The sequence below is a fragment of the Bos javanicus genome, chromosome 4 (assembly GCF_032452875.1).
Source record: "Bos javanicus breed banteng chromosome 4, ARS-OSU_banteng_1.0, whole genome shotgun sequence".
Taxonomy (NCBI): domain Eukaryota; kingdom Metazoa; phylum Chordata; class Mammalia; order Artiodactyla; family Bovidae; genus Bos; species Bos javanicus.
Genome location: NC_083871.1, coordinates 117,554,860 through 117,696,691, shown reverse-complemented (window position 1 = coordinate 117,696,691; position 141,832 = coordinate 117,554,860). Strand labels below are relative to the sequence as shown.

General features: G+C 49.8%; 2 protein-coding genes and 1 long non-coding RNA gene across 5 annotated transcripts; 2 read left to right on the top strand and 1 right to left on the bottom strand.

The window, feature by feature from the left end:
* The first annotated feature begins 21,139 nt into the window (after nt 1-21,139).
* Nucleotides 21,140-40,558, top strand: LOC133246687 (uncharacterized). The gene is made up of 2 exons (XR_009736109.1): nt 21,140-21,468; nt 40,319-40,558. It is a non-coding gene; the product is annotated as an uncharacterized LOC133246687 (long non-coding RNA).
* Nucleotides 40,559-51,338: 10,780 nt separating this feature from the next.
* Nucleotides 51,339-69,532, bottom strand: HTR5A (5-hydroxytryptamine receptor 5A). The gene is made up of 2 exons (XM_061415292.1): nt 68,104-69,532; nt 51,339-52,814 (listed from the first exon to the last, which is right to left on the bottom strand). The coding sequence occupies exons 1-2, from the start codon at nt 68,845-68,847 to the stop codon at nt 52,482-52,484; spliced, it is 1,077 nt and encodes a 358-aa protein (XP_061271276.1). The 5' UTR covers nt 68,848-69,532; the 3' UTR covers nt 51,339-52,481.
* A 28,701-nt stretch (nt 69,533-98,233) lies between these two features.
* Nucleotides 98,234-139,012, top strand: PAXIP1 (PAX interacting protein 1). 3 transcript variants are annotated; one of them, XM_061415290.1, is made up of 21 exons: nt 98,234-98,418; nt 100,777-100,911; nt 105,886-105,929; nt 107,549-107,612; nt 114,032-114,145; nt 116,846-117,484; nt 123,209-123,674; nt 124,149-124,243; nt 126,915-127,010; nt 127,627-127,764; nt 128,474-128,595; nt 129,185-129,369; nt 130,340-130,383; nt 131,463-131,533; nt 132,860-132,962; nt 133,952-134,120; nt 136,682-136,782; nt 137,675-137,809; nt 137,892-137,967; nt 138,050-138,114; nt 138,574-139,012. In XM_061415290.1, the coding sequence occupies exons 1-21, from the start codon at nt 98,338-98,340 to the stop codon at nt 138,583-138,585; spliced, it is 2,955 nt and encodes a 984-aa protein (XP_061271274.1). In that variant the 5' UTR covers nt 98,234-98,337; the 3' UTR covers nt 138,586-139,012. The 3 variants fall into 3 exon arrangements, with proteins under 3 accessions (XP_061271274.1, XP_061271275.1, XP_061271273.1); XM_061415291.1 differs by lacking the exons at nt 98,234-98,418; nt 100,777-100,911 and adding exons at nt 100,928-101,300; nt 111,501-111,660; XM_061415289.1 differs by lacking the exons at nt 98,234-98,418; nt 100,777-100,911 and adding an exon at nt 100,928-101,300.
* Nucleotides 139,013-141,832: the final 2,820 nt, after the last annotated feature.

The window sequence follows — 141,832 nt, the reverse complement described above, 5'->3', positions numbered from 1 at the left end:
CCATCCACAAAAGATAGATAAAAACAAAAATAACCAATGGTCAATCTAACAAAAAATGGAAAATTTTGTTAGTAGGAATCAAAGGCTTCTAGACCGGCTGTCCCACTGGTCTGCTCTTGTCCAGGGCATGGCTCCTCTTGCGTCTCTTCCATGCCTGGAGTTGGACGATCACGACTGAAGCGACTTAGCAGCAGCACCAGCAGCAACAGTAACTGGCTTACATACCACTTCTAATTACCTGCCTTGAAGGAATCCTAGAAGAGTCAGAGTAAAACTCATTCAAAATGCAAATATTCAGACTCCATCCACCCCAGAACTGCCAAGTCAGAACCTCGAGGCAGGGCAGTAATCATATCTGAACAAGCCTGACGGGGACTGACACTGGGGAACACTCAAGTTTGCACCCTGGCTCCCCAGCGGTCAGACCTGTCCCTGCAGCTGAACTGCCCTGGGGTCTTGACCTTCACTGTGGCCTCTGGTAAGGAGGTGTAGCTGGAGGCTTAGACATAGGTGAGGAAAGTCCTGTGGCCTGTTTCAGGCTGCAGGGCTGCAAAGTCAGGACAGCATGGAACCAATGGGGGGCCTCCTGGCAAGCCCTTGACTCCTTGGGAAACTGGTCAGACCTGGAGCGTGGCGTGTCCAGAAATAGGGTAGTGGTGTGTCCCTAGACACAACTCACATCAGCCAAACATCGGAGACTGATGCATAAAACCAAATACCAGTGGCTATATTATGTTAAAGTGAGAAACAAGTCTCTATAAAAACCAGCCGGCCCTAAAGGCAGGCCCAAATTATCATCAGAAAGTTGTCGACGGCAGCTGGAGTCAGAACTTGGGAGTTCTGAGAACTGAAGATCTAGTGGCATCAAGCATTCGTGCTCAGGGTGGGGGCTCCCTCCCGGCAGGCGGAGGCTGGTGAGCAGAGACTCACCTGGCACAAGGGAGTGAGCGTCTCACTCAGGGTCACACAGCAGGGGGCAGGTCCAGGTCAGGCCCTGGCTGCCCCCCAGAACTCGGGTTGTCAGCCACCATCCTGAAGCCTGAGCTCAGGTCACACGGAACCCTGCTGCGGCACACCTCCGTGCTTCTCCTCTGCTTCCCCTGTGTGTGTGTGTATGTGTGTGTGTGCGCCTCTGCACCTGCTTGTGCTTTCGTGAGCCTCCCTGTCCCGCCGGCCTGGGCTTCAGCCCTCACTGTGCATCCCCTCCTAATGAGTGTTTCCAGCCTCTGAGCCCCTCCCCATCCCCCACGCCGTCCCCCGAAGCAGAGACAGGGCCTTCTTCACCTTCCAAGCCCAGGCCTCTCAGTGCCTGGTACAAAGGAGAGAGAAGGAGGAAACCACCCCAGACCTGCAGGAAAACAGTTGCTTATGCTGTTTAATTGCTTAATGTTCGGTACCACACAGAGCTCTTTCTGGTAAACCTGCTAGAACAATCCGGTACCTTGCTGTTCACCCACGAACGCTCATCCCACCCCCTGGAGCATGTGACTGTCATCCTCATCTATCTGATTAGAAATCTACAGGCCCTGGAACTGCTGAGACTTTACAGGCCTCTGGGGTTAGGTTAACCTGCACACACTGGTTAGTCGCCATTTCGTAGCTCTGGACAGAAGGCAGCCACAGAGCATCCTTAGATCCTGCGGGATGTTACCCGGTCAGCCCCTCTGGAGCATCTCTCCAGGCATCCCTTTCTGGGATGACTGTGAATCTCTGGCCCTTAAGTACCACCTGCACCAGCTCTTCTGCCTTCCTGCTTATTCTCTCTTGACAGTGGGAAACTTTATTTTTTTTGACTCATGCTAACAAAATTTATTTGAGAATTTTGAATTAATTGTTGTTTAGTCACTAAGTTGTCTGACTCTTTGTGACCTGACTCTTTGCAACCCACAGACTGCAACACACCAGGCTTCCTTGTCCATCACCAACTCCTGGAGCCTACTCAAACTCATGCCCATCGAGTCGGTGATGCCATCCAACCATCTCATCCTCTGTTGTCCCCTCTCCTCCTGCCTTCATTCTTTCCCAGCATCAGGATTTTTTCCAATGAGTCGGCTCTTCGCATTAGGTAGCCAAAGTATTGGAGCTTCACAGCAATTCTCTAATTCCTGTTTGTTAGATGTATGACTGAAACGTGAATGAATGTGTTCTTTTTGGGCGGCTTGGTTATCATCAGCCTCCAGGAAAACCTAAAATAGTGACGAGGCCACAGTGACTCATCACCAGGATGAGTCACTCTGTGATGTCCAAAGGGACATCTCTGTGCTGCAGAAAACTGTGATGGCCAGTTTCCTTTCTAAATCCTAGACAGAAGATGCAGCTGCTGAAAAGAGGGGTGACTGTCACAAGATGCCATGAACCCAGGCTTTCCAAGGGGACCCCTGCCTCCCTCAGCCCCACCTGACACTGGGCTGAGGCGGCGAGCGGGGGGTGGGGGAGGTAGGACCTCACCCCGTTCTCACATCGGCCTCCTCGGCAGACTCGGGACAGTCAGGCCCTCTGCCTTCACCAGGGAGGCTAGTCTTGCATCAGGACCGCACATCCACGACCCCTGACTTGCTTCTTGGTCCCTGACTGACCCATCCTGGGGCTCCTCTCCCTAAGAGGAAAGGGAAGACTTACGGACGACACCTTCCTGCCAGGCACCCACTCCTGCCTGGCTCCTGGAGGATCACTGATTGAATAAACGCACACGTCTCCTAAGAGCAAAGGATAAATTTCAGGGACAACGTGCTGTAAATGCAGTGTTTTTCTTTTTCTTTTTTTAATAGAGAAACATTTTCCAGAAGGAAAGAAGCATTTTTCCAAATGAAACGGTCTTCAGAGATGTGAATAGGCCCATAGCACAGACTTGCATAGTTACAGAGCCGTTTTAGAATTCCTTCATAGGACCTTTATTTCTGGAAGGGAAAAAAAGATCAGTAAACTTGTTTTCCCAAATGAGACGTCTAGACAAAAAGATAAAGAATCCATGTCTGGGTTGGAAAAAACGTACTCGTACCTATGTAACATGGCAGTATTCAACCAGCTCCCCGCTGTTGTTAGCTGTCAACATACCAGCAGCAGCTGCGGCTGGACCGGCCTCAGTCAGCCCACGACATGCAATAGCTTTAATGAACATAATCAGAGTGTCTCCACCTCTGTTTGGGTGCTGAAAAGACACAGCCCTTTCCTTGGAAGAGCAAATACAAAACACGACAATTACAGTAAGGGAGGGCCCAGCCTAGGAGGAGCTGGGTTCTCACAGCAGCACGTGAAGCAGAGATTACATGCATGTTAAAAAATTAAGATAAGAAAAGAAATAGAATCTGTAACTCACTAAATGGTTAAAGGAAGCAGAGGAAATAAAGAAAGCATGGTTCTCCCCTCCCTCCTGTAAAAAAAGGGGAAGGAAAAGAAAACCAGAAACATCTGCCCTGCCAAGGGGATGTCTGTGCCTCCCCAGAATCCATGTGCTGAAACATTATGGCCAGAGTGACAGGGCTAGGAGTCGGGGCCTTTGGAAGGTGATGGGTCACGGGGGTGGAGCCCCCTGAGGGGAAGTGTCTGTGTGGAAGAGCCCCCACAGAGCTCCCGGGCACCTTCCGACCTGTGTTACTGTAGCTGTTGCTGTTCAGTCGCTCAGTCGTGTCCGACGCTTTGCAACCCCATGAATCGCAGCACGCCAGGCCTCCCTGTCCTTCACCATCCCCCAGAGTTTGCTTAAACCCATGTCCATCGAGTCGGTGATGCCATCCAACCATCTCATCCTCTGTCATCCCCTTCTCCTCCTGCCCTCAATCTTTCCCAGCATCAGGGTCTTTTCCAACGAGTCGGCTCTTCTCATCAAGTGGTCAAAGTACTGGAGCTTCAGCTTCAGCCTCAGGCCTCCCTGTGAATATTCAGGGTTGATTTTCTTTAGGGTTGACTAGTTTGATCTCCTTGCAGTCTGAGGAACTCTTAAGGGACTCTCACTCTGTTTTGTGAAGCTGGAGCAAAAGATAGCCATCTAGGAAGTGAGCTCTCATCAGACACGGAATCTGCTAGCACCTTATCTTGGGTGTCCCAACCTCCAGAAGAGTGAGAAAGAAATTCCTGTTGCTTATAGCCCACCAAGTCTCTGGTACTTCATGATAGCACCCTGAACAGACTACGACCCCCTAGAAAACTTGTCCTATCTTGTCCAAGAGGTGGAGTGTCTCCTTTAGGTCCACCCAAGCTGCGTTTACTGCCCTGCAGTGACCAGGTGGTATTTAAATAGCCCCTGCTGGTAAGTTTTGTTCTCAGAATTTAGCCAGGGTTTCCCTTAGAAGGGGCCTGCACAGAAAAGCTTGCGTGTGTTCTCCAGCGATTCCTACTAGAAAGCCAGCGCCACCTACGGAGAAGAGCCTCAGTTCGCAGAGCCTTCATTCACTGATGTGTGCAGATGGGGAGATTCAGTGTGCTCAGTTTAATGGATCTGCTACAGGCCAGGACTTGAACGTGCATTTTTAGCTCACCTACACCATTATTCTTCAGCTCCAAGGGCCCCGCTGGCCTGTGTGTGTGACGGGGGCCCAGCTTGTGTGACAACGACGCTTTAGCAGAGTCTTACTGGTTCCCCCAGGTGACAGCTGGCACAGGTCCCCCGGGGCCGAGGCCTCTGAACCCCCGGCCGTGTGCGTGCCTCCGTGCCCATCCTCGGGTCTGAGGCTGGCACCCTCCCCCAGGACTGGACTGGGGAATGGCGACCCTCTGACCCTCCAACCGTGTCCCATCCTTCGTCCATCCCTGACGTCACCCTGGCACCACACCCGCCATACGGCTGGGCCCCGAGGGGTGACAGAGAATCTTGTTGAGCGCATCTGGAGAAGGAGAGGATCCAGCATCCGTGCCAGCTGAGGGTGGTGGCACCCGGCAAGCGTCTGGTGGTCCTTCCTGGGGCCAGTGGTCCCTGAAGTCCCCTGACAGTGCGACCTGCAGCTGCTCTAACAAAGGACCACGAACTGGGGGGTGGGTGGGGGGGCTTCAAGCACAACGCTTACTCTCCCTCACTTCCAGATCCAGAAGTTCAGGGTCAAGGTGTCGGCAGGGCCGGGCCCCTCTGGAGGCTGGAGTGGCGGCAGGGAGTCTGTCTGGGCCCCTCTCCTGGCTTCTGGTGGATCTGGCAGGCTTGGCGCTCACTGATCTGGAGACCCGCTGCCCAGGGCTCCGCCTCCATGGTCACAGGACCATCCTTCCTGTGAGTGTGCCCTATTCTCTCCTCGGTCAGGACACCCCCTGCCCTCCACGCCAGGATGATCTCATCTCGAGAGCCTTAACTGAATTACATCTGCCAAGACCCTTTTTCCGATTAGGGTCCCATTTGTAGATTCCCAGCAGATGTATATCCTGGGAGACACCTCTCCACCCACGGCACCCTGTCAGCACAAGCGATGGAACAGTGAACCCCTTGCCCGGGGCTACAGTGTCCTTAAACACCGTGCTGCAATGACAAGAGCTTAATTTTTCCTGCTTCCAGGCCTGCAGTTGGACTGGCTCCACAACCCCTCCAGGCTGTGGGTTGGGCTCAGGTCTGCCCCACGTGATGGTGGATGGTTGGAGCTCAAGAGGTGAAGGCAGAACACTCAGGCACATCTGAGGTCTCTGCTGCTGTCCTGTCCCTCAAACCTGCCACCTGGATGAGCCAGAGTGGGGTATGCATGCCTCCGCTTTGGTGGGGAGTGGTGAGGTGACAGGGTGTGAATATGCAATCCCACTGCGGGGGGAGGAATGGGACCAGGCGCCCCACTTTCCAGAGGGTGCACTCAGGAGTGTCACGGCTGGGTCGCAGGGTGTGCAGACCCCGCTGACCAAGCAATGCCAGGTGACCCCCAGTCCCACGTCCACCAGGGCCGCAGGGGGCCCTACATGGCCATGGACCGGCCGACGCTTGGCACCTCCAAATCTCCAGCTTGTGCCAATCAAATGGGTATGAGGTGATATCACGATGTTTTAATTTGTGTTTATCTGATGAGCTGTGGCATGAACGTTTCTTTATTTGCTTAATGTCTCTTTGGATTTCCTTTATGTAATTAGCCTAAGACTCTTCATCCATCTTTCTGTTGTCATCTTTTCCTAGTTGGCACAAGAATGCTTTTTAATTGTTTGTCAGTTTTGGACATTACACTGTCTTCCTCCAGCCCTGCTGTCTATTCCTCATAGTTTTTTTTCTTTTTCTGGTATTTTATTTTAAATTTATATGTAATTTCCTTTTATCATGCCTCATAGTCCTTTATTTAGAAGTTTCATTTAAGAAGTCCTTCTCTGCTTTCAAGGTCACAGAGACATTTATCTGAATTTTCCACCATGAACATTATAGTTTCATCTCTCACACTGAGGTTTTCCCTTTACCCAAGTCCATCTTCCTGTGTAGGGTCTGGTAGGGATCCAGTTTTAATTTTCTTTTCTCCAGGAGAATCAATTTTAATTCATGAAGTTCCTTACACTTTAATTTCTCAATTTATTCCTAAGGAGAGTTTTTTTTCCCTTCTAATAGATGCAGTTATTGTTTTTCTTCTGGAAAAAGACTGGTATGATTTGTACAGAAAATCAGAGCTCTCATAGCTGGTAGCTACAATTTCTTGTGAAAATACAGGGTGTCTACTGGTGACCTAGCTGTGGCACCATAAATGAGTTTTAAAAATTGATTTCTAGCTTAGCAGTTGGAGGAATCATTAAACTTGACATTTTGTTTGAAGTTGGAGCCCTTATAAGAACTAAAAATAATTCCAATTTATCCTGTGTCCTGGAAGGGTGATTTCATGGCCTATATACTAAACATAATGAGAGTGAGGCATTTCCAACTCTAATTGCAAAAACTTAATTTCATCACAATAGTGACTGGGGATGTAGTCACTGCTTTCTTTTTGTGTCTTGGTTTTGTTGCTTTCAGTAAAAATGCTGATTTCTCATTCCCCGCCCCCCTTTCTCTGTTTTCTTTTGGATTCACACACCAACTTCCTCCTTTTTTCTCTTTTAATTTGTAGTTTATTGTGAAAAATGCAGAAATGTGAGTAAGCAAATATCTGAGTAAATTCACCTTTCTCCTTTTTCTTTACTGACTTTAGTTGAAATATAACCATATACAGAAAAATGCACAAGCCATAAATGTACAGCAGTATGAATTTCACAAAGTGTACACATTACATAACCACCTCCTGGATCAAGAAACAAAAATTACTGCTCAAGACGGGCCTTGGTCTCTTTCAGTAGTTACCCACCCTCGCCAGGGGTGGCGCTGTTGTGACTTGCGCGCGCGCGCGTGTGTGTGTGTGTGTGTGTGTGTGTACACGAGCGCGCGTGCGCACGTGCTCAGTCCTGTCTGACTCTGCAAACCCAAGGACTGTAACCCACCAGGCTCCTCTATCCATGTGGAGTCTCCAGGCAAGAATACTGGAGTGGGTAGCTGTGCCCTCCTCCAGGGGATCTTCCCAGCCCAGGGATTGAACCCAGGTCTCCTGCACTGGCAGGTAGGTTCTTTCCCACTACGCCGCCTTCAGCAGAAAGATTTTGTGAAACTCACCCACATTGTGTTGCGGGTCAGGACTTCACCCATTTGCATTCCTGTGTGGTGGTCCATTGCTCAGATGTACCACAATTTATTTATCCATGTGATGCCTGTAATGTCTGCTACTGTTACCGACATTCATTTATTTCTGCTTGGGCTTGTGGGGGATGCTGCTGCTGTGACATTTTCACTTGTGTCTTTTGGTGTAAGAGTGAGCTTCCCTGTTGGGTATATACTCTGGGAGTGAAACTTCTGGGAGACAGCATGTGTGTGTATATCCTGCCAGACAGTTTTCTGAATGATTGTACCAGTTCACACCCACTAATATGCGTGCTGCATGCTAAGTCGCTTCATCATGTACGACTCTTTGCGACTCTGTCCATGGGATTCTCCAGGCAAAAATCCTGGAGTGGGTTGCCATGAGTGCATATTCTGAAGTCTTCATATCGGTGCTAACATTTGTCCTGTCTTTTTCATTGTGTCCTCCTTTTGGGTGGGAATTTAATTGGTGTGGTTTTCATTTGTTCTTCTTTGATGACTAACAAAGTGGAGCACTTTTTCATGTATGTTGGCCATTCACCCTCTTTTGTAAAGTTCCTATTTTTCCATTATTTATTGGTTTGGCTGTCATTTCCTCATTGATTTATGAATTGCTAAAAAATATGTTTTCATAATATCAGTTCTTTATGCATTACATACATCTCCCTCACTTTGTGGCTTGCCTTTTTCTTCTCTCTTAATAGTATCTTTTTATGACTATTATAGAAGTTTCTAGTTTTGATACAGTTCAGTTTGTCGTCTTTCTTCTTTATGATTAGTACTCTGTGGGTTTTGTTTAAGAAAAACATGCCTGTTTCAAAAGCTTGAAGGTATCCTCCTAGGTTTTCTTCTGAAAAACCTTATTTTTTTTTCATATTTTGATCCACATCACTCCTGGAACTGATTTCTCTGAGTGAGTCGTTTGTAACATAGGTATCAAGGTGCATTTTGCTTTGTATTTGGATATTTATCAATATTTAACTATCATCATTTATTGAAAAGACTATCCTTTTGGTTAGCATCACTGACTCAATGGAAGTGAATTTGAGCAAACTCCAGGAGACAGTGGAGAACAGAGGAGCCTGGCGTGCTGCCGTCGATGGGGTCACAAAGAGCCGGACACCACTAACTACTGGACAACAACGACGGTCCTTTCCCCACTGTGTAGTGGGGTCGCTTTGGCTCAAAGATGTGAGCACATCTGCATGTGCCAATGGCAGACACTTCATCCAGCAAGAGGGGGAAGCTGTGTCCCTGCTTCCCACCCCTTGACTCCGAGCAGGCCTTGCGCCCCATCCTGACAAGAGAATATGGTGGGCCCAGCTGTGCCAGTTGTGGGCTCAGCCCCGAGACACCTGGCACATCTACCCTCATGCCTGGGGAGGTCAGCTGCTGTGTAAAGAGTCTGACTGCTGAGACCGCCATGCTGGAAGAGCGCTCAAGCGAGCCACTCGGAGACCACAGTGGGGGAATGGATGCCCATGGCCAAGGGCCAGAGCTCAGGCCTGGCTAGATGGCCATGGCCAGCTGTTCTGGCCAGTTCCATGGAGTCTGGGTTGCTCCAGCTGAGCCCCAGTCATTGTGGGGCAGAGTGAGCCGCTCGCTGTGCTCTGGCTGAAATTCCTGACAACGACCACTGGGAAGCTTGCCCCACAGTGACGGCCTCTGAAGCAGCTCTGCGTCCTGGTCTGCGGGTCTAATTCCCCTGTGACAGCACCTCAGCATCTTAGTCACTGCCAGTCTACGTGAGGCCCTAGAGTCTGCTTACATGGGTCCTCCAGCGTCCTTCTTCAAGACTGCCGCGGCCATTTCTGGTCTTCTACATTTTACGATATATTTTAGAATTAGTTTGTCAACTTCAAGAAACCCACTGCTAGGGTTTTATTGACACCTCATTGGATTTCAATCCATATTGGGAGCTATTTGTAATATTGAGTCTTCCATTCTATGAACATGAAGTATGTCTCTAGTCATTAGGTCTGTGATGTCGGACAGTTTTCAGAGCAGATGGTTAGATTTATTCACAGGTATTTGAAGTTTCTGATGCATGTGTGTGTGTGTTTTACATTTATTCACTACTTTTTGCTAGTATATAAAAATACAATTAATTTTTGTATGTTAGCCTTGTATTTAGTGACCTTGAAAAATTTGATTGTTGATTCTAATAGATGAGATTCTTTTGACTGTTCTGCATATAAAATCATATTATTTGTGAATAATAATATTGTATTTCTTGTGTTCCACTTGTATGCTTTTTATTGCCTCTTCTTGCCTTATTGCACTGGCAAGAACCTCCAGCCCAATGTTAATAGGAATGGTGATGGTGAGCAGTGAATATCTTTACCTAGTCTCTGATTTCTGAGGGAAAGCTCTCATACTTTGTCACAAGTATTTTGTAGCTATTCTTTATCAGATTAAGGACGTTCTCTTTTTTTTCTAATTATAAGAGGTTTTATTTTTAATCATGAAAGGATATTGAATTGGACATTTTGCCATGTTCAAACAGCTTTTGATCAGGGTAAGTTTATACTAGAGAGATATAAGCCAGTAATTATCATTAAAGGTCGCTGTTGGGGACCAACAGTAAAGCTGGGGATCAGGAAAGCCCAGCAGGCTGGGACTAACAGGACGCCCCACGATTTCCACAGGTGGGTTTCATTTACTCATCCACTCAAACAGTGTCATTGAAGGTCTACTGCTGCTAGTTACTGGGATGGCTTCCCTGGTGGCTCAATGGTAAAGAATCCACCTGCCAACGCAGGAGATACAAGAGACATGGGTTCGATCCCTGGGTCAGGAAGATCCCCTGGAAGAAGGCATGGCAACCCACTCTAGTATTCTTGCCTGGAGAATCCCATGGACAGAGGAGCCTGGCAGACTATGGTCTATGGGGTCATAAAAGAGTCAGACATGGCTTAGTGGCTAAAAACCACAAAACAAGTTACTGGGGTACGATAGTGCATATTAAGGAATTGACACTTGTCCAAAACAGGTCACTGGATTCCTGGTGGCTCAGTCAGGTCATTGCCCTTGGCGCCTGGGATCTAGTCTCAGAGCCCCTAGAACGTTCTGCCTGCTAGGAGCACCTGTTTGCCCGGGACCTTGGTCACACTGGACAGTCTGACAACATCCTTAGATGGGCTTTGGCCGAGTAGTGCTGGTAGATCCCCACGGAGACTGGAGACTGGAATTAGCCACGTGTCAATAAAGCCATCCACGTGGCTCAGTCAGTAAAGAATCCGCCTGCCGGTGCAAGAGATACAGGTTCAATCCCTGGGTGGGAAAGATCCCCTGGAGAAGGGAATGGCAACCCACTCCAGTATTCTTGTCTGGAGAATCCCATGGGCAGAAGAGACCCTGCCAGGCTACAGTCCATGGGGTCATAAGAGCCGGACACGACCTAGTGACTAATGCACCGCCATGTGACGGAGCCCCATGAAAGCTCTGAAGCTGGGCATGGCTGGCTTCCCTGGTGGCTGTGTTCCATGAACTCTGTTGCCCGCTGATGCTGTGAGGGTCACCCTGTCCTGACTTCACGGGGAGAGAACGGTGGATGCTCTGCGTTTGGGCCCCTCCCGGACTTTTCCTTGGTTGATTTTATCTGCAGCTTCTCCCTGTAACACATGGTAACTGTGGGTATAACAGCTTTTATGAGTTCTCTGAGTCCTTCTAGCAAGTTATTACATTTGTGGGTGATTTGGGGAACCTCAAAGTTTGCAACTGATGTCAGAAGCAAGGTACCTTCTGTGGATTGTTCTCTCTAACTGATCAGTTGGCTAACTCTTCACCAACAGTGAGAGTATACGAGTTCCTGCCCTCAGCAGTAGATGGTCTAGTGGGGATGCTTATCCTTCAGGGTCACACTCCCCAAACTGTGTCCAGATGAGGGCCAATGAAACAAGATTCGAAGGTCAGGTAAATTGCCACATCCCTCGTCTTCCACTTGAAGAATCATACCAGTGGTTTCAAACCAAAGCCCCTGAAAAATAGGTGTTAGAGAAGCTGGTTGATATTTTTAGCTAGCTTTCCCAAACATGTCTTTATCTCACGGCATTCTTTATCTTTCTTGATCTGATGCCTGGTAATTTATTGGGGAACAATGTGCTTTGGAAAATGCTGTCCCAGGAGACGATGACAGATAGTGTGTCCTGGGAGCTTCCCAGGTGGCTCAGCGGTAAAGCGTCTGCCTGCAAATGTGGGAGACCCAGTTCCATCCCTGGGTTGGCAAGACTCCTGGAGGAGGGTATGGCAAGCCACTCCAGTATTCTGCCTGGAGAATCCCATGGACAGAGGAGCCTGGAGGGCTGCAGTCCGTGGGGCTGCAGAGAGTCAGACATGACTGAAGCGAGCAAGCAGCAGCTGCAGCAGTGTGTATCTGAGCTCTTCCTGTGTGCTGCGTGCCTTGCAGAATGACCTCATTTAATCTTTACTACATCCCTGAAAGCGTGTTGCACCCCTGTTTGACAAATAAGGAAACCAAGCTGCAGCAAGAATAAATATTTCCTACACAACCGCAGTTTGAAAGGTGGGGCTCAGGTTGGCCTGCCCCTGGAGCCCTCTCCTCCATACAGGATGACGGCCGGCAGACCCCCAGGTGTCCTCAGGGTGGGGAGGAGGGGAGTTTTGTAGGTAGAGGGTCCACGGCTTTATGCAGACATCCTAAATCTTCCATCCCGAGAATCTTGTAAGATGGAAAGCTACAGCCATCAGGGTGTGAGGTGCCCTTCTGCAAACGGACATTTTAGGATTGGGGGCAGAACTGTTCCCATTGACAGGATGCGTCCTTTTCAGGGACACTTCTAAAGAGGAGCCAGAACTTTTACTCCCTTCCTTCCCCCCCCCCCGAGCACAGAGCAAATGGTCAGCCTGTGCGACGTCCAGGGCTGAGTGGTGTGGACCCAGCCCCGGGCGTGGGAGGATGTGGAGGTCAGGGTTTGGGGTGGACAGTCCCCAAGGACTGTTCTTGTCAGCAAGGGCTTGGGAGAGGGCTTGGAAAGCAGCGCAGGGGCGTTTGCACAGGTAGATGCAGGGCGAGAAGCCTTGCGGGGGGTGTTTCGTGTGTCTGGTTCACACACAGCTTCCGGTGATTCAGTCCTTTGTCCCCAGGGGCAAGGGAGGACCCCTGAGCCCTGCAGCACACGTGGCTGCTATGGGACACACACCTTAAGCTCTTCTCTCATCCATCCTCTCAACCGCCTTCTGAAGAAAAAACTGCTGTTGCTAATATTTTCCAGGTGAAGACCTAGCCTCGGAGGGGACAAACGGCTTGCTCAAGGTCACCCGGACGGTGAGGGGATGTCTGGGGTTGGAAGCAGGCTGCCTCCGGTCTGCTGATGAACGAGCCGGAGGCCCCGGGGCCCCAGGAGGGTCGCGTCATTCTCTGGAATCCCTGGAGTCAGGTTCTGTTTCTCCTTTTTCCATCTGTTGGCTCCAGCAGCTTTGGCCATATGGTGACGTCAACTCCCAGGCAGGTTCATTTTCTTCTCAGGAAGGGGTGCTAAGATGCCGGGTGTTGCAAACCGCAGAGGCAAAGGGGAGGGAGACACCTGGGGCGATGCTGCATGGACACAGAAGCTCAGAGGAGGGGCATGCTGGGCATCTCGGTGGGCACGTGGCGTGCCACAAAGAAGCGAGATCTAAGCAGTTCCCACGTGGTCCAGTGGTTAAGACTCCGCATGTCCACTGCAGGGGCAAGGGTTCGATCCTGCATGCCACCGTGTGGCATGACCGAAAAAAAAAAACAACAAAACCCTGTCAATTCAGAGACATCTAGGATGGGATGGTGAAGCAGGACCCTGACCGAACCAAGGACCAGGCTCACGAGTCTTTATCCAGAGCTCTTTTCACTAGACATTGGCGCGATCTGCAGGACCAGGACTCAGAGAACCCCAAGCACCTGTGTAGAGAGAGACCCCCTTCCCTGCAAAGGAGCAGCACACTCGTCAGCCACGCTCTTAATATAATAGAAAACCGGAGCCCTTCTTGCTGCCCAGCGCCGGCAGCTCCAGGGCGCCATCAGCCCGAGTCCATTTTTCATACCTTTGAATCCACCTTCCAGGACTCTGGAAGCTGGGAGTCCAAAGGTCTGGGGTGTTCTTACTTGGAAAATTGCCGTTTTTAATGATTTGTTTGAATCTTATGAAATGGCCGTTTTGTAGGTCAGCTTGGCCGCATGTCAAAACTTCACTCGGGTCCAGCGAATAATGAGAGCGTGAATGGTGGAAGGACCTCTGTGACATGCGAGAGGGCTGGTGGAGAGTAGACGAGCAGGGGGCTGGAGGGGCAGCTGCTCTCCGCGGGCGGAGGGGCTGCTGGAGTGGGTGCTCCCAGGCACGGCGGCAGGGAGGGTGAAGGCGGGGGTCAGAGCTGCGGAGCTGGCGCTGGGGCTTCAGAGAGTGGGTGCCAGTCACGGAGGCCAGGGGGCCTGGCTGACAGCGGCAGATCCCGGAGCAAGGGCGGCAGAGGTGGTCCTGGCTCTCAGGGCTGGGGCTCTGGCCGTTGTTAGATGGGCACGAGGCGGGCGCCGTCAGCACGCCCATCTTCCTGAGGCCAGAAGCGTTTACGGATGTTTAAGGCACTTGTGGGTGTGGACAAGTGCGTGTGTGTGCATGCCAAGTCGCTTCAGTCATTTCCGACTCTTTGCCATCCTATGGGCTGTAGCCCGCCAGGCTCCTCTGTCCATGGGATATTCCAGGCAAGAATACTGGAGGGGGTTGCCACGCCCTCCTCCAGGGGACCTTCCCGACCCAGGGATGGAGCCCGTATCTCTTACGTCTCCTGCACTGGTGTTTGGGTTCTTTACCCCTAGTGCCACTTGGGAAGCCCAAGCATAAGCTAATGTTATTTTAAAACTGCTGTCAGCAAGTCATTTCTACCTTTCCACATTCTGTGTTTCCTTCACATTCTGACTCTTTCAACAAGACTCGACCCCTGAGGGCGCCCTGGCGCTGACCCTTCCTTGACTCGAACTGGAAACATTGAGGTAAATAGAGATACTTTCTACTGTCTGCTTCAGCCTCTGTCTAGGGTCGCTGGCTTGTTCTCGCCTGCTTATTTCCCACCATAGTCAGGGCAGGACTGAGCTCCCGCTAAGTGCAGCATTAAACTAGGACATCACTGGCGCTGAGAACATGAGGCCAAGCTTGACTCAGAGGAACAAGCTAGATTCAGGCCAGAGTGGGGTCCACCCAGACCTCTGGGGTCTTGAGTAAAGACCGGAAGGAGCTAGGAGTATCCCAGCACAGAGGAAGTGATGCTGGAGGGCTCCTCAGACCTGCGTGTGATGGGGCACTGGTCTCCGCTGTGTGAATCCGAGAGAGCCTCCGTGTCTCTACTGGGCAGGGATGGGGCAGGGGAGGTACGGACTTGAAAAGAGAAATCACCATCATCACCGATGGCCACCTCCAGGCTCGCCGGCACGCCCGCTCCTGACTCTCTGGTACGTGCTGAGCCTTTCAGGAGCCTTGGTTCTGAGGGACCTCAGCATTCCATGGGCATCAGGAGCTTTGAGGGGCAAGAGTGTGGGTCTCATGATGTTTTTACTTCAAGCCGCAGGTCGGGGAGCAGACAGGATGAGTTTAGGGAAAATGAAGTGTGGGAAGGTGGCAGCCTAAACTTGACTCCACCCCGGGAAAGGGGTCCTCACAGGGACTCCCTCCTCGGTTTCCATGGCTACGCAGCATCCTGAAGGAGGCCCCTTCTCGGTAAAGAACTCCTGCTCAACAGTGTCATTTTGTGTAAAAATGTTCCAGAATGCCAGTTAGAAAGTCAGGTGCAAGAATCACACGGTCTGGGGTCCCAAGTAGTTTGCCTGACCTGCCGGTCACCCCTCCCAGGGACCCTCTGCCTCTGTGACGCATTGAGACGCTGTCCACACTGGTCCTGCCTCCTCCCAGCGAACCCTGAACCGACCTTGGGGGGAATCTCAGCTCTGCATCACCTGGCTTCTCTGCAGAGGCTGCCACTTCTCCCAAAGTTCGGTTTTGCAAACTTGTAATGTATTTTACAGAATAATGGCTCTGGATCTCAAATTCTTCCTTTCTGTAACATAAAACATCATTTTGTTATACTTCGAGGATAAATGTTATGTTTATTCAACTGTTAGAAAAGATATGTATGTACATGTGTGTGTGTGGGCGCTAAGTTGTCTCAATCGTATCCGACTCTCTCTGACCCTGCCAGGCTCCTCTGTCCATGGGATCCTCCAGGCAAGAATACTGGAGTGGGTTGCTGTGCCCTCCTCCAGGGGATCTTCCTGACCCAGGGATCAAACCCACGCCTCGTGCATCTCCTGCCTTGGCAGGCGGGTTCTTTATCATTAATGCCACCTGGGAAGCCCATGCATGTATACACTAAATATCAATGTAAGTTGCCATTCAATTATAAAAATCAATGATTTATTTATCAGTTACTCATTATATTTTGTAAAGAGAACATACTTAGAATCTTTAATAGTACTTTGTTACTGTTCATCTTCGAAATATCCATACATTTTTCACGATTTTGAAACTAAAATGGTACCAGCACTTATACAGATGCTGCAACTCACTCTCCTCCCTTCTCTACCTCCCCACCTCCCAGCCACTGCCAGTCCACTTATTTTTCCCCCCAGGTTTTCTTCATGAGTCTCCTTGGTGGGGACCTCCTCGTCTTTGTTAATAAAGCTTTATTGGAACACAGGTGGCCCACCTGTTCACATTTGTCCTGCAGTCCACAGAATTCCAGCCTCAGGCACCAGCTGGCTGGCTGACTCCTTGCCTATATTAGTTTTGCTGGTGATTACCTTAGGTCTTTTGAAGCTGCTCTTGTTCATGTTTGTTTTATTCAACATTTTATTCATTTATTTTTGAGATTTTGTGGTTTTCTCAAGACTGTATTTTTAAACTTTTTCTTTTTTTTTAATGACTGATGTGATTTGACCTCTGCTCTGCATTCTGCTATGTGAACCATTTAGGGGAAAGCATCTATCTTCTTAAGGCAAGCAGGGATCGAGAGTCCTGCCTCGTGTGCCGTGAGGTTGGCCCACCTTTCTGGCTAACTGGCCATTTGCAGCACCTTCTCTTACTTGGTCCTTCTGCGTGTCAGCGGGTGTTGATTTTCCCTCCTCCCCCTGGCTACTTCTCACCTTTCCTGGGAATGACACAGTTTCTTGAGTGTATTTCCTGCTTAAACAGATGGAAACAAGTAGACATTCATGCTTCATAAGCTGACAGATAATATTAATAGAAGAGACAAAACATCCGAACAAGCAAATGTGTTCCTCTCACTAGTATCAATAAAGACTTACGACCTACACCCCAAGGTAGCACCGCTTCCATTGCTCTGCACCGCTTCACCATGGGGTGCATCTCTAAGTCACTATAACTAACCCACATTTCTGTCTGTTGTCTTATTTACCACGTACTTTCCCTGAGCTAGATGGCAGCTCACCCGCCTCCCGCAGGCCAGGGGTGGTAAGTGGCACAGCACTGGGGTCTGTAAGTATTTCTCGCCCAAGTCAGTGAATGGGAGGGTTTCGGTGGGGTCCTGGGGAGGTCTAACTGTGTTCTAGGGAGCTTGCAGGCATAGGGGCGGAGCCTGGAGGTGCATGAACTTGGGAGCCCGGGGCGACGGCTCTCGTAGGTTCACAGGTTACCGGTGTGCCTTGGGACCTTCAGGAGACCCTCGCCTAGGCCAGGCCCCAGACACAGAGCAAGGGGAGGATGGTCATGACAAGGGAAGGCATACGGGGATTGGGGGCAGGTCTCAGGCTGGGGAGGTGGCTCTCCTGCCACGTGGAAATTCTGAATCCCTGAAACTGAGGGAAATGTGCATGACCCCCACCTCCCGCCCCTGAAAGAGTGTTCAGGTTAAGGTCTACCGCGGCTCTGGCAAGCCAGGCTGGCTCTTCCCGACCTCTGCCCTCCCTCCTTCTGGACTGAAGCCAGCCTGAGCCCTGATGGGCCCCAAGGGCCTGGCTTCACCCTCAGCCGTGCCTGTTTCACCTGGGCCTGCCCGGGACTCTGGGACCGATGCCCAGGAGCCAGACCTCTGCTGTCTCCTCTGTGACATGCCTCTAGGGGAGTCCAGTGGGCACCTCTGCTTATAATCACCTGCCTTAATTACGGAGGGCCTCTACCTGTGCCGGCGGCTGCCGCGTGTGCGATGCACCAGTTGAAAGCACAGGGAAAGGAGAGGTCTTACAGGCGGGAGGGGGAGTCCAGACGGGGCTGCAAGCGTCCGTCACCCGCCCGTCGTCCACCCACCGCGGCCGCCTGGAAGTGGGTGTAATTATTGTGCATTAGATTATAACCTGCAGGGATTTGTGGGCAGTTCAGAGAGAGGCACCCCAAATGACACCCCGTCTAATCAATTCTTTTGAGTTTCTGTTATTTCAAATTGGGCTCTGGTTCCAAATCTTGATATGACCCACGGGCAGGAATTACAACTCCGCACCCCTTCACGGCGGCCGAGCCCGATGTCAACACATAATTGCCTGCCTTTGGCCCATTATTTCCAACAGTCAGTCGAGGGCCCGTGGCTCTCCAGCCTGGACATGTTTTGATGATGTCAGGGCTGCCTGGGAGTTGATGACTTAATTTTCTCTGAAACTGCGACATCATCTGTCACTGCCCAAGACAATGAACATCACAGCGGTGGTGCAGTCACTTCTGATTTGGGGAAGACGGGTGAGGGTGGACACGTCCAGCTTGGTCTGGATCAGCGGAAGGGGAGGGGAGCTGTTTAGCATCCTGGTGAAAATTCTCCTGGTTGGAACGTGGCAAAAAAACCCCACAGTAACTTCCCCGGGAGGAGCAGGAGCCCTGCTGGCCTTCTCGTGCTTTAGGAAGACAATGTTGATCCTTTCACATCTATTTCTCTCCCTGAAACACACACGCTGGAGAGCTGGGTCACAAAGGCTTGGGACCACGGAGGATGAATCCTCATAGGACTGCGCTGCAGCCGCTGAATCAGGAGGAGAAATCCCAGCAGACAGCGAGGCCTCGACCAGGAGAACCGTGAGCCCCGCTCCCGTGGTGGTGACAGTGGGGCTGGCGTCCGGCAGGTGTGGGGACACACGCTTACACGATGTCACAGACACTTCTCGTCGTCTCTGGGCCCTCCTTGTCACAGCTTCATTCTCAGGTGGATGTGCTCCACAGGGCGGGAAAGCCGACCACTGGCAGAGCCAGTGGACTCCCACCAGGAGACACTTCGGAATCCCGCCAGGAGACAGTCCCTCTTCCTACGAGGAGCACGCCCAGACTGCAGGCAAGGCTCCGCTGGCCCTGGTGGGGTCGCTTGCTACCCGGAGCCAGTTAGACAATGGGAGGTTGGTGGCGCCAGTCTGAGTCGTGGGTAGAGGGCACCGTGATCGTGTTCTCCCAGGACCATCTTGAGTGGAAAAGCAGTGACACCTGTGTCCCTGAGGTCCCAGCTAGAGCAACAGCACAGAAGAAAACATAACGCATGCACTGCACAAAAACAAGAGCCAGAGGGGACGGTGACATTCCCCCAGGATGGGCAACAGCAGGAAGTGGTTCCACCTGCAGGCCTCCAAGGGGGTGGAGTGGTGTCCGAACTGCCCAGGATGGAGGCTGGCCCGGCCCAGCCCAGGCGCCAACAGTGCCGCCCGCTGACGGCAGCCCACAGCGACGCACAGGGGAAGCAGCCGATTACCATCCACTCACCCGCTGTTGGGTACGGTCAGCCTCCCAGAGTCTCTGTGGTGTGGGGAGCAGAGGGCGGAGGATGGACTGGGGTAGGTGGAGACAGTCCACAGAGCACCCCAAGAGAGGCAGTGCTGGGAGGACGAGCTGTTCCCCACAGCTGCAGAGAGGCCGTCTGCAAGGCTGCGGTCATCTCATCACACCGAGCTCCTCACTTGATCATCATCCCTATCTCATCTAATTAACAGGACGTGGATTGTGCCAAGATAACCCGACGAGTGTGAAAGACCCATGAAGACTGGGGAACTGCAAGAAAGGAGACGAGAGGGGCTTGCTCTGCAGCCCAGGGCAGTCCTAGTGGACAGAGAGTGGGAAATCCCGCATGAAGTCCAGGCATCGGGGGTTCCTGCAGTGTCAGCCGCTCAGCAGCTGTCTGAACGTGGTTGTGGGGGTGTTCAGTCTCCCCCGCCGGCTGTCCCTGCGGCCAGCACAGCATCTCCATGGCCTCGTGTCACTGGTGACTAGCTGCCGTGTGCTCCTCGGTGGACACTGCATGCTCCGGCCTTGGCCTGACCGTATGTGCCCTTCCCTCCCACACTAACTGATTGGCAGAACTGAGCAGACCAAAGGGCTGAACGGCAATCACATAAGAGCTTCCTGGAGGCGAGCAGCAGGCAGGAGGTTCCGGGTCCCTGGAGTAAAGCCTCCCCTCAGTTCCCCCCGCCCATCCCTCCCTCCTAGGGGCACACAGGGCCTTACTGCCTTAGCTGAGACAGACCTACATACACGGATGCACACTACGTGGGCCAAGCCTTTGACCTGTTTCCAGTTAACTTTCAATTTATCTGCTCCTTTCCTGGCACATTAGACCCCAAGAGAGGGCATGCTTCTGAGATGGCCCTGTACCCAGCCATTGTACAGTCAGATTTTTTAAATTAACACTGACTGAGCCCTTTGTACCAGGCTGTGGGCTAGGCATCTAGCATGAAGGTGAATGAAACACTGCTCTGCCTCCAGGTGGGGACCCAGACGGATAAAGAGCAACTGCAGCATCAGGGCACAGCTCTGCACAGGGGAGCTGTGCATGTGTGACTGTGGACACACATGTGAGCAGGTGCAAGCATGTGCACATGCGTGAACAGGTGCAAGCCTGCACACGTTTGTGAACATGTGTGAGCAAGCGCATGTGTGTGAACAGGTGTGAGCATTTGCACATGTGAACAGGTGAAAGCGTGTCTATGTGTGTGAATGGGTGTGAGTGTGTGCATGTGTGAATAGGTATAAGAGTGCACATATGTGAACAGGTGTGAGCGTGTGTACTGTGTGAAGAGGTGTGAGCATGTGAACATGTGTGAGTGTGCATGTCTGAACAGGTGTGAGCGTGTACACGTGTGTGAAGAGGCATGATCCTATACACGTTTGTGAGCGAGTGCACGTGTGTGTGAGCCAGAAGCCCACCCAAGGGGACTACGTCTGCGCTGAGCTCTCAAGGAAAACTAAGGCTTACACGCAAAGGAAGGGGTATCACAGGGACAAGCAGAACGGCTATGAAGACCTGACGAGCGAAAAGAAACGGCGCTCTGGTGGGAGTCACCCTGCTGCTGCTGCTAAGTCGCTTCAGTCGTCTCCGACTCTGTGCAGACGGCAGTCCACCAGGCTCCCCGTCCCTGGGATTCTCCAGGCAAGAACACTGGAGTGGGTTGCCATTTCCTTCTCTAATGCATGAAAGTGAAAATGAAGTCACTCAGTCGTGTCCGTAGCAACCCCAGGGACTGCAGCCCACCAAGCTCCTCTGTCCATGGGATTTTCCAGGCAAGAGTACTGGAGTGGGGTGCCATTGCCTTCTCCGGGGAGTCACCCGGAGCTCCGCAAATCTGGAGATTCACCTTGACACCGAGTGCAGCCCACTTACCCTGTGGACCTGGGACTTGCTTCATCAATACTGACCTGTAACCTGCCTTCACCCACCAAGCTCGCTTTAATTATCTTTACAAACACATGCCTGCCCTCCAAGCCTTAAGAAGTCCAAACAGGTGGATGTCTGACTCCGCCGTTTCTCAGCACCTTAGAATCAGCTGAGTGCACCAGGAATTCTGACTGGTTGAGACAGGTTGGGACCCCCATCCTCCCCTGACCCTCTCACTGGGCATGCGCGGTCCTGCCTCCTGACGTCACGGCCGGAAGTTCCGCCGGAAGGCCAGGGCGCCGCCATTTCCAAAGACCGCCTGCTAAGGACCTGGAGTTCGGGGTCGCGAGCAGAGAACGACGATTCGCTGGGTTCGTTCCTCTTTCCAGTCGCATTTCACGGCCCCTCAGCCTCCCGCCACCCTGTTTGTCCGTCCCGAAAACATCCCGGCCCCTGCCGTTCCCCAGGAGGCCTATTCTCTGGGCTTCCTTCCTCGGGCAAACCTCGGTTTCAAAAGGGGGCTCACAGTGTGTAGGGCAGAAGGGTTGGTCACCTCTGTGCTGTGCCGCCTGGGGACGCCCAGGTCCCTCCAGGTAGGGGGCCGGCCTGCCACGTGTAGACAGAGCTGCGAGTCCAGAAAGAGGGAAGCTGAGGCCCTGGTGAGGTAATGTTGTAGGGGAGGGCGACGCGCTGGGGTCCTGAAAGGAGGCGCGGGAGCAGGCGTGTATGCGTGTGTGTGTGGCGGGGGTGGGGTGGGGGGACGCTCACCTGGACACTCACGGGTGCGTGTGTGTGTGGGGAGACGCTCACCTGGACACTCACGTATGTGTGTGGTGGGGCGCTCGCCTGGATACTCACAGATGTGTGTGTGGGGGGAGGAACGCTCATCTGGACACTTACGTATGTGGGGGGCTTCGCTTGCCTGGACACTCTCGTGTGTGTGTGTGTACGCTCGCCTGGACACTCATAGGTGTGTGTGTAGCAGGAGGAACGCTCACCTGGACACTCACTGGTGTGTGTGTGTGTGCGTGGATGCTCGCCGGGACACTAATGGGTGTGGGTGTGGACACTCACTTGGACACTCACAGGTGTGTGTTGGGGGGAGGAACGCTCACCTGGATGCTCACTGGTGTGTGTGTGTGTGTGTGTATGCTTGCCGGGACGCTAATGGGTGTGGGTGTGGACGCTCGCCTGGACACTCACGGGTGTGGGTGTGGGTGTGGACACTCAACCTGGACATTCACGGGTATGTGTGTGTAGGGGAACGCTCGCTGGACACTCATGCGTGTGGGTGTGAACGCTTGCCTGGACATTCACGGATGTGTGTGTGCAGGGTGGGATGCTCGCCTGGACACTCAACGTGTGTGTGTGTGGGGGGCACTTGCCTTGACACACTCGTGTGTCTGTGTGTGTGTGTGTGTGTGTGTGTGTGTACGCTCTCCTGGACACTCACAGGTGTGGGGGGGGTGGCGCTCACCTGGACACACACGGCGGGTGGGGGGTGGTGCAGTGTGTGTGTGTGTGGATGCTGGCCTGGACACTCATGGGTGTGGGTGTAGGGGGAGACACTTGCCTGGACATTCACAGGTGTGTGTGTGGGGAGGGGGCACTCGCCTCAACACCCTCGTGTGTGTGTGTGTGTGTGGAGGGAGGGACGCTCACCTGGACCATCACGGGTGTGTGTGTGGGTGGGTGGATGCTCACCTGGACACTCAACAGGTTGTGTGTGTGTGTGTGTGTGTGTGTGGACGCTCACCTGGACACTCACGGGTGTGTGTGTGGGGTGATTGCTCACCTGGACACTCACGGGTGTTGGTGGGGGGATGCTTGCCTGAACACTCACTGGTGTGTGGGTGGGGGATGCTCACCTGGATACTCATGGGTGTGTGTGGGTGTGGACACTCGCCTGGACATTCACGGGTCTGTGTGTGTGTGTGTGTGTAGGGGGGACGCTCGCCTGCACACTCTCGTGTGTGGGGCACTCACCTCAACACTCACAGGTGTGTGTGTGGTGGGGACGCTTGCCTGGATACTCACAGGTGTGTGTGTGGAGGTGGATGCTTTCCTGGACACTCACAGGTGTGTGTTGGGGGGTGGACGCTTGCTTGGATACTCACGGGTGTGTGTGGGTGGGGTAAGCTCACCTGGACACTCATGGGTGTATGTGTGTGGGTGGACGCTTGCCTGGACACTCACAGGTGTGTGTATGTGGGTGGACACTCGCCTGGACACTCACAGGTGTGTGTGTGTAGGGGGGACGCTGGCGTGCTGGTGTGTGTGTGTTTGTGTGTGTGGTGGGGACACTCGTGTGCTGGCCTGGATGTGGCACGGTGGGAGGAGGAAAGGCCCAGGGGAAGTGAACTTCAGGGAAGCAGGAAGAGGGGTAGCGGTAAGGAGAGGGTGAAGGTGGGAGAGGAACCAGGAGCCACTCCTGCGGGAGCCCAGTACGGATTCCGCACTCGGGGAGGCCCTCCCTGCCCCTGTCCCCATCATCTGCCGGTCCCTCAGCTTCCTCTCGTGCTCACCTGCGTCTCTGTCCTCTGCAGCTTCCCCTGCACTTGCTAGAAGGAGGCTGGATTCCTTTTGCCACTTAGCAGGACTTCTCTGTTGAAACGAGGTGTTCCTTTGTTCGTTCTATCCTTGGCTGTGATCAGGCAGGGCTACCATCAAAATCATTTTGACCATTGGTGGGCACGTGACCCAAGTAGGCCAACAGGATGCTTGTCGTGCAGTTTGCAGCGGGAACACAGTGAGAACAGAGTGACCAAAACACAGTTGGTGTTGATGTGTACACTGCAGCATGGAGACCCTGGGAAGCCTATTCACCCGCTGTGCCCGGGGGCGTTCCTCCTTCCCACCTGGTTCTCTAGAATTGCTCTCAATTCTGCATCCTCTCTAGGTCCTTCCCTTAAGTGTCTTCCTGCCTAATGTGCCTGGTTTCACTGTTTTATTTTGTTGGCTTCGCTGTGAGGCTTGCAGGATTTTGTTCCCCGACCAGGCCTTGAACCCAGGCCACATCTGTGAAAGCCGGAGTCCTCACCATTAGATCTCTGGGGAACTCCCAGGGACCCACTGTTCATTGCTGAAGGGGCAACAGGAACCCTGACTGAGTCCTGACCAGTTTGGGAACACCTCCCCACCCCTTCCATCTCTTTCTCTTTGCTCCCCTTCACCTTGCATTTCTAACTGTAAACTTGTTCTGAAATGAAGAGAGTCCTTTGAGAGCAGGCCCAAGAGCTTGTTCTGGGTCATGTGGGGACCCCCTCCTCAAAGTAGGGGCTTGTCTCACTCCCCCAGCAGGAAGAGCTGCCCTGGAACAGACACTGGGCCATGCTTCAGGCCTGGGCGTGCAACTTTTATGAACCCTGACCCCAGGCCTTGGGATGCCCCAAGCCTCTACCTCTAGGGCAGGCACCCCCAGCACCTGCTGCCTGGCATCTTGATGTGCTTCCCATGGACAGAGCAGCCTTCTCATGCTTGCCCCATGCAAAGGTCACCAGCAGGAGCAGTGCTCCTGTTCTGCCACTGGCACCCGACCTGGGGCCCAGCAGAGCCCCACCCAGCACACCATTCTTGGGGAGCACATTGAAGGAGGAGGCCATTGCTGACAGTCTTTGGTTTTCACTTTCCCAGTGAAGATTAATTTCTCACGCTATTCTGTGAGACACACTGGAGTTCACTCTGAAGACCGAGGCTTCACTACCCTTGTTTTCAGATGCTGTTCCAGCATGGTTCTTGCTGTCCTTTGTCTTAAAAGTGTCTTGGTTTGGACGGTAAGTTACAGCCATTCCACTCAAAAGGGGCACAACACAGATGAGACGATGCCCTGCTGGAATTCCCTCATGGTTCCCAGTGCAAACGTGCTGTGTTAAATCTCATCTGTGTGCGTGAGTCCAGTGCTAACTTAACAGTTACCTCTAAAAATTTAACAGTGATAGCAGTTCTGTTGAGTTAGACATGTGAGAATGTCATTTCTAAAAAGTGCTGCCTGCCACCTGGACTTGAGCATTTACAGAAGCAAAGTCACCCTGCAGCATTTGTGTTGTGGTAGAAGGCTATGATTGTGATCGGGTGCCCCTGACCTTGTATGTTGAGAGTGGCAGTTTATCTCATTTCTCCCCACATCTACAAGCAGGGCAGGAACGGGATGAATATTGTAGTTGTTTTTAAAGAGAACTAGGGATACACTGAAGACTGTCCTCTACCGAAGGGCAAAGGGAACAGTCAACAGAGTGAAAATACAGCCTGCTGAATGGGAGAAAATATCTGTGCATCATATGTCTGTTAAGGGGTCACTTTCCGAAACATGAAGTCCTACAGCTGAACACTAGAGAAACTGACAGCCTGATTTTAAAAAGGAGAAGACTTGAGTAGACATTTCTCCAAAGAAGACATGAAAAAGGCCAACTGGTAATATGGAAAAGGGCAGGATGTCACTAGGCATCAGAGAAGTGCAAATCAAAGCCATAATGAGATACCACCTCGTACCTGTCAGGATACCTGTTATCAAAAAAGTAAAAAGTGTCAGCAAGGATGTGGAGAAATTGAAACCATTAGACACTGTTGGTGGGAATGTAAAATGGTGCCACTACTGTGAAAAACAGTATGGAGATTCCCCAAGAAGTTAAAAATGAAACTTCCATATGATGCAGCAGTTCCACTTCTAGGTATTCATCCAAAAGAATCAAAACTAGGCTATCAACAGACACTTGTACATTTGTGTTCGTGGAGGCACCATTCCCAAGTGGAAGCACCCAAATATCATAGGGAAGTTCTGCATCAGTGCAAACCAGTGAGTGAACATACTGCTGATCCAGGGGAATTCCCCATTGGTGCAGACCAGTGAGTGATCATGCTGCTGAGCCAGCGGAGTTCCCACATAGCGCAAACCAGCGAGTGAACACACTGCTGACCCAGGGCTCTTCTCCAGAGGGCACACTGAACACACTGACTTGCTAGGTAGATATCACTTGATAACAAAGATTTCTGATCATGCCTGTCCTAAGGGAAACATCGGCTAAACTCTGTGGATAAAAAACACTGTTCATGTTCATCAGTACCTGCTGTTCAAACACCAGGTAGTCATAGCAGGTCTGTAAAAGCTGCAGCCTTGGAACTTCTACAGTGTTAGTGATCATCTTTTGCTTCTTGGTGGAAGCACTTCATACCTTGAAAGTATATTCTGGCCTTTCTCACTAATCAAGGATTGAAGAAAGGATCAATGATGGTTGGCTGGGTTGGTGGATGTCCCCAGCATCTGCACCCTTTTCACACAGCTGGGGCCTGTCTCTGGACCAGGAGTTACCTGCCGCCTCCACAGAGATGGCTGAGGCCACATCTTCCCTTCACCAGGAAGACCCTGTGCCACAGTGGTGGAACCAGGCTGAGAACCTAGTTGTCAGGCCCCCTTTATTTCCTACATTGTATTGTTTTGAGATGATCGCTGATGCAGTGAATCAGAAGAAGTCCTGAATTAAAAATCACTTATGGGTATCTTTGAGAAGATTTAGGGTAAGGCTAAAAAAAGCAGTAAAGCACAGTTCTGGATATATTTTCTAAGAAGTCATCAAGGGATGTCTCTTTAACCTGACAAAAATAGGTTCATCTCAACCACAGAACCAGTATAAAATTGGTTATTATTTTAGGTTCTATAACTGAAAAATCCAAGACAAGAATCCAAGCCCCAAACCAAAAAAGTTAATGAGAAATAAGCTTAAAGAATTGACAAAATTCATGCAAGGGGTGTTTTTAAATACTCCTGAGGGATACAAAAGACAGTTCAGCAGACTGAAAGTTGTGCCATGGTCTTGGGTAGGAAGACCCAATGTCTGTGTGCATCCAGCCCAGATCTCCCTCTCAGGACTAAGGCACTTACTTGCTGAGCTTCTAGGAGTATTGTCCTCAGAAGCTGCCCTTGGCCTCACCCGAGAGTAGCTCTCTCCCTGAGGACAGCTGTCCTTGCCAATGAGTGGCTGATCTCGGGTATAAGGGCTGAGCCCCGCTTGCCTCATTCGAGCGTGTCTCTGAAGGGCTATCCCAGCTTCAGAGCTCGCCGTGGGATGGCTGAGCTCTCTGCAGCAGTTCAGCTCTCTGCACAGTCTGTTCTGTATGTTGATCTGAGAGGAGTCCATCACTCTCTCAAAGATGCTGATCCAAAGAACAGTTCAGTCGCTCAGTTGTGTCTGACTCTCCACAACCCCATGAACCGCAGCATGCCAGGCCTCCCTGTCCATCACCAACTCCCAGATTTCACCCAAACTCATGTCCATCGAATTGGTGATGCCATCCAGCCACCTCATCCTCTGTCGTCCCCTTCTCCTGCCCCCAATCCCTCCCAGCATCAGGATCTTTTCCAATGAGTCAGCTCTTCGCATGAAGTGGCCAAAGTATTGGAGTTTGAACTTCAACATCAGTCCTTCCAATGAACACCCAGGACTGATATCCTTTAGGATGGACTGGTTGGATCTCCTTGCAGTCCAAGGGACTCAAGAGTCTCCTCCAACACCACAGTTCAAAAGCATCAATTCTTTGGCACTCAGCTTTCTTCACAGTCCAACTCTCACACCCATACATGACCACTGGAAAAACCATAGCCTTGACTAGATGGACCTTTGTTGGCAAAGTAATATCTCTGCTTTTGAAAATGCTATCTAGGTTGGTCATAACTTTTCTTCGAAGGAGTAAGCGTGTTTTAATTTCATGGCTGCAGTCACTATCTGCAGTGATTTTGGAGACCCCCAAAATAAAGTCTGACACTGTTTCCATTGTTTCCCCACCTATTTGCCATGAAGTGATGGGACCAGATGCCATGATCTTAGTTTTCTGAATGTTGAGCTTTAAGCCAACTTTTTCACTCTCCTCTTTCATTTTCATCAAGAGGCTTTTTAGTTCCTCTTCACTTTCTGCCATAAGGGTGGTGTCATCTGCATATCTGAGGTTATTGATATTTCTCCCTGCAAACTTGATTCCAGCTTGTGCTTCTTCCAGCCCAGTGTTTCTCATAACGTACTCTGCATATAAGTTAAATAAGCAGGGTGACAATATGCAGCCTTGGCATACTCCTTTTCCTATTTGGAACCAGTCTGTTGCTCCATGTCCAGTTCTAACTGTTGCTTCCTGACCTGCATATAGGTTTCTCAAGAGGCAGGTCAGGTGGTATGGTATTCCCATCTCTTTCAGAATTTCCCACAGTTTATGGTGATCCATACAGTCAAAGGCTTTGGCATGGTCAATAAAGCAGAAATAGATGTTTTTCTGGAACTCTCTTGCTTTCTCCATGATCCAGAAGATGTTGGCAATTTGATCTCTGGTTCCTCTGCCCTTTCTAAAACCGGCTTGAACATCTGGAAGTTCACGGTTCACGTATTGCTGAAGCCTGTCTTGGAGAATTTTAAGCATTACTAGCGTGTGAGATGAGTGCAGTTGTGCGGTAGTTTGAGCATTCTTTGGCATTGCCTGCCTTTGGGATTGGAAAGAAAACTGACCTTTTCCAGTCCTGTGGCCACTGCTGTTTCCCAAATTTGCTGGCATATTGAGTGCAGCATTTTCACAGCATCGTCTTTCAGGATTTGAAATAGCTCAACTGGAATTCCATCACCTCCACTACCCTAAAGTTTTTTCCCATTCAGATCTTCATCTCAGAATGTTCCCTGGGGAAACTGGATTACACAGTGTCATCCGATTTTATGTAATTTCTCCCTAACAATTTATAAAGTAATCACAGTAATCATAATTTTGAGATTAATGAAAGATGGTTGCAAGAAGTGTCCTATACCAAACTTAAAGCCTTTTATGGTTAAATTAGACCAATGGAATTGATCAATAGAACATAAGGGAAAATTCAGACTAGACCCACATTCATTCATATAGAAACGGTGTAAAAAAAAAAAAATGCCATCTCAAATTAGCGGGGAGAGTAGATTGTTCAATAAATGGTGTGTTATATGTGTTAGCTTTCTGTTGCTGCAGAGCAGCTCATCCCCCAAGTTTGTGTCTTAAAACACCACGGTACATGGGCAGTAAGTATCTCGCATGAATTCTTGGGTCAAGAATTCGCTGGTGACTCAGCTGAGTGGTTCTGGCTTAATGTCTCCTCTGAGGCTCAGTGCAGCTCTTGGCTAGGGCTTCAACTGAAGGCTGGGGCTGGGGCATCTGTTTCCATGGTGCTTGTCCACACGTGTGTGTGTTGAATGCTGGCCATCAACCGGAGACCTCAGTTCCTCCCCATGTGACTTCTCCACGGGGCTGCTTGAGTGTCCTCACAGCCTGGCATCTTGTGCCCCCAGAGCAATATCCAAGAGAGAGCTATGCAGAAGCTGCAGTCTCCTCCATGACCTGGTCTCAGAGGCCATAAACCTTCACTTCTGCCACATTCTCTTACTTAAAAGTGAGTCTTTAAGTCTGACCTTCACTCAAGGTGAAAGAAATTAGCCTCACCCTTTGAAGGGAGGAGGGTCAAAGAATTTAAAACAACCACAGTGGCTGCAACGGCGCACATACCGTGGCCGAGAGGAGCTACCCACCCCCTCGAAGCCAGGGGCGGCGGTCCGGAGGGGCTACTCCACGCCTGAGGCCAGGGGCGGCGGCCAGGAGGAGCTACCCCGCATCCAAGGAGCAGTGGCTGCGTGGGCTCAGGAGGGCCTAGAGGATCTATTCCACATTCAAGGTCAGGAGGGGTGGTGGTGAGGAGATACCCCTCATCCAAGGTAAGGAGCAGCAGCTGCGCTTTGCTGGAGCAGCCGTGAAGAGATACCCCACGTCCAAGGTAAGGGAAACCCAAGTAAGACTGTAGGTGTTGCAAGAGGGCATGAGAGGGCAGACACACTGAAACCATAATCACAGAAAACTAGTCAATCTAATCACACTAGGACCACAGCCTTGTCTAACTCAATGAAACTAAGCCGTGCCCGTGGGGCCACCCAAGATGGGCGGGTCATGGTGGAGAGATCTAACAGAATGTGGTCCACTAGAGAAGGGAATGGCAAACCACTTCAGTATTCTTGCCTTGAGAACCCCATGAACAGTATGAAAAGGCAAAATGATAGAATATTGAAAGAGGAACTCCCCAGGTCAGTAGGTGCCCGATACGCTACTGGAGATCAGTGGAGAAATAACTCCAGAAAGAATGAAGGGATGGAGCCAAAGCAAAAACAATACCCAGTTGTGGATATGACTGGTTTTAGAAGCAAGGTCCAATGCTGTAAAGAGCAATATTGCATAGGAACCTGGAATGTCAGGTCCATGAATCAAGACAAATTGGAAGTGGTCAAACAGGAGATGGCAAGAGTGAATGTCAACCTTCTAGGAATTAGTGAACTAAAATGGACTGGAATGGGTGAATTTAACTCAGATGACCATTATATCTACTACTGGGGGCAGGAATCCCTTAGAAGAAATGGAGTAGTCATCATGGTCAACAAAAGAGTCTGAAATGCAGTACTTGGATGCAATCTCAAAAACAACAGAATGATCTCTGTTCATTTCCAAGACAAACCATTCAATATTACAGTAATCCAAGTCTATGCCCCAACCAATAATGCTGAAGAAGCTGAAGTTGAACAGTTCTATGAAGACCTACAAGACCTTTTAGAACTAACACCCAAAAAAGATGTCCTTTTCATTATAGGGGACTGGAATGCAAAAGTAGGAAGTCAAGAAACAGCTGGAGTAACAGGCAAATTTGACCTTGGAATATGGAATGAAGCAGGGCAAAGACTAATAGAGTTTGGCCAAGAAAATGCAGTGGTCATAGCAAACACCCTCTTCCAACAACACAAGAGAAGACTCTACACATAGACATCACCAGATGGTCAACACTGAAATCAGATTGATTATATTCTTTGCAGCCAAAGATGGAGAAGCTCTATACAGTCAACAAAAACAAGACCAGGAGCTGACTGTGGCTCAGATCATGAACTCATTGCCAAATTCAGACTTAAATTGAAGAAAGTAGGGAAAACCACTAGACCATTCAGCTATGACCTAAATCAAATCCCTTATGATTATACAGTGGAAGTGAGAAATAGATTTAAGGGACTAGATCTGATAGATAGAGTGCCTGATGAACTATGGAATGAGGTTCATGACATTGTACAGGAGACAGGGATCAAGACCATCCCCATGGAAAAGAAATGCAAAAAAGCAAAATGTCTGGCTGAGGAGGCCTTACAAATAGTTGTGAAGAGAAGCGAAAAGCAAAGGAGAAAAGAAAAGATAATAAGCATCTGAATGCAGAGTTCCAAAGAATAGCAAGAAGAGATAAGAAAGCCTTCCTCAGTGATCAATGCAAAGAAATAGAGGAAAACAACAGAATGGGAAAGACTAGAGATCTCTTCAAGAAAACTAGAGATACCAAGGGAACATTTCATGCAAAGATGGGCTCGATAAAGGACAGAAATGGTACAGACCTAACAGAAGCAGAAGATATTAAGAAGAGGTGGCAGGAATACACAGAAGAACTGTACAAAAAAGATCTTCACGACTAAGATAATCACGATGGTGTGATCACTGACCTAGAGCCAGACATCCTGGAATGTGAAGTCAAGTGGGCCTTAGAAAACATCACTACGAACAAAGCTAGTGGAGGTGATGGAATTCCAGTTGAGCTATTTCAAATCCTGAAAGATGATGCTGTTAAAGTGCTGCACTCAATATGCCAGCAAATTTGGAAAACTCAGCAGTGGCCACAGGACTGGAAAAGGTTAGTTTTCTTTCCAATCCCAAAGGCAGGCAATGCCAAAGAATGCTCAAACTACCGCACAATTGCACTCATCTCACACGCTAGTAAAGTAATGCTTAAAATTCTCCAAGACAGGCTTCAACAATACGTGAACCGTGAGCTTCCAGATGTTCAAGCTGGTTTTAGAAAAGGCAGAGGAACCAGAGATCAAATTGCCAACATCTTCTGGATCATGGAAAAAGCAAGAGAGTTCCCAGAAAAACATCTATTTCTGCTTTATTGACCATGCCAAAGCCTTTGACTGTATGGATCACCATAAACTGTGGGAAATTCTGAAAGAGATGGGAATACCAGACCACCTGACCTGCCTCTTGAGAACCTATATGCAGGTCAGGAAACAACAGTTAGAACTGGACATGGAGCAACAGACTGGTTCCAAATAGGAAAAGGAGTATGCCAAGGCTGTATATTGTCACTCTGCTTATTTAACTTATATGCAGAGTACGTTATGAGAAACACTGGGCTGGAAGAAGCACAAGCTGGAATCAAGTTTGCAGGGAGAAATATCAATAACCTCAGATATGCAGATGACACCACCCTTATGGCAGAAAGTGAAGAGGAACTAAAAAGCCTCTTGATGAAAGTGAAAGAGGAGAGTGAAAAAGTTGGCTTAAAGCTCAACATTCAGAAAATGAAGATCATGGCATCTGGTCCCATCACTTCATGGGGAATAGATGGGGAAACAGTGGAAACAGTGTCAGATTTTATTTTTCTGGGCTCCAAAATCACTGCAGATGGTGAGTGCAGCCGTGAAATTAAAAGACGCTTACTCCTTGGAAAGTTATGACCAACCTAGACAGCATATTAAAAAGCAGAGACAATACTTTGTCAACAAAGATCCATCTAGTCAAAGCTATGGTTTTTCCAGTGGTCATGTATGGATGTGAGAGTTGGACTGTGAAGAAGGCTGAGCACTGAAGAATTGATGCTTTTGAACTGTGGTGTTGGATAAGACTCCTGAGAGTCCCTTGGACTGCAAGGAGATCCAACCAGTCCATTCTGAAGATCAGCCCTGGGATTTCTTTGGAAGGAGTGATGCTAAAGCTGAAACTCCAGTACTTTGGCCACCTCATGCGAAGAGTTGACTCATTGGAGAAGACTCTGATGCTGGGAGGGATTGAGGGCAGGAGGAGAAGGGGACAACAGAGGATGAGATGGCTGGATGGCATCACTGACTCGATGGAGTTGGTGAGGGACAGGGAGGCCTGGCGATTCATGGGGTCACAAAGAGTCGGACATGACTGAGCGACTGAACTGAACTGACAGTGGGAAAATGGATCAACAGCTGTTGAACAATTGACACCAGGATAAATTCCAAATGGATTAGAAACCTAGAGGCAAGAATGATAGAACCCCTAAGTACCAGGAGAATCAGCGGGAGAGTTCTTTCCTGGTCTGAAGCTGCAAGGCCTAAGAACATAAAACATAGCCATGAAATTAATCTGACCGCTTATGGTGCTTTTGCCATACAGAAATTTGTGTGTTTGTATACCGTCAAAATATCGGTGGGAAGAACACTTGGCTAATAACATCTCAGAAAAGGGGTTGATTTTCATAGTATATGAAGAGTGTCCACAAGTTGCTGTAAAGACTCATGTCTCTACAGGAAAGAGAAAATGAGGAAATAAAGAAGGCTCATAAAATTGGAAAACATGCTCAACTTAAGACAGCAAATGCAAATAGAACTATTTTCTGATTCCATTTTTTACCCTCTGATATTGGCACAGATTTGAATGTCTGATAACATTGGTTAAAGTAGGGAAAGAGGTGCCTGCTTGCCATCTGTAAATAGATACAGCTGTGGAGGTCAAGCTAGTAATGCTTATTAAAACTCATACTCCTTGACCAAATAATTCTCCTAGGAATTGTAGATAATTTATTGTATAAATGGGCTTCCCTGGTGGCACAGGCAGTAGAGAATCTGCCTGCAATGTGGGAGACCTGGGTTCGATCTCTGGGTCAGGAAGATCCCCTGGAGAAGGAAATGGCAACCCACTCCAGTATTCTTGCTTGGAGAATTCCATGGACTATACAGTCCATGGGGTAACAAAGAGTTGGACATGACTGAGTGACTTGCACTATTGTATAAATATCTACCAGTAGAATGAATGACATGTAGTACAGAGCCTCTGCCCCCCGCCCCGCCCCAGTGCATGCGTGCATGCATGTGCTGTCACACACACACACACACACAAAGATGGAATTCCTCTCATGCTGATATGGAAAGAACACCACAATATATTAAAAAGGGGAGAAAGGTAGATGTCAGTATAAATTGACCATTTTTGTTTTGTATGTGTAAAGGATATTATTACCTGCTAAGAGTGTGAAACTCTAGGTATGGGTTCACTTACCAAGTCCGCCTGATTATATTGAGACGTATCCCTGTCCACTTCTCATGTGTAAATCACCATTCATATTCTGTGTTGCCTCTATTTCTGGCAAGTAGATTGTCATAAGAATTGTTTAAGAGGCATTACCCTTCCCACTTGAGGCCCACAAAACTCACTTCAGGACAAAGGTTTAATAAAGAAATGTGTTTATATCTGTATCACTAGTGTTCAGACTTTGCTACAGTGCCAGATGCAGCAGTGGGCTCCATAGAAGCCAGCTAGGTGGTATTTTAAAAAAGCATATGCTCCTGAACAGAGGAAAGGGCAGAAAACGAAAAAACAGTGATGCAGGTGGCTCCTGAATTGTGCTTGGGGAGATTGCATGAGCCATCGGACAAAGAACAAAAGCCCCAGCAGGTGCTGTCTGCCCAAGCCTGGGCTCCTGGAACCTGGACAGATGTGTGCAAACTTCACAGATGCTGGAATGGGAGCCATGCTTCTCTCCCTCGTTTTCCTGGCAGGGCTAATATTCAGCCTCATGTCATCATTGGACCCAGATAAAACATCTGTCGTCTGAACCCTGAGAATGGTGGCCCAGGCTCAGAACTGTCCTGAAAGTTGGGAAGAGGCATTTGCTCTGGAGCGTGCCACTGGAGACTGATGTTGGTTAGTCCTGAAAAGCTGGCCTGGGGGCTTTCTCTCCCCTGTGCTGTGATGGAGCACAGGTTGACTCAGACAAAGGCTGAGACTCAGTAGAGGCCAGCAGAGGATGAGGGGCGTCCCTGGTGCCACAGCTGGAGCTCTCTGGGGACAGATTCTGCGATGGGGGCGAACGTGCAGGGCAGTCCCTGGGATGTGCCCTTGGGTGCATCCTTGCAGGGGAGCAAGGGAAGCAGGGCTGGGCAGAGGGACAAGGGGACCTAAAGGCGGTCCCCACAGAGGTTCAGCAAAAAAAACAAAAAAACTGCCTTGCCCTGGAGTCGGTAGCGTTTCCGCAGAGCGCACACTCATGAAGTTGGAGAATTGCCAGTGAAGTCTGTTGAGCTGAGCTACCGGAGCAGGTCCTGAGGCATGTGCGTCTCCTTGCCCTCACTGTGATGGAGGATGGCACCTTTCCTTAAGAGAAAGGGAGCTAGCCTGTGTCAGTTTTGCCAGCACCAGGAGGATGCCCCTCTGGAATTTTAATTGCTCCCTCAGGAGTGAGCAGCAGCTCCCAGAAATGTCACTGAGTCCTAAATGGCCACAGGAATAACTAATATTGTCAATTTCCCTTCCAGTCATGAGAGAAGCCCTTTATTCTTTAGGAGAAAGCAAAAATAGACTGGTTTCACAGACTAAGCCCAGAGAGAATGCACACCGAAGACTGAATAATTATAAATGCAGTTGTCAGTCCCTCACTAAACGTGGCACTGGATTAAGAATTTGTACCGTGAATCCAGAGCTCTGGTTACTGTGGTAGTATAAACACCAGCAGACTAGACAGGGCGATACTCGCATTGAATTGGGCATCAGGTCGTGCATGATTAGAGGACGAGGCGGTCAGTGTGAAATCTCACAGCTACAAACAAGCAGAACCTTCTAGATTGAGTCTCTGTATGCACGCAGAAATAAGGTGATCACTCCATGAAAAGGTCACAAGGATAACCCGAGGTACCAGGTGCTGCCCACCTGCCCCTCCCCCACGCTGGTTTTGCAGGGTGCAGCTTCCTGGGTGTGGAGGTGTGCCCCTGCTCTTTCAGCCTGATGTCCAGGTGCTCACCTTCCTCCACGTCTAGCCGCTGCTTGGATCAGTGGCTCCTCTGGCTCCAGAGCTATTTCCCAGCTTCCTCTGCGTCTCCGCGGTCACAGAGCAGCAGCCCAGCCCAGATCTCCCATGCTCACCGCCCCATTTCCTTTCTGCAGGGTGGAGCCAGCGCCCACCAGGCCTGCCTCATAATTCTGAAATGAGAGCCTGCAGGGGAACTGTAACGTATTTTGCAACTGTAAAGCAATGTTAATGTCGTGTCCTCGTCTTATAAATCAGTTCTTCGCAAATTCCAGCTGGGGACTTCGAACCTAGGCAGCGAACTCGTTTGTAGGGAATTGGAGGAAACCCATCTGGATGGTGCAACTCACATACTGTGACCAGAGAACAGCATGTGATGCGAGACGGTGGCCCAGGTCAGTAGCCATGCCCTCGGGTCTAATGAAGGAGTTGTTCAGTGCTGACAGCCTCAGAACCTGCAGGAGCCGCAGCCAAACCCATGCTCGTTGCCTCAAGGGAAAAATGTGTTTGTGCTGAAAGCAGACAGCGCCCCTGAGTCTTCCATGCTTGACTCCAGAGGCCTGATTCCACAGGCATTGGGCATGAACAGGTTGTCTTTGCCAGAACTTTAGCACGAAACTGTCCCACCCCAAGACTGGAAAAATTTTTCCATGATGGGGATGGGATTGGGGGAGACTACAAATGTATGGGGTAGAAATGGAAGGAATTTACCTGTCAGGTTCCTGCTAAACCCCACGAGTGGGGACACACAGCAGGCCTGTTAGTGGTCAGTGATGCGTTCGTCTGGCTACATGCAAGAACTTCCTGGGAGCAGCTTTATAAGAGTGAGTATACAAGCTGTTGGACATACGGACATGATGGCATGTCCATATGCAAAAATAAGCTCAATGGTACCTCATATGATATAAAAAAAAAACAACTAAAAATAGATCAAAAACCTAAATATAAGAACTGAAATTATGAAAATCAGAATAAAACAGTTTTATCTTTATGACCTTAAATTTCTCGATGGATTCTTAGGTATGACACAGAAGACCAAAAGATGGAAGCAAAAATAGATAAATTGGACTTCATTAACATTAAAAGCTTTTGTGTAGCAAATGACGTTATCAAGGAAGTGAAAAGACAACCAGCAGATTGGGAGGAAATACTTGCAGATCATATGTCTGAAAAGGGTCAAGTGTATAGAATTTATAAACAACTGTTACATCTCACAATAAAAAGACAACCCTATTAAGTTGGCAAAGGAGTTGAACAGACATTTTTCCAAAGAAGATGTGCAGGTGGCCAGTAAGCACGTGGAAGGATGCCCCACGCCCCGAGGCATTAGAGAAACATTAGTCAAAACCACAGTGGGTGTGAGGTTCCACTGGGTTGGCAAGAATAACAAGAAACAAAACAGAAAGTACTGGTAAGGATATGGAGAAACAGGAGCCCTTCCATGTGGCTACTGAGACTGTAAACCAGTCCATCCTTATAGAAACGGTTTAGCTGTTTCTCAGGAAGTTAAACAAGATTACCATATGATTCAGCACTTTCACTGCCATGTATATACTCCAAAGAACTGGAAATGGGGACTCAGACAAACACCTGTTACTGGATGTTCAAAGCAACGCTATTCCCAGTGCCCAAAAGATGGAAACAACCCAAGTGGCCATTAGCAGACAAATGGGTGAACAAATTATGGTGTCCACAGACGTTGGAATATTATTCAGCCACACAAAGAATGAAGTATGGATACGTGGTCCAACGGGGATGAACCTCAAAAACCTTATGCTGAAAGTGAAAGAAGCTAGGCAAAAGAGTCAAAGTCATATACTGTGTACTTCCGTTTGTAAGGAATGTGCAGAACAGGTAAATCCAGAGAAGCCGAAAGCAGGTTGGTTGCTGTGGGGAGGGAAAATGGCAGTTCACCACTTGATGAGTACAGGGTTTTATTTTGGGGAGATGAAATGTTTTGAAATTCTATGAGGGTGATTCTTACACTCGGTGTTGCTAAGTTGTTTGCTTTAGCTAATTTTGTGTTATGTGAGTTTCACCTCAATAAAAACAAGTTCACTCTCAAGACCAGTTGAACTCAGAGGAACAGGGTCAGGCATCAGTATTTTTATTTTTTTAAGTTCTCCAGGCAGCAAGAACTTGTAGTTGTGGTTGAGACCTGCAGATCTAGATGGAAACAAATGTTGCTGTCCATGTTCCAGGGATGTCACCGGAGGGGGAAGGGCTGCTGCACCCCCAGGGCACGCTGTCTCACTGATCACCACAGGGACCCTGGCTGCGGCCACCCTGGCAGGCTCCTTCCCCTTCTTACGGCGCTGGCTAAGATTCTAGAGTTGCACTGTAGCTTGGCAGTCGAAGGGCGCCACCCACCTAGAGGAAAAAGGAATTGAACTGTAATGAAAGTGATAATTTGAGCAAGCTCAAGTTTGTGGGTTGACCTTAAGTGCTGTATGTTTTTGTACGTTTTATTTCTACACATGTTTCCTTACACTGTAAGGTTCTGCAGGGTGTTGCTGAGGGGAATGGAAGTCAGCTGCCATTCAGTTAACACGTGTATTGAGCGTCTACTGAATGCTGGACAGACACTGTTCCAAACACGAGTTAAAACAGCTCGCAGATGATCACCTTTTTACACTCTAGTGGGCACGCGCCTGGGACCTTTGTCCGTATTCTGATTGCCTGCAGCCCATGTGACCACTCTGTGTTTAGTTGAAGGAGTCTCTGTCCTACCTTCGGTTTCCCTCTGGTAGATGAGATAACCTCAAGGTTACTGTTTAATTGCCCTGTCAGCCTTTAACCAGCTTGTGACACTTTTGTGTAATAATCTCTAAAACAGCCCTCCAGAGTAAGGTTGGCAAACTTTTGCTAAAGAGCCAGATTAGTAAATATTAAAGCCTTCATGGATAGAGAGGCAAAACTGAGGGTATTGGGGTGGTGCTTAGAGGATCCTGTAAAATGTGAACATTTACAAATGTAAAAGCCATTGTTGGCTCATAGCCCTGTGCCAAGCAATGGGCTCTGGAGGGTCTTCTTGCCAGAAAGTGGATGTGGCAGCTTAAATAACAGCCTCCAGCCCTACTCTAACCTTTGTCTTAGAACAAGTTTGGGGTCCTTGTAGCGGGCCTGGCTGCCACAGGAAAGCAGTTAATAATTCCTTGTTGGGAAGGGTGGGGGCCTGCACATGTTACCAGCATCCCTGGACTCTGCCCACTAGATGTCAGTAGAGCACCCCTTCCCCCCACCAGCCCCCATTTTTAACAACAACCGAGACCTGTCTCCAGGCACCCCACAAATTCCCTAGGGCAGAATTCCCTGATGGAGTCTTAAGAGATTCAAAGTGCAGGCTTCTGTAGGTTTTTTCCAGAAAGTATTACTCAGTATTTCTTAAAACTTATTTGGCTCTAGATAAGGAGCACGTATGTTCACATAGTAGCTATTAACATCCCTTGGAATTAGCGTTGTATGAAACACCTTGAAAAGGGCTTCTTGGGCTTTCCTGGTGGTGCAGTTGGTAAAGAGTCTGTTTGCAATGCAGGAGACCCAGGTTCGATCCCTGGGTTGGGACGATCCCCTGGAGAAGGAAATGGCAACCCACTCCAGTATCCTTGCCTGGAGAATCCCATGGACAGAGGAGCCTGGTGGGCTACAGTCCTTGGGGTCGCAAGAGTCGGACATGACTGAACAACTAAACCTACCTACCTATCCCCATCCATAAGGGTTATGGCGGAGGGCCATATGGCTGGTGCACAATACTGCCAAGTGTTACTTGGAGAGAAGGCAGCAGAGGACTTTCCTGAAGCAGGTGCAGTGAGGGGCATGGCTCATCTCCCCAAGCTTGCTTCCCTTCAGACCTGGGAATTCTCTACTCCTGCGGGTGAGTGTGAAAGAGTAGGTGTGTCCGGAGACTGGGCACGTTGATATTGGGACGGTTTTCATTCTCTTCCTGAGGTGGAAGACTGTAGGAAGAAATCCTGTCTGTGTCCTCCTGGGACCCCCATCCCCCACGCAGCACCCAGATGCTCTCCCCTAACTGCAAACCCCTTGGGAACACTTTTCTTTTCCTTTTTCTACTTCTGAGGCTTCAGCTGGTGTCTTAGAGGCCATATTTCACTGTAGAAAAATGTGGGGTGATTCCCCTTCCCATCCCAAACGCCAAGAACAGCCTCGAATCTGCTAAGCGGAACACGGCTGGAGGTGTTTGTTAGCAGCATCTTATCCCGGTGAAAGCCTGCACATGGACTCACATGCCCGCGTGTCTCAGCTGGACTTCATGTGAAGTGTCAGAACCTGCTTTTCTGCTGTAGATCTTGGGCCCAGGCAGTAAGAGTTGTGGGGTTGACAAGTTGTTTTACTCCATACAAATGTACTATTTCTGCCCTATACAGGGCATCAGAGAAACCAGATGTATCCCCTTGAATATTTATGGTCGCACAGCTTCTTCCATGAATAATTCATCCCGCACAGCACTGTCTACCCATCAGCAAGGCTGCCCAGGCGAGGAGCAGGAACAGAAAGGCTCACTCCTCCCCTCCCTGGAAGTCCCAGCGCCCGAAGCAGACAGATGGGGAGCCACACGCCTTGCTTGGATCACCCTGTGACAGATAATAAAACACACTTTGTTGGAATTTTCTACAACAAGCCTTTATTACTTTAATAAATCACGGGGGGCAATCATCAGGAAAAGAGCTGTGCTTTTCCAGCCAGACTTCTAAGAGGAACATTTGGCTTCTTTTGTTATTATGGGGCCAAATATTGTTGCTAAATTAGTCTGTTTTGAATACTAAGGAAGCTTTCTCCCTCCTAGAAGTGAGCTCGTCTCTGGCTGAAAAGCTCTCAAAATTACACCTTTGTTTTTAATTTGAATTATTATCACTGCCAGAGTGTTAGAAGATATTTTAAAAGTTAGGATGAAAAAGTCACTGGTAATCCTAATACCTGGAGGAAAAATATCCTTTATGTCTTGCTCTATGACTTTCTGGGATGTACAACCTTACATATATAAATGTGTACTTAAAAGTAGTGTTAATATTATATTGTTGGTTCTTATAAATATCGTTCAGTAGAAATATATTGTCCTCACTTCCTGTAATTTACACAGACACAGTTTAGGGACTCCATGGCCTTCCATTGTATATATTTTTCTGTGAGGTTTTGTCAGATTCCCTGCTGATTAATAGTCATGTTGGTCCTACTGTTTTCCTATTGTTAAGATGTTGCCCTGTCTTGTGAGGACTTCCTTTTGTCCCCCTACCCCATCGTGATGGGGGAATGTCTGTGTCCACAGATGTAACCTTGTCCCGCTTCACTCCAGTGAATGTGGACCAGCAGGTTATGGTGTTTTGATCACTACACCTGAATTTTGTAGTTTTTCCCCCACTGGGAGACCCAGAAGCAGAAACAGTAAGAAGGGACCACAGGATAACCATGCCCAGGCCAACTCCCTGTGGGCTTGGTGTCCTGTTCAAAGAAGTGGTTGGGAAATTAGTCACATGATCACTCTGGGGAGCTCAGCCTCTGTGATGGGATTTTTTGAACTGCAGATGTGAGCACTTTGGACCCTAACCTACGAACACTGGATTTTGACGTTGTAATACGTTTTCCTGGTGTTGATGGCTTTCCAGATTGTCTTCTTAATGACTTACAACAAAGAGTGTCAGAGCTTTCAGTAACAGATGTGAGTGGAACAGGGTCACAGGCCAGGAGAGGCCTCTGAGCGTGAACTCCACTGGCAGTCCCGCTGTCCTGACTGCTGCTTCCTGCTGCTGCTCTGCGTCCCCTGCTGCCCCCAGCGCGTGCTGACCTCCTGGGATGCCTCAAGGCCAAACCCCCTCCAGTGCGGGCTCATCAAGACTCTTTGAAGACACTGCTTCCCTCCAGTGTTACTGAACTCAGGTCCAGCTGCTTGCCACTCAGAAGCCCGTGCTTAAGAGGCAAGTGCTGGTGGAAAGGAAAGGTTGCTTTATTTCAGAGGTTGGCAACTGGAGGAGAAGGCAGACTTGTGTTCGAAGACCAGCTCCCCACATACAAGCAGTAGGCAAAAGCTGTTAAAAAAAAAAAAAAAAATATATATATATATATATATATATATATATATAATTTGGCTGTGTCGAGTCTTAGTTGCAGCACCTGGATCTTTGGGCTTCTCTCTAGTTGTTGCACTTGGGCTCCAGCGTGCACAGACTCAGTAGCCCTGTGGTATGTGGGATCTTAGTTCTGGGACCAGGGATCAAACCTGTGTCCCCTGCATTGGAAGGTGGAGTCCCAAGGGCAAAAACTTTTAAAGGGGAGTTTTAGGGGTGCACAAGTGGAGGGATGGGGCTACATATGGAAACAGCACAGGCAGCTCTGATAGTCATCTTGAAATTGATCATAGTAGTTTGATCAATGTCATCTTGATTAAACAGTTAATCTTCATTTTCAGGTTGGTTGGTTCCCAGTTCTTTGAGTCCATTTCTCAGGACTGTGGCATCTTATGTCATGGCTATAGACTGCTCATCATGTGGTTAGCTTCTCCCACTTGGAGGGGTTTCAGTGTCTACCAAATAGCTCACAAGATAAGCTCAGAATATTATGTATAGCCTTGAGGAGGAACTAAAGGTCCTTGACTGTGTTTAATGACCATTATTAGTTGGTTTTGTTTGACTGATTTTCCTTTGTTTTTGTATTTTCCCATTTCTCTGCTTAAGTTTATTTCTCAACTAAATCTTTTCTGCACTCAAAAGGCAGGCAGAGGACATGAGGATGTGAGAGAGGCCTCACAGCTCCAATTCACCAATGTAATTCTCTTGAAAATTAGATCACATCACTGCTAGAGTGTGCTGGCAGTGTGCCTTCAGACATGGGACTCCTGATGGAGACAAACCCCAACTTGTTTTCACAGTTTAGAGGCTTGATCATAAAACAGGCGTCTCGGTCAGCAAGTCTCATCCACCCCTTCCATTCTTTCCCAAAGACTCAACCAAAGACTCTTTCCAGAGAAAAGATCCCCTCTCCCTAAGCAAAATTCATTTTCATCTTCCAAAAATACTGCAGAAAAATGAACAGGGAAACCAAGAAATAACTTCCTGAGGAGGTCAGTACTTCTGGGTCAGATTCTCAGCTGGACTTAAGAGCAGGTACTCAAGCACAAGCACCACCTTCTCAGAAATGTCTTCTTTTCGGAATAGAAAGCTTTTCCTTACTTCCTGGGAACTCATCTCCAATGTGGCAGTGGGAAGAACAAGTAGAATATACACATTTTCAAGCATTTCTTAAATATTCAAGCATTTGTTAAATAGAATATTCAAGCATTTGTTGAATAAAACCAAATGGACCTTCAAAAATGCTGAGGCAATTCTTCACCCTCACCAACTGGGAATGAGGGTGCTTATAACCATCCCAGCACTGAGCATGGCTCAAAGATGTTACCATTCTTTCAACTTGCTGATTCTTTTATTGGAGTTTCTCTCATGGCTCAGATGGTAAAATATCTGCCTGCAGTGCAAGAGATCCGGGTTCAGTCCCTGGGTCAGGAAGATCCCCTGGAGGAGGGCATGGCTAGAGACTCCAGTATTCTTACCTGAAGAATTCCATGGACGGAGTTTAGCATATTGAATACTATTTAACAATATGTTTACTATTTTTAGTATACAACATAGTATTGGTGATATGTACCTTTTTTGAGTTACCTCCTTATATTCTCAGCTCAGTTTTCTATTCAGATGTTTCTCTGGTATAAGACACTTAGCTAATGCAAAACCATGACAATCAAATGTCATTATATATATAATGTAATTATATATAATTAAATGAGAAGATAAGGTCAGTTCAGTTCAGTTCAGTCACTCAGTCGTGTCTGACTCTTCGCGACCCCATGAATCGCAGCACTCCAGGCCTCCCTGTCCATCACCAACTCCTGGAGTTCACTCAGACTCACGACCATTGAGTCAGTGATGCCATCCAGCCATCTCATCCTCTGGCATCCCCTTCTCCTCCTGCCCCCAATCCCTCCCAGCATCAGAGCCTTTTCCAATGAGTCAACTCTTCGCATGAGGTGGCCAAAGTACTGGAGTTTCAGCTTCAGCATCATTCCCTCCAAAGAAATCCCAGGGCTGATCTCCTTCAGAATGGACTGGTTGGATCTCCTTGCAGTCCAAGGGACTCTCAAGAGTCTTCTCCAACACCACAGTTCAAAAGCATCAATTCTTTGGCGCTCAGCCTTCTTCACAGTCCAACTCTCACATCCATACATGACCACAGGAAAAACCACAGCCTTGACTAGACGAACCTTTGTTGGCAAAGTAATGTCTCTGCTTTTGAAAATGCTATCTAGGTTGGTCATAACTTTCTTTCCAAGGAGCAAGCATCTTCTAATTTCATGGCTGCAGTCACCATCTGCAGTGATTTTGGAGCCCAGAAAAATAAAGTCTAACACTGTTTCCACTGTTTCCCCATCTATTTCCCATGAAGTGATGGGACCGGATGCCATGATCTTAGTTTTCTGAATGTTGAGCTTTAAGCCAACTTTTTCACTCTCCTCTTTCACTTTCATCAAGAGGCTTTTGAGTTCCTCTTCACTTTCTGCCATAAGGGTGGTGTCATCTGCATATCTGAGGTTATTGATATTTCTCCCGGCAATCTTGATTCCAACTTGTGTTTCTTCCAGTCCAGCGTTTCTCATGATGTACTCTGCATATAAGTTAAATAAGCAGGTTAATAATATACAGCCTTGACGTACTCCTTTTCCTATTTGGAACCAGTCTGTTGTTCCGTGCCCAGTTCTAACTGTTGCTTCCTGACCTGCATACGGATTTCTCAAGAGGCAGGTCAGGTGGTCTGGTATCCCCATCTCTTTCAGAATTTTCCACAGTTTATTGTGATCCACACAGTCAAAGGCTTTGGCATAGTCACCGTGAGTCAAAAACTCAAACTCAACAAAAACATTAAGGCATGAAGTGAGCACTGATCAAACGCAGAAAAGCTACAGAAGAAAAAAACAAAGTTAATTCAAAAGTGAATACTAAATTACAGAAATAAACAATGGAAATTATATAGAACCAAAAGCACAATAAGGAACATAATGGAGAAACATAAGAAATACCAAGGAGAAAAAAATGATCAAAGAGTTCATGGTACTGAATACTAGCAAAGAGCATCCCACATACAAATGAGTTCCCTAGAAAAATAAAACAGTGGAAGACATTATTTAGAATTTAATTCAAGGAAGGTTTTCTGGGAAAAAAAAAAAAGATGAACTGAATATACACATTGAAAGGTCCTACTACTGTAGAGCTGGGAAAATTGAAATATAACCTAGTGAAACATGGCCTCCTGGCCAAAAGGAGAATAAAGAAAATGAGTTTGGCATCAGACTCCCAACAGCAGCACACATAGGAAGGAAGAGTAGTGTAACATTTCTTGAAAGTTAAGGACAAAATGCAAGCTTTTATTAAAAGGTTACAACGGAACAATTGAGATGACTGTTCTTCAGGAAGCAAGACATTTAAAGACTTAAAAGATTAATAGTGTAGAAAGTTAATCTGTGGGCCAAATTTGTCACCTACTCTTGTGTGATACACTGGTTAACTGTTTTTTTTTTTTTTTTTTAGCATGGTTGGAAAAATATGAAAATAATACTTTATGAAACTATATGAAATCCAGAGTTCAGTGTCTATAAGTAAAGTGTTGTTAGAACACGGCTACTCTTACTGACCTCTGTGTTGTGTATGACTGCTCTGGTGCCACAGTGGCAGAGTTAATAGTTACGGCAGGGACTGTATGATCTGCAGAGCCTGAAATGTGTGCTTTCTGGCTCTTTATAGAGAAAGTTTACCAGCACTTGATGTAGAATGATGACGGTTCAGTCTGAGTCCAGTGTTGCTCTGAGATTCCTCCCTGCACCATCTTTCAGAAGGTCTGCAGAAGCTGAGGGCCATGGGCAGCGAGCTTGGAGTCGCTGTTTGGAACCATTGTTGGGGCGGTGTGGACTTAGAGGATTAGGGAGGAGCAAGCTGCCTCACGGATTGGGGAGCCATCTCGTCCTTTGCATGTTTTGCAGTGTGCAGTCCACTTAAACTTACGTGTCTTCCGCAGTATATTGAGTACTTGTTTGGGTGACTCAGCCTCTTGAGATACATGCCCATGGTCTCAGCATGTGTTCCTCTCACCCTCTACTCCACAAAACAAGGCATTCCTGGTGAGGGATGAGCTCACAGTCTAGGATGTAGCATCTGGATCCACAGTTGTGTTGGTTCTGAAATAGCTAGTCAGGCTTTCTTCCTGGACAATTGACCTCTGACTTGAGATGTTCCCATCTTTCCTTTCGAGATTACGTGCTGAAACCTGGCACTAACCCTTGGGCCTGCCATCTCAGCCGTTTACCTCTTAGTTTATGATCCCCACCTGTGGCCTCTATCAGTTCATCATCTTTCTGGACACCTGTATGTTGTCTCAAAACAGCACAACAGGCTGTCCCACCCATCCAGCCATGACTCTGTTACTCTTCACTAGTATCATTATGGAAGAGAATTCATGCATCTCTTCTCTGTGGGCACCAAGTCTCTGTCACTCTGGCTCCACGTTGGACCTACGGCTGAGCTCATACCTGATGCTCCAGTGCAAAGATACCAAGGACACTGCTTCCTCAGTCCCCCACATGTTGGCCGAATCTTTCTAAAGCATCTCAGAAAGGACTGAGAAGTGAGGGCTGTGGTGCTTCACCTCACTGCATTACATCCAAGTCCACTCTTCATAATTCCTCCAGTGGGAAAGGCAGGGTTTACACTTTGACTTTCATTCAGAAAACATTTGAGAGCTTATTATTGTTCCAGCACTGATACATCACTAACATTGTTATGGAAGAGAATCCGTAATAATGCATCTCTTCTCTGTGGGCACCAAGTCTCATACCTTAGCAGCTGTAGACAAGAGAGTTAGCCTCTGGGCTCATGAGTTTTATGCAGCATCTGTTCCCTGATATTTGGCTAAATATTATTCTCAGTGTTTCTGAAGGTATTTTTAAAATAAATTTTTTAAATTAATTTTTATTTGAGTATAGTTGATTTGCAATGTTGTATTAGTTTCTGCTGTATAGCAAACAATCAATTATACATATATACATACCACTCTTTTTTTGATTCTTCTCCATATAGATTATTACAGAGTGTTGAATAGAGTCCCCTGTGTTGTAAGTAGGTTCTTATCTGGTTTATATACAGTGGTGTGTGTATGTCAGCTCCAGCCTCCCAACTCATCCCTTTTACCTCCCTTGCTTGGTAGCCATAAGTTTGTTTTCTACATCGGTGACTCGATTTCTGTGCTGTAAATAAGTTCATTTCTACCATTTTTTCAGGTTCTACACACAGGCCCTATCATATGTTTGTCTTTCTCTGTCTGACTGACTTCCCTCAGTATGACAATCTAAGTCCGTCTGTGTCTCTCCAGATGGCATTATTGCATTCTTTTTATGGCCAAGTAATATTCCATTATATGTATGTACCACACCTTCTTTATCCATTCATCCATCGATGGACATTTAGTTTGTTTTTGTGTCCTGGCTATTGTGCAGGTATTTTTTAGATGAGACTAACATTTGAATCAGTAGACTTGGCATAAAACAGATTACCCTCCATAATATAGGTGGGCCTCATCCAGTCAGTTAAAGGCCTTCCTTAGGAGTGAAAGACTGAGATGCCCTGAGGTCAGAAGGCCCTTGGGTCCCAGCTGCAAATCAACTGTTTCCTGGGTCTCCAGCCTGCTAGCTGATGCTGTAGATTCTAGATTTTAGACTTGCCAGCCTCCACAATCACCTGAGCAACTCCTTAAACACCCTTTCTCTCCCTTCCTCTTCCTCCCTCTTCCTCTCTCTCTGTCACTACACATGTATACACCCTTCTGTGGATTTCATTTCTCTGGAGAACCCTGACTAACATAAACTCTCTACACAAACCTAATTCTAATACCTAGAAAATCTGTTCCTCTCAGAGTTTTCAAGGCCAATGTCATCTTCTCAGAATGCCTGTGCAAAGCTGGATGGATCTACCCAGTCCTTCTGTAACAGCTTTAATTTATAGTCCTGGTGGATTGGATACCTGTCATGACCAGGGAGAAGTCTTACTTGCCTAGAAATGTATGAGAACAAGGCATGTGAGTATTTTCTTTAAAAAGTATCCAGTTCCTCCTGCATTTTCATTTTGAGCAAGTGACGCTGGTTGAATTAGCTCAGGCTACCATAGCAAATACCATAGACTGAGTGGGTCATACAACAGAAATGTGTTTTCTCACAGTCCTGAAGGACTCCTGGGGAGGCCAAAGTCCAAGGTCAGGGTTCCAGCCGATTGTGTGTCTGGTAAGAGCTCTCTTCCTGGCCTGCAGATGGTCGCCTTCCCACTGTGTTCACATGGTCTCTTCTTTGTGTGCATGGAGAGAGAGAGGGCAAGCTCTCTGGTGTGTCTTCTGATGAGGGCACTAATCCCATCATGGGGCCCCACCCTCGTGACCTCATCTAAACCTAATCACCTCCCATCTCCCAGTACCATCACACTGGAGTCAGGGCTTCAGTGTTTGAATTTATGTGTGTGTGTGAGACATTCAGTCTGTAATGGGTTTGCAGCTTAGGAGAAAAGTTTGAAAACAAAATTTGCATAGACTAGAAGTTTTAGATAATAGATGAAATCAAGGGAAATGTTTAGTTGGGTGAAGTTTGATTTTGTCTTTCCTTGGCACCAGCTCCAGTGACCACTATAGAGACTGGTTTTCAATTTGTTGTTGAAATATCAGAGATTGTTTTTTTTCCTTCACTTTTTGAAAAGTCATTTTACCTTATTCCAAAGACCCATGTGCAAATGTGACTAGCTGAAAACAACAAACCCATCATTTATAAAGCAAAGATTCTATGTGGCTGAGTCCCATTATTTCTGCAAGCTCTGTGAATAGGGCCACTGGTAAGCGGTGTGTTCAAACAGGATCTGTAAACTGAATTCTGTCATTAGGGCCTCAGCGAGCAAGGGCGCCTTCCATTTTTGGAGACAGTTATCTAAGGTCCAGTGCTTTGGGCATAAACATGACTTAAAGTCTATTGATCGTTGCCCACGGAGCTGCAGGAGGACCCTCAGAACACAGAAGAGTCTGGCTCTGGTGACTCCCGAGGAGGAGGAGGTTAGCTCGTTTATCTACACCAGGGCTGGAGACTGGCATCCGTCGTCACAAGGAATATAGAATTAGAGTTCATTAAGACCAAAATGAATGTCTCAGAGGCATTCACACCAGTGTGGGCTCAGTCTGGGTGCCAACATCTCCATGTTATTAACAATGTAAAGGGCAGCACCCCCAAAATAACAAGGTCAGAGGGGTTTGGGCTGTGTATAGGGTTTGCTTTATGCCTCTAACTTTATTCTCTTTGTGTTTGGTGGGCTAGGGGTGAGTTATCAGGCTTCTTGGAATTTATGGAGAGAAGCAATTGAAGGTGAACACTTTGTATACTTCCAGAAAACCAATTTCTCCCCATTGGCATTCTGCTAAGTCTTCTGAAGAGCTTACAGGTTTTATTAGAACAATTATTTTATTGTCTGGCTTTATTGTAAGCTGCCTCAGAATGTTCCAGGGACCAAGGAGGGAGATAGTAATTTTCTTTTTTTTTTTGCTAACTTAACACTTCAATTAGAGCACAGAAGCATAGCTTGGAAGTGGTGAATGAAATATGTGTATTATTTACGTCATTGGTTTTCACCAGGGAGAAGATACTAGTTCAGGCTAGTTCTTCTCTTCCCAAGATGTTCATATCTGAAACTACTTTATTGTGTATCTGGAGAGAGGAAACATGTGATTTTTAGAACCCCATCACCTCAGAGAGGTCTCCATTGGGATTTTAGCCACACAGACCAAGGAACAAGTGCAGTGTTAGTGAGGCAGTAACTGAATCCGCCTGCTGTGCAGCTCCTTGTCATCCAGCAAAGGGAGAAGGACGAAACTGCCCGAACCACACAGCATCCAATTTCTTCTGTGAGGAGTCTCCCAGAGAATGCATGCGCTTGATGAAAGGGTCCTGTTGCTAAATCAGCTTGAAAGCCGGTCACGTGAGCATCTCTGCCCCGCAGCATCACACAGAGCCATCTGGGAAATAAAAGCCACCTACCCTGGGGTGGGAGCCCCCTGCACCCCAATCCTCCCCTCCACGTCTCACCCAGCCTGGTTTTAAGGAAAGCTGGGATGGAGCCCTGTAGTCAGACAGAACTTAATTATAATCATCACTTCTTGCTCCTTTCTGACCATAGGGTACAACTGCAGAGGGTCTTCTTTTAAATGGCCTTTCCTTTCCATGTATGCAAACGGGCACCGCTCTGCTCCCATTCCCAGCCTGAGCCTCCCTAAGCGTCAAGGCTCATGTATCTTCTGAGGCAGGGCTCCAGATGTTCTCCAGTGATCCCGCAAGAATGAAGTCTTGACACCCCTTGCTTCTCTTCCCCTGCCAGGGACTTCAGGCCCAGTCCCAGGTGGGGTCCCTGCAGCGTGGCCCTGATAGGTGGGGGCAGGGCATGCATAGGGTGGTGATGTGGATATCATTACCCACGCGGTGGGAGATGCGACTCCCAGGCCTCCCCTACAGGAATTGCCCTCCTGATTTCTAAATAAATTCAGTCTGGTCCATGTGTCAAGTCCTACTATCTACTGCTGCCGTGGAACTTGGTGCTGACTGAGGCGTCAGAGCCATCCTTGCAGTGAACGCAAAACCAAACTTCAAACCAAGACCACAAGTGCACATCAGTTCAGTCGCTCAGTTGTGTCTGACTCTTTGCGACCCCATGGACTGCAGCACATCAGGCCTCCCTGTCCTTCACCAACTCCCAGAGCTTACTCAAACTCATGTCCATTGAGTCGGTGATGCCATCCAGCCATCTCATCCTCTGTTGTCCCCTTCTCTTCCCACCTTCAATCTTTCCCAGCATCGGTGTTTTTTCTAGTGAGTCACTTCTTTGCATCAGGTGGCCAAAGTATTGGAGTTTCAGCTTCAGCATCAGTCCTTCCAATGAATATTCATTACTTATTTCTTTAGGACGGACTGGTTGGATCTCCTTGTAGTCCAAGGGGCTCCCAAGAGTCTTCTCCAACACCACAGTTCAAAAGCATCAATTCTTCAGCACTCAGCTTTCTTTATAGTCCAGCTCTCACATCCATACATGACCACTGGAAAAACCATAGCCTTGACTAGATGGACCTTTCTTGGCAAAGTAATGTCTGCTTTTTAACATGCTGCCTAGCTTGATCATAGCTTTCCTTCCAAGGAGCAAGTGTTAAAACAAATGGACATAGATTTCCTATTTTTAATATGTTAATTAATATGATTTAGTATGTACAAAATAATACATATAACAATATATCTGTATTGTAATAATTCAGACATGTAATTTTTAAACGCATGCATTCAGAGAATCAGGACACAGCAAACCACAGGCAGTTTTATTGTCCAAGACCTTTTTAAAGTTTTGTCTGATCACATAAACACTGCATCATCACCTAATTGTCTTGCCTCACCAGTTACATTGACGTGTCCACTAAAGTGTTCCCACTTTTCTGCTCTCATCGTTGCCAGTACCGGTCTCACAGTGGGTATGTACATGCCAGTGCGCAGCAGCAGCTAACAGATCAATCACCCATCACCCTAAAGTGCCCCTTTTGGTGAAGAAGCCTTCATAGCCCTTAGTGATGAAACTATGTTTAAGAAGTCAACAACGTTGTGACAGTTTTGTTATTCTAATCTCATGATCCGAGGCTACAAATCTTTGTTTGGCAACATTTGAATAAACTGTATACAAATGGAACCCATAATAATAAGCAAATTTGACAGATTCTACAGAGCTAGTAGATATCTCCGTGTTGTGGACAGTTGCTTCAAAACGGAAGGTGGTATTTGATTTGACTTTCAGTTCCAGTTCCAAGCTCTTGCATTGCATTTTAGAATAAAGTGGCCAGTGGGAACACTTGCCTCTTCCATAGGTTCGGTGTGCATGTGTGTGGGGCCGTATTGACTGGTCTTGCAGATGTGCCTGCGTACTTTGATATGTTCAGAGAGAATGTTCCGTGGGCAAATATTGGGACGTGGTAAGTACTAGGGTGAACTTTCTGGAACCACGGAATGGAGCCCTGGAAGTGGGGACTGTTCCGGGAAACTCGCAGTTGTGGTTCCCTTCCCCCTAGATGTCCCCGTTGTGACTCCTTGTTCATCACTTCCTGTCCTCATCCTGCCTGGACTGATCTGTTTCCTCCCTCCCCTCTGGCTGGTTTGACTTTTCTGGGATGACGCTAAACCATGCTGCGGTGGACTCTGGAGAGGAAAGGGCACTTGGTGGGCCAAATCCGTGGCTGTTCAGTGCGGAGTGAAGACAAGCAGATAAATGGGATAAAATGAGGTTCCGGGAACTGCCCGTGGAGACTCGCCTTCCTGCCGGGAGCGGGGCAGTGAGCCAGTTGGCTCTGGGGGCCACCCTGGGGACCTCGAAGGCCTGTCTCTGGCAGGTGGTTGCCGGGTGGGGATGGGGAGATGGGCGAGTACCCCCTGCCGTGCCAGCCTCGCGCTCAGCGGTGCCTAGAGAAGAAGTTCTTGAAGGCGCTGTTGTAGTTCTTGTTGAAGGCCGTGTAGATGAGGGGGTTGAAAAAGGAGTTGGAGTAGCCGAGCCACAGGAAGACGCTCTTCCAGGTGGCGGGGACGTCGCAGGCGCACAGGGGCCTGAGGAGCTCGGCGGTGAAGAACGGGATCCAGCAGAGCACGAACACCCCGATGAGGATGCCCACCATGAGGGCGGCGCGCTGCTCCTTCTGCTCGCGCCACGCGTCCCCGTCGGCCTGGAAGGTGACCTTGGCGCGGCGCGCCGCGAGGACCATCTCAGGCCGCTGAGCCGCGCCCTTCCCCTGGAGGAGGCAAACAGAAGCGTCAGGAGGAGCCGCCCCCTCCTCACGCCGGGCGGGCTGACCCGAGTCACGGGTTGGCCAGTTTCCCGCACTTGCACTTCAAGAGAAAGCTTTTACTTGTCCGTCGCAGGGACCCTCTAGGGTCCCCCCACCCCGGGGCCGACAGAGCTGGGTGTTTGCTCACATTTTGACATCTTACCTCTTTGTGATCTCCTTCTGGTTTGTCCCCTGCCCCGACTTTTATGGAAAACAAGAGATGCTAAACTCAGATTCCCTCCACCTTGGCTTGCCCAAGTCCCCTGGAAGGCAGTTTCTCCAGCTTCACGACCCTTCTCTAAGGAAGCGGAATTCCTAGGAAAGGAGGCTCTTTCCTCCATTCCAGCTTTTTAATTTTTTTTTTTCTCCAGATCTTTGGAGAACTGGAATAAGATGTGTCTGATGACAAGGCCCCTGAAACAGGAGGAAATGACGATGGGCTGATGTGCTAAATGAGCAAGTTAGTTGACCCCGTCACAATGTGGGGCAGTTTCTGGGCCGATCCATCATTCACTAGTGGAGAGACTACCCTGACATCAAACTCTGTCCTCTGCAACTCCAGCCTTCTGTGATCCCAGGACACTTGACCTGGAGAGGTACCCAGTCACGCTCCAGGAGCGCACAACCTTCTAGGCAGTGGGCTAGGTCACAGGGTCTGTCCCTCTAACCCACGTAACCAGTTCATGGCTGCATCTACAAATTGTAGTCAAGAGGAACTATTTATAACTTATCATATAGAATAATGGAGCTGAAAATAGGAACACTGTAGTTAAGGGAATGTTAGTTCATGTGTGAATTACTAAATTTATATGATAACCTTCCTGTCATCTATTTGAAAGACAGTGAAACCCCAGCATTATACAGTTAAACATAAGATTCATAAATACGGAAACAAGTAGTTCACTATTCTTCAGCTCTTAAAAGCATATATAAAATAAGTGACATTGATACTTTCACCTGTGTCTTTCCAGAGCCTCACCTCTGGGTGGAACCACAGTTATCTTTCTTCTTTTATTAGTGTCTATCATGGAATGCATTTCAGGGAGCTAATTGATAGAAATGCAAGCACAGTATTCAGTTTCATTTTTCAGCATAAAGAAAATAGGAAAAGTCACTAATTCCCTTAGTAAAACTCAACCTCAGAATGTCATCAAGGAAGGCATTTCCCCCCATTTCCCCAAGGTGGCAATGAAACAGTAATTCCAGTCCTGACTCTTGAGTCCTTGAGAAGTTCTGTTTCCTTTCAGACTTCTTCATGGGTGATGCTGGCCGCTCAGGGTTTTGAGGCCATCGTGACCAACCCTTAACTCTCTGTAGCACACTTGGTGTAAAGGTGGAGCGTGTAAACCAGACTCCAAGCTCTGGGGTAACGGCAGAAATGAATACAGCAACACATAGCTAGATACGGTAGCTTCTGAACCACGACCCCCTCTCGGGAACCTCTCCACCCCCACCCCATCCCCACTCACTGCCTGCCTGCCCCCTTGGTGGTAACTGCCGCTCCAGGTCAACTCCAGAAGACCATCTTAGCCCTTCAGATACTCAGATTCCAGTTGTGAGACGCTGTGAGCCCTACAGTGAGACTGCCTCTGTGAGGCCAGCCTTTGGTGAGGGATGAGATACACTCCCAGTGCTCTGCTTTTTATCTGTGGGAGTTTTCTACCGCATAATGGGAAGAGTTACACAGCTTCCATTCTGAGGGGCCACCTTCTGTCCTATTGACTGAGACGCTGCTGGGACATTCAGACCCAGTCCTGACCTGAATCCAAAGGGAATCCACGTCAGAATACAACACAGTACTTCATTCGTATAACACAGTACTTCGTTCGTACAACACAGTACTTCGTTCGTCTGAGAGACGAGGGATCACAGGGCTGTGTTGTCCAGGTGTGTGCCATACATCAGGTGTAGGGTGTGGGTATGTCTATAAAGGCGAGCATCAGGGAAGGGGACCCAAGTGCCATAAGACAGTTTCACGGCAGCCCATCCCTTCAGGTCATCGTCCTCGTGGAGAAACATTAAATGCCATACACGGGCCTGCTTTCGCAGGTGTGTGGCAGTTGTACTATGAAATCCTGAATGTTTTGGCTACCTGATGCAAAGAGCTGACTTGTTAGCAAAGATCCTGGTGCTGGGAAAGATTGAGGGCAGGAGGAGAAGGGGGCAACAGAGGATGAGATGGTTGGATGGCATCATCAACTCAATGGACATGAGTTGAGCAAGCTCTGGGAGATGGTGAAGGATGGGGAAGCCTGGCGTGCTGCAGTCCATGCGGTCGCAAAGAGACACTACTGAGCAGCTGAACAACAACTATAAAATCCTAGATTCTTCCAGCATACTGTACCTAGGTTCTTTTGAATTTGAACTGTTCCAATGCACAGCATGTGTTCACTGAATTTGTGAGAATTCCCCACTGAGAATTGATGTGCAAGTGTCTCTTAAAAGTTTCCCAGTTTTTTATTCCTAAGCTTGTCTTCAGGAGGGTTTCTCTTGTCAGTGGGACCCACAGATCCATGATCACTTTCTCTGAGTTCTTAGCACAGCAGGTGGGGAGCACATTCATGGGGCCCCTTTACAGCAGAGAACCTAAATTCATTTTTAACAATTCTTTTCCTATTCCATGCGGTCTTCTCCCACTTCTTAGAATTCTAGTTTGAATTCAAGTTAAACTTTTTTTCCTAAATACATTGTTTTTATGGTTCATTTTGAGTCGGAAATTTTTATAGGTTAGAGAACTTGTTTCTCAGAAAAGCACGCTCTCTACGGCTTTGATGAGAGATGTAGATCATTTTGGGAGTCATTCAACACCAGCTCACCTGGTGAGCGTGCCATTGGTCTATAATGGCTCCACTGGAGGAGGGGCTTTGCTGTTGGGGAGTTTCAGCTCCTGGTGTTAGCAGATGGTTGACTTGGTTGCTTACCCTGTGGCTTTCTGACTAAAGGACTCCTTAGCTCTGCTTGTCAACGATCGCAATAAAGTACTTAATCACGTCTGGTGTATAGACTCTATTGATTACTCTGTCAGTTACTCAGCATGGTTGTTAGTAGATTCACAGAAAGAGAGGTAATGGGGTAAAAATAAGTGAACGCATTCGAGCCAAGCTTCACTTTTCCCATTTATCTTTGTAGTGTTGTATCATTTCTAAAGCACAAGCCTCACAAGTTAAGACTCCCTTGGAGAAAATTTTATAAGTGAACAGTTGGCCTTGTATCTCCAAACAAATGAATTATTTGGGGGACATGTGCCTATGATTTAGACTTCTCACTCTTGCCTGGAAAATCCCATGGATGGAGGAGCCTGGAGGGCTGCAGTCCAAGGGGTCGCTGAGGGTCGGACACGACTTCACTTTCACTTTCACTTTTCACTTTCATGCATTGGAGAAGGAAACGGCAACCCACTCCAGTGTTCTTGCCTGGAGAATCCCAGGGACGGGGGAGCCTGTTGGGCTGCCGTCTATGGGGTCGCACAGAGTGGACACGACTGAAGTGACTTAGCATATTCTTCCAAAACGGTTATGTGTTCAACAGTGACCTACTATATAGCACATGGAGCTCTGCTCAACGTTACGTGGCAGCCTGGATGTGTGTGTTGGGGGGGAGATTTTGGGGGAGAATGGATACGTGTATACGTGTATGACTGAGTCCCTTATTGTTCACCTGAACTATCGCAACAGTGCTAACTGACTACACCCCAGTACAAAATTAAAAGTTTTTTAAAAACTGAAACTTAAAAAAAATGAAGATGGTTATATGTTAAGATAACTTGTTGTTATCTAAACCAGTCAATCCTAAAGGAAATCAGTTCTGAATATTCAGTGGAAGGATTGATGCTGAAGCTGAAACTCCAACCAACTCATTGGAAAAGATGCTGATGCTGGGAAAGATTGAATACAGGAGGAGAAGGGGACAACAGAGGATGAGATGGTTGGATGGCATCACCGACTCGATGGACATGAGTTTGAGCAGGCTCTGGGAGTTGGTGATGGACAGAGAGGCCTGGCGTGCTGCAGACCACGGGGTCACAAAGAGTCGGACACGACTGAGCGACTGAACTGAAGTTGTTGTTTAGTCACTAAGTTGTGTCCAACTCTATTGCAACCCCATGGACTGTAGCCCACCAGGCTCCTCTGTCCATGGGGTTTCCCAGGCTCAAATAATAAAGTAGGTTGTCCTTTCCTTCTCCAGGAGATCTTTCTGACCCAGGGATCAAACCCTTGTCTCCTGCATTGCAGGCAGATTCTTTACCACTGCGCCACCTGGGAAGCCTAGTTAAATAACAATTCACTAGTTAATCATAAATCTAGCATGTCCTTTTATTTCCTCAAACTATTCTGCTTCACCTCCCTTTATCACAGATAATCAATAGATTATCATCAATAGTGGGTATTGCAATTAAGGGATGAAGGGTCTCACCTGGTAAGTGTGGCTTCAGGTGATTGCAGGTAAGACCAGACCATTGTCACATGCAGGATGTACCAGTGAGTTGGGATGTTTAATCTGGGAATGATCCTACCCACCTAGGGAGGGCTTTACAAGGGTCAGAATAAGAACATTTCCACAAGCTTAGGAAAAGACCATCTGTCCTGTAGTTGTGGTAACACAGAGCCTTGCTGCTTGTTTAAACCCCTCCAGTGAACCCAGGACGGTCCAGCTCTGTGAGCAGGCATCGGCAGACCAGCTGCTCAGTGTCGGCCCTCACATCTGACAGCCAGCTGGGTGCGTGCGTCCCTGGGCAGCAGTGAACCAACGGTGGCCTCACTGAGTCACCCCCTGTGTGGGGGAAGTCCGCTCAGCGTCCCTCTCAATGCCCTCCCACCCCCGAGCTCAACACTGTCTCCATCGATGATGGGTGTTCTGCTCTGCTCCGGGAGATGGTGCCAGACAAGCGTAGCTTTTCTCAATCTGTAGCAAGCCGTGTTTTTATTTCAGGTGCTATGTGGTGGTTGTATCATCTTCGGGCAGTTCTAGAGGTTCCATGGATATCATTTTGAGGACCCTCGACAGGATACTTGGACTACAGGTGCATCCACAGAGCCCTGGACCCCAGCCGCCTTTGGATCTGCAGACGCACACCAGTCTCAACGAGCTGAGTGCCAGCCTGCTCCACCGGGCTCTTCTCACTCTGTTTTGTTATCCAAGGCTTTGCAACCAAGTGTGTCTTTGAATGGGCTTCCCCGATGGCTGAGAGTGTAAAGAATCTGCCTGCGATGCAGGAGACACAGGTGATGCGGGTTCAACTCGGGTCAGGAAGATTCCCTGGAGAGGGGAATGGCAAGCCACTCCAGGATTCTTTCTAAAAATCCCATGGGCAGAGGAACCTGGCAGGCTGCAGTCCATGGGGTCACAAAGAGTCAGACATGACCAAGTGACGAAGCATGCATGCACACATGTGTATTTGAATAAGTTCATTCAGCTTAGGTCTTCATATCAAATAACTGGACCTTTATTAGAAAGGTGCACCGTTTGGAAGTCGACTTACATCTTATAAAGCTGTTAGGTCTCTTGCTGGAGGTATACCATTGAGCAAAAATGTCATGCCATAACCTACTTATTATATTGCTGTTTTCTTTGTTTTGGCTGTCGTTTGTCTAAATATGCAAACTCTTATTTTCATAGATTTTTTTGCTTTATTTTTTGTCCTGGAATACCTTTTATTTTTCTGTTGAATATAAAAAGGATTGTTCTATAAGGTGCTGGCTTTATAAGCTTCTAATCTTTTCCAAGCCAGACCTGAGGACTAATGACTTGCAGACCATTAGACTTAATAACCAATTTGTCAGAAAGCAGTCGATCAGACTTTGCTTCAAGTTTTTCACAAAACCTAAGTGGGGCATTCCCTGTCTTGTCAGTTTATGGAATAAATGTCACCTGGTGTGGTTGGCATTCCAGCTCATTGATGATTGGGTTGGTCATCATATGGCCCCTTCTTGGCCTCTGGTCAAGGATCTGAGAAACCATTCACAAGCACAGACTGTTGGCCAACCCTGGTGGCCTTTTTCTTGTGTGTCGTGCTTTGTTTTAGTCAGAGTCTCAGCCTTCTTCTTGGTGAACTTCTATTTTAAACTGCGCTATAATCCTAACTCTCACTCTTTTCTTGATAAATGTGAAAAAAAGTTTTTCACGTAATAATCTCTGAAAGTCAAAATCAATAAATTAACATATTTAAGTTAGAAGACAAACACTAAACAGTTGAGAATCAGCTTTTTTAGTTGTTCTGCTAAAGCCTTAAAGTCTAACTCCGAGATGGTCCTAAAGATTTTATAACTTTCCAAAACCTCCCCTCGACAGGAGACTGTTGGACCCACCAAAAAAAGATACCCCACACCCAAGGGCAAAGGAGAAGCCCCAGCAAGATGGTAGGAGGGGCGAAATTGTGTTTAGAATCAAACCCCTACCCATCCGAGATGCTTGGAGGGCTCAAACAAAACCTTGTGCACACCAGGACCCAGGGGCCCCACAGAGACTGAGCCAGACCTGCCTTTGAGTGTCTGAGTGTCTCCTGTGGAGGCTGGGTCAGCGGTGACCTGCGAGGCGACAGGGACTCTGGCTGCAGCAGGCCTGGGAGGTGTGGCATGTGGCGTAAGCCCTCCTGGAGGAGGTCACCACTAGCCCCACCATACAGCCACCGAGCGGATGACCCACAGACTGGAGAACAATTATACCAAAGACATTCTTGCACTGTTGCAAAAGTTCTAGGACCCACAACAGAATTCCCAACCTGGAGATCCGGCAAAGGGACTGAGAACCCAGGGAATTTGACTTTGAATTCCAGTGGGATTTGCTACAGAACTTCCGCAGGAAACGGGCACTTGGAGGGCACAAAGAAAACCTTGTGCACACCAGGACCCAGGAGAAAGGGCAGGAACCCGAGACACTGAGCCAGACTCACCAGTGAGTGTTTGGGAGTCTGGTGGAGGTGTGGGTCGACAGTGGCCTGCGGCAGGGTCAGGGGCACTGGAGACAACAGTCCTGGCATAAGTCCTTTTGAGGGAGATGCCATTGCCCCTACCACATTTTGGCCTCAGGTCAAACTACGGGGAGGGAACATAGCCCCACCCAAAACCAGAAAATTGGATTAAAGATTTGCTGAGCATGGCCCCACCCATCAAAGCAAGACCCAGATTCCCCCACAGCCAGTCCCTCCCATCAGGAAGCTTCCACAAGCCTCTTATCCTCCATCAGAGGGCTGCTGCTGCTGCTAAGTCACTTCAGTCATGTCCGACTCTGTGTGACCCCATAGACGGCAGCCCACCAGGCTCCCCCATCCCTGGGATTCTCCAGGCAAGAACACTGGAGTGGGTTGCCGTTTCCTTCTCCAATGCATGAAAGTGAAAAGTGAAAGTGAAGTCACTCAGTCGTGTCTGACCCTCAGCGACCCCATGGACTGCAGCCTTCCAGGCTCCTCTGTCCATGGGATTCTCCAGGCAAGAGTACTGGAGTGGGGTGCCATTGGGAAAGGGCACCCGGGTGGAAGGCAGTAGGGTAAGGTAACCCAGGAGAACTGCTCTGGCTCACAGTCTTGGGTTTTATGGTGATGGGATTAGTTCCCGGGTGGTCTTTGGCCAATCATTCTAATTCAGAGTCTTTCCTGGTGGTGCACGCATCACTCAGCCAAGATGGATGCTAGCGAGAGGGATTCTGGGAAATGGACGGACACTTGGTGTCTCCTTTCAACCTTTCCCGAACTCTTCTGGTTGGTGGTGGCTTATTAGTTCCGTATTCCTTATCAGGATCTCCTGTCATAAAACAACTCATGCAAATGGTTACTATAGTGCCTGGCCAGGGTGGGTGGTTTCAATCAGTGTGCTTCCCCTAACAACTCCCCCCTGAGAGACTTCATACTCAAGATACTTCTTGGGAATTGGGGCGGAGGTCTCTTTCTTCTGTAACTTCTTCCTGCTGCCTAGCAGAACAGAAGTCTCTCTCTACCAGACTAAGTCAAGGTATTTTTTTTTTTTTGCCTGAAACCAGCATTCACCCTTATAATAACAGCAATTTAGTTTGAAACTGTTGGCCCCTCTCAGAGATGAAATAGACAGGGGCCAAACAGAAGACCTAACAGGATGGTCATCTGTGGTCCCCGGGAACAGAAGGCAACATTTGGGGTGAGGATTGCAGGGTTTGTGACCCTTTTTGATTGGTTGGTGCTGAGGGAACAGAGCTGTGCTCCAGGAATCTTGTGTTCTGTCTGAAGTTACCATCCTCCACCTGGGTGGGGGCTCAAAGACATTGTTATGCATATTTCTTTGAGTAGGAACCAGGACTCTGTCTGGAGGCAGAGGGCAGACAGATTGAAAACCACAATCACAGAGAACTAACAAAACTGATCCCATGGACCACAGCCTTGTCTAACTCAGTGCAACTATGAGCCATGCTGTGTAGGGCCACCCAAGACAGACGGGTCATGGTGGAGAGTTCTGACAAAATGTGGCCCACTGGAGAAGGGAACAGCAAACCACTTCAGTATTCTTGCCTTGAGAACCCCATGAACAGTCAGTTCAGTCGCTCAGTCATATCTGACTCCTTGTACAGGGGGCGGTGATCAAAACCATCCCCAAGTAGAAGAAATACAAAAAGGCAAAATGGTTGTCTGAGGAGGCCTTACAAATAGCTGATAAAAGAAGAGAAGCTAAAGGCAAAGGAGAAAAGGAAAGATATACTCATCTGAATACAGAGTTCCAAAGAAAAGCAAGGAAAGAAAAGAAAGCCTTCCTCAGTGATCAGTGCAAAGAAATAGAAGAAAACAGTAGAATGGGAAAGACTAGACATCTCTTCAAGAAAATTAGAGATTCCAAGGGAACATTTCATGCAAAGATGGGCACAATAAAGATCAGAAACGGTATGGGCCTAACAGAAGCAGAAGATATTAAGAAGAGGTGGCAAGAATACACAGAAGAACTATACAAAAGAGATCTTAATGACCCAGATAACCACGATGGTATGATCACTCACCTAGAGCCAGATATCCTGGAGTGCAAAGTCAGGTTGGCTTTAGGAAGCACTGAACAAAGCTAGTGGAGGTGGTGGAATTCCAGTTGAGCTATTTCAAGTCCTAAAAGATGATGCTGTGAAAGTGCTACACTCAGTATGCCAGCAAATTTGGAAAACTCAGCAGTGGCCACAGGATTGGAAAAGGTCAGTTTTCATTCCAATCCCAAAGAAAGGCAATGCCAAAGAATGTTCAAATTACTGAACAATTGCACTCATCTCACACACTAGCAAGGTAATGCTCAAAATTCTCCAAGTGAGGCTTCAACAGTATGTGAACCGAGAACTTCCAGATGTTCAAACTGGATTTAGAAAAGGTAGAGGAACCAGAGATCAAATTGCCAACATCCACTGGATCATAGAAAAAGCAAGAGAATTCCAGGAAAACATCTACTTCTACTTTATTGACTACACCAAAGCCTTTGACTGTGTGGATCAAAATTCAGTTCAGTTCAGTTGCTTAGTCGTGTCCGGCTCTTCAGTTCAGTTGCTTAGTCATGTCCAACTTTTTGCAACCCTATGGACTGCAGCACACCAGGCCTCCCTGTCCATCATTAAAATAAACCGTGGAAAATTCTTAAAGAAATGGGAATACCAGACCACCTTACCTACCTCCTGAGAAATCTGTATGAAGGTCAAGAAGCAACAGTTAGAACCAGACATGGAACAATGGACTGGTTCCAAATCGAGAAAGGAGTATGTCAAGGCTGTATATTGTCACCCTGCTTATTTAACTTCTCTGCAGAGTACATCCTGTGAAATGTCAGGCTGGATGAAGCACAGGCTGGAATCAAGATTGCCAGGAGAAATATCACAACCTCAGATGATGCCACCCTCATGGCAGAAAATGAAGAGGAACTAAAGAGCCTCTTGATGAAGGTGAAAGAGGAGAGTGAAAAAGCTGTCTTAAAACTCAGCATTCAAAACACGAAGACCATGGCATCTGGTCCCATCACTTCATGGCAAATAGATGAGGAAACAATGGAAACAGTGCCAGACTTTATTTTCTTGGGTTTCAAAATCACTGCAGATGGTGACTGCAGACATGAAATTAAAAGATGCTTGCTCCTTGGAATAAAATCTATGACCAACCCAGACAGCATATTAAAAAGCAGACATTGCTTTGCTGACAAAGGTCCATCTAGTCAAAGCTATGGTTTTTCCAGTAGTCATGTATAGACATGTGAGAATTGGACCATAAAGAAAGCTGAGCACCAAAGAATTGATGCTTTTGAAGTGTGGTGTTAGAGAAGACTCTTGAGAGTCCCTTGGACTGCCAGGAGATCAAACTAGTCAATCCTAAAGGAAATCAACCCTGAATTTCCATTGAAGGACTGATGCTGAAGCTGAAACTCCAATACTTTGGCCACCTGATGCTAAAAACTGACTCATTGGAAATGACCCTGATGCTGGGAAAGATTGAAGGCAGGAGGAGAAGGGGACGACAGAGGATGAGATGGTTGGATGGTATCACCGACTCAATGGGCATGAGTTTGAGCAAGCTCTGGGAGTTGCTGATGGAATGAAAAGCCTGATGGGCTGCAGTCCATGGGGTCACAAAGAGTTGGACAAGACTGAGCGACTGAACTGACTGAAAACCTCCCACCTTACACATCCACACCCCCCATATTTCTACTCAGCTTTTCTGAACTTCCTAAATGAACTATCTTTTCCACAGGGGTTTCCTCAGTAAAACAAAATCACATTGTAAAATTGCCAGGCAAGAAGTCAAACTTATAGAATGTCAGTTAAAACCTTGATTGAGAGCTGAGATACAGGCTATAAGGAAGAATTTTTCTAAAGTGAAAGCCACTCAATCATGTCCGACTCTTTGTAATCCCATGGACTGTAGCCCGCAAGGCCCCTCTGTCCATGGGGATTCTCCAAGCAAGAATACTGGAGTGGGTAGCCATTCTCTTTTCCAAGGGATCTTTCCAACCCAGGGATCGAACCCAGGTCTTGCACATTGCTGGTGGATTCTTTACCACCTGAGCCACCAGGGAAGCTGCTAAACTTTAGGGAGAAGGGCAAAAAACTGTTGTAGAATTTAGAATTTTTAAAGAGTACTGAACAAAATCCTTACTGTCCTAGACTGCAGATCAGCAGCACCTAGTGAAATTAATTAAACTTTCCCTTAGATGAGGAAAAATATTTATAACTAGAAGGATAGAAGAGAGAAGAGCCATATAACATGGCTATGCAAATTTACAATGCAAACTAAAACAATTTCAGAAGCCATTTTTTTAGAGAAGATTGAGGATTCTAAATTGTAAACTATATAGAAAATTTAAAAGCAGTATTCTGATATAAACCCAACAGCTGACGTATGGTCTTGTCCTAAATGGGCTCAAACCTGAATTAGGGAACTTAATAAGAAAAAAATAAATTTAAATGTGAAATTGCCAATTTAGAAAATACCCAGTAGGGGGCTAGACACTTCCAGAACGTAGGTAATAAGGGGTCGGAGGGAGTGGGAGGTAGGAGAGAGGTTCAGGAGGGAGCGGACGTGTGTAAACCTATGGCTGATTCACGTTGATGCATGGTAGAAACCAACCCAACGTTGTAAAACAATTATCCTCAGCTAAAAATAAATTTAAAAAGAAAGCAGATAATCAATACAAGATATGGCTCTCTAGATAAAACATCAAGAAGCACGTCTGTTTTAAAAGATCTGGGTGCCTAGATAAGGCCCACAGTAAATGTAACCAGCAGAAGTAACCTTGAAAGCAGCAATATCCCCTTTTGGCTAAAAAAACGACAACCGTCTAAAATCTGCCCAGTGAAGTCATCCCAAGGGAGATGTTATTGCCAACAACTTCCTGTCCTTCCAAACTTCTAGGGGGAATTGCCTTTAATTGTGGATGCACAACAGTACAGCTTTCTTGTTTATGCTGTGGCTTTTGAAAAGGCTCGAGGGAAAAAACCTAAGTTAATGGAAGAATTCAGTGAGAATCTTGAATAATCCTGTGTGCCAACTTGTAGCTGATATTTCAGGATCCTTACGAGAATCCTTTCATTTCAGTAACACAACTACACATTTAGTAAGCAGAATGTGCCTCCAGATAAAATATACTGCTGTCCTTCAACATTCTCAGATTATAACCGGTCTGTTTGTGAGAGTATCTGCACTGTGCGTAATTCAGGACATCACTGGAGAAATAGCAGTGGTCCTAGAGTTCTTGTGGACAAGAGACACCACAGACAGACTGATGAGAGCAGGACTGAGCATGCGAGCTCAGATGGACTCTCCCTGGTTTGTCATGATTTTGCCACTCTGTCCCGGCGTGAACGTGCTGGGGCACACTCCAGGTGGGCTAATCCAGCCACATGACACCTGTCCAAGAACTATTGCCTGTTGAAGCCCACCCCTCGATTCAGTGATCAAGGCTTTGCCTCCATGCCTTGGAGACATTACTCTCATCAATTAAACTAGTCAACCCATCTTCAGAAGTTTTCTTTTTTTTAATTAAACCTTTAAACCTTATGTTACCACGTGCAGTAAATCCCCATTGCTAACTGAGACCGCCCAGCATTTTTCTGCTGGTTGGTTAACCTGGTCTAGTGTCCGTCATCCAGAGCTTTGACTGCTGCTGCCCAGCGCTGTGCTGACAAGTGACTGAGCACGTTGATTGATGTGCAGTCTGAACATCAGCTCTCCACGGATGAAACTTCAAGGAGAACCAGCAACAGAGCTGAGAAGCTGAGAAACGGTCTCTCCAGAGTGAGGACCAAGAGCTGGAGGGTGAGAACCACGTGCTCCTCAAACTTGGGGCGAGTCCATGTGTTCTGCGGCCCGGAACCAGCCTTCGATGTACTGTCAGTCAAGGACATTTTGTCTCGGTGGGCTTGGTTTTACAAGCCCTCCTGCCGGGTCAGCCCCTCACTTTTGGAAGTTAGGCAGCCAGGCCTGGATTCACTCCAGCAACGCCCGACCAGCAGAGCTGCTCATACAGCTGATGTCAGCCCGCCGAGAACCCAGAAAGTCCCCCAGGCCCTTACAGGCGGGAAATCCAGCTGTGTCTTCATGTCAGAGCCTCAGTCGCGGTTTCATCAGACTTTGTCAAGGGCAAGGCCTCTCTCTCTCGTATGTTTCCGGCTTTCATCTCCGTGCCTGACAGCGGTTAGGCTTTCAGTGCGCATCTGAGGCAAACTCAGAAGGTAAAGAAGCAGGGAAGAAGTGTTGTGTTTCCCTAGGCAACAGGGCTCGTTGGCGGTAGAACTGTATTTAGAAACTTTGGCACCTGCTACCACCAAGAAATCAGGAAGCCTGACTTTTAATCCACCCTCCACGGTAACGTGAGAACAAGGCCAGCTCCACATTTCAGGTGGAGCCCTGGATGGCTTAGAGGCCTTGCAAAGCCATGAGACCCATTTTTGAGTTACCTGGCAGAGAAAGAACATGAAGCAGTGCTTTGCTTCTGCTGTCTCCAGACCTGAGTAGTGATAGCCCCTTTTCCTTCTGCTCCAAACCCTCCAGGACACAAGGACAGTTGCCGTTCCCTTTTAAAGCCGTTTGGTGTTGATCACAAATTGTGTTTACCTGGGTGAGCATCCCGGCAGAAGAGGATCCGTGTAAGGAGGGCTGTGGTGGGCCGTCTGCCAGCCCCCTTGTTCCTGACCCGGAACTGCGGGGGCGCACACACACGGACACTCCGGCTAGTTTGGAGGCACGCCTACTTGTCGGCACTTCTTGTCCAGTTTAGAAGTCTCATGGGCCAGGGTTTCCCGGATCTGTCCCTGTTGACATTGATTTGTCACGAATTGTCTGTTGTTCCGGCTGTGCTGTGTGTCCCACCGCGCTTGGCATCCCAGGCTCTGCATGCCAGGTGCAGCAGCACCCTGTCCCACGTGTGGATAATCAGAAACAGTATCAGATAACCAGACATTCCGAATGTTTCCTAGGGTAGGGGAGGGTCATTTGGGTGAGACTGTTGTTGTAGATAAAAGGACAGAGGGCCTCTCACCCCCTTTTCCTTCTTTCTTCTAGAATGATGCCCTTCCCCTTCTCCCCTGCCTTCACCTCTGGCTCCTGTAAGCTTGATTGACTGGTTATGCTTGGAATTAGCTGCTGACTCTTGAAAACCACAATCATATCGCAGTGCTCACAACACATGCCTCTCTGCCTGTGTCAGACTCTTCCTAGGCAAAGATGATGTCTTTATCATCCTCTTACCTCCAGCAGCCAGCCCGTAGTATTCACTCAGTGTGCTCATTGAATTGATTTTGTTGTCCCAGAGCTGGTAACAGAGATGGGTGCTGCGTGGATTTCTGGTCTAACTTACACATGTGAATTAGGTTCAAAGGGTCACCCTTGGCAATGAGTGGGAGGGGTTGAACTCTGGTGGTTCCTGAATCTTGCATCACAGGGTCAGATTACTAAGAGTTAACAAAAAGCAGGAAAGTGCGGGTGGAGAGAAGATGGGGACTGAGCCCTCCCGGGTGCTGGAGCAGTTGCTGGGCCTTAAATGCTCCTTGCACGGAGCTGGGGAATTGTCTGCCTTAGGTTTTAATTTCCTCCCTCAGCTTTCCTCCTGTGCCAGGAGGCAAGCCAGTGGTCCCCAGCATGTGTGGTCTGACTGGGGGTGGGGCTGAGGCTCTGAGGGGTAGCCCCAGAAAGTAGCACCATGGCCCATGGGAGCAGATCACAGATGCAGGCTCTGAGACAGGCATGTGAGCAACATCTCTGATCTTGCATCAGGAGAGGAGGATGCTGAGAATGATGGTAATCCATGAGATACCACACTTTTGCAAAATTAATTGCTATAATTTGCAAAGAAAAAATTAGATGGGGTTGAAACACTAATGTGCTTTGCCTGGTATATTCCTGCCAAGTCTTCCTGCCAAGTCAGATCACCGCCCCCCTTCCCACCCCGTTAAACACCCCCTCTTAAGCACAGGAGTCTGCACGTTTCTCATTTATCTGGTGCAGCCCTGGACACCAGCTTCTTCAGACATTCTAAAGGCGGTTACAGATCCACAGAAATTTCAAGCCTAGTGGAACCCTGTAGAATTCTATAGTTCAGACCCTCATACATATGAGGAAATTAATAATGCATGAGTGATGGCATGCTCTGTGAGCAGAGCAAGTCAGAGCAGAGTGGGTGATGCTTTCTCTCTCCCACTTGACCCCCTTCCCTCCCTCCCCTCCCTTGCCCCAAAATACTAAAAATTTTCCACTTCCCACAAACGTGGGGGAAGGTGTGCCAGAGAAGAGGCCTGTGCAAATGCAAGCAAAGTGTTTTTTAAGGGTCCCTTTAACACCCACCTGCACGGTTTCGGATATGGGTGAGACGCTGTTGGTCTTCCGGGGGCCCACGCGGAGTTTGGCGGCCTTGTAGATCTTCCAGTACACAAAGAGCACCACGCCCAGCGGCAGGTAGAAGGCGCCCACGGTGGAGAACACGGTGTAGGAGGGCTCGCGGCTCACCTGGCACTCCTCGCTGCCCTCTGAGTAGGTCTCCCCCCAGCCGAAGAGCAGTGGGGCCAAGGAGATGACGGCGGAGAGCGCCCAGGTGAGCGCGATCATGACGTTGGAGACGCGCCTGCGGGCGCGGAGTGTGTATTCCAGGTGACGGGTGATGGACCAGTAGCGGTCCAGCGCGATGGCCGTCACGTTCCAGATGCTGGCCGTGCAGCAGAGCACATCGCACGCGATCCACAGCTGGCACAGCCGCCGGCCCAGCTGCCAGCGGCGCCCGGACAGCTCGTGCACCAGGCTCAGCGGCATGACCAGAGCGGCTACCAGCACGTCCGAGATGGCCATGGACGCCATCAGGTTGTGCGGAACGCGGTGGAACGTGCGCACGCGGAGAATGGTCGCCAGCACCAGCAGGTTCCAGGCGAATGTGGCCGCCACCAGGAAGCCCAGCAAGGTCAGGACAAGCACCCCGAAGACGGAGAGCAGGGGCAGTCTGGGGCGCGGGTCTGCTGCGTCGAAGCTGCTGCGGTTGGCCTCCCCAGGGGCGGGGGTGGAGAGGGTGAAGTAGCTGAGGTTCGCAGGCGGGTCCATCTCTGGGTCAGGAGGCCGGCTCCGTGGTGTGTAGGAAAGGGGCGCTCAGGAGAACGCACGGTGGCCACTGTGCTGGAAGCCACTCCCGAGGCTTGTCCCCTCTGGCCAGTGGCAGGGTTTCTGGGGAGCGACTATGAAACGGGCCGATCTGCATCCGTGGGAGACGTGTGGCGGAGGGGCGGGCGCTGGGCTGCAAGCCGGCGGCAGATCTGAAGTCCTCGGAAGCTGGGGGCTGCGTCTCTTAGCCAGGGCCCGCCTAAAGGTCGCACTCCCAAGGCGCTTCGCCTCGGCGGAGACGCAGCAGTTTGTTTGCCTAGAGTCGAGCGTCCCCCAAGTGTCGGGGACAAGCTGCGCGGCCCCGGGGCGTGTGGCCGCCGAGAGGGCTGGTGCGTCAGCGCAGTAGTTCTCGCCGCGTGGCCTCCCCGCCCGCCCCTTTCTCTCCGCAGCGGCCGCGGGCTGCAGCCGCAACTCCGCGATGGGGGAAGTCCGGCAGGGACCTGCCTTCTACTCGGCCCCGGCCCCTTCCCGCCCCGTGTGGGGCCGCGGCCCCGCAGAGCCAGTGCTGGCGCGCCCACCCGGACCCGCCTTATCAAACTGGGGAGCCAACCTACGTAAAGCATCAGCTGATGAGGCCGCCTCTCGGCCCTGAGAGCGCCGCGCTGGCGCTGTCCCGGGTGCTGCCGGCTGTCCCCTCCCCGGCCCGCGCGCGGGGAGCTTGCTGCTGTCCATGGTGCTGCCGCTTCTTCCCGAAATGAGCGCCCCTCGTGGAACGAGTTTACTAAAGAACTTTCCTTGAAATATTCCCCTAAGCACTCCACACCCATGGCCTTTCTAGGGGTGGTCTCGATACCTTGAGAGGGTTCTTCGCTTTCCACAGGTCTTACTTTTAATACCTGTCTTTCGAGTTAAGCTTCCGAGTAAAAAGCTTCCTTGGCAGCTCACACAGTAAAGCGTCTGCTTGCAATGCGGGAGACCCGGGTTCAATCCCTGGGTCGGGAAGATCCGCTGGAGAAGGAAATGGCAACCCACTCCAGCACTCTTACCTGGAAAATTGCATGGACAGGGGAACCTGGCGGGATGCAGTCCATGGGGTCGCAAGGAGTCCAACACGACTGAGCGACCTCACTTTCCGAGTTAAGGGTCTAATGTGATTTCACTGGCTTTTCGGCTCTGAGAGGTTTCCGTGCCTGATCGCATGCTTCTTACGCAACACCTGGCACTTCCCTTAGAGGGTTGTTTTCCTTTAAGGAGGAAGAGCAGGAAAGCCGTTGGCTGCTGTCCTAGAGGTGCTGAGGGATTGGAGGTAGCATGTTTAGACCATTTTCTCCAAGTCATAGAGAAGTTGCACAGTCTCCAGTGAGCTCTACCACATTTGCTTCTTGTGAAGGGAAAAAACGGATGCAAGTTGTTATAAAAGCTCCATCTCACTCACAAAAAGGAGGAGGGCACTTTTAACTCTTTCCCCACACACACTCACATAGCCACACACACAAACCCACAGTAAATGAGAAAATATCGAAGTTCCTATACAGAAGGCATGACTTAAAGCACTCACAGATAGACACATGATATAGCAAGATAAAATAACTTAAAATCAGGAAAGTGAGATGACAGAAAAGTAAGATGGCATTAAGCTTTCTGTTTTTATAAAGTGCATACAATGGGTGTCATTGAAACCTATTCATTCACAAGTGGTTGTCCACAAATGTGGTTGGAAACTTTTTAGCTATTTGAAAATGAGAAAAAGGTAGGCTTCCCAGGTGGCACTACTGGTAAAGAACTTGCCTGCTAACGCAGGAGGCATAAGAGACACAGTTTTGATCCCTGGGTGGGGAAGAGCCCCTGGAGGAGGGCATGGCAACCCACTCCAGTATTCTTGCCTGGAGAATCCCATTGACAGAGGAGCCTGGCGGGCTACAGTCCATGGGGTTGCAGAGAGTCAGACACGACTGAAGTGACTGAGCACACACACACACCAGATTCTGCTTCTAAGGGAGTGAAACAAGCCCCAGGAGGCTGCTCTGAGAAGAGAGAAGTCCCCCCTCCCCGTGAGCTCAGAGGAGAGGACACAGCTAGGGAATGCTGATGAGAATGTTGTTCATTAAATAAAGGTTATTTGCAGAGCTGCTTCCCCAAATGTCTCCTGGAAACAGCTGACGGTGGCTGCCTTGCACACTGCTACTCTGCATGGCTCTAGTCATGGGGCAGACGTGGTTGTTTAGAGAACGTCACATTTTTGGAGTCACAGAGCTAATTAGAAGGATATGTAGACAGTCTCCTTCTTTGGAAAAAAAAAAAAGTGCTCTGAACAGTTCTGCCTTCTGTTTCAGGGGTCCATGGCTGGGTGGAATGACTGAGCTGTACTTATGGTTAAGGAAGGCCTGGATAATGATATCTGTCAGAATAGATGAGGAAGACATCGTGTGTGCTCAGTCATGGCAGTCCTGTCTGACTCTTTGTGACCCTATGGACTGTAGCCCAGCAGTCTCCTCTGTCCATGGGATTCTCCAGGTAAGAATACTGGAGTGGGTTGTCATGCCCTCCTCCAGGGGATCTTCCCAATCTGTATCTCCTGCATTTACAGGCAGGTTCTTTAGCGTTAGTGCTACCTGGGAAGCTCTTGGAAGACATCACGGGCTTGAAATGATATCCCACCCCCACCCCCACACACCCCCAGTCCTGCCTGGCACAGCTGTCTGTACTGATCATTAAGTGAGCAGCTGTCCAATAAGGGACAAAGCCAGGGATAACTGAGGATATTTTGTGCAAATGGGAGCATCATAAACTTGAGAATTGATGAGAATGCTCTAAGAAAGAGGAGAGCCAATGGAATACTTCCAGAAGAGCCCATTTCTGTTGAGAAATCCTGTTTTATTTTCTTACACAGACACAAAGGAAAGATCAGAACATTTCAGCTTTTTAATCTTAAAGCATGGCCACAGGTTTAGCTTGAAAAAAATGCAAACAGGTGTAAAGCTCTCATCTGCCATAAAGCACGTCAGAAATGCCAGTTTTGGGGAATAGAATTTTCTTGTTTACTGCATGTAGTCTGTATCTCCTCTCTCCTAAACCCTCATTTTGAAGTCCTGATCTCTAGTACCTCCGAATGTGACTGTGTTTGGAAATAGGGTCTTGGGAGATAAGATTAAGTTAGAGTGAGGCTGTTCAAGTGGACCCTCATTGAATCTGACTTGCATTCTTATAGGAAGAGGAAGCCGGACACACAGCAGCACCAGGGATGTTCGTATACCAAGGAAAGACAGCAAAGACCCAGCAAAGAGGACCCAGCCAGGGCGAGGCCTCAGGAGAAGCCACACCAGGTGACGCCTTGCTTTGGGGCTTCCAGCCCGCAGAACTGTAAACATAAAGTGAATTCCTGTTTCTTAGGTTGCTGCGTGCTGTTTTGATACGGCCCTCTGGCAAATGAATACACCATCAACAAAAGCTACTTGCTGAAAAGATGCAACCAGATAACGAACTATGGTGATAGGCTGTGTGGTGGTTTATAGACACATGAACCAGCTGTAGGGCAGCTACCAAAACATGTCTTTATAGAACGTAATTTGTGGCCATTCTAGCAATAATTAGATTGCAGGCTCAGTTGTCTATTAAAGTTGCTTACAGTTTGTGATTAAGCCAAAGAAGCATATAGAAGACTGCTCATTTCACATTTTCTTATTTTCTTAGTGGGAAAGTATGCATCTGTTTCATTCAAGTAGGAGCTGATTCTTAACTGAAAGTTTGAAAGTAAGAAAAAAATTGGAAATGCAGAATAGAACCTAATTCTGCTCCACTTGCAAGGATCTGATGGGTAAGATTTTTTCCTACCCTCCATAACTACCACAATTTTATGAAATCAATGATTCATTAACAGATAATCCTTCTTACAGAAAATCTGTATTATATACCAGACATTAAATGATATCCCCATGTGATCATACATCAGAAATTTCTATTGGAAATTCCCTCAATGGTTATTTCTCCAATTCCCAAGTGCATGATTGGAATACACTTAATGGCAGTGGGCAGACCCCCTGGTTCCTTGACCTGCGCGGGTAGAAGCTGTTGTAATAAGGAAGGCCAAGAGAAAGTCTCCAAAACATCTCCTCCGACCTGGCAGGCAAGACAGCAGAAAGAGCAGCACACGGCTGAGGGGAGCCCACGTGTGCTTTGGTCCTTGGTCCCGGCAGCCCCAGTGGGGTCCTGTTGGGGGACAAGGGTCAGACCCGAGCTCGGTTGTGCAGGACTGCTGGATCGCGTCTCGGCTAGCGTGGGTGAGCACAGCCTTCGGCGTCTGCCAGGCAGCTGCTGATCCGGCTCCATTCCTATCACTCTGGAGAATCAGAGTGGCTCCCACTCCCTTGGAACAGCCAACGGCAACCAGGACGAAGTTCCTGCACCAGGGCGAGGTTAACTTTCCCTCCCGCTGCCTTCAAATGGTCTGAAGGGCCCTGGGTCGTCTAGACTGGTGGTTTTCAAAGTGTGGTTCCTAATCCCTTCCAGTGGGTCTGCAAGGTCCAAACTGTTTTCACAATAACAGAAAGATATCGTTGGCTTTTCTCATGGTGTTGACATTTCATCAAGGGTGTGGGTGGATGGGGAGGAGACCTGCCCAGTGCAGAGTGGCCGTGTAAAACCACAGCAGTCAGCACAGGCCTTCCTCACTGCTGTGCTCTCACAGGAAAAGGGGAACTCTACAGCGTTCAGTTATAGGTGTCCTAGGGAAGTGGAGACATTACTTCGCCAACAAAGGTTCATCTAGTCAAAGCTATGGTTTTTCCAGTAGTCATGTACAGACGTGAGAGTTGGACTATAAAGAAGGCTGAGCACTGAAGAATTGATGCTTTTGAACTGCGGTGTTGAAGAAGACTCTCGAGAGTCCCTTGGACTGCAAGGATATCCAACCAGTCCATCCTAAAGGAAATGAGTCCTGAATATTCATTGGAAGGCCTGATACTGAAGCTGAAGCTCCAATACTTTGGTTACCTGATGCAAAGAGCCAATTCATTGGAAAAGACCCTGATGCTGGGAAAGATTGAAGGAGGGAGAAGAAGGGGATGACAGAGGATGAGATGGTTGGATGGCATCACCGACTCAATGGACATGGGTTTGGGTAAACTCTGGGAATTGGCAATGGACAGGGAAGCCTGGTGTGCTGCAGTCCACGGGGTCGCAAACAGGCGGACGTGACTGAGCGACTGAAGAACAACAGCGCTGTTAGCCACTATCACAGGGCTTGGCGAGTGCAAACAGAAGCCCCGGAGAGCCAGGTTTCTGGAGAAGAAGGACCTTGGCACTTACTTTTATTCTGCTGGCTGAAGTTACTCACTAGCCTAAAACAAACAAGCTATTGACGGTGATGAGACTTTTGAACTAGTGTATGCTAGAAGAAGAGGACAATTCTTACGTGTTTCAGCCTTGAAATGTCTTATGTTCTGAGGGGACTGAGCTTGAATGCTCAAATTACTGGTACATTGGTAAAGTTAAATTGCCACCTTGGGAGGGCGCTAATGCAATGAGCAACTTCACCTCCTGTAAATACGCAAGTGTACTTTACTTCTGGAACAGGTGCAGAGGCCACAGACATTCCTAGTGTGCCTCCCCCAGCCCTGTTTTCTCCCTCCAGTGTCTGGATGAAAGGGAAAGAAAACAGGACCGCTCGGGGAGAGGGGGGAACAGACGGCCTCCTGTCTCCGCGCCTGGAACAGGCGGTTTCCAGCTTCCCTGGCTGGCCAGGCATACTTCAGGAAGCTGGCATTTTCTCTGCTTGGCAGTGGGGCAAGTAGCAGCGACCACAGCATTTGGTGAGGTCAAGTCTGTTTTCAGTTACCGGAGCCATCTGGCTCTTTGAAGAATGGCTGAGGGCACTGTTGGGGGAAATCTATGCCTCCTTTGCACATAGAAGGATGTCGGGACTTCCCTGGTGGTCAGTGGTTGAGACTCTGCACTTCCAATGCAAGGGTTGTGGCTTCAATCCCTGGGCGGGGAACTAAGATCACAGGTGGTGAAGAACATGGCCAAAAAAAAAAAAAAGAGAGAGAGAGAAGAAAAGGACATGGGTTCTTGAGAATCCATGAAGCCCAGAGCTTGCAGACTGGCCCTTTCTCAAGCCAGTCTCTGAATTGCCCACACCTCCCTCCCTGACGTGGGGTGGGGGCGGGGATTGCACAGATCTTGGCTTCTCCCTTGCTTCTCATCCTGGTTTTACCTCCTGGGTTAGGGAGTTGATGTGGATATTCTGCAGCCCGTAGGTTTTCTGCTCTGACTGAGCACTCAGGAACTGTCTGCATATTCACTGGACACCCCCTACCCCTGCACTGGGGCTCAGAGTCTCTCATTTGGCCTCTGTAACCCTCTGGCTGGGGGACCACGATGGAACGTGGATGCCCGAGAGATTCACATCAACAAGGATATGGTTTCTTATCTGAGTCGCTCCCCATCAAAGCTGAGATGGAGACCTGGGTAATTTGGGGGGAGTTGACCTCAGTGAGCAGGAGTGGAGGAGCAGGGAGAAGGGACAGGAAGCCAGGGAGAGCGGTGCAGAGCTCCTTACAGAGCTGACACCCCAGACATCCAGCTTCCAGTCACCTGGAGATGAGGCATACCCTTAAAGCTGGACTCACCTTAGCGTGGGAGTCAAACATTCGTCCACGGACTTCTTAGTGCATTTTTGGAATTGCCCCAGGGCTGTCAGCCTCACCACCTCCCTCCTTCTGGGCCAGCTTTTGCGTGCAGGTCAGCTCAGTCCCCCAGCAGTGAAAAAGCCCCAGGACAGCATTGTCCAGCACACGGAGCTCCATTCAAGAGTGGCAGCCTGGGTGAGGGAGGCGTTTGAGGGAGCATAGAGACCTGTATGTGTGTGGCTGAGTCCATTCAATGTTTCGCCTAAAAGCTACCACAGCGTTGGTCATCGCCTGTACCCCAATACAAAACAAAAAGCTTAAAGTTTGAAAAAAAAAAGAAAGAAAGAAAGCCCCTGGACAGGAGAGTGGGGAGCCCAAAGGAGCGTGCTGTCAGCGTCCTTGCGTGCAGCTGTGTCCACCCATCCACAGCTGAGGTCAGAGCTGGACCCAGCCAGGCCAGCGCTTCCTGTAAAGTCACAGGCCCCTCTGAAGAGGCCTGAAGGCAGTTTATAGAATACATGTGTGGCCACAGGGGCCCAGCCTGCTCCTTGGTCAGCAGGCACTGGTATGTAATCAGACCTAGGTCTGGGAACTGGGTCGGGGAGCCTGCAGCGTCACCACGGCAGCTGGAGCTGGATCTCTGCCTACCAGACCTGGAGTTGTGTCTGACAAAAGTAGCCCCTCATTGGACTGAGCCTGTGGTTCACCCCATGCTTAGGTAGCTACCATGTGGGATCCTGTGGGTCAGGAAACTTTGATGAGCTTTCTGTCCTCAAGGTCTGGTAGACAAATGTGGTCAACCGTGTCTCTGACAAATGTTTCCTTGCTGGGATCACGATTTTTCAGTTCGAAGCAGGGAGCTTATTTCAAGATGCTGTTTTCCTTTCGTCCTCTCTCTCATAGAACTTCCTGAAGATGTCTGTGCTTCCTTTAACAGCGTACTTCTGAAAACTTACTGTATTGTGGAAAGTTTCAAGCATACATAAACCGGACTGAAGCGTTTAGAGTGACAACCTCCCGCACCCCCTCACTCGACTCCAGCACACAGTTCACGGCCAGTCTCGCTCCACCCTGGGTGCTTTCTCTCCTGAGCTGTTTTGAAGCAAACCTCATCATATTGTTACATCCGTAATTACGTGAGCATATATCTCTACGACAAAGACTGTGTTAAGCAACATAATCACGTGCATTATCACACATAAAAAGATTAACACCAGTTCCTTAGTACCAAGTCTCCAGGTGGTGTTCAAATTTGGAAACTTTTTAAAGTTGTTGAAATCAGGATCTAAACAGGATCTAAACACTTTATATTTGGTGTATATGTCTGAAATCTTTTAAAGCTGTATCTCTTTAAACCTATCACCTTTTAAAATTCTTACAACACATTCATTGAAAAGGCTTGACCATTTGTTGTATACATCTGTGCATGTCAAAATTTAAAGTTTAGGCAAATCAGCTAGGGATCTTTTGAAAACACAATTTCTGGCCTTCCTTGGTGGCTCAGTGATAAAGAATCTGCCTGCCAACGCAGGAGATGTGGGTTCAATCCCTGATCCAGAAGATCCCATGTGCCACAGAGCAGCTAAGCACGTGTGCTGTGCCAGAACTACTGAGCCTGTGCTCTGGAGCCTGGGAGCCACAGCCAATGAGCCCTCGCACTGCACCTACTGAGATCCACACACCCTAGAGCCGGAGCATCCCAACAGGAGAAGCCTCCACAAGCAGAAGCCCACACACCGCCACTAGAGAAAAGCCCACGCCGCAACGGAGACCCAGCACAGCCAAAAATAAATGAAAACAATTCTAAAAATGCCGTTTCTGATGGAGTAGGTCTGGCGGTGGACCTAAACATCAGCATTTCTAGCAAGCTCCCTTGGGATGTCCCGGCTACTAGTCCACTGATCGAACTTAAGTACTCCTTTTTCCTGCAGTTTCAGTGACATGTAGTTAAGAGGTTTAAAATGTACAGCATAATGACTTGACATAAGTCATGGAATGGTGTCCTCAATAAGTTTAGTGACCATCCATCATCTCACATAGGTACCAAAGAGAAGAAAGAGAAAAAACTTCTTTCCCTGTGATGAGAACTCTTAGGATTTATGTAAGGACTTTGATACATAACACACAGCAGGGTCAGCTGCATTTATTGCGTTGCACATTACATTCCTAGTATGTATGTACTTTGTAATGGGAGTTTATACCTTTTGACCTCTTCCAGACGGTTCCCTTCCCCCTGTGCCCACCTCTGATAACCACAAATATAATCTCTTTTTCTTTCTTTCTTTTTTTTTTTTTGCTGCACCATGAGGTGTGTGAGATCTTAGTTCCCCAACCAGGGATTGAACCCCAAGCCCACAGCAGTGAATGTGTCTAGTTCTAACCATTGGACTACTAGGGAATTCCCTAATCTCTTTTTCTATGAGTTTGTTATTGAAGTATTATTGACCTACAACACTATGTTAGTTCCTGGTGTACAACACAGAGACTCAGGGTTTTCATAATTTCAAAGTGATCACCACAATAAGTCGTTTCCATCTATTACCATGTAAATATATATATATATACACACACACACACATCACATCTTCTTTATCCATTGTCTATCAGTGGGCACTTCCACATTCTGGCTATTGTTAATAATGCTGCAGTGAACGTTGGAGTACATATATCTTTCTGAATTAGCATTTTCATTTTCTTCAAATAAATGCCCAGGAGCGGAGTTGCTGGGCCGCACGGTAGTTCCTCTGTTCACTTTTGAAGGCTCCTCCACCTGTTCTCCGCAGCGGCTGTACTAATCTACCCTCCCGCCAGCGTGAAGGTTCTCTTTCTCCACATCCTCGGTAATGCCTGTGGTTTGCTGGCTTTTTGACAATGCCTGTTCTGGCTTGTGTGAGGCATTATCACGCTGTGGTTTTGAGTTGCTTTCTCTGATGCTGAGTGATGTTTGTCTTCCCACGTACTTGTTGGCAGTCTGTCTTCTTTGAAAAATGTTTATTCAGGCCTTCTGCCCATTTTTTAAAGCTGTGTTGTTTATTTTTTGATGTTGAGTTGTATGAGTATGACATATACAAGTATATTCTTTGCGTACTAACCTGAATTGGACATTTTGTTTACAAAGACCTTCTGTCATTCAGTAGGCAGCCTTTGTTTTGTCCATAGTTTCCTTCAGCGTACAGAAGCTCTTCAGTTTGATGTACAACTGTTAATTGTGTTCTTGCTTCCCTTGCCTGATGATACATATCCAAAAAAGTTTACTAAGATCAATGTCAAAGGGCATACTGCCTGGTGCCCTTGTGCGGCAGTGGCTGAGACTCCGCACTTCCAGTGCAGGCAGGCCGGGTTCAGTCCCTGGCCAGGGAACTAGGTCTCACAAGCCGCAACTGAGCAGTCTGCATGCTGCAACGTAGATCAAAAATCTTGTGTGCTGCAACTAAGACCCTGCTGCTGCTAAGTCGCATCAGTTGTGTCCGACTCTGTACGACCCCGTAGACAGCAGCCCACCAGGCTCCCCCGTTCCTGGGATCCTCCAGGCAAGAACACTGGAGTGGGCTGCCATTTCCTTTTCCAATAGATGAAAGTGAAAGTGAAAGTGAAAGTGAAGTCGTGTCCGACTCTTAGCCACTCCATGGACTGCAGCCTACCAGGTTCCTCCATCCATGGGATTTTCCAGGCAAGAGTACTGGAGTGGGGTGCCATTGCCTTCTCCTAACTAAGACCCTGCAGAGCCAAAAAAAAAACACGAACATACGGCCTATGTTTTCTTCCAGAAGTTTTACGAGTCTTACATCTCAGTCTTTAATCCCTTTTGAATTTATTTTCGTTCGTGGTGTGAGAAAGTGGTCCCATCTGATTCTTTTGTGTGTTGCTGTCCAGCTTCCCCACCACTGTTTACTGAAGACACTGCCTTTTCCTCCTGTGTATTCTTGCCTCTTTTGTCGTAGGGTAATTGCCCAGATAAATGTAGGTTCATTTTTGGGCTCTCGACTCTGTTTCATTGGTCTATGATCCTGTTTTTGAGTCAGTACCATACGTTTCAATTACTGTAGATTTGAAATCAGAGAATGTATCAAATACCTCCAGCATTTTTCTTCTTTCTTAAGGTTGTTTTGGCTATTCAGCATCTTTGGTGCTTTCTTACAAATTTTAGAATTATTTGATCTAGTTTTTTTAAAACTCTCACGATCTTTTGATAGAGATTGTATAGAATCTGTAGATTGTCTTAGGTGGTATGATCATTTTAACAATATTAATTCTTCCAGTCCATGAACTAGCTGTATCTTTCCCTCTGTGTCATCCTCCGTTTCTTGCATCAGTGTCTGCTATTTTACCAAGTACAGGCGTTTTACAGTCTTAGTTAGATTTATCCCTAGGTATTTTGTTCTTTTTGATGCAATCATAAATGGAGTTGTTTTCTTAATTTCTCTTTCTGATAGTTCATTGTTGTGTATAGAAATGCAACAGATTTCTGCCTATTGATTTGGTATTCTGAACTTTACTGAATTCATTGATGAGCTCTAGTTTTTTGGTGGCATATGGAGGGATTTTTATGCATCATGTCATCTACAAATAGTGACAGTTTTACTTCTTTCTTTCCAGTTTGAGCTCCTTTTACTTCTTTTTCCTGATTGCTGTGACTAGGATTGCCAATAGTATGTTGAATAAAAGTGTCAAGAGTGGGCATTCACTTGTTCCTAATCTTAGAGGAAATGCTTTCACCTTTTCACTGTTGAGAATGATATTAGCTGTGGCCTGGTTGTATATCACCTTTACTGTGTTGAGGTATATTCCCTCTGGGCCCACTTTGTTGAGAATTTTTCATAAATGGATATTAAATTTTGTCACAAGCTTTCTCTGCATCTATTGAGCTGAGCATAGGCTCTTTACTCTTAGATTTGTTAATGTGGTGTATCACATCCATTGATTTGTTGATATTGAACCATCCTTGTATCCCTGGGATAAATCCCATTTGATCACTCTCTTTTTTTCTCGATGAGGCTGGCTCAGAGTTTATCAATTTTTTTATAGCCTTTGGAAAACCAACTCTTAGTTTCATTGATCTCTTCTGTTGCTTTTTAAGCCTCTATTTATTTCTGCCCTGATCTTTATTATTTGTTTCCTTTTACTATTAATAGTTTGGGGTTTTGCTTGTTCTTTTTCTACTTCCTTTAGGTGTAAGGTTAGGTTGTTTGTGAGAGATTCTTCTCGTTTCCAGAGGTAGGCTTGTATTGCTATAAACTTCCCTCTTGCGGCTGTTTTTGCTGCGTCCCATAGATTTTGAATCACTGTGTTTTTATCTTCATTAATCTCCATGTATTTTTTAAAATTTATTCTTTGATATCTTCAGTGATTCATTGGTTGTTTAGTAGCATATTGTTTAGCCTACATGTATTTGTGGGTTTTTTGGTGAGAGTACTTTCTGGATTATGTTATAAGAGACACATAATAAATGGTGATAAGATTAATCAGGGTTCAGGTGATGTCAAGCAGATCAATCCATTATAATGGTCCCCTTCAGCTTTTCACTTATCAGTTTTTTCCATTTATCTCACTTTAGGTTGCAACGTGGTGATATTCTGTAATTTCTTCTTCAATTAGTAGCTGGAATTTTTGTACAAAAAATGTTTATGAACGATTTATTTATTGAATGCCTTGACATCGGTAGAGTAAGTGATGTATTCTCCCTCTTTATTTCTGGCTGTTGAACACTTGAAGTGTGGCTAGCCCTAATTAGGATGTGCTGCTGCTGCTACTGCTGCTGCTAAGTCACTTCAGTCATGTCCGACTCTGTGTGACCCCATAGACCGCAGCCCACCAGGCTCCCCCGTCCCTGGGATTCTCCAGGCAAGAACACTGGAGTGGGTTGCCATTGCCTTGTCCAATGCGTGAAACTGAAGTCACTCAGTCATGTCTGACTCTAGCAACCCCATGGACTGCAGCCTACCAGGCTCCTCCATCCATGGGATTTTCCAGGCAAGAGTACTGGAGTGGGGTGCCATTGCCTTCTACCAAGTGTAAAAAGCACACCAGGTTTCAGACTTACTGTGAAAAATGAATGCAAAATATCCCATTAATTATTTTTTATGCTGACTAGAAGTTGAAGTAATAGTATTTTGGATTTATTAATTTAATTTCACCTCTTTCTTTGTACTTTTCAAAAAAATGTAGCTACCAGAAAAACATTTTGATTCCTCAGTGGCTTACATTGGTGTTCACACACTATTTCAGTTGGACATCTCGGTGCCAGGGTAAGACAGGGAATGCCCAGTGTCCCTGCCTCACTGGCGCTGGCTGCGGGACCCAGGGCCAGGGGCTGTTCCCCGAGGCTCTGAGCCTTGAGCCCCGGGAGAAGACGTCCGCATCAACAAAGTCAGCCCAGCCCACTCGTGGGTTTTATCTTTCTTAGTCTGGCGCCTGGAGTACATTTCCACAAATCTTGTCTTGAAAAGTGAAAGTTAAAGTCACTCAGTCATGTCCGACTTTTTGCGACCCCATGTACTGTTACCTGTCCGGTTCCTCTGTCCATGGAATTCTCCAGGCCATAGTACTGGAGTGGGTAGCCTTTCTCTTCTCCAGTGGATCTTCCCAACCCAGGGATTGAACCCAGGTTTCCTGCATTGCAAGTGGATTCTTTACTGTCTGAGCCACCAGGGAAGCCCAAGAATACTGGAATGGGTAGTCTATCCCTTCTCCAGGGGATTTTCCTGACTCAGGAATCGAATTAGGGTCTCCTGCATTGCAGGTGGATTATTTACCAGCTGAGCTACCAGGGAATCCCAAATCTTGTCTTGGTTTCCCCCAATTCAAATTATTTAGATCTTGAAATTCTTCCCCATAAGGGTGTTTTCTCCAAGAGTCAAACTGGAGTTCTATGTAAGACCTTGTTTTAAAAATAACTGAACCTCAGGGGACTTCTTTGGCAGTTCAGTGGTTAAGACTCCAAGCTTCCACTGAAGGGGCATGGGGTTGATCCCTGGTCTGGGAACTAAGATCCCTCATGCTACATGGTGTGGCAAAAAAAAAAAAAAGTATTAAAAAAAAAAGTAAAAAGAATTGAACACCATTTTCTTTGATCATCTCCCTGACTCAAAGTCCTCCAGTTCCTTTAAGCTCACCTCATTAGTGCCAACCATTCCACACCATGCTTGCTGGCAGGGACCACAGTTGGTTGTGGGCTGACAAGCTCAGGAAGATGGTTCTGCAAAACTGAAGACTGAGTCAAAGCCATGGGCACAGTTTTGCGGCACGTGCCAAATACAGGTGGTCCTAGGACTTGCTCTTTTGAATCGGTTGGAAAATCTAACTAAAACCAGAAAGAAAATACGCATAGTCCGTGTCGCGGCCGTCCCAGGCAATGTCTGAAATGTTCGCTCCGCCAGGACTGGCCCACACTCGGGCAGGAGGGGCACTGGACCTCGTCTAGTGGAGGGTCTCTCGGCAGGTGACTCGTACCCTTGTCTGATGAAAAGCCTCGGGTCCGTGTCTCTCGTCCTCATCCGGGCGCGCGCGCCTGCCGCCTTCCTCAGTAAACGGAGGGCGGGGAGTTTCCGGCTTCCGCGGGTTCTGTGTTGAGTGATCGGATGTTAATTTTGTCTCTTTTAATCTTGCACCATCTTCTCCCTGCCCCATGGAGGCTCCCACGCTCTGATTCAGAACAAGAACTGCACGCACTCCCAATGCCCCCTTGTCTTCAGCCCCGCAAGGTCGCCCTTCCTTCCAGCTCTTGCGGGAGGAGGAGAGCTGTGAGTACATTTGAGGGGCTGATGCTCATCTGAGTAGAAAAGGAAGTGAAATCGTGAAAATGGGTCAAGATCTTACATGCTATGCATGCGCCTTACTAGAATTCCCCCAAGGTTAAGCTCAGACATTCCAAGAAAGGATCTATTGGCACAGCTAAGTAAATGGTGTGTATGTGTTGAATATATCCACATATATACACAGCGTGTGTAAATATGCATAAAATATTTGAGAAATTAGACTTTGAAGTGTTTGAGTTCAAATTCCCCAAAGCCTTCAAAACCAATGTATGTCTCGCTGACATTAGTATTCAAAAAAATCACTTTTTGCAGAGAAAACATTTGTGATTTCCATAGTTCAGAATTTAATGTGTTCAGTACTTCACTTGGAAAAAAAAAATCTGTGTAAATCAAAGAGATGGTTCTAACCATTCAGAACATGATGTCTCAATATTTTCAGTTCCAAACGCTTTTTCTTACCAGCTTTATACTGCACTTAATTGTAAAACGGAGAAATACTTTGCACAGAAAGTATAAATTTTCAACAAAACACTTATATTTGATGAGAAATCAGTAAAGAGAAACCTGAAACTAACTTTTAACAACTTTAACCAAAATGATGTGCTGGGGATAATAGTTCTGAAACAAGTACTGGTATATTTGCCTTCTAGGTAATTGAGGCTGAGCATCCCAGAGTCCCAGAGTGGACGGGGGCGTTCGGAGAGAGTCTGTCGGTCGTAGGAAGGATTCCGCAGAAGCTGGAGAGCCTGGGACTGCAGTGGCCACGGACAGGACTCCCAGGAACCTAGCAGGTTAGAAACGAGGGAGGACAGGCCTCACGCCTGCGCTCAGAAGCTGTAGGAGGGGGCAGTTTTACAACACGAGCAAGAATACCGCGGACACTGGGACTTCCCAGGTGGTCCAGTGGTCGTTAAAACTCCACGCTACAAACGCAGGAGGTCCGGGAACTAAGACCCTGCACGCCTTGTGGTGAGGGCAAAACGTTACACACACACACACATACACACAGATACTTCATATGTGAAAATGGCCAAATGTCCGGTAAGTATTAAACAAAGTCCTCGACCTCATTAATCAAAGAAATGAAAACCATACTGCACCACCACCACTCACCCAGCAGGACGGCCAGAAGGAAAGAGACAGCGCCACCTCTGGCAGGAATGAGACGGTGCAGCCACTTGGGAAAAGGTTGTGGCAGTATCTGTTAAACCGTACGTACGCGGTTCCTCCAACCCAGCAATTCCACCGCCAGACTATGTGTATCCAGCAAAACGCGTGCATCTATCCACCAAATGGCATGTGTGGAAATGCTCGTCGTGGCACGTTCACAGTAACGAGAAGCTGAAAACTGCTCGAATGCCCAAGGATCGCTGTGTGGATAAACCACTGTAGAGCACTTGCCAGGGACCGCGGTACAGCAATATGGATGCAGAACCCGAAATGACGTGCAGGAATATGAATGGCTCTCACAGACTATAATTTTGAGCCAAAGACAAGACACAAAATATGTGAATCTATTTATATAGACTTAGTAACAGAAAAATGGCTCTAAGATATCAGAAGTCAGGACAGGAAGCTGTGGTTTGCGATGGAGTGTAATACAGGCAATACCGTGTCTCTCGCTGGTTACACAGGTGTATCCACCTCGTCAGGGTCTTTGAGCTCTCCAAGTAGGGCTTGAGCACATTATTGTATATACAGTAATGTAATATATATTATGTGATGTTATACATATATAATGTAATATTATATATGTATAATGCTTTGTATTATGCTTTAATAAAAACTTTAACAGCAGGAGCAGCTCATATCTTGCAGTTTAAAATGGTCTGTTTCAGGTGAATTACCTGCCTCCAGTACTACTACTGCAGCAGGATGGAGCCCGCGTGACTGTCAGGAACCCATTTACTTAAAGCTATTAAGAATGTTACACATTGCACTCTTCATAGCAATATGAAGCTTTATCCTACTTCACGTCATAATAACCAAATTTTAAAGTCATAATGCCGTGTGCCTATGACGACCGCCTGCCGCTTTGCATTATTTTGCGGTCATTTCTTAAAGCCACTGTGAAGAACCAAGAGTGCCATTGGAGCATTAGACAGAGCCAAGGACAGGATGGAGGAAGGTAGAGAAGAACCTTCACTGGCTTCCCTGGGGGCTCAGATGGTAAAGAATCCGCCTGCAATGCGGGGGACCCGGGTTCGACCCATGGGTCAGGAAGCTCCCCTGGAGGAGGGCATGGCAACCCACTCTAGTATTCTTGCCTGGAGAATCCTATACAGAGTAGCCTGGTGGGCTACAGTCCATGCAGTCCCAAAGAGTCAGATGTGCCTGAGTGATTAACACACAGAGAAAGGATTCATGAAGCTTCTTTCTCAGATTCTAATGAACATGTTGTAGATAAGTGGGATAAAATGCATCAGTCACAAAGCCCAAGATATAATGGAAAGTTTCCATTTATGATCATATTATACATATTCTCCAGTACATTGAAATTTTTCTATAGGAGTGGAACACGGGACTCAATTCTACCTGCAAAGCCCTCTGCTTTTTTTTTTTTTAATATATATTTTATGAAAGTTCTCAGAGCTGCCAGACATAGGCAAATAGATTGAATAAATCCTCCCACTTAGAAACATATTAGAATTATCCTGGACTCTTATTAAATCATTTAATCCTTGAAATGGCTGGCTGGGAAAAAGGTTGTAAATATAAATGGCTTTTGTGCTCAGTGAGGTGGTTCTTTCCTCTCCATAGTCTGATTTTTCTTTCTCTGCACAGGTTTGGAGCAGATTCTTTGTTCTACATGAGCAGGTGAGTAATAGAAGCAGAAGGATCACCAATATCCCTAACGTTCACCCCTTAGAATTTTCTTACATGATACCTGAACTAGAAGAGACTCTGACATCAGGGAGAGCACTCTGGGGCTTCCTTTCCTCTGGTTTTCTGTTCAACTCATCCTATGGCCTTCTGTCCCTGACCACTAACACCCTAATCCTTGTCTTCGTCTTTCTAAGGAATAGTGTGTTTTAAGTGAGGGAAATGACTGGTTTACAACAGGAAGGAATTACTTTGAGCCCAAGTCAGGAAATTGAATGTGGTATTAGAACTGCTGTGTAGCTGGGTTTTAATATCTTAAAAAATTATCTTCTGAATTGGCTAGGATTTGAACGTTAATAAACAAAGAATGACACTTTTAATTCACAGCCCCTAAATTATATCAACCTCAGATATACAGATGATACCACACCCTAATGGCAGAAAATGAAGAGGAACTAAAGAGCTTCTTGATGCAAGTGAAAGAGGAGAGTGAAAAAGCTGGCTTGAAACTAAACATTCAAAACACTAAGCTCATGGCATCCAGTCCCATCGCTTCATAGCAAATAGAAGGGGAAAACGTGGAAGCCGTGACAGATTTTATTTTCCTGGGCTTCAAAATCATCGCGGATGGTGACTGTAGCTGTGAAATTCAAAGATGCTTGCTCCTTGGAAGGAAAGCTATGACTAACCTAGACAGTGTATTAAAAAGTGAAGACATTACTTTGCTGACAAAGGTCTGTATAGTCAAAGCTATGGTTTTTCCAGCAGTTACGTAGAGATGTGAGAATTGGACCATAAAGAAGGCTGAGCACCAAAGAATTGATGCTTTTGAATTATGCTGGAGAAGACTCTTGAGAGTCCCTTGGACTGCAAGGAGATCCAACCAGTCAATCTTAAAGGAAACCAACCTTGAATATTCATTGGAAGGACTGATCCTGAAGCTGAAACTCCAATACTTTGGCCACCTGATAAGAAGAGCTGACTCATTGGAAAAGACCCTGATGCTGGGAAAGATTGAAGGTGGGAGGAGAAGGGGACAGACAGAGGATAACATGGTTAGCTAGCATCACTAATTCAGTAGACATAAATTTGAGCAAACTCCAAGAGATAGTGAAGGACAGGGAAGCCTGGAGTTCTGCAATCCATGGGATTGGACACGACTTAGTGACTGAACAACAACAAAAATGTGTTACAAGCTTAAAGTTTAAGATTCTTGGTCTTGTTATTCTGTGATTGTTTTCTTTTTGTGAATAAATGTTCATAAGAATGGTTGTCTCATGTTGAAATGTCTGCCTTTATTGCAGTAAAATGATTTTTATTATCTTTGGACGATGTTCCTAAAATGCCTGAATTTATCTTGATAGACACTGAAGTATCTTCATTTTAGATTCATATAATTTCTTTTCCCCATGAACATCACTACACAATAGGCATGTACAGTGGGTACATTCTGAGTAAATTTCACTGTCTTTATTCATTTTCACCTGTGCTGTGCTAATAAGTCTCAAATTAAACAGCTCCATCAAGTCTCAGCAGCTGGCACTGTGCCCCGCTGCGGATCGCAGGCTGAGAAAGTACTATTTGGGGAAGCTTCATAATTATCCTAAGACGAAAATGTTGGCAGCCAGGAGATACATATTTTTCAAGATTTGAGAGAAAATTTAATGAAAGTGCCACATGCATATTACTTAGGATGATCGTTTGCAGTTAATATGAGGCTGTTTCCTCTCTGGACTTCAAAGTTTGGACTAATTAATTAGCCCTAATTCCCCTGTCTTCCTGATGGTCAAGCACTCAGACAGACCTCCGGAGACTGCAGAGTTGGCGCAGCCAAGTAGAGGAAGTGCCGGCTGGGGCTCCAGGGACCTGCGAGTTAGTTCACACCTGTTGGGTGTTGTCTTTGGGATGGAGTCTGTGAGCCTGTGACCTTGGATGCCCCAGCCCACAGTCAGCAAGCCGAGGCCCGCGGGCTCAAGCTGGCCGGCCGCCCGCCTTCGAGGAAGGGGTGCCACTGAGCCAGCCCCGGCCATCGGCACATGTGTTCCTGTACAGCTGCCGTCTCGCTGCAGTGGTGGGGTTAAGGAGTCAGAACGGGTGTCCTGGACCACAATGCCCGCAGTGTCTTCTATCTCGCCCATCACAGGACAAGCTGGCTGGCCCCTGGCCTAACCTCTCTGGACCTTGTCTCCCCATCTGTAAAGAAAAGCGTGAGCGTCAGGGACAGTGGAGCAACTTCCAGTCGAAGAAGGAACTTTCAATTTTGCACAGCTCTGACTGTGTTTGGTGGTGCCTTAAAACGAAGGTGGAAAACCCCTAGCGGTGATGTTAGCTCATTTGAAACGCACCCATCTACTCCCTCAGTATCTATCCATCATCCACTTGGCATTGGGCACCATCCTGAGAGGCTGGGGACATACTTGTTCAGAGCAGTAAGACCGTTAGCAGTGGCAGGATTATGTGGGAGTTGGGTGGGGGTACTGTGTGAGGTGGGCAAGTATTTTAAGATCAAGTCTTTTGGAATTTTAAATAGAAGCACTGGGAGGAAGGCAAGAGCCCACATTTTAGGTCCCCTGACTTGAAAACAGATGCGTTGGGCAGCCATGCCACGGAGCGGAGATAAACTCTCTCACAACTTGGTTGGCTTTAGTCAGCCTTGATCCGTCCAGAGAACCCCCAGTTTATGACTTCTTTACCATTGGGAACAGAAGGGACCAAAGCAGTTCTGTCTCAAGGCATCAGAGATGTTTCACGAAAGGGGACGTTTGTGCACGGACACAGCAGAGGTGTGGTCGGCTCAGCTGTGCATGTGTACAGCAGTTTCAGGTCGGGGGGGTGCGGGGTCTGCATGAGACCAGGGGGTGGGGGTGTGTGGTGGGTGTGTTGGAGGGGGTTTGAGCAGCCGGTTGGTGGGAAGAGGCGTGTATGCAGCGAGGTGGAGGAGGCAGGCTGGGGTGCTGGGTTCTGGAGTGTGTAGTGGGTGTTTGGGGGAGGTCACAGGAGGTCATGGGGGCACAGCCGGCAGGCTGGTGGGACTGAACCTCCTCCGCCAGCTGTGGGAGCTGCTGGAGAGCTGGGCAAGGGCAGGAAGCGCTGTCTGGCTGGTGCTGTTCTGAATGCTGCCCTGCCCCACACTGAACACGAGCAGGTATTTTCCAAACGGGAACAAACGAGAGACCGCGTCCTGTGCCTCCATTTCAGCCTCTACATTTGGGGACGAGGATCTGTAGTAGATCCCACGCTGTGAACCACGTGGGTGGTATTGTGTCTTCCTGCATGGTTTCTCCCTGATGGCCTTCAGCCTACTTCTTTGTAGTGGCTCCTCTGCGACGTCCCCTGCTCCGGGGTCTGGCCTGGTCCTGCTGCCCCATGTTCCCTCCAGGCCCAGGCCTCTGCGCAGGCTGCTTCTCCAAGTGGCCATTGGTCCCCTCCTTCCGTCATCCTTCAGAGCCCTCTCAAAAGTCACCTCCTCCAAGAAGCCCTCCGTGTTCATCCCAGTCCCCATGGTAGCTCCCTGCTTTGAACTCCGTCACCTTTTACTACTCGTGTTGGCATGGAACACGTTGCTTCTAGGCCGGAGCTCGGGCCTCCCATGGGTGCATGTTGCTGGGCCTGGCTTCTTAAGCCAGGCCCATCTGCAATGCACCTAAGGCCCCGGTGCTTGCTCAGCTGAGGTGAACTTCCTACAATCAGACTGCTTCACTTTCCTACTACGTTAGGTCTGGGTTCAAAACTGTGCCCCCGCCCAAGCCTTCTCGTGGGATTCTCAGTGGAGCTGGGGAACCGTGGTGTTGAGGACCAGTGGGGGGATGTGGTGTGGTGCAGAGCCCGTGTGCCCAGCGGCTCAGACCCGCGCCGGGAGGTGCTTCTTGGTGGGAAAAAGAACAACTCGGATGTATCGTGGATACAGCCTCATTTTCTCTAAAAAGCAGTTATTTCATCTTTTTTGGGGTATTGCTACATTAAAACATCAGTTCAGTTCAGTTCAGTCGCTCAGTCATGTCTGACTCTTTGCGACCCCATGAATCGAAGCACGCCAGGCCTCCTTGTCCATCACCAGCTCCCAGAGTTCACCCAGACTCACGTCCATTGAGTCAGTGATGCCATCCAGCCATCTCATCCTCTGGCATCCCCTTCTCCTCCTGCCCCCAATCCCTCCCAGCATCAGAGTCTTTTCCACTGAATCAACTCTTCGCATGAGGTGGCCAAAGTACTGGAGTTTCAGCTTTGGCATCATTCCTTCCAAAGAAATCCCAGGGCTGACCTCCTTCAGAATGGACTGCTTGGATCTCCTTGCAGTCCAAGGGACTCTCAAGAGTCTTCTCCAACACCACAGTTCAAAAGCATCAATTCTTTGGCACTCAGCCTTCTTCACAGTCCAACTCTCACATCCATACATGACCACTGGAAAAACCATAGCCTTGACTAGATGGACCTTTGTTGGCAAAGTAATGTCTCTGCTTTTAGTTATCCACAAATTGTTTATATTTCTACATCTATAAACACGAAAGAACGAGGCCTATTTGATTTCCATAAGTCATGCAGTTATAAGGCTTAAGATTTTACTGTGACCTACCAAAATGTTTTCCTTTCAGCCCACTGACAAGTCTGAGGAAAAACGATCTTTTAATATGCTGTTCGGAGAAGGCAATGGCACCCCACTCCAGTACTCTTGCCTGGCAAATCCCATGGACGGAGGAGCCTGGTAGGCTGCAGTCCATGGGGTCGCTAAGAGTCGGACACGACTGAGGGACTTCACTTTCACTTTTCACTTTCACGAATTGGAGAAGGAAATGGCAACCCACTCCAGTGTTCTTGCCTGGAGAGTCCCCGAGACGGGGGAGCCTGTTGGGCTGCCGTCTATAGGGTCGCAGAGTCGGACACGACTGAAGTGACTTAGCAGTAGCAGTAGCAATACGCCGTTAGACCGGGTGGTAACTTCAGAGACTCTCCTTTTCATTAGCGTTACTTAGCAGTGTTCGGTGATTCATGGCTGTCTTATGTCTATAACTAAAATCACGTGGTTGGGCTATTTCTCATAACATGCTATGTTCTAGGATATTTTGGCCTTACATAAAGGATGTATCTGTTGAGTTTTAATTTGGCAGAAATTATTGAATCCCAGCTCATGTTTTCACCTGTACCGTGTTTCAGAACAAGTGGGAAGTATCTGGGAAGTTTGCAAGTATCTGGTATCTCGCCTAAAATTCCCTCCAATCTGGCCTGTCCTGCCACTGATCGTAGAGCAATAAGTGTAGAACTCTGCAGTATTCCCTCTTGCCACAGCTTTCCAATTATTGAAAATGAAGTAACTCCCTATAGAGGAGAAATCATTAAATATATAGTAAATAATGAGGTTAATTAATTTAACCCCTTCTAATTAGGAAACTAATTAAATCAGAAAATTAAAACTGACACAAGACATTAAAAGAGGGAAATTCTGAACTTAGAGCTAACAATCATCTCTTCATCTTCAATCAATTCCAAGAGAGGACTGAATACATATTCGCTGCAAAAATATAAATCAGTAGACTATTTTCAACTTCTATCAAGGTATACCTTCCACACCGCTAATACTTTGTTTTTTTTTTCTACTTCTATTATATTGAAATTAAATCGTTTGTTTTTTTAAAAGAATGAATGCGAGTAAATATAATATAAAAAGGTGGATTTAGCCCAAAATCTGCTAGCGATTCTCATCATCATCGAGTCACTTAAACTCTCTGAGCCTATTTCCTCATCCTCAGGATAGTCTATTAAAAGGTGAGGCTGACTCACAACATTTTGCAGACGGAAGCACATCTGAGATGGAAGAATATCTAAACAGGAGGACTGGATCAGAAGCTTGAGTCGGAGAAGACTGTCAGATCCTTGTCAGTGTTTTATGATACGGAACCAGGTCCTAGTCTAGGATTTACTGGTGAACAGTCTGAGATGAGACTAAGGATACATTTTCAAAGAAGCCTAACTCTGTCCATGACGGGAAACCATCACGCCCATCAGCGTTACCTCTGGGAATAGCTTCCAACGGCCAGGAAAAGCCTCAGAGCAACCGCAGAACTAGACCAAGGTCGTGGTGCTCAGCGCCACTGGCCGCGGTGTCTCTATGGTTAAGAGCGTCTGAGCAGGCCCTGCTGGACGCCTGTGGACCCTCCGTCCTTTTTACATTGTCTCAGTCTCCATGCAGTTGACAAGCACATGGAGCACTGTGGCCCAGGGCCTTTCTGGGGTCCCCTCTGGGCCTGGTGGCGGGGGTGAGTCCATGTGGATGCCCCAAGGCCATAACGAGCGTGTTCTAACTCCTGGCCATGTCAGTGCTACCGGGTGCTTCCCATCAGATGGCCGCTACAATTCATAACGACCTTCATACACTTGGCATTTATTCTGTATTATTTCCTATTTACCCCTTATATCAAATAACCAATTACTATCTAAAACGGCCAACGTTTCTGTTACCCGCTCCATCTGAGAAGTTTGTCCCATTGATCCTGGCACACGAGGAGTGCTTCTCTAAAGCTCTGCTGCATTTATTAATTCCACCACTGTCAGGCTTGTGTACCCAAATATTTGTTAGCTTTTCGAGGGCAGGCATAACATTTATCTGGAAGAAAAGACTTCTCAATGTTCCATCAGGTCTCCATGTCTGTTATGTAATTCAGATCATGGCTGAAGCAGCCTACTCACATTAGCATCACCTGAGAACGCGGATTTATAAAGGGATGGCTGCAAAGGTGGAGGCAGACGTGTGGGTGGCGGGGGAACCAAGGGTCAAAGGAATGAGGAAGGACAGGAGAGCGGGGCCTCAGAGGAGGCAGCTGCATAGGTCATGTGACCTTGCCAGCAGCAGCCTGCCCAGAGGTCCAAGAAACACACACAGCAGTCTCCCTCTCTCCTGCCCTCTCTGCTGTGCCGGCTCCTCATTCAGCAGATTCAACTGGGAGCCTGTACTGTCACCCAGCGAGGTCGGCATCCTGGGTAGGGAACAAGGCCACGGACGGGGTGCAGACCTGCGGGAGGAGGGGCGCTGGAGGCTGCTGCAGGCCTCTGACCAACGCCTGAGGCTAAGAGAACACCCACCCTTTCCCCGCAGCGCCGCCGACCCCCCAACTCAGCATGTGTCTACCAAGTGGCTAGGTGCAAGCATGGCTTTTTAAAATTATCTTTAATAAACTTTTTAAATGTTTTATTGTATTCTATTAGTATGATCTTAGTTTGTTAGAACTGTTTAGAAACTAAAGATTGCAGAAATTGGCAGAGTGCCGTCAATCCCATCTCCTTTTCCTGGATACCAGGAAGACCCCGTTTCCCAGCCTCCCCTGCCGGGTAGGCTGGGGTTACAAGACCTGGTTCTGGCCAGTGGAAGTGTGTGGACTGGGCGGTAGGCGGCTCTCCGCAGGCCTGGCGGCCAGGGAGCCTCCCGAGCAATGTTCTGCTTGCTTCCTCCCCTCTGGAGAGCAGGCAGGAAGTGGCTCCCAAACAGCAGCCTCGAGGAACGCCAACTGAGCAAGCCCCCAAGCCGTCAGAAGCATTCCGAGTCCTGATCGGGTGGAGGCTGCACGTGCTGCCTGTCCTCTGGCCACGCCCCGACAGCGGTACCCTGGGCCCTGTGCACAGGGCGGTCGTTGTGTGGGCTGCCCTGGGCATCCAGGCTTCTGTCCCTGGAGGCCAGCTATTCCCCTCCCCTCCAGTCAAGATGCCTCCGGGGGCACCACCGCCAGAGCCAAAATCAATGACGGAGTCCTGGTGATGAACACTCACTCTGTGCTCTGCACGCGGGCCTCGAGCTGGGAGCTGGGTGGCGCTAGTCCCTGACCTCGGAGCACGGAAGGAAGAGTGTAGGACCCTGCGCATGGGCTAACTGTGCAATGAGTTTACAGCCCTGAAACCGTCAAACTGGAAACAAAGGCATTCACAGAGTTGGTTTTGTAAGTTATCAGATCAGATCAGATCAGTCGCTCAGTTGTGTCTGACTCTTTGCAACCCCATGAATCGCAGCACACCAGGCCTCCCTGTCCATCACCAACTCCCGGAGTTCACCCAGACTCACATCCATCGAGTCCGTGATGCCATCCAGCCATCTCATCCTCTGGCATCCCCTTCTCCTCCTGCCCCCAATCCCTCCCAGCATCAGAGTCTTTTCCAATGAGTCAACTCTTTGCATGAGGTGGCCAAAGTACTGGAGTTTCAGCTTTGGCATCATTCCTTCCAAAGAAATCCCAGGGCTGATCTCCTTCCGAATGGACTGGTTGGATCTCCTTGCAGTCCAAGGGACTCTCAAGAATCTTCTCCAACACCACAGTTCAAAAGCATCAATTCTTTGGCACTCAGCCTTCTTCATAGTCCAACTCTCACATGCATACATGACCACAGGAAAAACCATAGCCTTGACTAGACGAACCTTTGTTGGCAAAGTAATGTCTCTGCTTTTGAAAATGCTATCTAGGTTGGTCATAACTTTCCTTCCAAGGAGCAAGCGTCTTCTAATTTCATGGCTGCAGTCACCATCTGCAGTGATTTTGGAGCCCAGAAAAATAAAGTCTGACACTGTTTCCACTGTTTCCCCATCTATTTCCCATGAAGTGATGGGACCGGATGCCATGATCTTAGTTTTCTGAATGTTGAGCTTTAAGCCAACTTTTTCACTCTCCACTTTCACTTTCATCAAGAGGCTTTTGAGTTCCTCTTCACTTTCTGCCATAAGGGTGGTGTCATCTGCATATCTGAGGTTATTGATATTTCTCCCGGCAATCTTGATTCCAGCTTGTGTTTCTTCCAGTCCAGCGTTTCTCATGATGTACTCTGCATATAAGTTTATTTAACAGGGTGACAATATACAGCCTTCACGTACTCCTTTTCCTATTTGGTATGTAAGTTAAGGTACATTTAAAAATGGAGCATTATGTATCCATTAAACGATGCAGATCTTTTATCTACTGACCTGGAAGGACCTTCTTGTTTCTGTTGTTTTTAGGCCAGCACCGTAATTTTTTTTCAGGAAAAAATGTATTTGTGTGAGACAGTGTCTGGAAGGATTTCAGTAACACTGCTTCCAGGATAGGATTTGAGATAATTTACTTTTTTCCCTGACTCATGTTCCCTAGTTTTTCTACACTGAACACATGACTTTTGGTGGCAGCTGTGCCTGTGGGTCGGCTGACTGACCGCTCCCATAAAGAAACACGTGTTTTTTGGCTCCCAGGTTCTCCTGTGAGAAAATGCTGGCTTGCTGATGCCTCTAACTTAAGTATTCCCTTTCATGAAAAGGTCAAATGTTGTAGTCTATAAACCCCAACTAGAGGTTTACTAAAAGAAAAGTTAACAGTACCTAAGTTTAAGGGGTTTGTGACTAGCTGAACTGAACATGACACCAAGACTGAGACTGTTGCATAGAATAGAAAGATATGCATTAAAAAAATTTGTAAATACTTAAATAACGGCCTTAAGTTCCTGCCAGTAAGTACAATTTGAGTTAAATATTCTCTACTTTCCATTTCCTAATTTCACACTTTTTTCTGCTAGCTTCAAGATACCCAATTTTGCAAAATAAAACATGAGAAATGTGTATTACCCTATTTATCAAATTAGTATTAAACAGGCTGTTTGTTCTCTGAAGGTTGATTACCAACAAAATGATCATGCTTTGAACTTAGTTGGGAGAAGCTGTAAATATATTAATGCTCAATGTCGCATTTGGGGTCATACATGTACCGAAGTTAAAGAAGTACAAAGCTTTTGTTAAATGAACTTATACTTCCTCAGAACATGCCTTATCCAGGTGAAGTCAGAATTCATCTAAGTAAGTTTCTTTTATAACTGGCAAAGCAGCAGTGCGCTACATACACCCTACTGCATGTTTTCTCTGTGCGCCGCTGACCGGGACCCTCTTGATGTCGGTGAGATAAGGCCCAACGTGTACAACACTTACCTTGCACAGTTTAATGTTTAACAATCTCTTGACAGGTTGAGGATTTTAAATAACAGATTTCTTAGTTCCATAATTTGCCTTCTTGACTATCAGAAATCACAGTAGGGTAAAGTTGCCCTGCTGAATGTTACAAGTTCTTTTTTTAACTTACAAAATAAAATACCTGGTTGAGATATGCTTTAAGTCTTTTATTATAAAAATACATGCTTAGTTCCTGTTTAATGAAGGAAGAAAAAAGCTCGTAAGTTCTCTCACACAGGTCAATAAAAGGGGATGCCAATTTTGATTTGATATTTAGAACTAATTTATCCCTCCTACATTTTCTTAACAAAGAAGGTAAAATGTTACAATGCTGCTGCTAAGTCACTTCAGTCCTGTCGGACTCTGTGCCACCCCATAGACGGCAGCCCACCAGGCTTCCCCGTCCCTGGGATTCTCCAGGCAAGAACACTGGAGAGGGTTGCCATTTCCTTCTCCAATGCATGAAAGTGAAAAGTGAAAGTGAAGTTGCTCAGTCGTGTCCGACCCTTCTCGACCCCATGGACGGCAGCCTACCAGGCTCCTCTGTCCATGGGATTTTCCAGGCAAAAGTACTGGAGTGGGTTGCCATTGCCTTCTCCGAAATGTTACAATGGCCAATATCAAACTTATGCTTGGGTAGTCAAAAGGAGAACAGTATATTCTTACTCATTCAGGCAAGTACCCAATGTTTTTATTATTTGTAAAAACAAAAAAGTTAGCATCAGAACAGCGTTGTTTCAGACTATTCAGTAGACAAATGAAAAAAGAGAAAACATCAAAATGATAAAACATAAGGATATTTAAAAGGCTTGGGCTTCCCAGGGGGCACAGCGGTGAAGAATCCGCCTGCCAATGCAGGAGACGCAGATTCCATCCCTGTGTCGGGAAGATCCTCTGGAGGAGGCAATGGCAACCCACTCCAGTATTCTTGTCTGGAGAATTCCATGGACAGGGGAGCCTGGCGGGCTACAGTCCATGGGGTGGCAAAGAGTCGGACATGACTGAGCCACTAATACACAATGTGCTTACTTTCTGCCCATACAAAAACCACTTATTACACACATAACGAGTGCACAGACAATCAAAGGCGTGTCTGCTGATTAAACAGAGCCAGTGTCCTGGGTACTGCGTCCTGGTCAATGAACTAACGACAACTCACTTTCAGAACTTGTGTATGATCGCAGACTAAAAAGTGATAGCCTCAGAAATGAGGCTGCCACAGTCATTCTGAAAAGTTTTTTTTTCCCCCCGACCAATTCCATTAACATTTACTTCACGATAGAGAACGAGATGGCTGGAAGGCATCACCCACTCGATGGATATGAGTTTGAGTAAACTTGGGGAGTTGGTGATGGACAGGGAGGCCTGGCGTGCTGCGGTCCATGGGGTCGCAGAGTCGGACACGACTGAGCGACTGAACCGAACGGCTTTCCGCTTAGCAGGGAGCAGCAGCGGGCCTCCCTCACGTGCCTTTCCACCCCCAGGCCCCGGCCGCGGCGTAAGCCCCGGGGGACGCGGGGGTCCCGCCGGCCACCCCACTCCGCTCCCACCCTGCGCAGGTACGCCCGAGCGCGGCTCTCAGGGCGCCGCCCGATTACGTCACAGCGCGGGCGCGCGTCGCGCCAGGTGTCGTCAGCGGCGCCCGGAGTGAGGAGAGCGGGGCTGGTTCCGACCTCACAGGGTCCCCGGGCAGGAGCCGGCTCGGGCGATGGGGAGAAGCCCAGTGGCCGCCCGCGGAACCGGCGCGCCTCCAGCAGCCCGCGGCGCTCGGTCTCCGCCCTCCAGCCCGGGCCTCCTCCTCCCCCACCTCCACTCCGCTCCAGACCGTCACCTCAAGTCCCCGCTGGGCGGCTGCCGGCCGCGCTGCGCTCGCCCGGGCCCCGCCCCCGGCGCGCGCATGCGCAGCACGTGCGGCCGCGCGGGCCGACGGGAGGGCCCGCCGCGCTGCCGTCCTCCCCGGGGCCGGCCCACTGCAGCCCGCCGGGGGGGGCGCGTCTCCCTGCGACCCCCGAGCTCCCCCAGGGGCGGCGGCCGCCCCGCGTCCTACGCTCCGCGGCGGGCGTCCCGCTGCGCTGAGCAACCCCCGACCCCGGGGCCGCGGCGGAGGGCTCCGGGCGGCGCCGGCCGAGCGGCCCCCGGCCCTCGGCTCCCCCTCGACGGCCGGCGGGATGGTGCGGCCCACGGGACGCGCGCGGCTCCCGCGCTCCAGCGGCGCCGAGGGCGGGGGCGCCGAGGGTCCGACTTGTAGTGCGGGAGCCGGAGCCGCGCGCCGGCCGCGCCGTTGGGGAGCGGGCCCCGCGGGGCCGGGCGGGAGCCGCCTCTGCGGAGCCTCGGGGCCGCCGCGACCATGTCGGGCCAGGTGCCCCGCGTTCCCGAGGAGATGTTCAAGGAGGTCAAGTACTACGCGGTGGGCGACCTCGACCCGCAGGTACCCCGCCTCCACCCCGCCGCGTCCCCTCGCCCCCCCGCGCGCGTCCGGGTCCCGGGGAGCCCGCGAGTCCGGCTGTGCGGAGAGCAAGGCTGGAGGGGACGGAGCGGGCACCGGGGTCTGCAGCCCCCGCGGGAGGGCACCCGGGGCTGGGGGGGACCCCAGGAGGGGACGTGGGGCGCGTCTGCGGGGTCCCGCGGCGGGCGCTGGGTGGGAGGCGCGTGCCCAGACTTGGAGGAAAGTGGGCACGTGGAGGGGGTCTTCGCGGAGAGCCCAGCGCCGGGTATCCCCGTTCCTTCTCCGTGGGGCGACCCGCCTGCCTGCAGTCGCGCGGCGCCTCGCCGGCTTGCCCCCACCCCACCCCCTCTCTCCGCTCCTTCGTGGGCGGAGTCCGGACTGGGACACCCTCCCGCGGCAGCCCGGGCTGACGGGTGGGTCCGGGGTGGGACCTTCGACAGGGTGAAGCCAGTAGGGGCGCGGGTCCCGGGGTGCTCAGAGGACAGTTAGCCGCCTCCGGGTGGCAGCACCCCCCCCCCGGCCCCCAGCTCGCAGGTCTGCAGCTCGGCCCTCTCTTGTCCTCTCCTAAAGTATTGCATCTGTTTGAATGTCAGAATTTTATGCTTCCACTGTAGGAATGAACTGTAGTTGGGTCTCTAGGTGTTCTCTTCCCTAAAGTTGTGTCTGTACAGTTACATCGCCTGGGTGTCGCCTTGGCTGAGTGCTGAGCGTGGAGAACTGAGGCCTGGGCCTCCCGAATAGAGACGGGGACTTAATAGATAAATAGATAAACTGGAGGCAGAAGATCTGCGGCAGGCTGATGGGTCTTGGCCTTCTTAGAGGCTTGTGAGTTGGTGTCCTAGTAACTAAATGCTCGGCAGCCCCCAAGGTGGATCCTTTCTCTCCTCTAACTCTGAAGTAGAGGCTTTGACTTGGATAAACAGGTGGTGAACTCAGAGAGGTGAAAGTAAGTGCCCGTAGCAGGGTGGAGGCTTCTCCCTTCCAGCCTGGGTGCTCTTTCCTCACTGCCTGCTGTCCCTCTCCCCTCTGCTGCCTATCCTCTGGTTCATTTTAAGACTTTGAACAGAACTGAAGCAAATATTACTTAAAACCTGGAGGAAGCTGAACTGGAGCCGTGCTTACTCAACTGTGAATCAAGTCTAAGGGCTTAAAAATGTCCTGCAGCCACTGAGGTCTGAAACTGTTTTCTGAAAGATGGTTGATTCTCTGAATCTTAAACTGTGGACTCCAGGAGCTCACTTGTGTCAGATGAACTTCTAGCTCACGACCACACAGGGCGCTCTCACCACCCGCAGCTTGCGGTGTGCTGCTCAGACCTGGCCAGGGGCCTCCACCTGCCCTCCAGCCTCTGTGCCTACCCGGCCTCCGTTTCCGCCCCCGTGTGCTCTGGGATCTTGTTGGCTCAGAGCTTTGCCCCCATCTCTGTCTACACAGATGGCTTTACTCGGGTGGGACCCTGGTGCCCTCCTCGATGCGCTGCGTGTCCTCCTAAATCGTACAGTGGCACCAGAGGAAGCCGTGCCCTAAACTAAAACTTTCTTTCCCCCGTGAGCTCGTAGTGGTGCTTGGGAGCTGTGCTGTGGTGTCGCAGTTTCTTGCACACGCCCCCTCAGTCACCAAGTCTTGCTAATTCCCTTGCATCATCTTCCCGTCCAGTTCGGTAACCTGCCTCTTTCACCTGAGTTATCACAGGTGCTTCTTAACGCCTGTCCTGCCTTCACTCCCGCAGTGTAGACCTGTCCTTCCACTGGCGGCGGTCTTCCTGTTGTGTCTGATCGTGGTCTTCCCTGCTGACCGCCTGCCCCTCGGCCTCTCTTTCAGGAGACACTCTGTATTTTATCTTGGGGTAAAATACAAAGGCCCGGCATCTGTGCCACACCATCGAGGGTCTGGTCTGTGTCCTGCCCAGCGTGTCGCATGCCGCCCTCTCCGCACACTGACTGTGTTTCTGCGTGGCCGACGCCTTTAAGTTCCTCGAGATGTGGCTCCTGTAGCGCCTCTTGCGGAATTTCTCCATTTATCAGAACTGCCTGTCCCCGTGCCTTTCTGTTGAGATGCTGTGTGTCCAGTGCTCGCCCTTCACCTTGTTTGTCAGTCCTTCTGTCTTCAAGAGGGACACTGTCCAGTACGTCGGTCGCAGGAGCTCTGTGCCTCCCTGTCAGTGAGTCAAGATTTGATGCGTTTTGTCGTCCCCGTAGGTTTCCTTGCAAATGACTCGGTGGCAGGTATTAATCCTCTGTGGAGAACGTGGTGGATGTTTATTAGAATTTTCACGGTTCATGATCACTGGTATGCATTGAAATGCGGCGTGTTCCATTGTAACTTGTGTGCTTTTTGTAGGTTATTCAGCTTCTGAAAGCCGGGAAAGCGAAGGAAGTGTCGTACAACGCGCTCGCTTCTCACATCATCTCGGAAGATGGGGACAATCCGGAGGTGGGAGAGGCCCGCGAGGTCTTTGACTTGCCTGTCGTCAAGGTGGGTGGTAAATCGGCCGCGTTTTACACCCTTGGTCGTGTGTCTTGAAAGTGGTGCGCTGAAGTTTCTGTGCGGCTCTTCTCAGGCTGTTGGCTCAGGCTCCAGTCTGGGTGGGGAGCGCTTGCAGCACTTTGATGCCTCCGAGACCAGCCGGCAGAAGGCCCGGTCCTCCTCGTTACAGCTTGTGCACCTGCTACCGTGAGCCCGTTTGCCATGGGCTGGAAGTTCTCCAAGTCAAGAAAGCATGTCGAAGGCGGTGGACGTGCTGTCTTGACGCAGATGACGCTGGTGAATTCTGCTCGGAAGCTGGATTGACTCCCCAAGACACACCTGGAGCAGGGCTCCCTCGCACCCACAGCGGCCAGGGGCCCTGGTGTCCAGGCAGGCAGGTCTGCTGTTCGCTGTTTTCCGACAAGGGTCACGGTGGCCGCTGGTCTCATGGTCCCCCAGTAGCATCTGGTTGTTCCCTGTAGCTCTCGCTTCCACTGCCCAGCTTGAGAGCTGTGGGCCATTCGCTCTAGAAAGCGGAGCGTGTGCCAGTGGCCAAAAGCTTGGAGCTTGTTGATCTGCGTCCTGTTGCTCTGTTGCTGCTGAGGGTCAAACCAACTGCTGTTAAATGCGGGTTTTTGAAATTTAGGTTTGTAATTTTGATCCTTCAGTTTCATATTAGGCATTTGTTTTGAAATGATTTTATTCCAGTTTTTTTCGTTTTTCTCTTTTTCACGCTATTGCATGTGTTATTTTAAAATCACTATGGAGGTTACTGTAGCTTAATACCGAGAGCCTGGCAGTTGGGGCCGAGTGCTGTGGCGGGCAGCCTGCAGGCCGGCTTGCGCTGCGGCCATCTGCCTCAGCAGCACGCAGGCCCTGAACGCTGCCTCGCAGGTGCAGAAGCCCGCCTTGGGAGAGCGGGCCTGCAGGCAGGTCTGTCTCACAGGAGGGTCCTTGCCCACCAGGTCCTCCCGCAGCTGCTGCGCGTCAGAACCACGCGCGGTTGCTTTGCGGTGTTGAAGCACAGCGGTTGTTCTGGCTGGCCTTGTCCTTCTGCCTGGCCAGTGGGCTCACTCCACCTGGTCCTTCGTGAAGACTGATGTCACAGGTGTCTTGCCCGCTTCCCCTGTGCCGCCTTGGAATAGTGGACCTGCCTCTGGCACCAGGCACCCTGGGGCCCTGCTCTGCTTCCATCCTTCCGTGGCTGTGCGGACCGAACCACATCTCCCCCATGGTAGCCTGCAGCCCGTTGTCAACGGTGGCTCCGGGTAGACTGTGTGGACTCTTCATGAGCCTTCAAAGGGCAGCCCCTTCGTAACAAATTTGGGGTGCCAGGGTCCTTGTCCCCAGCCCAGTTACAGCAGTGCTTCTCAAGTCTGACGACCCCATCAAGCCCCTTTTGTAGCAAATATTTTGTAGTACCCGCTTTATTACCCTGAAATGAAATTGTTATGTAAGATAATACGTATTATAAGTATACATATTACTATTTATATACAAGTGGCCCAAACGGGAGTGTAAACAAAAAAAGGGAGGCAGATGGCAGTAAGTCCGCATTTCAGTGTAGAGACCCTGGGGGGTGGGGGGGGGGGTGGATCCTGGGGGACCTGGTCCTCTGTCCCGCCTACCAGCACCAGCTCTGAGGGGAGTGCGGGCTGGTGACTGGGCGCTGCTGAAGTCCTGAGCCCATCAGCACATCCCTCCCAGAGGTCGCTTTCCTAGGAAGGGTGTCCACCACGCGGCTGCCCAGAAGTAGCCATCACGCAGTCGCAGCGCGGCCATCGTGTCCCAGTCGGCTGACCGTGGCCCTGCGTCTCATCCCCTCTGCTGCCGGGCACGCTGCTCACTCTCCCTCTCAGTGCGCCAGCCTGCCTTTACCTCGTGGTTCACTGCGCTATCCAGGGCTGCAGTGTGGGGACGGGGTGGAGGAGTCTTCCAGAGCAGTGCAGCAGTCTGCGTTCACTCCAGGACAGCGCGGTAGACTCAGTCCTCATCTGACCCGCTTGGTGTGCCGCCAGGCTGCTGGCTGCGCTCAGCTGAACGTGGGGCCTGGTGCCCAGGGCTCTAGAGCAGAGGCTCAGTAGTCGTGGCCCTGGGCTCTAAGAGTGGAGGCTCGGTGGTTGTGGCTCTGGGCTCTAGAGCGGAGGCTTGGTGGTCGTGGCTTTGGGCTCTAGAGCAGAGGCTCAGTAGTCATGGCCCTGGACTCTAGAGCGGGGGGTTCGGTGGTTGTGACTCTGGGCTCTATAGAGCGGAGGCTCGGTGGTCATGGCTCTGGGCTCTAGAGCAGAGGCTTAGTAGTCGTGGCTCTGGAGCGGAGGCTCAGTGGTCGTGGCTCTGGGCTCTGGAGCAGAGGCTCAGTGGTCGTGGCTCTGGGCTCTGGAGTGGAGGCTCGGTGGTCGTGGCTCTGGGCTCTGGAGCGGAGGCTTGGTGGTTGTGGCTCTGGGCTCTGGAGCGGAGGCTCAGTGGTCATGGCTCTGGGCTCAGTAGTCGTGGCTCCTGGGCTCTAGAGCGGAGGCTCGGTGGTCGTGGCTCTGGAGCGGAGGCTCAGTAGTCATGGTTCTGGGCTCTGGAGTGGAGGTTCAGTAGTCATGGCTCTGGGCTCAGTAGTCATGGCTCTGGGGTCTAGAGCAGAGGCTCAGTAGTGGTGGCTCTGGGCTCTGGAGCGGAGGTTCAGTAGTCGTAGCTCTGGGCTCTGGAGCAGAGGTTCAGTAGTCGTGGCTCTGGGCTCTAGAACACAGACTTAGTAGCCGTGGTTCTGGGTTCAGTAGTCGTGGCTCTGGGCTCAGTAGCCGTGGCTCCTAGGCTCGAGAGCGGAGGCTCAGTAGCCGTGGCTCTTGGGCTTTAGAGCGGAGGCTCAGTAGCCGTGGCTCCTGGACTCTAGAACGGAGGCTCAGTAGCTGTGGCTCTTGGGCTTTAAAGTGGAGGCTCGGTGGTCGTGGCTCTTGGCTCTGGAGCGGAGGCTTGGTAGGTGTGGCTCTTGGCTCTGGAGCAGAGGCTCAGTGGTATGGCTCTGGGCTCAGTAGTCGTGGCTCTCGGCTCTGGAGCGGAGGCTCAGTGGTCATGGCTTTGGGCTCAGTAGTCGTGGCTCTCGGCTCTGGAGCGGAGGCTCAGTGGTCATGGCTCTGGGCTCAGTAGTCGTGGCTCCTGGGCTCTAGAGCGGAGGCTCGGTGGTCGTGGCTCTGGAGCAGAGGTTCAGTAGTCATGGCTCTGGGCTCTAGAGCGGAGGCTCAGTAGTCGTGGCTCTGGGCTCAGCAGTCATGGCTCTGCTCAGTAGCCGTGGCTCCTGGGCTCTAGAGCGGAGCCTCAGTCATCGTGGTGCAGAGGCTTAGTTGCTTTGCAACATGTGGGATTGTCCTGGACCAGGGATCGAAACCATGTTTCCCGTGTTGGCAGGCAGATGCTTCACCACTGAGCCACCAGGGAAGCTTGGCACCAAGAGTTTTTAAACCTTTTGTTTTGTGGAAATGCTTTCCCCAGTGGCCTTGGAGGCCTCATTGAAAGCGTTAATTCTGCTGACTTGCAGTGGCTTTATTTTGTGTATTGTTGCTTGCTTTGGGGATAAACAGCTCCCTGTTACTGTGCTTTTCTAGCTCTCCACTTCTGCTTTGGTACCAGAGTGTTCTCCTCAGCTGCAGTGTCTTATCTAGACTTACCTGGATGAGGGGGTCGAGGTGAGTCTGTTTATGATGACTTTGAAGCAGCCAGCCCAGCAGTCTCTCAGTGCACCTGTTCTTTCCCCTCCTGCAGCCGCCAGGGGCAGCTTTCGGGGTGACTGCTGTGGGCAGAGTGGTAAGGTGCCTGTCCCCGGTGCCAGCTCCTCTGGCCTGCCCATCTGAGTCACGTGTCAGGGTGTTGACCTGGTCTTCTGCCGTATCCTCCTGCCGTGGACCCAGGGCGGCTGGGGAACTGGTCTCAGGAAAGCCACCTGGCGCTCCACACGTGGTGGCCACTGAGGGCTTTGGGGTCGCAGCTGAGATGCCAAATGGAGCGGGAGGCGGAGCCTGTTGGGGGTTCCTGGGGGGCCGGCTCCCTCCCCTGTCACTGGAGTCTCCCTAGGGCCAGAGTCACGGGCGACGTTACACACTCCTTCCTGCTTGGTGGCTCAGCCACAGAACCACAACTGGTTGTGGTGAAGTGGTGAAATCAGTGTGAAGTGACTCACTTCACAGATGTCACACATATGTAGACTTATGCTGAGGAATTGCTGATGTTGCCTGGCATAGAAGGAGAGGGCACTCGGATCTCTGAGGTTCTCTCAAGGTGTCTGTGGTATGTTAGACGTGAGTGTCACACAAGCAGCTGAGGTTTCTGGAGTCAGCCGGCTGCTGTGTGTTTTTCACAGTAATTCTGTGAAGCAGACCTACCAGGATAATGGTTAATGCGATTTTCAAAATTAAATGTCAAAGTAAGATGATTATTCAAAAATATAATTTACCCAAAAAGGTAGTAAGTAATGTGTTTTGCGGTTCACAGAAAGATCAGCAGACAGAAAGGCCTCATGTGATTTACAAACACTGTATCTCCTTGGCCTCCTGAAGAAAAACCCCAAAACTCCCACCTTTAGACCAGCCAGGACTCCGGACTCTAGAGGAGACTTGGAGGGGCCATGTGTGCCTGGCACGTGGGTAGGGTAAGCCTCCAGTTGTGAAGACAGCTTCCAGCTGGACGAGAGGCTTAGGCAGCAGCCCAGAGAGTCGGACACACCTGGAGCGACTGAGCAAGTGTGGAAACCTGGGATAGATGCTTCTGTATATATAAGCTTTTAAAGAGCCGGTAGCGTTTCATTCCACGGGTGGGCTTTTCCCCTTGGGGACTAATAGCTAATATTTGACCCTGATGCTTGAAAGCTGGGACTGTAGTCTGGATGCTGTACCACTGGTGATAACAAAGCCTTTCATCTCCAGGAGCAGCACTGGGCGCATGGTGGCGTTTTGAATGTGAACCGGAACTGTGTTTTGATTTGCACTTTGTTTTCTTTTTCAGCCTTCTTGGGTGATCTTGTCCGTTCAGTGTGGAGCTCTTCTCCCGTATCCTTTTTGGGGAAGGAGGGAGGGAAGGGGTGACTCTGGGTCCAAGACTCAAGCAAGCCTCACTTCCTGCGCTGACGTGTGAGTCGGGAGGTCGTGTGTGTCCTGCTCTGTCCCTTCCGTATCCAGGCGTCTGTTCTGATCCTTGTCGTTCCCCCTGGGGGCGGGGGGCCAGCTGTGTGGAGGCAGCTGTAGCCTGGGCCCGAGGCACAAGTTCTCGTTCCACAAATTGGCTTTAGGACCCAGGCAGTCTGGACCTCAGTTCTGTTGTCTTTGGAACAGATGGCTTCTGTGGTCTGGTTAGATGGACTATTTCTAAAATTCTCAGTCTCTATGAACCCAGTCACGAACTATTTGAAGAATAGATGGGCAAAGAGAACATCAGGACAGTTTTAGTTTTATATCATGCAGTGTTGTTATTTTTATTACGTTGGATGGAAATACATTAATCCATTTCTACGTTAATTCCACCCTTAATGTGAAGTGTCTGCTTGGGGCCTAGTTCTGCAGACAGGGCCACCAGGCCCGCGTTCCTGCCCTGGGGTTTGCCCTGCACTGCGAGTTTCCCTAGTGTGACTGGAACACACACACACACTGCCTCCCACACGCACACGCACAGCAGGCAGAGGGTCGCCAGGACTGCATTTCTGCGCCCAGGAAGCTGCCCCTGCGTTGCGTGCTGGCTCAGCACGCAGAAGTAACGCTGCAACTCATTTGAGGTCCAGACACTCCAGATTCCTTAAAAAGTCATGTTATCTTTGAACAGACTGCGAAGTTCAGGCCCTGGAGGTCATGTCTGCTGACAGAGGCCTGTGCCCGGGGCTGCATGCTGTGAGCGCTCAAAGAATATGTTGATGGAGGGTTTTGTTTTTTTTTTAATATTTATTTATTTATTTGGCTGTGCTGGGTCTTTGTTCCAGCACACAGGATCTTTAGTTGTGGCATGTGGGATCTAGTTCCCTGACCAGGGATCGAACCCGGGGCCCCTGCATTGAGAATGCGGAGTCTCAGCCACTGGACCACCAGGGAAGTCCCAGGTGATGGAGTTTTAAGAGCCAGAGCTTCAGAATTGGGACGGACCTTGGGAATTACATACATATTCTAATCCTTGTTTTAGTGAAGGGAAAGCTGAAGCTCAGAGTTGTCTTGCCCAAGTTCACAGAGTATGATGGTGCTAAAACTAGAACTTGGGTTCTTTTATGAAAGATTCTTCTAGGTAACAGGAGTAATCATGCTAAAATAAGCTCAAGACTTCCAGTGTTCTTTTGGGATAATGCCGGGCCACATGTGGCTGTGTGTGTGTGTGTGTGTGTGTGTGTATCTGTGTGTGTGTGTGTGTCTGTGTGTGTCTGTGTGTGTGTCTGTGTGTGTCTTTGTGTGTGTGTGTCTCTGTGTGTGTATATCTGTGTGTGTGTGTGTGTGTCTGTGTGTAGTTGGGTGCTTTTCCCGCCTGCCCTGTGCTCTTCTTTGGCCAGCTTAAGTCTGCCTCTTTGCTAAAGGGATTGAGTGGGAAGCAGAAGGTGGGTGGTGTCCGACGGGCGGGTCGGAGCTGTCTCTTAGTGGAGTAGAGATTGCACTGGTCTCATCATTTCATTGGACTCTTAATATGTGTGCAACAGAGTAAATGGTTTTTCTCCAGAGTCGTGTCAGATTTTTTTTGGAATCACAGCCTGCCTCTCTCAGGTAAGTGTGGCACAGTTCCTCTTGTGTTATTTACGTAACAGTTCTGAATTTTTATATGATTGGACATATGTTGTATTTGTAAACCAGTGTTGCTTAACTAAACTCCATATTCAGTATGAGCTTACAACAATTATTTAAGCATTCATACCCAATCTTAAGATTCAAAGCTTTAATGGGTGAAAATGGTCTTTCTAATCTAAAGAATTACAGAGATTTAAAACTTGAGTATGAAAACATGTTAAAAGTGAAATTAAAAGGTGACAAGGAGACTCCATTCAGAAATAAAAGCAGAGTTTTTTGTCGTAAGAGGCTCATGCAGACCAGTGAAATGTTTCTATGAAGAGGAATTTCAGTAAGTACAGCAGAACATTCGATGCACTTTGTGTGCCTGTTAACAGCACTGAGGTAAGACTGTCTGCATCGCAAACGTGCGGCAGTGTGTTCAGTGCTGGCCGAGCTGTGGCCAGGCTTCCCCACCCCCACAGGAGTGCACATCGGTGAGCAGTTTTCTAGAAAAGTCGGGCCATGTCAGAGCCGGAGGAGACTCTGTTGTTTTTCTTGCAGGTCTCATGTGTTTAGACGTTTATCCCAAATTGATAGAGATAACGGCAGATTGATGCATAAAGGCAGCATTATTTATGAGAGGGTAAAATTGGAAATAAGCAGATCATCCACGATTTGGAAATGTTTAAGAAACTATTCTGGTCCATTATTAATACATAATAATCTAGCTATCTAGCCAGTTTTGAATTTTGTTTTATAAACGTATGCAGACATATGGGTAATTTTTTAAATGGGGGACAAAGCAGGATATAACATAGTTATGTGCAGTATTACATCAACGAAATAAAATATGTAAGAAATATCCGGGAAAAAAGAAACATCTGAAGGGGGACCAAGACATTGGCATTGATGGATTTTGGAGCGGTGCGTGTTCAGTGTCGTTCCGTCCCGGTCTGTCCTCTCAGTCCCTAGCCGGAAACCCTCAGTCTGTAAACAGCTTTTATGAAAAGTCAGGCTGGTGGTGTTCGAGCTTCCTCGGGGTCAGGCGTAGCCACTGGGCAGGAGGAGGCTTGGTTAGCCCGATCTGTTTCTGTAGCGTGAGGACCTCATTCCGTCTGAGGCTCTTATCATGACACTTCGGGTCTCCCCATCTCTGAGGAGACCTTCGAGAACAGGGTGTCCAGGATGTTAGGTGAGACTAAAAGGACTTTGATTAGAATCCTGCCTTCTTACAGCTTTGTGACAGAAGGCTGGAACCGGGTAACATCAGTTTAATACCCTGGATTATCAGACAGACTCAGCTTTTTGTACAGGTGGTGTCCCCACGACCCCTTCTCTGCCCAGACAGTATGTCGAGTGATTTTGTGTTTTTTGTAAATTCTGGAAGTTCTTTAAAATTATAAAATCCTCTCTTTTTTGTTTTTGCTATTTCGATTTAATAGAGATCCTTGAAAAGTTGGCTTTTTTCCTTAAGAATAGAAATTTTGTTGGTATTTGTGTTTTTCACATCTTTGTAATAAATGTAAATTTATATGATGATGATTTTTAAAATTGGCTAAAATGGAAACCTTTTTATAATGGGTACTGTGGTTGCATGCAATTTTTATTGTTTTCTTTATACTTCTCTGTATATTCCAAATTTATAATAAGCATCAGGAAAGTTTTTAAAATGAAAACATTTTATTACTATTACTCCTCATGCGTAAACAATATACTGTGGCTAAAATGTAAAATTTGCATTTAATTATATTTGTACTGATTGGATCTCTGGATTCATGATTCAGAGCCCACTGTCCAGACAAGAGAGGAAGAAGCTGAGGCAGGGAGTCCTGTGGCTGTTTTCAAGGGTCAAGGTCATAGTGACATGGTCTTTAGCAGACCTGACTTGGAAAAATAAATAAGATTATTCATTGATTAGAATATGAGCACTGCGAATATGAGGCGATTACAGGGTTTTAAATCAAGGATCTGAGTTTGACACCGGAGAGCCTTCTAGTCTTGGAGAAATAGAGATGCAGTTACGTTTGACAAAGGTTTTGGCATATGCAGCGGGTTATACATAGTCAGTACACTTGGTGTGTGAGGGTCGGTGCGCGTGGCTGGGCCGTAGGGGTCACCTGTGAGCTTAGAGAAGGCGGGGCTGTGTGGATGGCAGGGTCCAGACGGCCCTGGTGGACGTGGAGAGGTCTGCGAGGCCTGCGAGGCCACGGCACAGCGGGTGGAGCGGGTGGAGTGGGTGGAGCGGGTGGAGCTGGAGGGGAGAGGAGAGGGGAGGTGGGGGCTCCGAGCACTGTGAGGGCGCCGGCCTCAGAGGCCTCAGCGGGGCTGCCTGCTGGGGTGGAGAGGAGACGGGCGGAAACCTGGGTGCGGGAGGGAGCTCCACGAGGTGCCGGCTTCCCTCCTTAGTGCCTTACGTATTTAGTCTTGAGTGCAGATGTTTACATAAGGACGTTTGGAAAATACAGGGAGAGAGCAAACAAGTTAAAAATCACTTGCATTCCTGTAGGTGAAACTGATCTGAGAGCCCTGAGCAGGAACAGTGGGCGGGGTAGGCATGGGGTGAGACGGGCGCTGGAACCCAGGTCAGCACCGTGTCCCTGAAGACAGCGTAGACCTGAGGAGTGGGTGGACGGAGTTGGAGGGTCTGCGTAAGGAAAGGCGGGGGCGCAGAGGAAGAGGAGCCGACCGACGCTCACAGTGGGCCTCCGGTGGGTGTTCCACAGAAGGGCACGGCCGCGTGATTTCCTTTCCCAAGTTAGGAGCATAGCTGGGCCTGGGCTTCAGAGGGGAAGAGATGAAGTCAGCCTGAAACCCAGTACTGTCCAAGCGCAGGGACCTGGGACGTGCGTGGAGGCTGAGAAGTGCATCCTTGCAGAGGAGGGTGGAGGGAGGCTCAGGCTCAGGAAGACACCCTTGAGTGGGGAGACAGGAGGCTTCAGAGTGAGCAGAGATGCTAGCGGGGGCGGGCGGGGCAGCTCTAGGAGCCAGGGGGTCAGGCCCCACGAGGTTTCATCACTGGGGCCAGTGAGGGCACGCGGAGTGTCAGCTTGAGTCCCTCTGCCCGGCTCAGTGCTGCGGGCAGGGGGCTGGCTGTGGCTGCATGCGGGCTTGGCCTGCGTGCACCTCCAGCTCTGGGTTGAGAAAGCTACAGGTGAGGTCAGCGTGGGGGAGAGCGGGGACCCTGGGAAGAACTTGAGAGGCAGCTGGGGTTGACGGGCGGGTGTCAGGGAGGTGGCCCAGCCGGCCCGGGGGCTTTCCAGGTGTGCACTTCACCGCGGGGGGTGGCTGGGGCCCTGGTGGACAAAACAGCGGATTTAGCGAGATGGCTGACAAGGGTTTTATCAATCTGCCCTGAAGCAGATTGATCAGGTGTGCTGTTCAGACCCCAGACCCTTCGTGCGACCTTCACTGTGATGGAAGTGGTTTTTGTGGGTCCATCGCTCACTGCACTTTCTCTCACCGTCCGTCATTCGTGGCGAAGGCAGCTCTGCTTCATCAGAGTCGATGGCTCAGCCAAGAGTGAGGAAAGCTCAAAGCACGCTGGGGACACTAACTCTGGCTGCTGACACTCGCTCGCTCAGTTGTGAGATGGATACCAAGTGTCTGTCCAGCATGCAGCTGCAGGACCCGCCCACCACGCCTGTGTGGGTGCTTTGTGAGGCGGGAGACAGGTTCCCCTCAGGTGGGGACACAGGGTGTGGGTGGCACCGGGGTAGGGGCAGCGTGGGTAACCTGCCCGAGCAGCCTCTGCAGCACGGGCACGTGCAGGCGGGCAGGCGGGGCTGCACCACGGGCACATGCACACGCAGGCGGGCAGGCGGGCTCCGCCGCCGCGGAGGGACTGTTGTTGGCGGTTCTCAGTGACCTTCTGTCTTTTCCCGTCAGGGTGTTGAGATGCTGGAGCTCTTGTTGGAGGCTTCCAGAGCGCTCCAGGGCGAGGTAGGGAAGGGCGCTTGTGCCGGCAGAAGTTGGGAAGCACAGACATCACCCGCCTTCTCCCGAGCCGGTGTTGACGCAGGCTGCGGCCGCGGTTGTCGTGTGCTGGGTAGGTGGTGGGCAGGTCCCTGTGTGTGAGAGCCTGCCAGGGCCTGACTGCACTCTGGGAGGCCCTTTCCATCTGTATCTCAATCAACAAAGAATTTCTTGACTGCCTACCCTGTGCCTCGCACTGTACTAGGCCCCAGCCGAGGTTCTGAGGTCAGGACAGGCCTCGCACCCGAGGCGCTCCTCCCTGGTCGGCGAGCTGAGAGCAAGAGGGACGAAGAGGGGCTCATGGAGCTGCACCCCAGGAGTGTCTCGGCTGGAGGCCTGGAGAGGGGGCCGTCCTGGTGCAGAGGGAGGCCCTTCCCCGCGGGGGCGCAGCGAGAAGCACCCTCTACTCAGGGCGGAGGGGCTCAGTGCCCCTTGGGGGCAGCTTGCTGCGGGAGTGCAGGGGCCAGGGGCGCTGAGCTGAGAGGGTAGTGGCCCAGGGTCAGGGCCAGCTGCCTGGGCGGGGGCGCAGCGAGGGGGCAGCCGCGCACAGGTCGGGGTGGAGGTGGGGTGCCCGAGACACTCTGGAAGCGCTCAGATCTGAGCCCGATAGGTCGAGGAGACGTCCAGGCTCTTTTAGCTGAGCTGATAGATTACTTTAGGAAGATTGCTGTTTTAAAAAAGAAGAGCATTTTTTTCCCCAGTTATAAATGCTTTTGAAAATTTGGAAAATACAGAAAAGTATAAAAATGAAAATTAAAATGTCCCCATGACCCCGTCACCACTAGGTAGCTATTGTTAGCAGTTTCGTGTGGAAAGAGCATTCTCCATCACACTGGTAGAGATTCATTGGACGAGCTGGTGCAGATATGTTCACGTCACTTAATGCGAACGCAGGTTGATGAAGACTCTGATTCCAGGAAGTTTTCCAAGTTGATACAAGTTAGAGTTTGGGGGCTTGGTCCATGCAGGGCCTCGCCTCCCCCATGCAGCGTTCTTTCAACAGCAGCTTGCTGTGCTCTGTTGAAACCCAGCCAGGGTCCAGGCCGTAGGCTGGAGGACTAGTCAGTGAACTAAAAATAATAAAGCCACATCTAGATTGGGGTTTTTATTTCATTTGTAATAAAGATTATATAACGATTTATTAGAGTTGTATGTTTTATCATGTAATTAAATCTCACCACCAAATGCTGCAGGATATGTTTTTGTGGAAGTCACTATTAAAAATAACACCTTCTGATCAAGTTTCCTGAAATGTGTCACTGACTAAAGACATACAAAATAATGATTTTAAGGTGACTTTGTAAAATTAATGTGTTCTTGTTAGTATTCACAGAGTAGTATGGAATGCAAAATAATTTCTAGAAATATTTGTAAAATAGAGAGTAGATACAGGATGTTAGATTTTCGGCAATCTGAATAATGACAGTTAAAAAGAAAAAATTTTGTTAAACTTAAAAAAAATTAGCTTGAGACAAAGTTCAGAATTCTTAACTATAATTCACAATTTATAGTAAGTTACCTAAAATTGACTTCAGTGATTATCTTAGAATTAACACCTTTGTTTTCCTTAAATGTTTCTTTTGACTTTCAGATGATAAAGTTTTATTTTTTAGAAATTGTTTTTAGTAGGACCTGCCCTTAGCGAAGCAGTCTAGAGCAGTGGGAAGCACAGTTTGGAGTCAGACCTGGGCTTAGGCAGACCTAGGTTTTACAGTGATCAGCACTGACTTCTGTGAGTTCGTGCGTCCTCTGCTAGGTCGCAGGGACGAGGAGCCCTTGGCACAGTTCCTGGCACATAGTAGGCAGGCAATAAATGGAGCTGTTGGTTCTGGAGTGAAAGCCTCTGTCACAGCATAAGCCATCGCATCTGCGTCTCAGCTTCATCACTTGCGTGCGCAAGCATAGGAATTACGCCTTTTATGCTTGCCTCATTTTCTGTGTGCTTGGTAATTATGTTTTCCCCTGAGCTTATACGCCACTGTATTTTTGTCTTTTATTTTTAATTCATTTCATAATAAGCATTTATTTGTTATCCATTAATTCTTAAGGAATCCTTTGAATATGATCTTTATACTACTGTATTGAAACATGTTAAAAAATGACTGAGTTGGAAGATGGAGTATGGGGTACTAGTTCTGTTTCCCTGTCATCTCGGTATGTAATGAAGTAATCCTCCACTCAGCCCCTAGAGTGTAGACGTAAGTATTTTTTAGTTTATTTGGTGACAAGGCAAAAAAGGTGATGTTTATAAAACTTAAGATAGAAGTAAAAGTTTACTGTAACAAGCACATAGCTGAAAGCTCATCTGTTTTTCCCACTAATATGCTTGGGTTAATGACATTTAAGAAGGAAAAAAATAGATGAGCACAGTGGTTATGATGTCACATAAAGTGGGCAGGCAAGTCGGTGAGTGTGATGGAAGCGTGATTTCTGGTTCCCGCCAGGTGTCGCCTGAGGACCGAAGCGCCCTGTGGGCGATGCTCACCTTCCACGGGGGCGGCTGCCAGCTGAACCTCAACAGGAAGTGCACACACCTGGTTGTTCCCGAGCCAAAGGGGGTAAGCGACCCATGTACGTTCTCCTTTTAAATGTCTTCTAAGCATTTCCAGTCATCGCATGTCTTCTTTGAACTTCTTTTAAATTAACTGGATTCTGTTTGCAAAAGTTGATAATGTGAGTTTATGTCACTTGTAAAACAGCTTTATTCCACAATGGATGGGAGATGACGAATTTTACTTTGAACCGGATGTGACTTTTAAATACAAAGAAATTTGGGTTTATTTCATGGTGAAGATTGGACAGATTTTTTAATCTTTAGGTTTCCTTTCACATCGACTAAAACTTCAATTTTGTGAAAATGTGTGTTAGTGCTCTTTACAATTTTTACAAAGGGTCGTACTGAGTATAATTATAAACATGCATTTGGAGCAGTTCTCAGTGTACTATCCTTCTTAATAACCTGGAATATTTAAGCGGTGTTTATCTGCTCGAGCCCAGGGCTCTTCTCTAAGCATGGGTGGGGCCGTGGGGATTGAGGTTCCCGAGTGGGGTGCAGGTCAGCAGCGCAGCCCCACAGGACGTGTTAGGGCTGCAGGCTGGCCTCCCGCCCACCCCAGACCGAGCGAAACAGGACCTGCTGGGGTGAGGAACCCGGGGCTTCTGCTGCACCCCCACATGAAGCGCGAGAACGGCTCTCATGTGGAGGCCGAGCTTTTTTCCTCCCATGGACAGTTATTTAGAACTAAGTATAGTGTATTCATAGTAGGAAGGTCTTTTGACAAATTAATGTTCCCATGTCCGTCGTTACCTCCGTATTTTTTATTGCCCTCAGTCTGAATCAACACCACGTGTGTCTCCCCCGAGTGCACTGACTCACTGAGTGGGAGGTGGGCGTGCGGGTCTGGGGTGAAGGGGGTGTGGAAGCTGAGAGACCCACCTGCCAGGAGGGGCCCTTTCCCTGGACCCCGGGAAGCAGGGCAGCCTGTGGATGTGTACCGTTCAGAGTGCTCATTCTCTGACGAGAAAGTGAGCTGTGAGCTGGTGAGTGTGCTTTAACTTAGTAAGGCACATAATCCAAGGAGAAGCTCTGAAAATTTGGGGCGAATCTTAAAGTCTACTTAAGTAAAAAGTTGTATCTTACATGACAATTTAAGAGATAAGTAGTATGCTTTGATTAAAGAGTAGAGGGTTTTTTTTTTCATCCACTGGTTTATAGCTGAAAATAAGTCCTTTGATTTTAGGTAGCTAGTTTAAGGGGAATGAAATGTTTATAAGTTTTAAAACTATGAGAGAATACTTGTAAAAGGTCACATTACAGTTGGAGGCAGTATATGAATCGAGTGGATTTGTCAGACCAGCTGAAAGTGAAAGTCGCTCAGTTGTGTCCATGGTATCCTCCAGGCCAGAATACTGGACTGGGTAGCCTTTCCCTTCTCCAGGGTATCTTCTCAACCCAGGGACCAAACCCAGGTCTCCTGCATTGCAGGTGGATTCTTTACCAGCTGAGCCACAAGGGAAGCCGAAGCATACTGGAGTGGGTAGCCTATGCATTCTGCAGGGGATCTTCCCGACCCAGGAATCGAACCGGGGTCTCCTGCATTGCAGGTGGATTCTTTACCAACTGAGCTAGCTGACTATATACACAAAACTAAATGGCACTTTTAATTTTTTTCATTTTTGATCAATTTATGTAGAAAATACATAAATGGCATGATGAAACTTTTCTGTATTCTTGAATTTTTAAAATGTATTAAATTGAGATGAATGGAGGAATTTAATAACAGCCAAAACACAGGGTATGTTGCTCAGTGTTTGGCGGAGGGAGCCGGTTTCCGGGTGTACATGCTACACTCCACTGAAGGCGGAAGGCGGAGCTGGGGAGGGTCCTCGGGTCCTCCAGCCCTCCCCTGGCCCTGGCGTGCAGCCGGAAGTGGGTGTAGTTTATGGCCCCAAATATGTGTTTTCTGGAGAATGGCTGTTAGCCAAGGCTTTAGCACAGGAGGGTCGGAATCTGTCGGTTCACCGAGCCACGTTTACGAACGGGTTCACTTAAAGCTGCTTTATCACATTGCTCTCGCGTAGCGTTTCCTTCGTCTCTCTTCCCTCGGGCGTGCCTTCCGGTTTGCCCTGCCCCTAGGAGCGTCCACCTGCCAGGCGCCCCCGCTCGCTGCCCACAGACCCCGCCGGGCCTCCCTGCCCGCGGCCCACGCGGCTTGGCGCTGGCTTCCGTCATAGTCCCGTCGCCTGTTTGACTTCTGTGCAGAGCTCAGTCGGAAGCCTCGTGGGGTCAGAATCATTGCGGCTTTGTGTTTATAGTGGAACGAGCTTGGTGCACGCCGCTGCCTGGTGGAGCGGTGTCCTCACGCCCTGTGACTGCCTGTGGTCCTGGGGGCTCCGTCCACTGCAGCACGGCTCCAAGCGGCTCTTGGACAGCACGCTGGACAGCAGACACGCCTTTCACTCCTGAGCGTCTCACGGGAGTCCTGGCGCTGCGTGTTGTCAGAAGTTGCGTTTGTACACAAGAATTGAAGCACAGTCTTTTCAGACTGCTGTTGGCACATGCCACGGCGTCCTGTGACCCCTGATACGTGGTTCTTCTTGTCTGCTGTCTGAAGGGGTCTGAGTGGTTCCTGTGGGTGAAGTGGCCACAACGGGAGTTGACTCTTGTCTTCCTAGAGTTCTTGCTTTGCGTCCGTGATGCTAGGAGATCTGATAAACCCCGCAGCTTGTTTGTGTGTGTGTCTGTGCTTCACCCACAGGAGAAATACGAGTGTGCTTTGAGGAGAGCCAGTATTAAGATCGTGACCCCCGACTGGGTCCTGGATTGCATCTCGGAGAAGACCAGGAAGGACGAAGCCCTTTATCACCCCCGCCTCATCGTCTACGAGGAGGAGGAGGAGGAAGAGGAAGAGGAGGAAGGGGCGGGCAATGAGGAGCCTGACTCCCCGAACGAGGGCAGCACGGACGGGAAGTCCAGCCCGGCCAGCTCTCAGGAGGGCTCCCCCTCCGGAGAGCCGCCGTTCTCACCCAAGTCGAGCGCTGAGAAATCCAAAGGGGAGCTGATGTTCGACGATTCCTCAGACTCCTCGCCGGAGAAGCAAGAGAGGAACTTAAACTGGACCCCGGCAGAGGTCCCCCAGCTGGCGGCAGCGAAGCGCCGGCTGCCCCCCGGTAAGGAGCCCGGGCTGATTAACCTGTGCGCCAACGTGCCGCCTGTCCCCGGGGGCATCCTGCCGCCCGAGGTCCGCGGAAGCTTGCTGGCTCCGGGACAGAGCCTGCAGGGCCCCGAGAGGCCCGAGGTGATGGCTGCCTGGAGTCCGGCCATGCGGACGCTGAGGAACATCACGAACAACGCCGACATCCAGCAGATGTCCAGCCGCCCCTCCAACGTGGCGCACGTAAGTCAGTCTTCTAGAGACAGAAATGTAAATGTCCGATTTCAGTCTTCTTAGAATATCCGATAATTTTCTGCTTCTTCAGAACAGTTAACATACAAGCAGTGTTTCTTTGCCCGAGGGCGTGTTCTGCAGTCTTTGTGTCTGCACACGCGTGTGTTCAGTGTCGCGGGCTCCCGAGAGAACAGTGACAGGCCCTGACCCCCCTGAGCGGCACACGCCTGCGGCTAGGCTGCCCCGATGGTGGCGCCAGAGGGAAGCCTGAGGCTGCCCGCTGTGCCTTGGTGTTTAGCACGAGCTGTGGGTCGATAGAGGGCAGGCATGGTTCGCGCAGTGATCGAAGAAGCCTCAGTTTTACTTTACAGTTTTGTGATGGGAGCCTGCTATACAGAATGGACCTTAAACGCTTCAGTAGCTGTTTTTCCATTCAGGACAAAAAGAAGGCAGTTGAGGTGTGTGTGTGTCCCTATGTGTGTGTAGGGGGGTCCCTGTGTGTGTGTGTCCCTGTGTGTGTGGGGGCCCTCTGTGTGTGTGTGTGGGGGGGGTCCCTGTGTATGAGGGTCCCTGTGTGTGTGTGGGGGCCCTCTGTGTGTGTGTGGAGGGGGCCCTCTGTGTGTGTGTGTGGGGGGTCCCTGTGTGTGTGTGTGGCGGGGGGGTCCCTGGAGAAAAGGTGGTGAGTGAGGACGAGGAGCCCAGCCCCTCTCAGGTGCAGAAGACAGGCAGGGCGCAGACAGGTCTGAGCAGAAGGGCTCCCCACGATGTGGGTGTCTGGACGGTGGTGCCAGGTCTTGTACCAGCCGCCAGCGGAGGAGGCTCCTTAGGTCAGGCACTTAACCCCAGGCAGCCCTGGCAAAGCTGAAAGCGAGTTTTGGGTGGGGGGCAACCCTCAGACCCCGAGCAGACTGACTCGGCCGTGTCCTGAGGACTGGAGGGGCCTGGCAGGCGGGGCCTTGGTGTCTGTGGTGGGGAGGCCGCGGGGGGATAGTTTGAGAGTTCTGTTGGTTAAAAGTCTGTAAGAAGTGTCCCTCCCTGCCTCCTTGTCTTGGGGTATGCAGTGAGAAGTGGATAGTACCTGGTCCTTGAGACGCTGGAGGGGCGGCCCCCGGCCAGGCTTAGGGGTAGTGTGGGGGGGACACGGGGTCAGGGACTTGAGGGGCAAGTGTCCTGACATGGATGCGAGGTTCCGGACACGTGCTGGAGCTGGTTAGGAGCCAGGGTGAGGGGGCACCCTACCCTGGGGTGTTGGCAGAGTGCGCGCGGTGGGGTCTGGCCCCCGGTGAGGGCTGGGCGCTGGGGCTGGCACCCACAGCCCACAGGGGAAGCTGGAGGGGCAGAGCTGGCGCGTTCGGATAGGCGATTTGGGGAGAGTGGCGGCCTCGGAGGGGAAGGCGGAGGGCAAGGTCGCGCACCGCAGCTGGTGGGCCACGGTCTGCTGAGGCGTCTGGTGTGCTCCAGAGGACCTGCACATTGTGTGCTGGCCCCGGTTGTGAGTGGCGAGTGGCGGGAGGAGCGAGGAGGCGGTCAGAGAACGGCAGGTGGTGCCGCCGAGACCCAGGGAGAAGCTGGAGCCTGGGAAAGAGCAGGCACCCCTGTGGGCCCCGTGTCAGCACCCAGCCGTGCAGGGGCCGCGGGGAGGGTGGGGTGCGGATGCGGGGCCAGAGGCAGAGAAGGGGAGGAAGTCAGAAATCGGGGTGGGGGAGGCTGGGGAAGCCTCCGGGGGACCTGCCCTGCGGGCCGGCAGACGCCTCCCTGGGCTGTTCCTTGGGGCTGCCTGAGAGGTGGTGGGGGGGATGCCAGCCTCCTTCTCCTCAGCCGTGGAGACAGGACAGGTGTGCCTGGTGCCCCCTCGCCAGCAGCGCAGAGGGCCCTGCTCGTCGGTGATGGCGTTGCCAGTGTCTTTCAAGGGCAGTGGAGCTTGACTTAAATCCCAAGTTCCCTGTACCTTGGAATCTGTATCCTTGGACCTGGAGATGTGCAGTTCGTGGCGGGGCACACGTCTGCCTTCCCGCCAGTCGTCCTGCAGGTGCGACCTCCAAGGAAGACAGTCTCGCTCCGCCCGCCGTGTGGGTGGGGTAGGGATCCGTCCTCACCAGGGCAGGGTTGTAATACTGACCGGAAACTTTGGAGGAGACCTTCGCGGAGCTCTTTAGCAGTGTCGGAACATTGGGACATTTCACTGCTAGGTGTGGAGAAAAGGAATCTTTGAAAGTTAGAAGATTTAGTTTAAAATTAGATCAGGAGGTTGGGGAAAGACAGCAGCCATCAGAGTCCTGCTGAAATTGGACGTTTCTGGCGGTTAGGAGCTGTGCGTGTGTATGTCAAATGTGGCGTTCAGCGTCAGGAACTTAAATAAGGACTGTGACAGCACAGAGCGACGTCCAGACTTGGCGTGCCCTGAAAACTGTAGTTTGCAGTGTGGCACGCCACATGCTCGCTCAGGTGGACTCAGGCGGGTTTCCAGCCAGACGCAGATTGGAAAGCTGGACACAGCATCTGGTGGCCGGGGAGGGCGCTCCCGGGCGTCTCGGTGGCTGGCGGGCAGGTGCGGGCCCAGTGGGTGGCGCCCACCTCAGGCCGGCTGGGCCCTCACCTGCCTCTCCGCCTGCCCCAGGCGCGCCGGCCCCTTCAGATGCCACCCTCGGGAGCCCTGTTGCTCACGGCAGACAGGCAGGCTGTTGGGTTCGCGGGGGCTGCTGCTGCTGAGGGGAAGCAGTGCATGCACACAGGTTACATTCTAACGGTGGTGGTGGTGTAGTCAGTAAGTCGTGTCCGACTCTCGCGACCCCATGAACAGAAGAGCCTGGCAGGCTGCAGTCCATGGGATTCTCCAGGCAAGAATACCATAGTGGGTAGCCTATATGCCTTCTCCAGGGGATCTTCCTGACCCAGGAACCGAACCAGGGTCTCCTGCGTTACTAACTGAGCTAGCTACAAGGGACGCCCATTCTAATGGTCCCCAAGGCTGTAAAGTGGTAATAACCTCCCTGAAGCCCCCCCTGCCCCCCAGGTACGGGACCAGCGTGTGTCCTCTGTGTGGGCTCCTGGTCCCCTCCCACTCCCGCCTGCTTCTCTGCAGGGTCAGCGTCCCAAGTGCTGTTCTCTGCTCGGCTGGGTCTGTGGTGGGCTTCATTTCTGCCCCACTTGACTGGGTATTTTTTAATACTTGCGTAGAGAAAAGAGTTATCCTGTTACTTAAAAATGTATTTAAATCTGCTTTTTCTGCTCAACTGCGAAGTTTTCAGAGTGCCCGGAGATTCTCCTCTTACCTGTAGGGTGATTCTTAAGACAGATGTACTCAAACTCTTGAGTTTAACTTATTTCAGTTTTAATTTGTTTCATCACTGAATCCAAGGCCTGTTACTCTTACAAATTATATAATGTTTATGTTTTGGAGTCTGTTTAAGTGAAAGATGTATGTTAAAAACATATTTGAGATTTTTTTTATAACTTTGGTTTATGTTTAAGTTGAATTTCCAGAGTTTTATTTAAATGACAGGGATACAAAAATGGGGATTGGTTGTATTGGTTGACTTTTCAGTTCAGTTCAGTCGCTCAGTCGTGTCCGACTCTTTGCGACCCCACGGTCTACAGCACGCCAGGCTTCCCTGTCCATCACCCACTCCCGAAGCTAGCTCAAACTCATGTCCACTGAGTTAGTAATGGTATCTAACCATCTTATCCTCTGTTGTCCCCTTCTCCTTTTGCCCTCAATCTTTCCCAGCATCAGGGTGTTTCCCAATGAGTCACTTCTTCAGTCAGATGGCCAAAGTACTGGAGCTTCAGCATCAGTCCTTCCAATGAATATTCAGTACCGATTTCCTTTAGGATGGACTGGTTGGATCGCCTTGCAGTCCAAGAGTCTTCTCCAACACCACAGTTCAAAAGCAACAGTTTTTTGGCCCTCACCTTTCTTTATAGTCCAACTTTCACAAACATACATGACTACTGGAAAAACCATAGCTTTAACTATACGGGCCTTTGTCAGTAAAGTAGTTTCTCTGCTTTTTAATACACTGTCTAGGCTTTTTGTAGCTTTTCTTCCAAGGAGCAAGCGTCTTTTAATTTCATGGCTCCAGTCACCATCTGCAATGATTTTGGAGCCCAAAAAAGTAGTCTGTCAATGTTTCCACTCTTTCCCCATCTATTTGCCATGAAGTGAAGGGACTGGATGCCATGATCTTTGTTTTCTGAATGTTGAGCTTTAAGCCAACTTTTTCACTCTCTTTCACTTTCATCAAGAGGCTTTTTAGTTCCTCTTCACTTTCTGCCTTAAGGGTGGTGTCATCTGCATATCTGAGGTTATTGATATTTCTCCCGGCAGTCTTGATTCCAGCTTGTGCTTCTTCCAGCCCAGCGTTTCTCATGATGTACTCTGCATATTAGTTAAATAAGCAGGGTGACAATATACAGCCTTGACGTACTCCTTTTCCTATTTGAAACCAGTCTGTTCTTCCATGTCCAGTTCTAACTGTTGCTTCCTGACCTGCATGTAGGTTTCTCAGGAGGCAGGTCAGGTGGTCTGGTATTCCCATCTCTTTAAGAATTTTCCAATTTGTTGTGATCACACAGTCAGAGGTTTTGGCCTAGTCTACAAAGCAGAAGTAGATGTTTTTCTGGAATTCTCTTGCTTTTTCTATGATCCAGCGGATGTTGGCAGTTTGATGTCTGGTTCTTCTGCCTTCAGCTTTAACATCTGGAAGTTCTCAGTTCATGCACTGTTGAAGCCTGGCTTGGAGAATTTTGAGCACTATTTTGCTAGCATGTGAGATGCGTGCAAGTGTGTGGTAGTTTGAACATTCTTTGGCATTGCCTTTTAGTAAAATCTGTTTGTTACTGTTTTCCTTGACCATAGCACGTTGGCTTCCAATTTCTTATGAGCATGTAGGGAAACTTCATCGTAAGACAGGTTTCTTTTGTCACGTCCGGCGCTGAGCAGGTAGTAAAGTAACATGGGATGTGACGTTCTGCGAGGTGATGTCCCTGGTTCCTGAAGCTCGTGGGGTGCTTGTCGGGTGCTTGGCCAACGCCTGTCCCGAGGAGGGGGTGAGCCTGGGGGACGCTGTGGCCGGCGGGGGCTCCAGCCTGAGGCCTTCTGTCCAGTGTGTGTGCACGGGCCTGTGAGCTGGGGAGGGCTGCCCGCATGCACACACCTGGGGCTTGGCCTCTCCTGTCCCTCGTGTGTGTGGTGGAGCAGGGTGGCCGCAGACGAGGTGGGCTGGCGGCTGCCGTCCAGGGCTGCAGCGTCCCGTGCCTTTGTGTGGGTGGGGTCTTGGTGTCCTCTGGACCCTTTGTTTGTTGGGAAACGGCAGCTGTGGGAGGGAGGCTTGGTCAGGCTGTGTGGTCTGGGGGAGGTGGGGGGTGGCGGGGTATCGTGCTCGCAGCAGGACTGTGGGGTCAGCGGGAAAGAACAGCCCCCTGCCAGCAGCCCCAGTCCTTCTGCTCTGGAGCGAGTCAGCCACTCTAGGGAGTGTATCTGCCCACGTCTGTTCTGTAGCCTCTTCCATTTTACTTACTGCGTTCCGAGTTTTGGTGAAGAGGTCTCAAGCACGAGCGTGTCCACTTCACTGAGCTGGCAGTGTGTGTGCCGGGAGAGAGGCGAGTGGGCTCGAAGCCTCCTGCTGGTGAGGGTTAGCCCATGGCATGTTGGGTGTGTGCTCTGCTCTCTGAGGGGCCTGTGAGGTGAGGGCAGCAGCTGTTGACGTGCCCTTGCCTGATCTCTGCTTCCAGATCCTGCAGTCCCTCTCGGCACCGACGAAGACACTGGAGCAGCAGGTGAACCACAGCCAGCAGGGCCCCGCGAGCGCGGTGCTGCTCGGCCAAGTGAAGGTGGCCCCGGAGCCGGCCCCGGCGCCGCAGCCCATCCTGCACCTGCAGCCGCAGCAGCTCCTGCAGCTCCAGCAGCAGCATCTGGCGCAGCAGCCCTACCCCCCGCCCCCGCCGCACCCGTTCCCGCCGCCGCCGGCCCACCCACACCAGTTCCCCCAGCCGCCCCTGCAGCGCCCCCAGCCGCCCCTGCAGCAGCAGCAGCTCTCCCACCTGCAGCAGCAGCAGCTCCAGCACCTGCAGCGCTTGCAGCAGATGCAGCCGACGCCGACGGCCCAGCTGCCCGGCCCGCCAGCCCAGGCCCTGCAGCCCCCGCCGCCCCAGGCGCAGGCGCAGCCCCCGCTGTTCGGACACGACCCGGCGGTGGAGAGTTAGTAACATGCATCTTTCTTTCCCTCTCCCGAAACCCTTGTGCCTGCTCTGAGAGCGTTTGAGGGCAGGCTAAGGATTTGCCTCGAGAAATAGTTAGAAAATGGGGACCATAGTTCGGAATTGTTAGGTTTCTCGGCTCTGGGCCTCCGTCCCCACCCTGAAGTGAACACCGGTGTCCTTGGAACAGCGGGCTGCCGCAAGGAGCTCTCGGGGCGCTCGGCGCCCAGACGTAATCTGTGGTGGCGCCCGGCTTTGAGTCACGTGATGGGGGTGATCGAGTAGCTCCATTTGTAGCAGCTGCTGCTTTTGAGGGCCTTCTGCAGAGGTCCTCGACTGGTGGAGACGTCACGGGCAGGCGTGACTAACTTCGTAGATTCACGTCGAGCTCTGCAGAGTGCGCCTTCTCGTGTTCTGTGCACACGTTCACAGCACGCAGGCTCTGATTCGTTTTCCTCGTGTGATTCTGTTCTAGTCCCAGAAGAAGGCTTCCTACTGGGGTGTGTGTTTGCAATCGCAGATTATCCAGAGCAGATGTCTGACAAGCAGCTGCTGGCCACCTGGAAAAGGGTGAGGTCACTGAGATACACACAACTGCGCGCGCGCGCGCGCACACACACACACACGCACACACACACACACACACACACGCACACACACGTGTACCTATGCCTATACTCACACTGGGTTGGCCAAGAAGCTTGTTGGTTTTTCTGTAAGACGGCTCTAATAGTGCTTAACTGACTTTAACTTCGTGCAGAACAGTTTTGTTAGATTGTTCTGTGACAGCTGTCTTATCAGCTTGTATTCTTTTAAAAAGTTATCAAAATTGGTGAATTTCTGTGTAGCCATTTTAATATTGAAGATGAAAGAAACAAAGGAATATTCTTGGCATATTATGCTTAATTATTTCAAGAAAGGTAAAAACACAACTGAAAAGGAATAAAAGAGAGCTTTGTACAGTGTATGGAGAAGGTGCAGTGACTGATCAAATGTGCCGGAAGTGGTTTGCAGAGTTTCCTGCTGGAGGTTTCTTGTGGACGGTGCCCCATGGCTGGGTAGACCAGTTGAAGTTGATAGTGAGCAAATCGAGACGTTAGCTGAGAGCAGTCAACATTATACCGCGTGAGGCGGCCGGCACGCTCAGGGTGTCCAGGTCCAGCACTGAGAGAGGTGCACCAGCCTGCCTGTGCTCATCACTTTGATGTTTGGGTTTCACACAAGTGAAGCGGAAAAAGCCTTCTTGACCTTTTCTTCACATGCAGTTCTGTACTGAAACGTAGCAAAAGACGTTTTGTTTTTAAAACAAACTGTGACCAGTGGTGAAAAGATACTGTACAATAGTGAACAGAAGAGATTTGGGGGCAAGTGAAACGAACAACCACCAGCCACACCAGAGAAGGTGATGTGTGTATGGAGGGGGTGGAAGGGAGTCCTCTGTTGTGGCTCCATCTGGAAGACCAAAGGGTTACTTCCAACAAGCACTCCTCCCGATTAGACCAGCTGAAAGCAGCCCTGTGTGAGGAGCACCCGGAATTAATCAACAGAAAACTTACACGCTTCCATCAAGATAACTCAGACCTCATGTTTCTCCGATGTGTGATGACCAGGCAAAAACTGTGAGAGCTTGTCTGGGAAGTTCTGATTCATCCACCATATTCACCAAACATGGCACCTTCGAATTTCCATTTATTTCGGTCTTTACAAAATTCTCTCATTGGAAAAAAATTTTTCCCTGAAGACTGTAAAAAGGCACCTGGAACAGCAGTTCTTTGCTCAAAATGGTAGAAAGTCTTGGGAACGTGGAATTGTGAAGCCGCCTGGAAAGTGGCAGCAGGTAGTGGGACAAAACGGTGAACACGCTGTTCAACTTCTTGGGCCGCATTAAAAATACGTCTTTTAGTTAAAAAAATCAAAAGAACTTTTTGGCCAACCCAAGAAAGTTCTCGCCCTTTTGGTAACAGCGTTCCCCTCAGTGCCACACAACCATGCAACCACTGCAATTGGGATACAAGACGGTATGAAAAAATTCAGAAACTAAATTTAACTTCATGTTGCTTTGCTTCCTTTTTTTCTCTTTAGGATATAGTTTCTTTTTTTTTACTATATTTATTTTTTTTTAATTTTATTTTATTTTTAAACTTTACAATATTGTATTGGTTCCGCCATATAATGAAATGAATCTGCCACAGGCATACACATGTTCCCCATCCTGAACCCTCCTCCCACCTCCCTCCCCATACCATCCCTCTGGGTCGTCCCAGTGCACTAGCCCCAAGCATCCAGTATCGTGCATCGAACCTGGACTGGCGACTCGTTTCATATATGATATTATACATATTTCAGTGCCATTCTCCCAAATAATCTCACCCTCTCCCTCTCCCACAGAGTCCAAAAGACTGTTCTATACATCAGTGTCTCTTTTGCTGTCTCGTATACAGGGTTATTGTTACCATCTTTCTAAATTCCATATATATGCGTTAGTATACTGTATTGGTGTTTTTCTTTCTGGCTTACTTCACTCTGTATGATAGGCTCCAGTTTCATCCACCTCATTAGAACTGATTCAGATGATGTATTCTTTTTAATGGCTGAGTAATACTCCATTGTGTATATGTACCACAGCTTTCTTATGCATTCATCTGCTGATGGACATCTAGGTTGCTTCCATGTCCTGGCTATTATAAACAGTGCTGCGATGAACATTGGGGTACACGTGTCTCTTTCAGTTCTGGTTTCCTCTGTGTGTATGCCCAGCAGTGGGATTGCTGGATCATAAGGCAATTCTGTTTCCAGTTTTTTAAGGAATCTTCACACTGTTCTTAAAGGCAGCGCTTCTGGCCCCAGGGACCAGTTGGCGCTGTCTGAAACTTTTCTCACTGTCCCAGCGAGGGAAGTGCTCTTGGCACCTGGGTTGGGGGTCAGGGTGCAGCCAGCCCCCTGAGACATGGGATGCCCCACAGTGCAGAACAGCTGGTTTATCTAAGACATCCGCAGCGCCCTGTCTTAGAAAGAGAGCATCCCACTCTTCCTCCGGAAGTTCAGATGAAACAGGGCTTAGTTCGTCTTTTCTGTGTAGTGCTGGCTGGGAAAGCCCGTGATATAACTGATGGTTAGTTCTCACTTTGGGAAATACACTGTGTGCATACGTGGTGGGTCTCGTGAACTCTGTCCCTTTGGAGATCGAAGGCCCTCCCCCGGGTGCGGGAGCTGACTGACCATGGGTCTCGTGTGTGTGCAGATCATCCAGGCGCACGGAGGAGCCGTGGACCCCACGTTCTCGAGCCGCTGCACCCACCTGCTGTGCGAGAGTCAGGTCAGCGGGCTGTTCGCACAGGTGAGGGCTCGGCTCTGCTGGGACCAGGGGGCTCTGAGTGGTGCTGGGACAGTCATGCCTGGAGAGGACTTTCTCCCGTCTCTGAAGACAGGACACTGCTGCTCGCTCATTTCCATCTGCCTTTGGCGTGTGGACACCTCTGTGGCCCCCGGCTTCTCTGCCCGTGAGGACCGGGGCGGAAAGGCAGTTTTCCCAGTGAGGGGGAGGTGGACACCGTCCGCCCCGGCAGGGCCTCCTGCTGGCAGCTCCCCGTCCTGCGGTTAACTTCAGGGGCAGTTAGGTTTTTGGAACTTGCTGTGTTCTCATGGGGGTATCTAATTGTGATGATTGGGAGTGTCCTCTTCTTCCGTGCCTGAACTCGCTTCCTGGGCTGTCAGCTTTCCCCCCCCGCGGTCGGCTCTTACTCCTGAGTGAACGGTAACAGTTCTGGGCTGTGTTCAGGTGACCGGGGACGCTGCTGCAGTTTATTAGTGTAGTGAGGTGGGTGCTAAGCTCCTGGAACTCCTGTATTGATAGGACTTCCAGCAGAAGTGACCTTGTAGTTTACAGCCTCACAGCTCTGTGTGTTGCCTGCGGTAAAGCCCCCAGCGACCGGCCCGCTCTATTATGTTCACAGGCGATGAAGGAGAGGAAGAGGTGCATCACGGCACACTGGCTGAACACGGTCCTGAAGAAGAAGAAGCTGGTGCCGCCCCATCGGGCCCTGCACTTCCCCGTGGCCTTCCCCCCGGGGGGCAAGCCGTGCTCCCAGCACGTAAGGCTCCCCCCGCCTCCCTGGACGGAATAAGCATCTTGTTTCCTTCTCTGTCCCCCGTAACAGTCCCAGCTTCCTGACATTTAACGGGTTCTCCCGAGTCTTGGACACTGTTTAATAAATGCCTACTCCCTGGTGGCTCCGATGGTAAAGCGTCTGCCCACAGTGTGGGAGACCCAGGTTCGATCCCTGGGTTGGGAAGATCCCCTGGAGAAGGAAATGGCAACCCACTCCAGTATTCTTTTCTGGAAAATCCCATGGACGGAGGAGCCTGGAGGGCTACAGTCTGTGGGGTCTCAAAGAGTCAGACACGACTGAGCGACTTCACTTTCACTTTACAATTAAGTGTGGCCACAGCCGGCCAGACGTGCTCTCCTGTCGGTTCTCCTGGTCAGATGAGCCCAAATCCAGGGTCAGTAAGAAGAACTGACCAGTATTCCTAGGTAGCTGTGTTACCGTGATCGGAACAGTGTCGCGCTGACACAGGGAGGCGTTTCCGCTTTGGTGTGTTTGCTTTTCGTCCCCCTGGCGGCTCGTGTGCAGCGTTGTCGCCAGTAACGGCGTTGTCAGAGGTGGTGCCCCCACGTGCCCACCAGTGCTGGAGGAGGGACGGAAGCACGTGTCTGCAGCACAGCTAATGGAGAAGACTCATATTAAGTGGGTTAAGTCGTTGTTCCGTCTTGACCTCACTGGGCCTTTCCCCCCTCAGATTATCTCTGTGACGGGGTTTGTCGACAACGACAGGGACGACCTGAAGCTGATGGCGTACCTGGCGGGTGCCAAGTACACGGGCTACCTGTGCCGCAGCAACACCGTCCTCATCTGCAGAGAGTAAGCGCCCGCCCGGCGCCGCCCGGGTCCCTCGGTCAGCCGGGGCTCCGCCTCTCCCCGCACGCCCCGCCCCGGGTCCCTTGATCAGCTGGGGATCCGTCTCTCCCCGCACGTCCCGCCCTGGGTCCCTCCGTCAGCCAGGGCTCCGTCTCTCCCCACCCGGGGCTGCCCGGGTCCCTCGGTCAGCCGGGGCTGCGTCTGGGCCCGCACAGCCTCGGTCAGCTGGGGCTCTGTCTCTCCCCGCACGCCCCGCCCCGGGTCCCTCGGTCTGTCAGGGTTTTGGGGTGGACGTCAGAGTCTGTTGACAGAGCAGCAGTGACCGTGGTGGTGATGCTGGCAGTGGGATGAAACGGGATGATTAAGGGGCTGCAGTCAAACTAGGTGGCAGTGCTGAGCTGACAGCAGGCCGGGCGATGGCCTCACGTCACGGGGACACCTCCTCACAGCCTGGTCAGCTCTGCAGACCGTCTCTGCCACTCCAGTGTGCGCAAGTGTCGGCTGGCTTGTATTAACAGAAGTGTGAACACTGGTAATGCTAATGAATGTGTTTTCTCTCCTCTCCTCCCTGCCACCCCCCACACCAAAAAAGACCGACTGGTTTAAAGTACGAGAAGGCCAAAGAGTGGCGGATCCCGTGCGTGAACGCCCAGTGGTTGGGGGACATCCTGCTGGGGAACTTCGAGGCCCTGCGGCAGACGCAGTACGGCCGCTACACCGCCTTCGGCCTGCAGGACCCCTTCGCCCCGACCCCGCAGCTGGTGTTGAACCTTCTGGGTAAGCGGGCGGCTCCCCGTGGCCGTGGGCTGGTGCTCCAGGCGCCGCTCTTGCCTTCAGGGTGGTGTCAGTTTTTGTCTCATCTCCCGCTTCCCCTCGGTGCTGCCTTCTCTGTGCCACCCTGACTGTGCTCTAGACGGCGCTCAGCCTGTTCACGCACCTGAGCGCCCCTCCAGGGAGTGGTCACTCCCAGCTGCTGGAACACGCGCTCCCGTGAGGGAGCCCTTCCAGCTCTAGTCCTAATGGCCTCAGTCGCAAGAAAGCCTTCCCTGGTTTTGATCCACCGTCTGCCTGCTTCCCTGGGACAGACCTGGGTGTGACGTCCACTCTGAAGCCATGGTGCAGGCGCCAGGCCCTTCCTCGGTGACACTTGTCCTCGAGGGCCCAGCCAGGCCGCCGCTGCCACGCGCTGCGCTCGTTACAGACAGTTTCTCGGACGCCAGAGCGCGGGGCTCCCAGAATTGTCCGGGGTGTGGCCCACGCGGGCGGGCGGTGCCTGCACCTGGCTGCAGGCGGGTGGTTTGCTTGGCTTTGTCTCACACGGAACCCTCGGCCCCTGCCAGGCTTCCCTGTGAACTCAGGAGTAGTCCTCACGGCTCACTTCCTGGAGGCCGTCACCCGAGCCTCTGCGTGTCCAGGATGACCCGCACCTGGAGAGGCGTCTCATTTCTGTTGTTACTGATACACCTCCATTTTTAATTGTTTTTTATTGAATATGGTTGATTCACAATGTTGTGCTAGTTTCGAGGGTGCAGCAAAGTGAATCAGTCACATTTGTACATATATCTATTTCTTAGGTTTTTTCCCATGCAGCTATTATATTGATTAGAGTTCCCTGTGCTGTATGGCAGGTCCTTATTGTTAACTTGTTTTATATGTAATAGTGTGTGGGGGTCCTGAAAAGGCTTCTGTGTTGATTACGGGCCCTTTACACGGTATTTCTGGAAAGTAACCCGTCTTCTCTCTTCAGATGCTTGGAGAGTTCCGCTGAAAGTGTCGTCAGAGTTGTTGATGGTATGTCAAGTTAGTCACCTCTGTGGCGTTACTGTGTTAAGAAGGAGTAGCGATATGTCTGCATCTGTAGCTCTCGTAGTAACCAGCCGTCGTGACAAATGAGGGCTGAGTCTTCTCGCCTGTCGTAAGCTGTTCAGTGCACCCTTTTCCCCTCGTTGTTGATGATACTGGGAGTTCCTCATTCACACGACACCCGTTAGCCCCGACTTCTTCAGAGAGCTGCGAAGGTTTGCAGAGCAGAAGAGAGGGAGACCGTGTGTCTCCCTGGGGTTCGGGAGGTGGGAACTGGGGCACCAGCGTGTCAGCCCTGACCGCAGCTCCTCGCCGTGGTGGTGGGCTTCTAGCCCGCGGGCTGGGGTCTCTGGTGGGCTGCCTTCGGGTGGGCCGTTCTGCACTGGAGCGCCAGGGGTTGGTTGGTAGGAATGAGTAGGGGCCGCCCTTCACTCGGGGCGGCGGGGTCACCGCCACCCTCACCTCCGGTGGAGAGGCAGTTGCTTCCGACAGTAGATAAATGAGTGTGCTGTGGGAGAAGGTCTGCATTAGAGGCTAGGGCGAGGCTGGCTCTGGGAGCCTCATGCACCGGCTCCCCTCTGGGCTCGGCATCTCCGCAGGTCAGGGCCTCCAGATGGTGTTAGGAGTGTGGGCACTGTGCCCGGGTCTTGGCGTGGCCGTCAGAGGCCTGTCCTCGTCTCCAGAGTGCTGTGACCCAAGCGTCCTGCACCCTCAGAGGGGAACCTCCGTCTTTCTGGAGGGGTGTAATTGCAATCATTATGTTTTGCAGATTCCACTGGGACACAAAAAAACAAAATATTTGTAGTAAAAAGTGTTTTGAAAAGTTCAAGGTTGAGAATTAAATCTGTCACAGGCACTGAGGGGGTGAAGACGTCTTAAAGCACCTTTGGGTCAGGTGAACAGGGAGGGTGGCCAGTGCCAGGGCCTCCCTGGGCAGCTTGCGGCCTGTGGTCTCTGCAGCTGTGCAGTGGGGAGCATTTCTTGTGTGAGTGAGGGGGGTGGAAAGCGCTCAGAAGCTGCTGTGTTACTGGGGAGGCTGACTAAGGTAAATCATCCTTTAATTACAGGGTGTAAGACTACCTCCCAAACCGAAGCAGAATGAAGTAACTAATGTCCAGCCTTCTTCCAAAAGAGCCAGGTAGGAAGCGTCGCCTGGTTTTTTCACGGTTGATGGTCTTTCACAGGAAGTTCTAGGAAACGGTGGCAGTTGGGATTTTCACTTGGAAGAGTTTCCCCGGTAACACTGGTGCCAGGGAATCCGCCTGCTAATGCGGCTCACATAAGAGACATGGGTTCAGTCCCTGGTGCTAGGGAACCCGCCTGCTAATGTGGCTCACATAAGAGGCATGGGTTCAGTCCCTGGGGCGGGAAGACCCCCTGCAGGAGGGCATGGCCACACACTCCAGTGTTCCTGCCTGGAGACTCCCATGGGCAAAGGAGTCTGGTGGGCTGCAGTCCATGGGGTCACAGAGAGTCAGACACGACTGAGCAGCTGAACCACCAGGACTTGGAAGGATCTGCTGCTTGCTCGCATTGCAGCTGTATCGTGACAGCTTTGGTTTCACTGCTGGAGACAAATGGGGAATAGCCAGTGTCTTTCCTTTCTTATTTAAAAAAAAAAAAAAAACAGTCCAATCTTCTTTTTTTATCTTTTTTCTATCTCACCAGAACCCCTGTTCTGTGAACCGAGCTGCTGTGGTGGGCTGGGCGGGGGCACTGAGCCCAGCCCCAGGCTTCCTCAGCGTGCGCCTGGAAGCCCGCATCGACCCCTGGCCCGGATCGGGAGGGGGAGGAGCCCTCTGTGGGGCTGGGGTGGGCTGTGTCCAGGCGTGTCCTGGTCTTGTCTGCTGAAGCCCAGAGACCCCTGGGCCGCATTGCGTGAGGGTCTCTGTCTCCTCAGTCCCCTCCTTCCAGTCCCCACAGCCACCCAGGCTGGGGACCGTTGGATTCTTTAGTAAAAGCCTAATTATGTGACTATATCCATCGTTAAAATGCTACAGGTTTTTTAATTTAATAGACTGTCTCAAATATAATCTAAAAATAAGATTTGAAAAAATTTAAGGAAAGGGGAAAAAGTTTAATATAAAGTGTGTGCTTGAGTCAACCAGCTTTGTCTTGTGTCAGAGCTTCTGGGCTGAGATGGGGCCTGTGGGAGACAGTGAGGGGCCGGGACCACAGGGACCCCTGGGAGCCCCCACTCCCGCCCTCAAGACCCCCAGGGCCAGCGCGGGGTAGGGGTGGTGCCTGATGGGCCCCTCTCCTGGGGGTGCCAGGCGAGAGCCCTTTGGGGTGACTGTGTAAATGGTGGGGAGGAAAGAGCAGCTGAGCCACGGCGCTTTCCCTTGACGGAAAGAGAACCACACAGGTTCAGCTCTCAGAGCCTCTTAAAGCTGTTGAAACCCCTCGTTTGGTAAAGAACACGTGAGGGAAGCAATAGCCGTTCTCTTCTCTGTGTGTTTCATAGAATCGAAGATATTCCACCTCCCACCAAGAAGTTAACCCCGGAACTGACCCCTTTTGTGCTTTTCACTGGATTTGAGCCTGTTCAGGTTCAGCAGTACATAAAGGTGAACTTTGCTTCTGTTTTGCGTAAGGACTTTTAGGAATGTTGCTTTCTGCGTATTTGCTTTAGGCTAGCTGTCTCTCTAAGGTAACATGTAGTCAGGAACACCGTGCTGCCGCGGTGCTCATGGTGTGTGTTTACTCTCGCCGGACACCGTCGCCTTCCCGCCTCGTCTTGCTGCAGCTTCCTCAGACGCTTGCTTTCTTGTTAGGACGACTCAGGTGAGGAGGCCAAGAGCAGCCTGGTAATCACACGTTAGCAAAGCCACGCAAATCCCATTTTCATAAAGGACTTCAGCTTATGAGAGTAGCTGTGCTCCTCAGGTTTCCTGAATGAACCCACCGTCTTCTCGAGACTTGTTCTCTCGAGTGTGGCGGGCCCAGGGCTCAGCAGTGTGTTTGTATTTATTTACATAAACGCACTTCTGGAAGTAAAACTGGGAGGGATTGTGGGCTTGTGTTTTGTTATGTGGCTGTCTGGGGAGGGGATGGTTAAAGTTAGTTGACCTGTATCACAGGGATTCAAACATTTACCTTTATTTTTTTAAGGAAGAGAAACAATTATAAATGCTACTATAAAATTCTTTTACTTTTAAGATTCGGTGTAAAGAGATCAGCTCTTATGTGTCTATGTCTTAGGTCGATTTTGTGTCGTCACTTCTTAGAGACTGTGTCTTAACAGGCCTTACCACGCTCACGTGGGCATCGGCAGCCTGGGGTCTGCAGAGCCCCCTGCCCCTTCCCAGGGGTGTCCTCCGGGTGTCGGGTGGAGGGCCCGCTTTCCTCTTGGCTTGTGCGGCACTGATGAGGGAAATGTTCGTTGCCACTCCCAGTTTCCACCTTGCTCGCGCGGTGGCGTACGTCTGGCTTCACCGCTTTCACCATTTTCCGCGGCCCAGAGCCCCATTCACGGTCTAGACAGGTCCCAGCTGCCGGTGGGCGGGCGGCTCTGCAGACAGGATGGTCTCATGTCTGCTCTGTTCCCGGCCTGCAGAAGCTGTACATCCTGGGCGGGGAGGTCGCCGAGTCCGCACAGAAGTGCACCCACCTCATCGCCAGCAAGGTCACGCGGACGGTCAAGTTCCTGACGGCCATTTCCGTGGTGAAGCACATCGTCACGCCCGAGTGGCTGGAGGAGTGCTTCAAGTGCCAGAAGTTCGTCGGTGAGGGCCCGAGCCGCGCCTCGGGGACGGGCACCCAGCTAGAAGGGGCCGCGCCTCGGGGACGGGCACCCAGCTAGGAGGGGCCGTGCCTCGGGGACGGGCACCCAGCTAGAAGGGGCCGCGCCTCGGGGACGGGCACCCAGCTAGGAGGGGCCGTGCCTCGGGGACGGGCACCCAGCTAGGAGGGGCCGTGCCTCGGGGATGGGCACCCAGCTAGGAGGGGCCGTGCCTTGATCTGTCCCTGTTTTCATCCCAGCAAAGGCCGAGTTCATTTTTTAAGTCTGTGAATTTAAATGGATAAGGAACAGATTATCTCATGTCGCAGCGCCATTTGGTGCCTCTGCATCTTGCTGTGAAATAGGAAGGCCGTGGTGATGGGGGAGGTGCCGGGGGAGAGCTCTGTCGCCCTGCCCTGCTGCTTCCTGATGGTTCGTCCTCTGCTGCGCTGGCTGTCCAGCGGGGTTCCAGGCGTGGGACGGTGGATGGAGCAGGGCTAGGGCGCCCAGGAGTGTCCTGGGAACACGGGGCGGGTGGCCTGGGGGTCAGTGCGGGGCACCCACCCCAGGGCAGGCAGGGCATCTGCGGTGGCACCGTCACTCCGCTGCTGCGTGCCCCCTGCCCCTCCCCCGCATGCCTCCTGCCGGGGGCTGCACAGAGCGGACCTGTGCTTGGGTGGTATCCACGGTGGCCCCCTCTCCGCCCCGCCTGCTCTTGAGTCGTCTGTGGGGAGCACTTTGAAGGCTGCGCTTGCCGCTGCCCCACGGCCGACTCCCGTTGATCCTGTTTCCTCACGTCTCCTTGCCGTCTTGTCGCCGTTCCCACGCCGCCCGCTGTGACCAGTGGCCGCCGGCCTGCCCTTGGTGCCCTCTCCGCTCTTGCCGCCAGTCGTGACCTCCCGGTAGCTTTTGGCGAAACAGAGCATCCTGGGCTTGTCTTAGGCTCTTCTGCCCCGAGGCCAGTGCCAGCGCGTCCCAGGGACCCCCACCACCCCCGGTTCCTCAGGGCAGACTGGGGAGCTGACGGCGCTTGGGCCCGTGGGCTCTGGCTACGCTGAGCCGACTCCCACGGTGCGTCTCATGCCTGTCTCTTCGGTGCCAGTCCCGCAGCACAGGGCTCACGCGCGCCTCTCCCTTCCTGCGTCTGTGCTCTAGCAGCGAGATGCCTGCTCCCCATGTCCTAGACACACTAGCTCCCTGGACGAGTCCCCTGTGCGGAGGCAGCCCCTGATGGCCACCCCTACACCCCCAACCCTGCAGCACGGCCCCTGCCTGGGCTCTGACAGCTTTAACAGTGGGCGCTTCCAGCCACGGGGGAAAGGCGTTTTGACATTTTGTATTTGTATTTACATAGTTTGAGACACCAATTGTGTAGATTCTTTCTTTCTGGGGTGCGCATGCCCTTTGCGCTGCTGTGGCAAGTTTGATTTTCAAGTCGACTCTTGCCACAACTCCGACCAAGTTAATGTCACTCAGCTGCTCCTCTTAGAAACCCAGGGTTGTCGTAGCCACTGTGTTCCTTTCAGAGTCCTCTCTCCCCTTACACGCGGACTGCTTCCTCTCATCCGTCACAGCTCTTCAGCAGGCCCAGCAACCTTCATCCTGCTGTAGACACTAAGATTTCAGATAAATCCCTTCGTTTAAGTATATCACTTCATGCATGACAGTACTTCTTTGTTCATTTTTTAACTTCATTTTTAAGACATTCTTCTTTTCTTTCACTGAGTGTAATGCCTTTTTCTGCTGCTAGCTGATGGACTTGCGTTTCTAGCAGTTGTTAAATCTCAGTGTCTCCCGAGTGACGTGATGGAGTCAGCAACTGTGGTCTCTGAGCTGAGAACGGTTTCCTCGTTTTTAAGGTGTTGTTTAAGAAGAGAAGGGCGAGGGGCAGACCCAGCACGCGGCCTGTCAGCCCTGCAGCGTGTCTTCTGACTCATCCCGACCCCGGACTGTTAGTTTGGTTACGATGATGAAATGAAACGCTTTTCTGAATGAGATGTATTCATAAGATTAAAACATTTTGTGATCTTTTTTGACAGATTAGGTATTATTTAACAATTTTAGATTCTCAAGATCTGGGAAAACCATTCTTTGTAAATTGCTGTATGTGTTCATGTATAAAAGGAACTTGTTTCTGGTACATCTGTAAACTGTGACTACTGACTCTCAGCCGGATCCAGTGGCTCTGAACTCGCTGATCCCCGCAGGCACACGCTGGCTGTGAAGCTGGTTCCTGGCTGTGCCTCCGCACGGGCGCCCTTCACCTGGGTCTGGGTTGGGGCGCTGTGGCCCCCCAACAGCGTGAAGTTACAGCTGAGGGGGTGGGGAGCCGCCCATGGATGAGGAGGGTCCATGGCTTTCTGGACATTTGTTCCTAAAAGCTAAGAAACCCTGGTCCAGGAGGAAGAGTGTCTTTGGCCTGGCTGTTTTCGGGAGGAAAGGAACTGAAGTACAGTCGGAGAGACTTACTCATCCACAGGTTTCTCCCGGGGTGCCTGGAGCCGGTCGCCCGCGGTGCACCCCAGCGCCAGGCCCTTTCTGAGGCCGTGCTGTCTTCCTTTTCAGACGAGCAGAACTACCTCCTCCGAGACGCGGAGGCTGAAGTGCTTTTCTCCTTCAGTCTGGAGGAGTCCTTGAGGAGGGCCCACGCTTCTCCGCTCTTCAAGGTACGCCTGGACGGGAGCTCAGCTCAGCTGCTGCGGCCGCACGGCCACAACGGAGCGGGCGGCTCGCCCCGAGAGCCGGGCGCTCCCCTCTCCCCTGCGCAGTCGGGCCTCCTCCAGGATGTGTTCCGGGGCTCGGAGAATTGATACGGAGAGAGATGCATTACACATAACCTGGGTTCAAAGAGTATGTTATGAATAATTTGTAAGAGATTAAAAACTTTTTTTTTTGCTTTTAACAACTCTATTCTCATAAAACGTTTATTCAGCTGGAAAATGGAGACCATTCTTGAGAAAATATTAACTGAATATGTGTCTAATGTTTAAATGTTTCTAAGATAGAACAGTTTGGAAAATTTTTTTTGTATCCAACAGTGGCTTAGTAGATTAATAAGGTAATCAGTTTTTTTTTTTAACTCTTAAGGAGGCAACTTAGGAATCAAAAGAGATTTGTAGTATTGAGTTAAGAGTACATTACCTAAAATAGTCTGTTTTATGTTTGAGGAGTTTAAAACAAAATGGTACTTTTGGTACAGTTAAGAGTAAGGGTGTTAGAAAATTTTAGCCATAAAAATCATTTTGTACTCTGGCTTATCTTTAGAATTTGTGAAAAATGTTCTTATTCTTGCTCTTACCGCAGAATACTTCATGTCTTACAGGAATTAAAGTCCCAGTCACTTTTTAATAATAGGTCACACCTAGCGTATGAGGGTGCTTATTTCTGAACTGCCGTGTCTGGGTTCTGCCAGGCCCACTTCATGTGGGGGACTAGGGGGCGTCTAGCACCGTTTAGCTCCGTGAATTTAGTCATTTTTGTCAAAATTTTTAGGTAGAATGAGAAATTATGCACGCTGAGAATTCAGTTTGAAACCAGTACACGTATGTTCATTTTTAGGCGAAGTACTTTTACATCACTCCGGGGATCTGCCCGAGTCTGTCCACCATGAAAGCGATTGTGGAGTGTGCAGGAGGCAAAGTGTTGTCTAGACAGCCGTCTTTCCGGAAACTCATGGAACACAAGCAGAACAAGGTACACAGAAGTGACGCCTGTTGAGTGCGTCAGTGCCATGTGTGAGGCTCAGTAACCAAGAGGCTGCTCTTCCTTTCCTTAGAGTTTGTCGGAAATAGTTTTAATATCCTGTGAAAATGACCTTCACTTGTGTCGAGAGTATTTTGCCAGAGGAATAGGTATGTTCATTGCTCTGCTGCGTGTTGGCGAGGGTGCAGGCAGGTGCGTCTGTTTGACGGGTTTTGTCTTTGTTCCTGGCAGATGTTCACAACGCCGAGTTTGTTCTCACTGGAGTGCTCACTCAGACACTGGACTACGAGTCATATCCTTGGGAAGGCGGTGGGTGGGCCCCTCTCAGTGCTCAGGAGCCCCCCGGCTAGGGCACACTGCCAGGGCTAGTGGTGGAGCCGCTGGGAGGCTCGCTGGATCCCGTGGGCTGTCCTCTAGAGTAGGCGCGCTCACATCCCTCCAGGCTCTCCCCCATCTTCTCCATGTCTCCGTCCGAAAGTCCGTTCTGCGCTGCCTTTCCTTGCGGAAGGAAGACTCGGCGTAAAGCTCACCCGAGCCATCTGTGGGTGACCCCTCGGGCCTCTCTTTGCGTCTGCAGCCTGAGAGCAGCTGCGTCGTGCTGCTGCAGGCGGAGGCCTGGGCTGCAGGGGAAGGCAGGGCCCGGTTTCCAGAAGCAGGGCTTAAGGCACCCAGGGCTCTGTGTCTGCACGCGGCCGTGCTGGGTGTGGGCCTGGTCTGCACTGCTGTGGATTGTTTTCCTTAACATGCCTACATATAAATTCAACTGACGCCCCTGCGCTGCTGCCAGGAGCCGCGGCCTGCCCCAGCCGTGCCCGCAGACGCCCTTGTTTTCCAGCTGCTTTCTTCGGGACAAGCGTTTTTAAAGCAGGAAGACAAATATATTAAATATGTTGCATCTTATTTAAGATGTGTAATTTTATTCTGAGGAAACATAAATTATGTTTTGTATTATACGACTTTTAAGAGCCCACATTAGGTTTTATGATTCATTTGCCGGGTTTTTAAATGTTTTCACAACACTGTTAATGGAACTTTAGCTGCAAATAGAAATGATGTAAATAAAGACCTTGCTATCTCTAAATTATGGATGTTAAAGATTTGAAATGTTTTGTACTTTTATTTTTATTTCTTATACTCTTTTCTTTTATATTGAAATCTTGCCCACATTTTAAATAAATGTACTTTTGAACTTTACTTAGAATTGAGTGATCCTTTCTTATGACACATTTTTTTTGTATAGTTTACAGGGTTTGCATGAAGGTGGATCACATTTTAAGTAATTTCAAGGCAAAGTATTTTCTGGTAGAATTTTCTCTCGTGGAAGTAATTTTCTATCAAAGTGAGACATGAACTCCTGAGCAGAGGTATGTTCACAGCATTAGCAGTTACGACAGCACAGGCATCCACCGGCCAGACTCGTTACCACCACAGGAACCCACATCTCTCCTGCTTCTGTTCCAGATACAGTTCTAATACACTTCCTGTCGGGTTGTAGGTAGAAAAATGCGAGTGGAGACCATCGTCACCAGTGACCACTGACGTTTGAGCGTGTTGAATACACCACAGGTGTCGTATGCTCCGGTTACCATCGTCACCAGTGACCACTGGCGTTTGAGCCTGTTGAATACACCACAGGAAGCGTGTGCTCCGGTCCAGCGCTGCCAGAGGCCCTGCCCGGCATCACCGCCCATCCCCGTGCTCCTCAGATACTGAGCTTGCTTGCCTCCATCGCAGTTGCTGAGGTGTCTTCCCAGGACGAGCTGGAATTGGCTCCAGTCTGTCCTCCTGTCGTGCAGTCCCTACTGTTTAATTCCCACAGTGGAGGGGAGCACGTGCATTAAACACATCGGGACTTCCACGTCACAGGAGTGGTCAGCACTGCTGCAAGCAAGGCTCGGGCGTTGCCGAGGACGTGGGATGTCCTCTCGGCTCTGACGTGGAGCCACGTGGGGTCAGTCCTGCAGTTCACCACTCTGCATCACAGTTGGGAAGTGAGGCTCCACACCTGCGACCTGACCTGTGGCGACTTCACCGTGACCCGTCTCTTGCCGTGCGGGTACCGTTAAGTCTCTCGGCACTCGTGCGTGACATGCCGATGGTCTACTGGAAACAGTAATACGTCAAGCTCTTTGAAACACACCCCATTGGCACTTGCATCTGTAACAGTATCTCACAGTGTGTGTCCGTTGTGGTTCCTACTTTTGTACCTAAGCAAACAAACTTGCTGTAGAACTGACTCTGCTCATGAGCCACAGGTGGAACGAATGTTGATGTGAAAGAATGGAGAATCTGTAAGGTCCTGGAAGTACGGCAGGAGTTCCATGAGTTGGCACAAATGTTGATTGCTCAGTATTCAGAGTATGGGCCTGCTTCTTACACCCTTGAAGGAAAGTGAACGTGACCATGGCATAAAAGCCTCTGGGTAGAGTCTGTGCATCTGTTCAGTCTTCAGTGAAAACGGGGTTTGTTTAAGCAACATGCAAGTCTGACTGATTTGATTAACCTTTCAATGAGTGTTTTTTCAAAAGCTGCCAAGCAATACTCCTTAAACACTCCAGGAGCTGTCTACAGCCAACTGGCCCACACAGCTGCTGAGCGCTGACTTGGAGACTCAGAGGAAATTACATATGAAGATTTAAGAAAAAGATAAATCAACTTATTCGGTTGATTGGGTTGTAAAGTTATTTCTCATAAGAAAGGAAGTCTCTCAGTCCCGTTGTTTGGTCTGACTCAAGATTTAGCAGAAGTATAATGTAGACCACATATGTAATTCTAAAGTTTCTAGTAGCCGCAATAAAAAACCTTTTAGATTTTAGTTTCTACAGTTTAATATATCTGAAGTGTTACTTCATTTATAAGTAATATTTAAAAAATTCTTAAAAATACTTCAGATCTCAGACCACTTACAGTTCTAAAAGTAGATTTGCATACCCAAGTTACTCTAAGTGAAGGTTTTTTTAAAGTTAGTTAATGGTAAGATCGACAGTTGAGCCCTCCTCTCACACCAGGCATATGTCCAGTGCATGGTGAGCTGGTGTGGCTGGTCTGCACTGTCTCACTTTGCAAATGGGTGGGAGAAACACGGATATGACTGAAGACGGCCCACTCGGTATCTGAACAAGCCTCCAGGGTCATCTCAAACCTGTGCGTAGACGAGTACATGACTTTGAATCCAGATGGCAGAACAGAAGGACGTGGAACTCACCTCCTCCCACAAATACATCTACATACGGAACAGTTCTCCCATTACCTCCTGGTGGGAAAGCTCAGGCACCAAGGAGCACAGGACAGATCTCCAGGGAACCCAGGGGGATGAAAGGCGGTGGTGGGGAGGGAAGAAGAACCAGGCCTGCGCCCCTGGGAGGAAGCTCTGATAGGGGACAGGTTCCGGCCCCCAGAAGGGCTCTCACCCAAGGGGGGACCAGCCGGGGCAGAGAGGGGGTCAGAGACTCAGGAGCACGTAGCAGGCAGGGCAGAGAGGCTCTGTGCTGCCTGCACGCAGCCAGTCTCCAGCCGGAGACGCGTGCCGGCTGGTTCATGCAGGACAAGCCTGGGAGAGGACCACGGTTGGCTGCGTGAACAGCCTGAGGGGCTGGAGTGTGGCGCCGCTGCAACTGGGGTGGCGTGGAAGACGCCCCGGCCGTTGTAGAAGCAAAGCACCGATGTGAAGGAGCGTGTGAAGGGCAGGGTGGGCCCCCAGCAGCCTCCACACTCCCCAGCACAGCCCCACCACCACAAGCCCCAGGAGCACTCGAGGGACACCAGCAGGGCCCTCGCCTGCGGAGCCGTGGCTGAGCCATGGGCCGATCTCTGGCTCTGTCCACGCGGCGCCTGCAGGGCACTCGAGTGGACAGCAGCGGCTCCCTGGCTGGGGTAGGTCTGGCCCAGGCAGCTGTGGGTTTGTGGGTGCACCTGGGGGCCGGGCCAGGCCTGAGCTGCTCCGCAGCTCCCACGGCAGGCCTGGGTGCACAACTGCTGCTTCCAGAGGATCTGCACTGGTGGCTCTGTGAACAC

Bases quoted from the DNA above. Each gene is read 5' to 3' on its own strand.
- HTR5A (XM_061415292.1), bottom strand. From the start codon at position 68,847: ATGGACCCGCCTGCGAACCTCAGCTACTTCACCCTCTCCACCCCCGCC. The intron at 52,815-68,103 runs GTGGGTGTTAAA...TGCCTCCTCCAG, and splicing joins CCATATCCGAAACCGTGCAG to GGGAAGGGCGCGGCTCAGCG.
- PAXIP1 (XM_061415289.1), top strand. From the start codon at position 101,046: ATGCCTCCGAGACCAGCCGGCAGAAGGCCCGGTCCTCCTCGTTACAGC. The intron at 127,765-128,473 runs GTAAGGCTCCCC...TTCCCCCCTCAG, and splicing joins GCAAGCCGTGCTCCCAGCAC to ATTATCTCTGTGACGGGGTT. The intron at 128,596-129,184 runs GTAAGCGCCCGC...ACACCAAAAAAG, and splicing joins ACCGTCCTCATCTGCAGAGA to ACCGACTGGTTTAAAGTACG.